The 120072-nt window shown below is 41.1% G+C and overlaps 1 protein-coding gene across 10 annotated transcripts; it reads left to right on the top strand.

Moving 5' to 3' along the window:
• Positions 1 to 11224: 11224 nt before the first annotated feature.
• UVRAG (UV radiation resistance associated) lies at positions 11225 to 109157 on the top strand. 10 transcript variants are annotated; one of them, XM_074816494.1, is made up of 16 exons: positions 11246 to 11448; positions 12912 to 12977; positions 13662 to 13778; positions 28037 to 28154; positions 31914 to 32075; positions 34191 to 34265; positions 40303 to 40388; positions 53824 to 53929; positions 56190 to 56316; positions 57281 to 57365; positions 57844 to 57931; positions 58506 to 58566; positions 60518 to 60683; positions 76379 to 76457; positions 93632 to 93723; positions 105441 to 109157. In XM_074816494.1, the coding sequence occupies exons 1-16, from the start codon at positions 11426 to 11428 to the stop codon at positions 106141 to 106143; spliced, it is 2154 nt and encodes a 717-aa protein (XP_074672595.1). In that variant the 5' UTR covers positions 11246 to 11425; the 3' UTR covers positions 106144 to 109157. The 10 variants fall into 10 exon arrangements, with proteins under 10 accessions (XP_074672597.1, XP_074672601.1, XP_074672595.1 ...); XM_074816496.1 differs by lacking the exons at positions 12912 to 12977; positions 13662 to 13778 and adding an exon at positions 29575 to 29609 and having other exon boundaries at positions 11225 to 11448; XM_074816497.1 differs by lacking the exon at positions 13662 to 13778 and having other exon boundaries at positions 11248 to 11448.
• Positions 109158 to 120072: the final 10915 nt, after the last annotated feature.

Here is a 120072-nt window from a genome sequence, read left to right as displayed (position 1 = left end):
GGAACATCTTCATGAGACCATTACTTTTATAGCACCAGCTGATACCTTAATGGCTCTTCAGCTGATGCTCACAGATTTATATTGCTATTAAGTCAAAACCAAGGGCCTTCATAGAAAAAAAGATCTGACCTTTATTGTGCTTTTCACTGTGAGCCTCTGATATATTGCATAGGGATGACTAGAAAGTCTTAGGCAGCTGCAAGTGTCTTACAGCAGTTTAAAAGAAACTCTGGGGATAGAGCAAACATATTCACCTGCAACTAGAAATACAGACACTCAGAAATACCTTGGACATAAAAGGGTCCAGGGTTTAGCACCCGCAAACCCAGTCTCTTATGTTAAGTCTCTGTTGCTTGATCTTGATCTCTCCAAAGGCAAAGCTAAACAAACTCTTTTAACCCCACATCTCTTACTGTAAATTACATTATTTAATAGGCATTCAGTGGTAAAACTTTTTCCTCTTCTTTAAATAGCTCACAAACTTGAAGTATTTTGCTCTGCGCTTGGAATCCTTCCATCCATCAGTGAAGTATGTTTGCTCATTTGACTGATTTTTCAATGATCTCATACCCCAATAAGGAGCATATTTGACCCAATCTGTGGCAGAAGTAGGAATTACCACTAGCCACAAAATCATTGCTTCCTTTCCCAAAGCTTCTAGCATGCCAGAACTTGCAGTAAAGTCTATTAAATAATCTCCATAATGACCTGCCAGCAGCATCTCTCCACCACATGTCATTTGAAAGGACACTAGCCCATGTGTCTCAAATTCAGTGCCACCAAGCAAAATGAGCACTGATACAGTAGTGCTTCAAGAAATGGCACTTAAATTTTCAAACAGCATTTCTGACAATTCCTGAGTGGTATTTCATTCAGCTTTCTCCAGAGATTTTTCAAAAATATGCTTTATTCTGCAAGACTGTTTAATTTGTTAAAACTGCATTTTGAAATTCTGTTAATAATAATTTTAGTTATTTTCTGGCTTTGCTTTCCACAAAAAGTGCTCAGAAGAAACTACTTCTGGATTTCCATAAGGTCAAAATGAGGAGCTGCTGGTGTGAGTTTAGATCACATGTGAACACAAGACATGCTCAGTAATCAAATGATGTTTTTGAAAACTTTTTTTTCCTGTTTGCCTGTTGGATTCACTTGAAGAAAACTGAAGATCATAGAATCTTAGAATCACAGAATGATTTGGCTTAGAAGGGACCTTAAAGATCATCTAGTTCCAACCCCCCTGCCATGGGCAGGGCCACCTTCCACTAGCCCAGGTTGCCCAAAGCCCCGTCCAACCTGGCCTTGAACCCTTCCAGGGAGGGGGCAGCCACAGCTTCTCTGGGCAACCTGTGCCAGGGCCTCACCACCCTCACAGGGAAGAATTTCTTCCTTAGATCTCATCTAAATCTTCCCTCTTTCAGTTTAAAACCATTACCCCTCATCCTATCCCTAACCCCTGTAATGGACTGTGTCCGCCATTTTGTCTCAGCATTGCTGTTACACCATTACCCCCCCGAGCCATGGGGTGGTGTGAGGGGCTGTGTCAGCCATTTTGTCTCAGCATTGCTGTTACGCCATTACCCACCGCCGAGCCATGAGGTGGTGTGAGGGGCTGTGTCAGCCATTTTGTCTCAGCATTGCTGTTACGCCATTACCCCCCTGAGCCGCAGGGCGGTGTAAGATGGCAGCTGTCTGGTTCAGCACCACATGCCATTTCCTAGGCCGGGCCTTGACATCTCATTGCTGGGAGGACGAAATCAGCCTGGAGCTAGAAAGGCTGCGGGTGCGCGCAGGGCCGGGGGACGAGGGGGACGTGCGGAGGCTGAAGGTGTCCATGGCCGACCCCCCCACTTCAGTACAAGCACTGTGGGCATCTGGGCATGGGCACGTGGGGGAACACGGGGCGGGATATGAAATGAGCTCTGTGGCAACAAGCGAACTGCTGGTGGGGACTGGATAAAGGGGGCTGCATGGTCCTCTCTGGGCAGCTTGGTTTCTCTCCATTGCCTGCTGAGCTTTGTCCCCATCTCCTGCACCGGAACCGGATCAGCCAGACGCCGCTAGACTTGTGGTGGTGGTAACTGCTCTTGCTGCATCTCTTTTGTTTGCTTGCCTAGGTATTCTGACTTTTCCTTTCTTCTTCCTTCTGTCCTGTCGCTCTTATCTGTTATTTCATGAAATAAAGCTTACAAGGTTTGTGCGGCATCTGACCTCATTTGCATCTTCATCTCGCTCTTGGGATCATTTAAGAACCGTCCCCGATGTTAGATCGGGACACCCCCCCTAATCAAGAGTCCCCCCCCCCCTTTCCTGTAGCCCCTTTCAGTCCTGGGAGGCCGCTCTAAGGTCTCCCCAGAGCCTTCTCTTCTCCAGCTGAACACCCCAACTCTCTCAGCCTGTCCTCACAGGGGGGTGCTCCAGCCCCCCGAGCATCTTGGTGGCCTCCTCTGGCCCCGCTCGAGCAGGTCCGTGTCCTTCTGCTGTTGGTGCCCCCAGAGCTGGACCCAGCACTGCAGGGGGGTCTCCCGAGAGCGGAGCAGAGGGGAGAATCCCCCCCTCGCCCTGCTGCCCACACTGCTCTGGGTGCAGCCCAGCACACGGGTGGCTTTCTTGGCTGCGAGCACACGTTGCTGGCTCACAGGCAGTTTTCCACCCCCCAACCCCCCCAAGTCCTTCTCCTTGGGGCTGCTCTCCAGCCACTCCTCGCCCAGCCTAGATTTGTGTGTGGGATTGCCCCGACCCATGGGCAGGACCTTGCCCTCGGCCTTGTTGACCTCCATGAGGTTCAGAGGGTCCCCCCTCTCCAGCCTGCCCAGGTCCCTCGGGATGGATCCCTTCCCACTGGAGTATTAACCACACTAGTCAGTTTGGGTAGAGGGGCAGGGCGTGGAGGTGGGAGAGCTGCATGCATCCATGCACTTGCTGCAGCCCCAGGAATTTTATCTTTTATGATAATCAGCTGCAGGAAAATCCACTGGGATGTAATAAAAGTCATGCTGTGATCTTCAAAACGATGCAGACGATAACACTGGCCTTTTTATGTGGTTAAAAAATTCAAATGACAACTTACTAGGGCATCAGTAAATTACATAGGGTCCTACATAATGCCACATATAGAGCTGAGATAGGCAGTACTGCTCCAGCATTACTGCTCTGACTGACTGTTCATAAACCAGGGATGAAAGAAGCCACAGTTCTCCCTGACTGCAGCTTGCAAATACTCTGGTTAAAATAATCCACCAATCCTTATTAAATTAACTCATTATTTTAAGCCCAAAAGGGATATTTATTTTGCTCGAATTCAGGCACAATCTGGGTTATTAAATGATTCTCATTATGCTGAATGGTCACTGTGGTGAACTATGCAAGGGATGGAATTAACCTCTCAAAGCTGATGAAAATCAAATGTAAAACTGAAACCTTATCCCTAGAAACTCCTCATTTTATAATGCTCCTTGTCACGCTAAGACAGCAAAAAGCAAAGATAAGTCTGAAATTTAGAATATGAGGCTAAAACCTTACCTAGCATGAGCTGGAAATCTGCAGGGACTTCTTTGGAGCTGTATCAGTTCCACTGCTACAAAATCATTAATAAATCAACATAGAATTTGGGGTCGTATTTGAATTTTCCTCTGGGGGAAATTTTGTTTTTTAGGCCCTGAATTCTGGGTTAGAGCTCTCACTGTACATTAAGCAGCAAATTAAACACAATCTCCATATATAGGGCATGCGAGCTGCTATGTTAAGTAATTCATCTGACTTTTCTAAACATCATTATTTTAAGAAAGTTTTGAGATAGTCATCTGCTCCTGGGGAAATGAAGAAAAATAGGAAAACCCTGCTACGGTAGTGTCATATGGACTTTAAATTCAACAAATCAGCATAAATTAGTCACAGAAAAGTCACGTATCATCCAAAGATTGATTTTTTTTAAAAAAAATCTTTTGATGTTTTGGGCAAACAAGCAGTGGCATCTTCACGCTGTTTCCATAAACTGTTTGTAGTGATTCATCTCAGGAATAACTGTTCTTACAACTGTGATCTTCTCTGATTTTATATATAATTCTGAGCTAGAATTAGTTTTGCTCACTGGAGGAAGCATATCTAAAGAGTTTCAAATTCAGAGAGCATTCCCAAATCTCTTGACGTTAAGATAATTTTTGTCATTCCAAATGCATTTTTCACACCTTGGGCACAAAACCTCCAAAATTTCATCTTAAAATGCAAGTTTTGATCCTCCAAGGTGAAGATGGAAAGTTCAAAAGGAAGGAGCACATGCATTGTAATGAACCAGAAACGACGAGGTGAATCAAACTGATATAGCAAGTCCAAAATTACTATATTTGAAACTCTTGATGTCCTGCATGCTTGAAAATAGCACATTTTGCTGTTGAAAACACTGAAATAGCAGAGGTTTTTTTCATGAGAAAAAAAAAAATGAAGATGCACTGGTTTTCAGAAGATCTTCCAAAAAAAGGCCACTGTTTTGGAATAATTTTCCTGATCGGAGACAGTAACATCCAGAACTCAAACACAACTCCAGGCTCACGATGCCCAAAACGTAAGCTTGAGTTATTGAATTTATTGGGCACTCACGTGGAGAATCACACAGCTTGGTAAAAAAAGCCCACATGGACATGTTACCATATGGTAAACCAGGGAATTACCGAGGGGAAAAGTGGCAGCTCCATTTTCAACTCCTAGGAATTACTTTGGAGAAAGGCAGACCATGGTGAATGGCTGCAAAGGAGGGTAAGGATTGAAGAGGATGGAGGAGAATGGAAGAGGATGGCTTCTGTGAGGAGGGCAATCAAACTCCAGAAAACTTGACTTTCCACTCCACCTTTCACTGTTCTTCCTCTTTTGTTTTTTTCAAATTTCTAATGAGTTCACCATTGAATACTCAAGACCAAAATGCATGCTGAAGACAACACCGGTACAATGCATGTCAACATAGCATGAATATTGCAAAACCATGAGTACTTGTTGCATTTAAGGCGATGAATAAATTTGGTAAGAGATAAATCCCCTTGCGTTCTAGCCGGTCCTCAGAGATTAGAGGGGCTAGGGGCTCTTAATAGGTATGCCAATGGGGGCCGTAACCATAGGTCTGACCCAGACACACACACCAGCCCATATGCTGCAAGTCTGGTTGCATTCAAGAGAAGCCGTCAGATTCACGAATAGTACGGTTTATCATTATGCAACACCTACAGATTCTTTAAGATTGCCTACGATAAATGCACAAACTGCAGGTTGGCTCTAGAGCACTACACTAAAGAAAAGGATTGCAATCACCCACACACAGTTCCTGGGTAAACACTCGGTGTAGCCGAGGGAACCTTACCAAAAGGCGTCCCTGGGGCGGGGGGGGGGCGCGAGAGCACAAACCCATCCATCTGCCCCTCCAATTTGGTGTCGGATTATCATCCCTCCAAGTTAGCTACAAACTTGGGGTACTATTTATCTTAGTAGGTATGGGTGAGTGGGTGGGACTGCAGTCAAGTCACCATCTTTTAAGTAACGACACAGTACTTTCCCTGGTGCCAGGGGTGCAGATGGTTTTTTGGGGAAAAAAGGGAGGATGAGGAACAAGGTCAGCTTGATGCGAGGGGTGCAGCTGGGTTTTGTGAGAAAAAGGGAGGATGTGGAACAAGGTCGGCAGGCTACTGCAAAAATCATCCCTTGAGAAAAAGGGTAGAGCAGGAGATAAATCTGTCCTTGAGACGAGTGAAAGAATGGGACCGCGTGGCCTAGACCGCGCTTCGCATCCCTCCTTGGCGCCACGACAAGCACAAATCACGGGGACCTCCATCCCGTCCTGTGTTTGCTCTGGGCACCCTGTGCCAAGGAAATGTGTGTTTTACAGATTTCTCACTGTTTTGCTTTTCTCACGCTTCCAACACCTAACACTTTCACCCCGTGACTACAGTCACACCCACACACTTGAATGTGGTCTCTAATTAAGGTCTTCAGGACCAGGGACCTCGATTGGGTTCTCCCCTTCTAAAGGGATATAGTTAGTTTGCTGAACCATTCTTATGTTAACAGTTTCATTATGGTTGATTAGCAACTTATTGCTATGCCTAAGACAACTATAAGCACAATGAACATTAATATATGGTGTATTAGATTTTGGATCCAACCGGTAATACCAAGTCCAAACAAACTGAACAATTTTGAAAGCCAGCTGTCATTCATGGACTCCTGTAGCTCGCAGGTGTCTGCTGCTGCTTGCCGTATCTTTAGCTGGCGGTTGAGGTCCTGTGTAACATTAGGGATGTAAACACAGCAGTCAGTACTGGAGAGGTTCAAATAGACACAGAGTCCATTTTGATGTATTAGCATTAAGTCTAGTGCCATGCGGTTCTGCAGAGCTAACGTTGAGGTGGCTTGTAATTGATTGTTGAGCAGATGCAGACTAGCATCAGTAGCATTGGCTAATTTCTCTACTTGATAAGCTAATTTGCTTAACCATGTTCGTGTTCGTGTGGTGGCATATCCAAGTGTCCAAAACCCTTCCAGTCCCCAGGCTAGGCGAGTGGCTGCCCCTGGGTCTTGCCATCCCTCCACGTTTCCTGGAGTTCAGGCAATCCAGCCCATAAAGAGGTGTACATATTGCTGTCATTACAGGCCCAGATCAAACCAGCTGGAACATCACCAGAGGCAACGCGGCAATCATTGCGAGGTCCAAAATCTGCACTGACTGCTTTGTCACCACTTGCATACGTTACCATCATCCAGATCTGCAGACACTGGGGAGCCCCAGCTGCAGCGAGGATTTGGAGAGCCTTTCCCGGCAAGTGGGGAGTCCTACGGGGTACGTCCACCCGTAGGTGAGGCTTCCAAAGTCGCTGCAAGTGGGTCCAGCCTCATATACTAAAAATCAGCAAGTCAGAATAACTGACACCTTTGTTTTGAGCGGAAAATACCTGGTTTCATTCTCCTGTTGGTTTCCACCCAAAGCCTGGCCAGGGCCCGGAGGGGCAAACCACGGGAGTTTCTAACAAGGCCAAATACTTGGGTTCTCAGCCTTGAACAAGGCTGAGCAAGGAGAGTTGGACACATTCTCTGAGCATTTCATCCTCACTACTGATTATACTCTGTCTAAGCTGCATCTTTCACTGTGAGCATACATACTTTGTTAATGACTACATGCTAAGTGAGCAGCTTCGGCTCGGGGCATGTTGTTCAGGCTTCAATACTTCAACACTTGAGCACTTTTTTACATCAGCATAGGTGGTTTGTTTACACGAACAGGTACAACTACAAGATGGCTTACATGGACGCTTACAGGACAAACACATACATACCACAATGGACAATATAGCAAGAGCTAACAGAGCAACCGCCACAAAATTAAGTATCAAAAGGGTATACATTCTGGTGGTTGTTGTAGCTGAAGATGGTGGTCTGGCTCGCTGGAATGGGGGGGGGTTGCCTATGCAGCAGCAAAATGAATTTCCACACCCCCAGTCTAGAGCACATGTGTGGTTTAGGCCTTGGTACTTCCATCTCACCTTCATGGGCCCAGTAATGACCTTTTAGAGTCCAGGCCCCATTAGCAAAGGGACCTTCCCCTGATTTGGTGTCTATTGTTTGCTCATAATATTGGCAACAGAATGACAGAATAAATCCACAAATTCGTTTTCCTCCCCTTCTTGGTTAACACTTAGGAAGCCAGAGCTTCCCCCGGAACCAAGGGAGAGGAGAACGGTCACCCAAAGCAATTTTTGCAATGATAGACAATACATCCTAAAAACATTAATAAGACAATGAACATTGACACTATACAAAAATTTAGATTTACATCAGGATCCCCCATTGTGACTCAGGATATCTGTCTCGGGGGGGGGGGTTTACCTGCAAGAAAAAGAAAAGAAGAGCTTCTCGGTTTGTTTTGAGAACTGGAAGTGGGTTATAATTAGAAAGATGGGATAATCCACCTTGTATTAATTTTGTGCTCCTTTCCATGAGCATCTTTGTCTTTCCAGGTGTACTTGTTTATTGGGGTATCCAATACGAATGATACTGCTCCCACTGTGGGGAGTTCAGCTAAGACAAGTTGTCCTGGAAAATAAGATGGATTTCTGGGGTGGTCAGGGCCATGTGGGGCTGGCATGATGGTTGGAGCTTTTGGAGAGAATGCTGTGATCTTTGGGCATCCATTTACTGACACATTTAACTCCCCTTCTGCTTCCTGCAGAGGCCATAAATCTAAAGCCTTTTAAATGGTTTCTTTAGCTAACTCAAAAGCAGCTTGTTGTTCATTTCCCCGTTCAAATTCATTTTTTTTCCGTGTCACCTTATACAAAGGGGTTAAAATTTGTCCCAAATGGGGAATACGTTGCCTCTAGAAACCGAATAGCCCAATAAATCTTTGAGCTTCTTTTTTATTTTGCGGTACAGCAAAATCCAAAATTTTGTTGTCGGGCTTTAGAAGTGTTAGGTGTTGGAAGCGTGAGAAAAGCAAAACAGTGAGAAATCTGTAAAACACACATTTCCTTGGCACAGGGTGCCCAGAGCAAACAGGACGGGATGGAGGTCCCCGTGATTTGTGCTTGTCGTGGCGCCAAGGAGGGATGCGAAGCGCGGTCTAGGCCACGCGGTCCCATTCTTTCACTCGTCTCAAGGACAGATTTATCTCCTGCTCTACCCTTTTCTCTCAAGGGATGATTTTTGCAATAGCCTGCCGGCCTTGTTCCTCATCCTCCCTTTTTCTCACAAAACCCAGCTGCACCCCTCGCATCAAGCTGACCTTGTTCCTCATCCTCCCTTTTTTCCCCAAAAAACCATCTGCACCCCTGGCACCTGGGAAAGTACTGTGTTGTTACTCAAAAGATAATGGCTTCACTGCAGTCCCACCCACTCACCATACCTACTAAGATAAATAGTACCCCAAGTTTGTAGCTAACTTGGAGGGACAATAATTCAACACCAAATTGGAGGGACAGATCGATGGGTTTGTGTTTGCCCGCCCCCCCAGGGACACCTTTTGGTAAGGTTCCCTCGGCTACACCGAGTGTTTACCCAGGAACTGTGTGTGGGTGATTGCAATCCTTTTCTTTAGTGTAGTGCTCTAGAGCCAACCTGCAGTTTGTGCATTTATCGTAGGCAATCTTAAAGAATCTGTAGGTGTTGCATAACAATAAACCGTACTATTCGTGAATCTGACGGCTTCTCTTGAATGCAACCAGACTTGCAGCATATGGGCTGGTGTGTGTGTCTGGGTCAGACCTATGGTTACGGCCCCCATTGGCATACCTATTAAGAGCCCCTAGCCCCTCTAATCTCTGAGGACCGGCTAGAACGCAAGGGGATTTATCTCTTACCAAATTTATTCATCACCTTAAATGCAACAAGTACTGCAGGTGAATGAAGGCTTGGTGGGTTTCCAGCAGGGAAGGTCTCCATGGTGCAGAGCTTCATGGGGCTGAGGACAGGAGGAAAGGAGGAGAGACAGAGAGGAAAAGAGGAGGACAGGACTTTCCAGCACTACACGCCACACTCAACCCTTCCAGAGCCTCCCAACCCGGTGGGAACAGGCATTTCCAGTGTCACAGCATGTGCTGGGGACAGGCGTTCCCAGTGCCGCTGCTGGGGTGGTGGGATGGGCGTTCCTGCCTGTGCAGACGGGTGTTTCAGCACAGCCCGTGCTGGTCCTTGGCAGCGCTATGGGGACGAGCATCTCCAGTGCGGCCGCCTACGCCGGGCAGGTGCTGCAGGGCACCGTGGGGACGGGTGGCCCCAGCAGGGCGCAGGGACAAGACTGGCGCTCCCGGTGCTGTGCGGTACGTGGGGATGGTGTCACCCCGGGTGGGGATGGTCCTCCTGGGTGGGATGAACGTTGACTGGGTGGGGTGGGATGGAGGTGGGTGCTGGGAGGGTGGCTGTGTTGGCATCAGGGTTGGCCTGATGCGGGGTGGACTGGTGTGATGTGGGATGGGTTGGCATGGTGTGGGGTGGGTTGATGTGGTGTGGGATGGGTTGGTGTGATGTTGGGTTGGTTGGCATCATATAGGGCAGGTTGGTCTTTTGTGGGGCAGGCTGATGCGATGTGGGACAGGTTGCCTGCTGTGGGGCAGGTTGGTGCAATGTGGGGCAGGTGGATGTGATGTGGGGCAGGTAGGTGTGATCATGGGGCAGGTGGACATAATGTGGGGCTTGTTGGCATGATGTGGGGCAGGTGGATGTGATGTTGGGCAGGTCGGTGTGATCGTGAGTGAGGTGGACATGATGTGGGGTAGGTTGGCATGACATGGGGCAGGTAGGTGTGATAGTGGGGCAGGTGGACATGATGTGGGACATGTTGGCATCACGTGGGGCACGTTGGTCTGCTGTGGGTCAGGTAGATATAATGTGGGTCAGATGGACACGATGTGGGGCAGGTTGGCATGACATGGGGCAGGTGGACATGATGCGGGGCAGGCTGGTCTGCTGTGGGGCACGGTGGTGTGATGTGGGGCAGGTAAGTGTGATCATGGGTGAGGTGGACATGATCTGGGGTAGGTTGGCATCGCATGGGGCAGGTTGGTTTGCAGTGGGTCAGGTAGACATAATGTGGGTCAGATGGACATGATGTGGGGCAGGTTGGCGTGACATGGGGCAGGTGGACATGATGTGGGGCAGGCTGGTCTATTGTAGGTGTGATGTGGGGCAGGGAGACATGATGTGGGGCAGGTAGGTGTGATGTGGGGCAGGGGGACATGATGTGGGGCCTCTTGGCGTGCCCTGAGGGTCCAGCCGAGGGACCGCAGCCGCTCGGCGACGCCGTGCCCAGCCGCCCCTCAGCAGGCCCCGGGCCTTGGCGGGGCCAGGCCGCTCCCCGTTGCCATGGCGACAGCGCCCCGTCCCTCCCTCCGCGCCCCCCCCCCCCCCGCGCACCCACCCAGCAAAATATTTTCGTCCCACCACGTGATAAAAACAGCTCCCCACACACGTGACGGAGGACGAGCGACGTCAATCAAAACCGCTTTTCTCCAATCATCAGCCGCTTCTTCAGGCGACGTCCCGCCTTCCGGAAGTCGACGCTCCAATCGGCGCCGGCTGCCGTGCCAACGGTTTGACAGAGGCCGCGGCGGGGGGGCGTTGATTGGCGTTCCTTTTAACCAGTAGCGTCTCAGCGACGCACCAACCCTCCCGCCTCGGTGGAGCGCGGACCAATGAGCGAGCGGGACGCGCCTTCCCTCCCGCCCCCCGCCGCCCGCCCCTCAGCACTGCGGTAATATGGCTCCGTAGCGAGCGGCCCGGGCCGGTGCTGCTACCGCCATTAACCCCTGGGTGCCCGGCGGCGGCGGCGGCGGGGGAGCGGCCCGCGGGGCTCATGCGCAGGCGCTGCAGCCGTTGCCCGGCCGTTGCCCTGCCGTGAGGATGAGCTCGGCCGCCGGCCCCGCCGCCTTGCCCCCGGGCTCCGCCACCCGGGCCCTGCATGTGGAGCTGCCATCGCAGCAGGTACGGCGCGTCCTCAGGGGAGGGGCGGCCCGGAGGCGGCCTTCAGCTGGGAGGGAGGGATGTGCGCCCTGGGGTGAAGGGGGGTGCTCCCTGAGGTGTGGGGTGCCCTCAGGTGAAGGAGGGGTGCTGCCTGAGGTGCTGTGGGGTGCCCTCAGGTGTAGGGGGGGATGGTCCCTGAGGTGTGGGGTGGCCTGAAGTGAAGGACGGGTGCTTCCTGAGGTGTGGAGTGCCCTGAGATGAAGAGGGAATGGTCCCTGAGGTGTGGGGTGCCCTGAGGTGAAGAGGGAATGGTCCCTGAGGTGCAGAGGGGGTGGTCCCTGAGGTGTGGGGTGCCGTGAGGTGAAGAGGGGGTGGTCCCTGAGGTGTGGGGTGCCGTGAGGTGCAGAGGGGGTGGTCCCTGAGGTGTGGGGTGCCCTCAGGTGAAGGGGTGGAGAGGTGCTTCCTGAGCTGTAAGGGGGGGTTTCCCCAAGGTGTGAGGATGCCTGAGGCATTGTCCCTGAGCTGATGGAAGGAGGGTCCCTGAGGCAAGGGGTTTTGAGCACCCTTCTCCTGCACTGGTAGGAAGATGAGAGTGTGAGGTCCCCTTTGCCTGTGCCCCTCTCCTGGCAGTACCGGAGGGTCAAGGGGTGGGGGGTCCCTCTCCCCGAGAGGCTGCTGCTGTGCCCACAGAGGTGCTGGGTGCAAACTAAAGCTGGGAGTTGTAGCATAGAAAATGTCAGGATAAATTGGCTTTAAGTTTGGGGAAGTGATGAGGCAGGAGCAGCTGGGGTGCCTTCTCCCCTCCTGCAGTGTCTCTTAACGGGGTGGAGGGTGAGCACAGATAAAACACACACTGTGTTCTGAAAAGTGGTGAAATGTTCCCTTCCCATCACATCCTTCCTTCAGCTAACTCTGTTTTTCCTGTTTGCTGATAGTTGGCTTTTGGTTTACTGGGCAACTGTCCCACATTTTAATTTTGGAGAGCATTAGGAGCAAGGTTAAGTGAGGAAGTCTAGGCTCTGCGTGAGGGTTTAGCAATCCATATCAAACTAAGTCTGTGCCCTTTCCCCTCCTGCATGCAGTGACTTTTATTGTCTGGGAGCTTAAGCAGTAGTGGTGAGAGGGGAATAATTACTTAGCAAAGGCATGTTCTTCTTCAGAAATACTATGAGATATGAGTCTGCACTTGGAAGTTTTGGTTCATTGCCTCGGTGCAGCCGACATTAAGAAGTCGACATACAATCTGAGTTACTTGAGCTATGTGTTACCAGGTGTGAAAATGAAGAGTTACTAGAGAAAAATCAATAGATGTCAACTTGAGATGAAGATATAACTGTGCCTCGGATAAACATGATTTACCAGACATCCACTGAGGGGCAACGGGAGGGAATGGAGATGGCTTTTGGCCACCAGAGCTGTGCAAGTATTGACCCTAATTTGAGAGCAAGTACTTACTCTAAAATGTGGGCCTGTTCTGTGTTAAGGAGCATAAACATGAGCACTGCTTGGGATGAACTTTACAGGGAGCAGTGGATCGTTCAGGAGATCAGGTATGGCCTTCTCCCTACTGAATTTTTGGTTTTACTCTTTCCCAGGTTTGTGCAAGAATCAAGTGAATGCTGCAGGGAGAAGCCTTAGTTATTAGTCATTGGACTTCATTTGTGAAAGTGAGACCAAAACACAGTCTTTTTTTCTGGGAGTAGAAACTTTGTAGGAGTTCGTAGGAGCAGAAACTGAATCATCAATTATAGGATGTTCCAGTCGAGTAAATATTTAGTTTAAACCATGTAGGATGCTTGTATGTGTGCTGAAGAGATGCTAATTGTAGCAAGCGTGAGTCTGTGACAAAGTCTGAGGTATTGTTTTGCTGTGTGCTCTGCAAATATAAAGATGGTGTGCTGAGGTATCTGTGTGCTGTGTCAGTGCTTGCAATCAAATGAAGGATCTCTGAAACTACAGTCGGATACACTGATAACAAATCATCCTCTTTCAGTGTATTATCTGAGCTTAAAAGTCTGTTACTGAATTGCAAGATACCTTACCTTGAAGGGGCTGATCACCCTGGAGATATTTTACTGCAGAATCATGAAAAAGAATGGAGAAGTCATTCCTGGTCTGTTGTACCACTGCCATAATGTAAAAATCTGACTGATCCAAGTGTGGTGCTACATAACACAAGGTAATTGTTTGCTACCTGCCAGGACAAAAATCAACTCGGTGATTTGTTTTAGTAGGCAATTTTCTCTAGAACACCCAGTGCTGCATTTTATGACTATAAGGATGAGAGTAAGATGGTCTGAGTCATGGCTACAAATCTCTCTAAAGACCAGATTCTCAAATGTGCGCTTAAGGTGAGTGCTTTTAATGACTGAAGTGACTTTTTTAAGGACTGAAGAGTTGAGGGTGTAATTTGGGTTTAGTCTAGACTTAATTGTGCCAGTGAAATTCACCTTGATTAGAAAACAAAGCTCCTGCTACTGACGCATTTGCAGGAGTAAAAAGTTGTGTCCAAAACCTTTTGCGAGTGTGACCACACTTGTGCCAGACTGACTAACTTATTCTTTAACTTGTTTGTTGGTGACAGGATGACCTGGCCTAAGAATACCTTTTGCTGTTGTATTCTACATTTTAAGTTGGGGAAATAGAGGATGTGGCTGTAAAGAAATGCATCTGGTTAAGCATAAAATTCCAGTTTATATCCCTAAGTAATTGTGCCGGATGTCACTTTCTTTTGCTGGAAGAGTGAGTCTACTGGAACTGGAAATGGGTTGTGAAATAATAAGAGTTTAAAATCAGAGATTCTCTAGCATTATCTCTTCCTAGTTTCAAGAAAGCCAGGAGTGTCGTGATAGCCTACTGATTTCTAAACGCTCAAACCAAACTTTTCAGTCCTGTCATTATAAGCAGTTCAAAGCAATGGGGGATGGGGGAGCCAAACCTTTCAGGCTCTTATATTCTTGATGGAAGGGTTTGGACAAAAAAAATTCAGTCTTAACTTAGAGAGCCAGTCACGCTGCAGTCAAATGATCTGTTGAATGTCACTGTGCTAATTGCTGACCAAAACAGATGTCGTGTGTGGTTGTCTAGAGATAGGAAAGCACATCTTTGTGGACTCCAGAACCAGTGCCTCCTGCACTTCAAACATCCCTGATGCTGAAATCAATATGCTTTTACTACAATTCCAACATTAGAGAGACTGAAGCTTTTAATGAACTGTGAGATAGTGTTTGAAGACCTGCAAACTTTACCTTGAACTGCAGGTACTGTTGTACAAACAGCTATGCAGATACACAGATTGTAGTGAGTGACTCGGGAGTTGCAAGGAAGTAAAAGAACCTGTACTTTTTTTTAAACAAACGATTTCTATTCAGTCTGTGGTTCAGGCATTCAGTCAGATCCATGTCCACAGACTGAAGCATCTCTCTTGTCTAGATGGCTAACCAAGGCGTGAATAAGCTATAGGTATAATTGGTTTTGGGTGGAGCAGAGGAGGATCCCTGAGAAATAATGGCTAGAACCATTTTAGAAAAATGACAAAAATGTCCCCTACTGCTTCATTGTGATAAAAATAGATGACAGAAGAAAAGCGAACGAAACCCAACATAGATTCCAGCCTAGTAGCAGCTCATTCCGAGGTGATTTGACCGTACACCAACCCCAGGGAAAATGCTCATCAGCGGGTGCATCTCTGCCACCAGTACTTGCCAGTTGTAAGCTAAAAAGTTTGGTCTTCTCACGTTGTTAAGTTCCACTGGCCTGACTGATGATCAGTTGCAAGAAGCTTTCTTCTGAAGATCATCTGTGGCTTACTTCCAAATTATAAGGGGAAGACAAAACGTGATGTTTATACTGTACATAAGGCAGCCCTATAATGGGACCACAGATCACCTCCATCTATATATGCTTTTTTCCTCTGGAAACTGTTCAACTTTTGGACCCATATTATTGATACCTTGATGTAAGCGATCTTCTGGAGATAGCCTGAGTAATGGGGGGGGGAAAAAAAAAAGGTATTATGGATATAGGGGATACACAGAGAGCTGTACACCGAGTGAGGTCTTTTCCATCAGAAGTTTTAGTTCCAGTTCAGTGTCAGTCAATCATGTTTCCATATGCTCCAGTGTAGTCATGTCCAAGGTGGTTTTCCAGGACGAGCTGCTCAAAGACTTGGGATGTATTGCATGGGAAGGTGCATGTGAGGGAGTTAGATATGCTCTGGGGAATGTGGATGTGGTGGTAAGAAGGGAAGTGGTAAATCTGCTGCTGTCACAGCCATGATCAGTATTAGACCAAAGTCCAGGTGACCCCAATATCTTCTGTGTCTTTCAGTTCACAGGCATCTCTTGTCAGATGGTGAAAGTTTCTGTGGAAAGAGACAAGAGGTAATGGCCTCAAGTTGCGCCAAGGAAGGTTTAGACTAGATGTCAGGAAGTATTTCTTTACAGAACGGGTTATTAGGCAGTGGAATGGATTGCCCAGGGAGGTGGTAGAGTCCCCATCCCTGGAGGTGTTTAAGATTAGGGTTGACATAGCGCTGAGAGATATGGTGTAGATGGGAACTGGCAGTGTTAGGTTAATGGTTGGACTAGATGATCTTCAAGGTCCTTTCCAACCTAGTTGATTCTGTGAAAGGAGCAGCAGGGAGTTTTCAGCCACAGACATGAGAGGTGTTTAGGGCAGAGAAGTTAGTGGAACTTCCCAAGGACACTCTGTAGCCTCCATTCACTTTCAGACTGGGATTCATAAAGAACCAGTTGGAGTTTGATGGATTTTTAGGAGCCTGAGAGCAACACTCAGCAAACATGGCTCCTGTGGCTTCCCCAGTAGCTTAACTCTGGGAGCAGTTTAGCTTACATGGTGTGGGACAGAGGTTTGAGATAAGGGCAAGGGACCTGAACTGGTTCTATGAGAAGCCATTTGAGGCTTCCTTGCACTCTGATTTCAGCAAACTGCAGAGCATCCCATGTTTATATTCAGTACAGATACAGACTTGTCTGACTAGATGCATGTTGGCTTCATGAAATGCACGTTGGCATTTCCAGTAGCTGGTTTAAAAGTATCATGTGGCCAAGATATGTTTTCTCCCATCCCACCACTGCTCAAACAATGGATTATCCCTGTCCTAAACCTGTTTGGAAGGGAAGGGTCCTTTGTTTTGAATACTGAAGATGAAAATCTTACTTAGGAATTGAAAAACTTCTTTCAGCCAAACAAAGTTCTGGAGCAGACCCCTAAGTGGTAGGAAGAAAATCCCCCAAAATCTACTTTGAACATGAAACCACGCTGTAATGTTTACCTTCCATGAACTGGTTGACTAATAAAGGGATTGAATTAAAAAACTGTGAATGCCCTTTTCAGGTTTATACTCTTATTGCATGATCCTTCCTATAAAGAAATGTGAAGTTGATGACAAGATCTGAATATCTCACTGATGACCATAAAAGTGAAGATTCTATCCATTCTGGATAGATTTCTTGTACAAGAAAGTTTACACTGAGCTACATTTAAAGAAATGTTATATACTAAACATTCAACTCTCTCTGAGCTTTTGGGATTTTAGTAATTGCACAAGCTTGATGTACGTGCTTCAGAAACTCATATTGCTGCTCTGTTTGAACCCAGGGTACAAAGGAGTGGAAATTATGAGTGAAGTGAACTTTAAAGTGGAAGAAGGTTTTTTTTTTTCTTTTGAAAGTGCTTCTGGAAAGAACTTCCCAGGAAAGAAAGAAAAAATACTTCTGGACTGCAAGTACTTCCGGATTCAAATAATAAATGAAACCATACTTTTAGCAGTTGGAAGTGACAATCTAGTACCTTGGGCATGTGTTTAGATACTTGCGGTGCTCCAAGTGAGGTGAAGCAACATGAGAAGATTATGGGTGGATTAGAACAGGCTAAAATTTCATAGTTACCATATTTAAAGATGCATACCACTCGTACACAACAACTTGAGTAACATGGCAGAAATGGGTGATTCAGAGTGCTCTGGCAAATGAGTTTGAGAGGTCTTGTATGTGGGAGAAGTGAAGAAAGATCTTGTACAGGCTCAGGGCTGCATGGGAGCCAGTTTTTCAGCTAAAACAGTGTGAAAAGCATCTTTTTTTGAAATAGTGTGATATGCCTATTGATATATATTCCACTGAGTAATATGAAAACAAAGACTGACTCTTAAATATTTTACTTCCTCTTTCCTACTAAATATGCTGGGGGAAATCAGAATAGCGGATGGAAAGTGTCGTATTTGAATATTGCTTTCACTTCTCTTTGACGTGCACTGTTGTTAAACGCTGAGTGGGGAGGGAAGTGCTGCTCCAGTAAAACACCATCATGTCTGTGTTGACCTGGTGATCTTACACAGTTGTATCCCTGTCCAGCTGTGTCAATGTCTAGGGTTTGTTGGAGGCAATTAGGAGGAAGTAGTTGTTAAAGTTACTGTAAAATTGCAATTGTAGCCCAAAAGGCCGGCTGTTGATCTGGGGCTAGATTTTTGCTATCTGCAGTATACTTTTTTTTTTTTTCCCTGAAAAGTGCAATGTGTTTTGCAGAGGGAATGATCTATCGATAAGTGAGAGAGAGGCAGCTCTGTCAGAAAGCTGTAGTAAATCAGTTTTGATGCTTTGTTCAGGAGGTTTGTGGGGGGTTAGGGAATATTCTTAATTGAGTGAAGAAAAGGTATTGGTAGCTGGTAACTAGACTCATCCCTTATTTATGGAGAGAGGCTTACTGGTTTGCCCTTGGTTTGTCATCCAGTAACATGATAAACATTAATATGCTTCAGGTTATTAATCAGTGTATGCTGTTTGCTTGTGCAACTTAATGCAGGCTTAAAATCAAGTGGTTGTTTAACGTCAAAAGTGCCTTTCCTTTGATTTTTGTTGATGCTTTATTCTGTAAGGTCCTGTAAACTTTTTGGGTCATTCTGAGCATCATCTTGTTTTCCATTGCTTAATTGTACTCCCAGGTCATTCCCACAGCTAATATGGACTAATGCTCTCTTGCCCAGGGTGGTGGTAAGAGGCTTAAGGGACTTCTCTGAACTGCTACAGCATGTTATTAATGAGGTGGGACTTGCACCCCGAAGTTCCCTTTTCTACCCCATGGCATAGTTCCCATGTTGTGTCAAAGAAGCAGTTGTAGCGTTGGTCTTTTATCTTGCAAGTGAGTAAATATTTATTTAGACAAACTCAGAGGAAAACAGCAGCAAGGAAAGACAGTATTTCTAGCTGCTGCTTCTTAAAGGTCTTGGTTAAAGATGGAAAGACATCTAGTTTATTGTTATTTGTATCTTACGTAAACACCTAGCAGGAGGAGCTTGGTCTGGCCAGTGGTCAGTGCTTGTAAGATTTTTCTTAATCCTGGTTTAGAGCAATTTTTTTAGGGTGTGCTGACAGGTTTTATTCTTCAGAGTTGTGGAGTTTGCCAGCTTGCTTGGTCTGTCGCTCTTGATGTTGTAGTGACCATAACCAAACACAGCTGTTGAAACAATACACAGAAAGAACTTCATTTGCCTAAGTCTCTGCATGGGGTTATGATTTTGCTTTTGAACCCTTCCTGCTAACATTACATTTAAGTCAATTCTATGTTGTGAGTCTTGTTTTGTCACACCTAACCAGCTATCCTGTTTGTATCCTAAGACTGAATACCTGTGTCTTCTGTACCTGTCCCTACCTTATGTTTTAAATAACAGGCTCTTTCCAGCCTTTCTGCAGAGATGAACACAAATTTGGATGTGGAAAGAAGCACGAAGATGCAGAAAATTAGTGAAGAGTGTGAACATTGTGGGCTTGCATTGAATATCAGTTTTGTTCTTGGTTGGCTCATTGGTTCTGAGCTCTAAAAAAGCAGTGTAGATTTTCTACATGTGATTATGGTGTACAAAGAGAAGATTTCTTGTGCCTGCTGAACAGTTACCAGCTGTTTACATCATCCCAGTGTAAATTTAGTTATTTAGTGAGGAAGGAGTGTAGTGGGCTAGCTAGTAAAGAGAGGGAGAGCGCAAGGGAGGACAGACCAAAGGACATAGCTACCTTTTAAGAGTAATATATAGCCGTATTGGGTTTTTTTTCAGTTATTATGTAATTAGATATCTTATTTTCTGATACTACTGTTGCTGTTTTAATTAGTATTAAAGGAGCAGGTTGTGCCATAGACTGACATATTTTGTGAGATACAACATTGACTTCACACGTTGCATTCTTTGACTCTGGGTTGAGCTAATGAAGGGCTCTTGCATTGAGGTATATGGAGAACAATTATACTTCTGCATGGGCCATGTCAAATACAGAGAAGTTCCTTATTCTTCCTCTTTCACTTTCTCCCTGTATGAATTAGGGAAGACTCAATGCCTTTTGGTCAGCATCTTCCATCTGCTGACTGTCCTTGCTGAAACTCATTGCAGTACAGAAACAGGAGCAGTTGTGCTGGAGTATGGGAGATTAGAAACCTGTATTGAGCCTTAATGTGTTCATGTGAAAGCTTCATAGGTGTTTTCTGTCTAAAGTGAACCTTTCAAAAGCCTTTCAGATGCCCAGAAGTGTAAAGGAAAGAAAGGAACTGTAAACTAAAATCCACAGTTGCATGTCTGAAAACTTTGAGCCCATGTTGATGAAAGTAATTTTGACTTTTCTTGTCATTTAGTCTGGGTAAATCACACTGCACAGATTCAGTGTGTCTTGTTCCTTGCATCAAATCTTTAGGAATGTGAGGGAAGAAGGTGTGGATGTATGTATGCTGCATCTTCACAGGAAAAAAAAAGTAGTTACATTCCTACTGTGCATCTTTGAACTGATGTTGGCCTCAGGTATGATTCATACCAGGCATAACTTTTGAAAGAGTGTTCCCAGAAAGTAGCTAAGCCTTAGAAAGGGAAATGAGTTACTGTTGAATCCCATGACTTGGCATGAGGAAATTGAGATATGAAGGGCGTGCAATTATAAGGAGATCCACAAGCCATTCATTGAACTAATGATGGTTGTGTAGCTTTGAAGGCCTTGCTGTCTTCAAGTGTGTGCTGAAAGGACATTAAAATAGAATTCCAAAAATTCCTTATGGTGTGTCCTACAAAATTGCATATCAGATGCTTCTGCTTTGCTTCTGAAATAGATCTGAAATCACGTGTGATTCTCTTGACTCTGAGCTGTCAAAAGCTGAACTGTGGAAAACTGTTCAATTACAAAACTTCTAAATAAATCTTCCTAGCCAGTGTGTAAATTGAAGTACCAGCATTTTCTTGTCCTTCCTCTGGTTTTAAGTAACAACGTATCTGAATAGTATCTGAACTTCCCACTGTACGTTCCTTTGCTGTTAAAGGCTTTACATACTGCACCAGACTTGACCCAAACCTTCTGTGAGGTACCTCTTTTTTTTTTGTAGTGGAGTGTATCAAATTGAGAAACAAGGCAGCTTGAAAACTTATATAAAATTGAATTAAGTATGAAATCTTGTCTACCATTTGACTTCCAGGCACTTGGATCACGTGATTGCTACTTAACGTTCAAACAGGTACAGATAGGTGAAAGCAAGTAGTAAAAATGTGAGGAAGTAGAAAATTGTAGTAACGAGGTGTAGGGCAGTGCTGTGATGATAAATAATGCTCATGTTTGCTAAATACAGTTCATATTTAGATAGATTTTTTTGAGCTAGAAATTTTATGCTTTTTAAGAAAAAAAAATCAACCAAACAAAAACTCAACCTGACTGCAGAGAGCTACAAAGCACACAGAGCCTTGTGTTTTTGTGACTTAATTATGACAAGTATTCAGAGACCCAAATAGCTGCCCTTGCAAGCTCAGTTCTGTTAAGTTCGAAGCAACTAGATTTGCTGTAGTGACGTTTGTGTTGCTAACTAATCTTTGCACCCCGCTTTAATGCTAAAATAGTTGGAAGGATTTTGCTTAAATTGTTCCAGAGCTACTGTGGGTCATAAAGCAGGGAAGCTTGGAAACTCATGTGAAAGCCAGGTAAAGGCAGAATGTGTACCAGCTTGTACAGAGGTCAGAGCTGATCCTGACCTGAAAAGAGTTTATGGAATATTCTCCCTTGAAACAGGAGGAGGGCAGCAGTCTGAAAATCAGAGATGAGGACTATGGCTTGGTGTTTATGTTAGAAACCATCTGAGAGGTAGGATGCTCCAGCTAAGTAAGGAGAAGTGGTGCTGGAATTGTAGCTGGTGTTGAAAGTCCTGTACAGTGTGTCTTCTGGAGAAAAAGTGATTGCTTTCCAGGCCTCTCTGAGAACCCTGAGTGGTGATTTGCTTTTGGCAACTTTAGGCCTTTAAAGGAATTTCTGTAAATTTTGACTTTGTTTGTAGATGATTTCCCAGCCTTCTTACACTGGTTTTACCCTTGTATTTACACTTCAGGCAAAAGTAAGGTTGTCTTTTTAAATTTTAGTTTATACTGCCCCCCCCCCCCCCCCCCCCCCCTTGTTCTTTGTTGAATCAGAAACACTCTCTTGAACCTGTATGATGCTTTGCAGGGGTTATGTGGGATGTCACCAGCAGTGGGAGGGTGCAGGGAAAAAAGCCTCTTTCCAATCCAGCCACCGATTTATAAAAATTTCTTCCCGGCCAATTGAATTTAGACTTTATTCTGGAAAATGTATTCAAATTTATAAGTTCTTTAAAAATTAGACTATTCCAACAGAATTTCTGAAACTTGCTCATGGGCATGGATGCAGTAGGCCCACTGTCACTGCTTTATTAATATCTGAAAGAGTTTTCAGCCTAACCCTCCTTTCGGGGGGGGGGGGGGGGGGGGGGGGGATGCTATTTGACAGTGTCTTGGATGGCTGTTGCTGAAAGAAACTAAACTGCCTGCCTTGTTTAAGTTTAGATGCTCCTTTGACACCTTTGCAAATTGATTTAACGTGTCAAAGAGCCGGTGCTAAAGAGGGCAGACCATGCAACTGGGAGGGAGGATGGGGGTGGCAGATGTGGAATGAAAAGAAGACAGACCTTCCCAGCAGTGAGCCATTAGATCATCTAAGCTGCTAATAAAATGATAGGCTCCATGTGATAAAGAGTAAGCTTAGCTGTTGCCCACATTAATGACTTGAGCTTCACAATTTATATTTGGAGCATGAGCTAGGAAGTGTGGTAGATCAGTCACAAAGATAGAAAAATGGGGTTTGGATGTGTTCTCATCCAGCTTGAATATACTTACATTATTTTTTTTTCCCCAGGATCATCAGATTCTTCTAAGAGAATAATAAAGTGATTAAGATGGAAGAGGAGTCAGAACTCTCTGTGCTTATTTTTGCTACCTATTATGTGACCTTGAACAAATAACTATGAAATTCCACAAATACTTCAGGCTGTTGTAGGTAGTCACTGTTCTTGTGGTTCCACGAACAGTCCAGACCTTACGTTAACAACAGTGCCCTTCTCTCTCTTGTTTTGTCTTACTACCTTCTCTTCCCTTCTTCCCTCCCCCCAATCTCTGAAGTGATTTTTATTAATCGTACCAAATTGCTAGGCAAAAAACCAGTGGATAAAGTGAATAGCTTTGTCACTTCAGTTTCTCAGGCCTGGAGGGAAGCAAAGAATGGTGTCTGGATCAGTTTAAGCCATCAAAAAACTGCAGTGCTTAAAAAAAAAAATCTGTCTGCTCTGTCCTGCTTTTGTGGTGGGCACATCTGTGTAGCTGTAGTGAGCTGGATTGGAGGAACTTACTCAAGTTTCAAGCTAACTTCTTTTTTTGCCAGCTTTACCTTGGTTAAATGTCCTGACCCTCACCATGAGACTGCACAAATGCACGAGAAAACATGGTGTGGGATGGGAATGAGTGTCTAGATGCAAAAGGTGGTATTTTAAGCAGAGGTAGTGGAAGATTGTGGTATCTTAGTGTTGAGAGAACTAAAGCATGAAGGGACCAGGCAGTTTCAGTCCCTTAAACCTCAGAAGACTTGGTAGACTGTAGAGTTCTGGGATCATCTGATGAAAAAGCAAAGTATTAACAAGGTGGTTGATCAAAATACTTTATTCTGTAGCAGTCTGACTTGTCTATAGCCTGTGGTAAATCTGGAGAGGTTCCCAGAAAGTCATTGAATGGGAACACTAGATACATTAAACAACTGATAATGGTTCTTCAGAATGATGAAAACTGAGTGCTTTTCTTAAATGAGAAAAAAGACCCCTGACTTCTGAGAGGAACTGGTCATTGCTGAGTGTGGATGGTCTCGCTGCACTCCAGCTCTGTCAAGATGCTGCTGTTGAATTCTGGGAAGCCAGTTTTGTGGCTCTGCAGGCAGGAGGGATGAAACCTGATGGTAGGCTCTGCTCTTCCAATCTCTTCAAAAGCTTTCCTGATCTGCCTTTCTGTGTATCTTTGGGATAGCTGTATGCTTATAACCTGTGATATTTTTACCTCCAGCAGTGTTTTTAAAATATAAGCTGCTACTCAGGATTTCTTCTAAGGCAAAATTAGTGGCTCTCTTCTGGTTTGTAGTCATCTATCCTCAAGGTAGAGGGAAGCACTGATTTCTTTCAGGTAGGTCAGCATAGAGTTGCTATATAGCAATTGCTTCTACTCAGTTGCAACTTAGACTGGCAATTAAATCGAATGATAACAAGGCCTACAATGTAATTTCACTGCTCCATTGACTTGCTTGGGAATTGCAAAGGACGACGACAATTGTGGTAATCAAAATAGCTTCTGTGTCACAAACCCCCTAGAATGAGCGGTTAAACCTGCTCTACTACTCTGCTAAGCAGTGATCCAGATATGCCATCATTCAGGCTGCCTGCACTAAATTCAGAGCTGTTGGAAAAGTTAAATACCCTTTTTAATGGTATCAGTTCTGCTTGTCAGAGCTTACTGAAATCAGTGCTCCGCTGAAAAATAATGTTTTTTTGCAATAGGATATCTTATTAAGATGCCTGGTGTAGTGTCTGAAATCTTCAGTACTGTGTTACTGATAGACTGTCAACTGTTTGAGGAGATAGTGGTGAAAATTATCTGTACTCGTCTGCATATTTTGCTTATCTTTTTTATGAAAGCAGGTCCTGCATGATCAGCTTGCAAACACAGCTGGCCTTTTTTAAGTTAGGTGACTCATGAGGCTGCCAAAGCACTTGCCACGTTTTTTAGCACTTTGATTTTTAAACTGGGCTTTTTGGAACGGCTCTTCTACTTGCGCAGCATCTCATCTGTGGGGATCCCTCCTTGGGATGAAGATTTCGTGATACTTTTATAGAAAGAGCAAATAGCTAAAACTTATTTCTAATGAGAAGTGATCGCTCTTTCCCACTTCATCTAAAAGAAAAAGGAAATGAAAGAACTCAGGATTATTTGCAGCTACTGTATTCAGTGTAATGGCTTACTTCTCCATGAAGAGTTGCTTTTGCAGTTTGAAATGCACTGATACCTCATTGTGTTGCTTATAGAAGTGCCAGGCTGTACGTAGCTCCACACATACTTTAAGCCGACAGTTTCACTTAAGCGGCCCCGTCTGCCTTTGGCTGCTTGTTGCTGCTCTGTCCCTCTTTCATCCGCACAGCTGCTTGTACAGCCACATTGTGAACCATATTGAGGAACTGATCTGGTGAAACTAACCCAGGGAAAGCGAGAGGTGGTTAGTTTTCATCCAGATCGCTTCCCCCCGTGCGATTCACTGAGCAGCTGCACAAGTGCTTATTTATGGTGGTACAAATGAGGGGGGCGATGCAGCCCTGCGAGTAAGCAGCGGGGCTGGCAGCAGGGCAGTTTGGCTGATGGCACCCATAGCTGAGCTGCAACACAGTGGGGTTTTTGTTTTGTGTATTCTAATCTCTTGAGAAAAAAATGATGTGAAACACATAGGTGGTAACACTTAATAGAGATTTGAAAATTCCCTTGCATTAATACTTATTGTCACAGAACAACTGCAAGCCCTTGATGAAGGATTTTACAGCCTCTCTCAATTGTCTTTAGGATATGTCTTTGTAGCTGATGGTCTCCTGGCTAAAGCTAATTATCTTTGGTCAGGAGAGGTTAATTAACTCTGAGTGCTGCCTCTGTAGAGTTCTGAGGAAATCTGAATAATGCAATATAATATCTGCAACGGTGCAGTGAGCAAACTGGAAGGTTTATTTTCGGGATCCAAGTCCCTCTGTCATCATGACGTCATGCTAAAGAATGTGAACAAGAAAATTGTCCATATAATTGGAAACTTGTTCCCTATCAGCTAGGCTAAATGGACAAATAATGGGACAGAAGGGAGGAGGAGAGTGATGGCTAAGTTGGAGATTTAAATAGGCATTCATTACCTGTTGCATGTTGAGTCCTGAACTGTGTTGTGGTCTCACAGCCCCACATTTAATGTTCCTCTTCCAACTGGTTTGGGAGAAGTGAGACTTTAAACTTCAGGATAAATTCCAGGCTTTGAAGGGTGCAAAGAAGTCACAAACCATGGAGATAAGGACTCCATTCTTGTCCAGAAGGGCAGGTGTAGGTTACGAGACACTACAGCTTTTTCCAGATCTCACTGCATGTACTGAAAGACAAGAAACCTGTTTGGCTTTGCGTGAGGGCTACTTCATTGTAACGTGCTACTTAAACCAGTCACACAATTAGTTTGCAATCCTAAAAGGACCTGGAGAAAGTTTCCTTCTTTGTTAGATGCTATGTGGGCTATTCTTCTTAGGTTGTAAGGGATTTTTTTGTTTTTAAAAAAAAGGGGTAACGAACATGGTAGAGGATTGATTTGTATGCTACTGAAGTTAATTAAAGGAGAGAGATAGCACATAAAATGCTTGAATCATTTTTATAGGGAGTGCAATGTATGGACAAAGCTGTTTCTTAAGGAGTGTTTAAGTTGCTCATAAAAATGGCCAGCAAATCTAAACAACTTTAAGGTTAGATTTGAAATAATGTACAAGGTCCATGTAGTTTTTTAAGTGAGGCTTAATCTTTCTGTTGACATTCTTGATACCAATTTCTAACAAAGTAAGACCATGTAGTTCTGCAATTAGGCAGCTTAGAAAGGGTTTTTTGCGTTGTTTTGTGGTTGGTTTTGGATTTTTTTAATTTTGTATTGCATGTATATACTAGAGGTATCTGCGCATTCTGTCTCAGGCTCTATTTTTAGTCTAACTCAAAAATTTTTAAGTCTATCATGTGAACAGAGATTTATTATTCCTCTTATATATTTCCAGGAAGGAAAACTAATATATCACTTAAGTGATAACAAGTGATGTAAAGTGTCATACTGTGATTCCAAAACAGATGATGGCCTTTCAACTCTTGTTAAAAGCCTTTCAGGACAAGCTGCCAACAGAAAAGTTGTCTTTTGGTTTCAAAAGTATTTTAAATCCACTTTTGGTCAGTGTGAGAGTGTTTCTTTTAAGGTTGATCCAGATTTGCAAGTTAACAAGCTTTTGGGAAAAGGTAGTATTCTGCAGAATTAACTTTGTGGTAAAAGGATGCACTGAACCAGTTGTTAGTGACTTGTAGGTGGTTTGTGGTGATCCAAAAGGGATGAGGAACCGTTTGTCAACACCCCCGTGGTACATGGGTGAAACACACTGGTAGATTGAGAGACTAATCGGGAGAATATGTTACTTGAAGGATTTGGTGAGAACTTTATATGTTTCAAGTGGGAGCTTGAGTGCCAAGTTCATGGTAGCCTGTTTTAAGCACACAGGGGTTTTCAAAGTTAAAATAAGAACCACAGCTAAGTAATGATTTAAGAGTGACTGGTCAGTCCTACAAAACTGCTTTGTTAACTTGTTAAATTTAACAATAAGCTAGTGATGTTAAGTATTTGTCAAAGACGAAGGGTGTAGTATGCTTTGAAGCTGAGGATTTTAGCCACAGCTATTAAAGCTGTTTGGCACTTGGAGAGAAATTGATTCAATCTGATGATTTTCATTCAAGATAAAGTATTGTAGAAAACTAACATAATGTTGGAGTTGGATAAAACCACTTAAACTAAAGATTTTAAGTGACTCATTCTAGTGTATTCAATCCAAGAGAAAAGTACTCAGTTATCCAAACAGAAGGTAGCTGACAGACATCACAAATTTGACCGTGCCCTTAATTTTCCTTGAAAATCTAGATGGGTCTTTCTGATGTATTTTATTTAAGGTTGTTACAGCAGTTTCCAGGATTACTGTGAATTCAGGAAGCTTTGTTCAGCCAGTTATGTATGGCTCTGGATTAGGTGGTGGTTTATTTTGGAGCTCTGGGTCCACTAGTGCTTGTTGAAAATAGCTTTGGCTAGGAAGTGTTTCCAGTGTGATGAAGCAGAACAGCTGGTTGATGGTGCTGCTGTTTGATGCTAATAGTGTCACATATTTGCTTGAAATTGCTCGAGTAGTTGAGGTGATTTAGACATGTGGAATAAAAATTACGTAGAGGACATGAGTAAGAATAGCTTGTCTTGTATATTGGTGTTGCTTAATCCGATCTCGTCGGAGCTAGTTGTTGCTTGTCCAGTCGGTTTCCTATGGCTTTGCTGAATGGGTGGTGTTTACACTAGCTCTTTGCCAAAGAAAATTGAGGGTTTTGGTGGGATTTTTTTGACAATAGTGCTTTGGAAGTCATTAAAATGCTTTAACGCAAAAAAAAAAAGAGTTCCATTTCAATCTAAGAAAGTTCTTTAACTATTTTGTTTGTTTTTCTTATTTTTAGCGCCGGCTTCGTCACCTTCGGAATATCGCTGCACGTAACATTATCAATAAGAATGGTTATCGCCTCTTGGATACGTACTTCACTCTTCACTTGTGTGATAATGCCAAGATATACAAAGGTAAACCAGGCTTGCTACCAACTTTTTTACATTTTGAATTCTTATGATATGAATTCTCTGTCCTTTTTTTGCCTTGACAACCTGTTGCCACTACTTGCGTCACGTATACTAACAGCGGAAAAGAGCTCTTTAGTTTCCTGAACTTCATAAAAGCTTTCAGCAGCCAAGGAAGCAAAAGAGATGACAGATTTGGTAGAGTCTTTTAAATCAGCCTATTTTTGTTGCTTTCCTCTTCCCCCCACCGATAATTTGAGAAATTTGGGAACTTCCAAGAGCACAGAAAAGTTAAAGCTTTTGGAGCCTGAGTTTCTTTGTGTGGGGGAGAGTGTTCCACTCTGTGTGTACCAGTTATTTTACGGAGCATAAACCAGCACTTACTATTATCAAAGTTTTCCAAAAATAGCATTGTCAGCCAATGACACGAAGCATCCAGGCATCTGTTCTGCTTTTGATAACTGTTTTTGAGTGTTAGATCTCATTTCTCTTTAATGCTTTGCTTCCCACTACAATGTATAGTTCTTCACTGTGGAGAGATGCTATTAAAAATGTATTTTTATGCTCCTTTTGATATGATCGACAGTTGGAGCTTTGCAGGCAAATGTTTTTTCTCTGGATTTTTATTTTCAGCTAGTGTAGTTGAACCTTGTTTTTTCCAAGGTTGCTGGTTTAGAAGAATAAGAACATGTAACTTGAGCTTGCTACCTGCACTTTCTTGTGGTGGTTGTTTGAACCTGTAACCGATCACTGTTTCTGCAGTGTTTGGTGTGCAGAACTGTTCTGTGCTCCATCAAAGCTTTATCCTTGGACCCCAATGGACTGAGGGATGTTGTACAAAATCTGTATTCCAGCCTCCAGAGCTGTCTACTTAAAGACTTTAAGCTCTTACTTTGGCTGGGAAAGCCAAGGTCAGTGTGTCAGCAGTTGCCTATTTCCATTTAAATACAGGGTTCTTGGCACCTCTGCAAGGTAATTTGGCTGTTCACTTTCTAAGCATCTGGAACAGGTCACCCTTGCTCTTCAGGAAAGCAGTGCAGTTTATCCCTGCTGCACTGCTCCAGGAAGATGTCATATGACAAACTAGTCACCTTGCAGATGTCATCCAAATACTATAAAGTACCGGGGCGTGTTCTTTCCCCAGAAACCAAAACCTCAGTAAATCTTGAGGATTATCTTGGGTATAAAGATGAAATGCTAAATTTAAATAATGACTTCTAATAATTAAGTGTGAATGAGTACTTTTAGTCAAAAGCATGATGGCATTTTAAAATGTTTCTCCTGAATCTGTTACTGATAAAGTAGACCCACTAGCATTTGTCTTCCATGAGTGTTACTTATTTTAGCTCTTTGTATTTCAAATATGAAGATTTGTATCAGTGTTTAAGCTAATCTAAAGGTGTTTTTTTTACTCATTTTTCTTTAGAATTTTATAAGAGTGAGGTGATCAAGAATTCTCTGGTAAGTTATTTTAATATGGAAAAACTTTCTTTTTAAAAATTGTATTGTTACTGCAGCATGATTTCTCTGCTGAATACCATAACTGTTAAATGTATTTCTACTCTTCAGTTCTGCTAGGAGCATCACGTGCTTCTCCTCCTTTTCAGGTTCTTTTCACAAAGGTTGGAATAGTGAGTTATTGAATAGTAGAAATGCAAGTTCATTTTAACAGCTGTGGAGCTATAATCTGTCGGGCCTTCTGCAGATAAGACCAAATACTCCCAAGGGTAGGGCATCTTCATGTGAAAACTGTGCAGTGCTCAAGTTAAACTTTACAATATATGTACGTTTTAAATATTGAAAACACCAAATAGGCAAAGTCATGTTAGCTGGATTTTTACTGGTTTAACTTCTTTCAGTATCTGAGGATTGTATGTATCATAACTCAGGTTTGTTTACAGTTCATCTTTTTTTTTTTTTCTTGCTGGTGTTAGCAACAGAAATAGCTGCTTTTACTTAAATGTCTGCAAATTGCTTATTCAAGAGCACTTGTATATTACTTTTCTGAGTGTGCAGATGTATTAGAAGCTCAGTTTAGCAACCTTGGTGTAGAAGCAGAGGCCCTGCTTGCAACACCCCAAATAAAGGTAGAGTCAGTGTTGCAGAATATACCATAGTTTCTTTGAACTTCTTTTTGTTGTATAGGTGAACAGTAAGGAGCATGTACCTGCGTATATATAAATGTGTATATTCTTTGAAGATTTAACAGCTTTAAGAAACTGAAGTTTGAAAACATTGTAAAGATTCTAAATTTTCCAATTCAGATCAGTGAAGGGACCAAAACTGAGCAGTTTATTACAACTGAGAAGGGGTAGGTCTCTTTGTGGGTGTAGGGTGTTGCAAATGTTGGGTAAGGAAGTCTGAAAACCTGCTAAACAGACTTTTTAAGGTCTGCATTAACGAGGTAAACGGCACCATTTATAGCACACTGGGCTGTAAATGCTTTGAAAACCTCCTCCATGGAGGGAAAGCTGTCTACATCCTCAAGGCTGTTAACTTGTCCAAGAGACAAGTTCCTTTCGACTTTAGGAATTTGAGTTCTTCCTATTCTAAATCAGGAAAAGGAATAACAAGAAGGGAGTCTAACCAAAGGAAATACCAGATGGAATGACAAAAATCTGAATAAAAGACGTCTTGAGCAAATTCCGTACATCATCTATGGGTATTTTAATGGCCTGGTATTCCTGTGTTTGAATAGCTACCAAATATCCCTTCTCCTTAGGAAAACTTGAATAATGCATTCTTCCTGTAATACTTACTGGGTAACTTTGTCCCTCCCTTCATTTCAGAGTCATCTTATTCTGAATTGCCTAATACCAGTTCAGAGACGCTTGTCCTGTTCCTAGCAGCTTAAGCGATAGGAGGAGAGGCCTGTTCTTTCATGGGGTGGTGGGTTCCTACCTCTTGTTTTGGAGGAGCTACCATTTCTGTGTGCAGCAGAGGAGGGAGGTACATATAAAAATCACTTTCCCATTTCTGCATTTGGACACCCCGTGATTTATGGCCTGTGGAAGTCCTAAAGTTGATATCTGGCTCTTGGATTGACTTGGTTGGGTTGCAGCTTGGACCAATTACAACAGTTTCCATAAATCTTTAAATTAAAAGTTGTCAGAGGTGAGTGCAAGTTCTTGGAATGCCTCATGTTTGCAAATCTGAGTTCTAGTGGAATAGATGTTTGCAGTTTAGCTTAACGTATGCTGCATTTGTAAAGCTTGAGATGCAAGTCTGATCTCTTGGAGTGAGGAGGAGCTCATTGTAACAACATTTGAGGATTGCCATCAGCATCAGTCAAGGAGGAGAAGAATGTGAACAAACCTGTCAATAAATTATGCAAACTTAATTACTGGGGAATAGATTTAACTTTTGCAACGTAAGCTATACCCTAGATTTCAGAAGTTGAATTATAACTTGGAAAGGAATGTTACTTCCACTTTTAAAGTTCCTGATTTGGCTAAACTGAATTAGTAAATTCTAAAGTAAATTCTTCAACATCTTGTAATGGGAGGAAGCAGAGTCCACTCTGAGTTTCTGAAGTACTTTATAGCATGTAGCTTTTAACCCTGGAATTCTGTCTAGAAAACAGAATAAGGAAGCAGCAGAGCCTATTGACTTCAACTCTGTGTAAACCTTGAAATGACGGGCGTTTATTATTCTTAAGGGGTTTTTTTAATCTTTGACGTGGACTTTGGTGCTTTCTGAATTGTCACTTTTAGGACTACTTTCAGCTTGTTTAAGTTGTTTTTATCCCTCTTTGAATACCTACAGAATCCGACATGGAGAAGTCTGGACTTTGGGATAATGCCTGATCGTCTTGATACCTCTGTTTCTTGTTTTGTCGTGAGGATCTGGGGTGGCAAGAAGGAGCACTTTCAGCTTTTGATTGAATGGAAGGTCAATCTAGATGGGTTAAAGTACTTGGGCCAGCAGGTGATGTGAAAACAGTTTTTCCTTGCCTTTTTACTTACGGAAATAGAACATCTGGATGAACAAATATACAGAATGCTAAGAAAGGAAATTAATGCATTTGAAGGGTGTGTTTTAAAGTTTGATTGCAGAGGTTCATGTTAGCTTATTTCAGAGCTTTAAATCTTGACTAGCTGAATATTTTAAGCTACCATTGTTCATTGAGCCTCTTAAATGATACTGCTAGCACTGGGTGCTTTAAATTGCAATGTCTTGATTCAAGGAAATGGCAGTATGATTGTACAGATGGTTAAATGAACATAGAGCATAAAGTCTGTGTGTCTTAGTTTTAATCCATTCTCATGGTAATGACATCCCATCGAAGATGTTCAGTCCAAGGAGCTTACTCTGTAAGATCTGTTTTAGTTCTGGTATTTGTCTCCTACTAGTAGCCTTCAAAGAGGTGAGAAGTGAGGTGTTTTCTGTACTGTAGACTTATAGTACAAGTGGCTCAAAAAGACACCCATATCACATAAATAATAAAAACACCAAGAAATAAAGTGTCTTTTGAATTAAATAGATTCCAATGGGCACTTTTTGACTGAATAATTAATAGGATCTATTTAGACTAGATCACAGTTTATTTCTCACTTTAAAACTAAATATTTAATTTTTAAAAAAAATCGTGATATTTTGAAGCCTGGAAAGGAAGCTTTATAGGGAATGAACGCTCTAGCTTCACATGGTGCATTGATCCTGGCCAGGATCCCCTGCACTGGTGGGCTGGGAGAGAGTCAGAGGAGCAAAAGTGAGGAAAAACTCATGGGTTGAGATAAATACAGTTTAATAACTGAAAGAAAAAAAAAAATTAAAAAAAGGGGAGGGCGGAGGGAGAACAACACACAAGTGGTGCAAAGGTAGTTACTCACCACCTCCCATCAGCAGACTGATGCCAACTAGTCCCTGAGCAACAGTTACCTTGCAAAGACTGACCTGTTTTTTACTGCTAAGCATGATGTTATATGACGTGGAATATCCCTCCTGTCAGTTCAGGTCAGCTATCCCAGCTGTGTCCCCTCCCAAGCTTTTGCACACCCTCAGCCTACTTGGTGCAGAGGCAGAGTGAGAAACAGAGGAGGCTTTGATGCTGTGCAAGCACTGTGCAGCAATAGCTAAAACGCTGCTGTGTTACCAACAGTGTTTTAGTTGCAGATCTTAAACACAGCACCGTATGGGCTGCTATGAAGAAAATTAACTCCATCACAGCCAAACCCAGTACCCTTCATATTATAGCTTTCTTTCCATTTGTTTTTACTGGACAGAAGAAATGGCTCCCTAAATAATATGCTCTGGTGCATGGTTTTAATTGAAATAATGATTAATAGCAGGGTATTAGCTACAGTACTGCACGCTAATTTTAAGTCTACCATGACCACAAAAGCCTAATTTTGAGTATCATTTTAAGTAATACCATGTGAAAGCTAATTACTCTTATCTCTGATTAATTTCGTGGTCTCTTAGTTACTTTTCTCAGCTGTAAATGCAGCAATAGGAAAGATGCTCTGGCCAGCGGTTCTGATTTCAAGGTAGAATGGCTGAACATAGAATCACAGGCTGGTTTGGGTTGGAATGGACCGTAAAGACCGTCCAGTTCCACTGCTCCTTCCATGCGCAGGGCCACCTTCCACTAGCCCAGGTTGCCCAAAGCCCCGTCCAACCTGGCCTTGAACCCTTCCAGGGAGGGGGCAGCCACAGCTTCTCTGGGCAACCCGTGCCAGGGCCTCACCACCCTCACAGGGAAGAATTTCTTCCTCATATCTGACATAAATCTGCCCTCTTTAACTTTAAAGCTGTTACTCCTTGCCCTATCACTACATGCCCATGTAAAAAGTCTCTCCCCAGCTTTCTTGTAGGCCCCTTTAGGTACTGGAAGGCTATACATACTCAGTGACTGTTATTAAAGCTGTGAAGCAAATGCGTTTTCTATGGTTAAATTCATTTTTCTTGGGTTTCATGTGTGTCTAGAATTACAGGTGCTGAAAACCTGCATCTGACTATCAAACAGAGCAATTTATGCCCGTTTGCAGTGTAAAGTCACAGTAAACTGACTGTAAAATAATTTAACTTCTCTTCTTACAGATACATGCAAGAAACCCAAATGAGATTATTTTTGGTCTCAATGATGGTTATTATGGAGCTTCATTTGAACAGAAGGTAAGGGTGTATCGTATTTGTTCTGGCTTGTTAGTACTGGTGACAAGCTGAGATTCAACTCCTAAACTTAAATTCTCACACTTGGATGCTCAGAACGTTAAAATGTTTAGTTTTGAGAAGAAATACTTTTTTGACATGATGGATAAGAACTGTTATCTCACCTCTGTGCTTGGACATCTGAGCTGTTCTGGGAAGACTTAAAGCACAGCATTTTACATCCAGAAAAAGCCTGGTTACTGAAAATAAGCCTTGACTTTATTCTTTGAGGCAGACACTTCATTCAAACGTAGAACATTTTGAAAATGGTGTGGCTGTTAAGACTCACTTTCATGCCAAATACAAAAGCATGTTATGTTTTGGTTCTCAGTCTTAAAGCCAGAGTTTGTAGCTTCTAAATGGGAAGCTATTTATTTGCTCTGTGTTGCAACTGTTTTGCCCCGTAGTTAGGGTTTTTTTTCCCCAAAGTCTCCACTTGTGCTTGTTCAGCCAATATGGAGACTACAGCCAAATTAATTAGATGTCAATGCTGATTACAACATCAATGATGGAAAAGTTTAAACTTACCTATTGTAAATAGCACAGTTGACAGGGTTTGGTTTTGTTTTTTTTTAATCCCAAATTGCTGCTGGCAGTACTGTGGTATAGATAGGTTGTGTAAGGAGTCCTTGGCTGGAGAGAAAATGACTCTTGACACACAACTACAGTTTCTGTATTAGCCACAACCAGCAAGTCCAGTCTTGTGGGGATTTGAATGGAGGCAGTGGCTTTACAGTCAGCAAACACGGGTAACCGTTTGTGGGGAGAGTGGAGCAAGTGACAAGAACTCCGACTGTATGCAAGCCTCCAAACTGTTTGGTATTTTGATGGTTATCCTTCAAATTACAGATGGTTTGATACACAGCTCAGACTCTGCTTCCTGGCGCTGCTAACTCAGTTTTCCTGAAACAGGATGCAATTCTAGTTTTTCATGATTTCAGTATTAATAACCTGGACCTGAATTCAATGATGGTAGCACTATCCATTTTCCTGATTATTTGTTGTCAGGACTTGCTCCCTAGCTCATTAGGTGTAAAAGTACATCTTGGTTTTGGTTCTTGTACGTGCTTTGTAGCGACGTTGCAAATACAGTCGTAGCACAAATAATCTCCTTCTTTGTACTTCCCTAAAATTTATTCAGTTCTTTCTGGCTGCAAGAGCTAGGAATTTATTTTATCACCCTGCTCTGGAGCTTCTGATTGCTTTCTCTCAGTTTCTTGACCTAAATCACTTTGTCTATAGTACATACCTCCTGCTTTTAAGTGACTTGTCTGCTATTCAGACCAAACTAGTTGGCCCAAGCAAACTTCAGAAGCTGTGTGCATTTAAGGGGTATTTCTGCTCTTGGTTGGTCTTGCTTTATAATTTTCATGCCAATGCTGGATATTCTAAATATTATACTGCCCCACTTTGGTGGTTATACTAAATATTATTTATGAAGCACCATCTGAAACCTGTAGGAAGTGACTTTTGTTGTCAGGTTTCTGATCTCCTGTGGTGCTTCTTTCTTTCTGGTGGGTGTGGTGGTCTCTGTAATACTTCAAGACATCTTAGTCATAAGCCTCAATTTTTGAGATAATACATGGATGAAATAGCAGTTTTAGTTTCTTTGTGCTGACATGTATGAAACTTATGAAAATAGATGCTTACAAATATAATTTTGGAAGTCTAATGAAAATCTTGTTCACAAAGACACTTCAGTCAATGTTGGAAGTGTCCTCTATTTTTGCACATCTCAGTATGGACAAAGTTAAGGTATGGTACTTTTTTTTTTTCCCCATTGCTCAAAAAACCTCTTGTTACTTTAATAATTCTCTGGACTGTGAATTAATTGCCAAAGTAGATTTATGGAGTCTTACAATAAAGTGCATATTGTTAGTGTGTTAAATGTATTTGTCATTAATTAAGACCACTTAGGAGCCAAAAGAAGAAAATTGTTGGAAGCTGACTAAGCCATTCTGGAGATAATTCATCAACTTAGAGCTTCAAAACACACTGTAGAAGTATTTCTGAGCATAGCTTGATCCATCTGGAACTAAAAGCAAATTCCTATTTTCTCTCCTGTGAACTTACCTGTGATAAGAGCCTAAAAAGATCTTGCAGCAGAATAAACTGAAGTAGGGCAGGAACATTAGGGACTGCCACAGCTGTTGTTTTTATTGATAAAAATTGTAGATTTATTGATTACACGTGTATCTCCCTGGTAAATAAAACCAGCCAGAGCAACATGCTCAAATAGGAATATTCTAATTGCTAAATTGCTTCATTTAAAATTGAAGCACTGGAAGCTTACAGCTTCACTATGTGATGCACTTTAGCTGCTGTTTTAGAACCTTCAAGCCCACTTGCATATAAGGTAACCTTCAAAATGCAGGCTTGTGCTCAAAATGCTTGCTTTGTAGGAAGTTCCTGTCATATAAAGGAGCAAAGTAGAAAACTCTAGCAACAATACCGGTGGAGAAATTCTAGGTAAACCAGACAATTTAGTATAGCAATTATTGTCTTAATAGAATAAAAGAACCATATCCAGGGCCTCTTTATTGTTGTTAATATCATCACTGACTCTTCACTTTTTTCCCCTACTGATGTCAAAAAGCCTTTAAATTATTTATCCTTGACAATATATAGGTGTTAGGGATTTTTCCTTTCTTCCATCTCTTCTGTCCAGCAGCAACAAAGCTGTTGCTGATATGCAATGAAAAAATGAACATCTTCTTCGGGTAACGTTTTTATTCAAGTTGCAGTTTTCTTGCCACAATGGATACATAGCGCACAGCAAGAAAAAAGTCGGAAAATAAGGTTTCAAAAGCCTTTGTGTGTGCCTTCTGAGCCCTGAAGGGTATTTACTGCTTTGCTGTAGGTGTCTGCCAGTGGTCATGTAACTCCTCTTCCAGCGTTTACAGCTTTTCTTCTCAATGTAGATACAAATGTGTGCTGCCACTGTAGTTAACTTTGGTCATAACCACATTTGACTTTCACATAATTGTACCTCCCACTTCTGTTTTTGTTCAAGCTTTTTTATTATTATTTTGTAGTAAATTGTGCAGCAATCTTGCTAGAAGATTTCAGCAGGATTGTGTTTCTTTCATCGCAACCATGTCCAGTTTATTTTCCTGTTTCCTTTCTGGCATGGGACCACCGAAGCACTTGTTCCTCTCTTAGTTTCATCCTCTCTAGTAACCACACAGTGAATTGACTCTATTTGGATTTGCCTGAACTGGGCCAATGTTTGAGTAAGGTAGATGTGAGCTTCAAAAAAAATTTTTTTTTTAAGCTGTCAACCAGGACTTAAAGTATTCCCCATCCTTTAGCAGTTTTCTGAATCTGCTTGGTTTTGTCTGAGACTGCATGCTTGTGTGTAAAACCACTTTTTACCCAGGTTTAACAAAATCATTACTGGGTGCTATACAGGCTTTTCAAAAACCAGGGTCCTCCTTCTCTGGTTTCCTCGGTGCCCTCCTGGCTTTCAGATTTTCTTTCAACCATTTTATGCTTGCTGCTACTAACTGATAAGACTTGCCCTTGCTCTTGCAGTGATGCCTTTTCAGAAAGTGTGTTTAGGGAAGCAAGTGTAGCTTTTAGGTAATGGCTAGCATTCTGTTGTCTCCTTAAGAAATAAAACCAGTTCTCCACAACCCAGAACATTTGGCTGTGGTCAGGGGTATGGGGGAACAGAAGAATAATTTATATTCTTCAGGGATATTGAATTGTAGCTACTTTTTCATCATCAAGCAGGAAGGACCCTTATCTTTGGAAAGCTGCATCTCTCTCTCCACTGTGTGGTCTCCATCAATGCAGGTAGAATCTTTCCCTGCATATGTTTGGTTTTTTTCTTTAAGCAGCTAGATCCCGGCCACTTTGCACAAGCAAAGCCTTTTTGTGTGTTGACAAATACATGTGTCTACGTAAGAAATGCTGTGGCAAAGAAGTAGACCAACTCCCCTTTCAAAGGGCAAACTTCTTTAATAAGTCTGAAACTCTTCCATTACACAGTCTGCAAATTTCCTCAGAGCGGGACAGTTTGTATAGACCATTTGGTGTCTGACTCTTTGGGAATTTCTATAGTACAGGGAAAAAAGAAAAGGTTAAAATATGTTGCTGTTCCAAATTTTTTTCCCTCCTGAAACTCTTGGCCACTCCACTTGTTCTTTGAAAAATTTTTCACTTTGCTTTCTGAAGACAGTGTTTTTTGAAATGACATCAACTTCATGCTGTAAAATGGTGATGCTGGTAGTTGTGCATTTCCAGTTTTCCACCATCCTAGTCCATTCAGGCATTAAGATGTCGTTATTTTGGTATTTTTTCAGGGGATATATGTGTGGACTTCAGCATGTAGGATCCACATCTTGAGAATGGAAATGAGGAGCCAAGACAGCTGCTGATATGGTGCCTCTATTGCAATATGATGCATAAAGTATAGATATCGCGATTCTTTAGGTGGAACCTTATTTTTGGTGGAAAGGAATGTCTGCTGCGTGGCAGTTGTGTCAGTAGATGTTGACATGTAACTCTGCATTTCAACATCCTCTGTATGGAAACAGCCCATTGAGGCAGGGAACAATATGGCCAAGGTGGCCAAGAAGGCCAACGGTATCCTGGTCTTCATCAGCACTAGTGTGGCCAGCAGGGACAGGGAAGGGATCTTACCCCTGTACTGGGCACTGGTGAGGCCACACCTTGATTCCTGGGTTCAGTTTTGGGCCCCTCACTCCAAAAAGTACATTGAATGACTCGAGTGTGTCCAAAGAAGGGCAATGGAGCTGGTGCAGGGTACGAGGAGCAGCTGAGGGAACTGGGGGGGTTTAGTCTAGAGAAGAGGAGGCTGAGGGGAGACCTCATGGCCCTCTACACTTACCTGAAAGGAGGTTGCAGAGAGGGGGGATGAGTCTCTTTAACCAAGTAACAAGTGATAGGACAAGAGGTAATGGGGTTGCACCAGGGAAGGTTTAGACTGGATATTAGGAAACAGAACGGGTGGTTAGGCATTGGAATGGGCTGCCCAGGGAGGTGGTGGAGTCCCCATCCCTGGAGGTGTTTAAGAGTAAGGTTGACTTAGCGCTGGGAGATATGGTGTAGTTGGGAACTGTCAGTGTTAGGTCAATGGTTGGACTGGATGATCTTCAAGGTCTTTTCCAACCTAGACAATTCTGTGATTCTGTAAACATGTAGGCAGGGACTGTGGTACTTGCTACCTCGGTATCGCTGCTGGAAAATGAGCTGATCACATGTACTAGCTGGGGCTACTTCATACACTAAAATAAATACCTTTTTTCCTACAATCTGTAAACTTTCTAACAATGCTGCCAGGTGATTTGACCTACTTAGAATTTGCTTTACCATCTGAAGAAACAGTTATGAATTTATGGTGTTTATAGGAATTTGTGTGACTGCCTGATATGGAAGAGAGCTCGGTATCAGACCTTTGCAACATGAAGAATTGCTGGTTTTGTTACTGTTTTCATGACTTTTGTGCAGAATGTACACTTTGGTCTCTTCAGAATGATATAAGGGTTTTTTTGTAACTTCCAGAAACTTGTTCACATCATTCAAAACTAAGATTACTTTGATCTTTTAAATGTGTTACAGCACAGATAAAGAATAGAGCTTTATCACGTGGTCTTGTACATCTCTGGCACATTACTAAATAGACTCTCAGATCTGAAGCTGAAGAATGGCAGTACTGTAAATTGTATCGTGCAGTATTTCTGTGCCTAAAATTTTGTGCAGTAATACATTATAAAGTTCAAGAAAACACACTCCATGTCTAGAGCACAGATAAAGTGATAGGTCGTTAACATCTTTATAGGTAAGTGCTGTTGTAGACCAGACTTGAACTTGGTGTTACTGCCACCTCAGATTGTTTCTACCTACCATACATAAAACTCTGAGACAGATTTAAAATACATTAAATGCAAGATCATTTTTTCTATGAAAAATGCATGCTTTTAGTCAAGGTGGAAAATTTTTAATTCTTAAATTAACATTCTTTCTTTGCCTTAAGGATCACTCAGGTACCCTGAAGAATAGTCTTCTCCAGGTGGATCAGAACTGTGTTCGTAACTCTTATGATGTCTTCTCTTTGCTTAGGTAAGGTTTTTGAGAATATTCTGTGTAGCTGTTGTAACTTCTTCAGTGTGTGTGGAAGGAGCCTTTCCAAATATAAAAAAACTTCTGGACTGGAATATGCAAAGGAGATATCTAGGTAGTGCTAATTCACTGATGGTAGCAAGGAGATGGGCCTTGATGTATGTGCGTGCCTTGGTGGTCTCTAGGCCTCTGCATGTGGATGCTTGAGTGCTCTGAACTAGAGCTGGCTGTGTTGGGGAGCTTCTGTGGAAAGCCCCTACTCTGCTCTTCTCAACAAAATTAAAATGTAAATAAATTAGAACAATGGAAAAAAAAAAGCAACTTGCCAAAACTTAACTTGGTAGAATGATGCTGTAGTTGGAACAAACCACCTATACACCTAAATGTGTGGGCTTTTTTTGTGTTTGGTGTTTTTTTTTTTTAAACGTTGAACACTAAATTTCTTTTGCATAATTCTCCTTTGTAATCCAGAGCAGAGGCACTGGGTACTCAGGACCCAGTTACTCCAACACATGTATGGCATAAGAAAGGTATGGTGACTGCACTTTTTGGGTGGTTGCTTAGGTGTCTCTGGTGGTGAAAAACACAAAATGGTAGTACGAAGGTAAACAGGAAGGCCTTTTTGAGATCTGCTTTAATTATAAGAGTTCAAGAATGTTAGTTGTGGGGAAATAGAGGTTTTAAACACTGTCAGTAGGTTGGTTTTGAGGAATTTGTATTTAAAAGGCATTTTACAAGACAGGTTGATAACTTCAGCTCTGCAGTAATAGAAATAGATGTGCTACAAGGGAAAACCTCGAAAAGGAGAAGTTTATTCTTTTAAAAGTCTTTGGAAAAATGCACTTGGTTTTTTTATCAGTTGTAGAAGTTGAATCCATTCGATAGCGTCACCAGTAGGTGTCACTGTTGCCTGCGTGAAGCATTAGTTTAGGTTCTGTGGCGAAGAAGCCGCGGGAAAAGTTAACTCTGGGTTGCTTATTCAGAAGTCTGTATTTTGTAAGCTCTCTTAAAATTTAAACGTGCTGCTTCTTGATTCTGTAAAGCATATTGAAACTAAAGGCTGCTTTCTAAATGTCTGTCTTCTGTACTTTTCATGGAAAACAACCAGGGGGCACGTTATGAAGATCTGGTTATGTTCTGGCACAGTCCATCAGAGGAGAACTCTTACTCTACCTCACATTAAGTCTTTGTTAAATAGAAAGAAGAAAACGTGTGCCGGTCGTCCTCATTGCTTTATTCATGCTTCCCCCCCCCCGCATTTCCTTTGCACTTCTTTGTAGTATGAAGCGCATTTCAGAAAAAAACACTCACTGTTATACCAGCTGGTCATGAACTTGACCAACTAGAGCCCTGTCTAACCCTGTCTATTCTGAGCTGTGGTTCTTCTTCTGAAAGCATCTGACTGTCTATCGTAGAGCTGACAAGACATGAAGATGTTGGCTTTGATAAAGCTCCCCTTGCTGGATGTTCACCAGTGCTGGTTTGAAACCTGATTACTGGAGCCATGTGCTTTGCTCAGTCTTGGGAAGGTGAGAGTCCAGGCACTGTCTCTTACAGTTTCTAGGCATGCTGTTGGGTGTAGCTCCTGTTTACCTCTGCCTCTGAGCTAAGACATCCTCCTTTCTTTTTGCTTTGTCCTAAAAGGAACAGGTTTTTCTCAGGCCTCAGCACCAGGTCCACTGCTGATTATACTTCAGTGGATTCTACATACCTTATCAAGGAATATATATTGCATGGTCTAGTTCCAGCAAAAGTTAGGAGTTATAATTTGTGACCATACCTAGGTGATATTTTTGCCTGTTTCCTTCCTAGCTAGGGAAGTTCTTTGGGAACGGAGACAAAGTCCTCTGTGTAGACCAGAATCCTTTATTCCCTCTCATGTTAACTCTGCTTTCTTACAGGTACACTTTCTCTACAGCTGCTTACCTTTGATATCTAGCTTAAAAGACTCGTAACAGCATTTATTTCTTTCAAAATAATCTCTAGTCTCTTTTTGTCAGGTGTCCTTTTTCTCCTACCAAGCAGTCTGGTTTGCCACCTCCAGGAGTCCAGGCTTGAGTAACTAGCCTGTGAACTCTTTCCAAAGATAGTTTTTGTGAGAGCATGTTCCACTTACAACCAGAAGAGAGAGATGGGCATAATTCGAGTTGTGATTCATTTGACAGGACATGTACTTTGGGAGAAAATGAATTGCTGTCTGCCTGCTTCTGTCCATTGGCTATAAAGAGAATAGGGAGGTGTCTACACCGTAAAGGTTTGCATCTGGTGCATAAATCCTGCATTTTGAGGACTTTCTCATGATGTGATACTTGTCTGTAGTAAAAACTGACAAGCTGCACATGTGGTTTCCTAATGTTTTCATGAGACATGTGAATATGAAGAACAGCTTGTACTGGCTTCGTTTAAACTTCGCAAAAAAGGAATCAAGTGCTGGTGATGGTGGTATCCCCATCCCAGTTATTCTGATGGTGCCGGGCTGCCAGGTGTGCCATAGCCACTGTCATCAGCTCTACAGTGTGAAAATCGATTGAGAAAGCAGGTTCTAGCTCAACCCTTAAGTCTTGGAAAAATTGCAGACTGAGAACCTCTGTGGTTGATCTCCACCTAACTATCAAAGCTGCCTTTTTGGGGAAGAAATATTTTTTTTTTTTTTTTTTACTTCTCAGAAGAAGTGAATAGCTAAAACTTACGAAGCTTGTGAATAGGCCTTAATGAAAAGCACGTTCTTGGCTCAAATTATGTTGATTTAAAAAAATTAATTAGGAATTCCAAAGTGTGTGAACAGTAGAAAACTTTTGGAGTGTTGGATTAAAATAGTGCCTGTGTGCTCAGATGCTTAATTACATGGATTTACAAGTTAATTAAGCAGGAGGAAAAGTTTAAGTACCCAAACAGCTTCGCTTTACACAAGGAAGTTCTCAGCACCTCTGCAGCTCATGAACCTTCTTGTTTTGGGGCAGGGACAAGATCCTCAGGCAAATAGAGTGCTGTTAATAAGTTGTTCATGCCATATGGAAATGACGAACGTTCTTCCAGCCATTTGTTTTAAAAAGGCTAACTAACAAAAATTAACCACCCCAACTGGAAAGCTAAAATTCTGAGTTTTTTGTCCCTTGGCCATATTGTCAGATTTCCTGAAAAGAGGTCACTTAAAGGCCTTCTAAATATTATGTAGCTGGTAGGAATAGGTTGTACAGTAACACGTTTCACCTTTCACATAACACTCAGGATGGGCCAAATTCATCTGAGGTCATGTTCTGGACATGTCTCCATAATCAAGCTCTCAGCACGTTTGCAGCACTAATGGGAATAGGTTTATATTTAGTATTCTTACTTTTCTATCCTTTCTTTCTTTAAACTTTGAACAATAGACCTTTCGGTATTAAGTGGTGTTGGGAAGATGGGATGTGCTGGCAATCACTAAAGAAAAGGCTTAAAATCCTGTATGTTAAAGTTTTACTTCAGTTACTAAATACAGAAAATAATATCTTGTATTCTACAACAGCTTTTCATCGTATTGTGACACTTAGAGCAATTGGCCTGCCAATAGCTTTTGTGCCTCTTCAGTATGTGAGCGCCTGAAATCCTCTCAAATTCTGCCTGGAGATAAAAAGTGCTCTAAGAACTAGTGAAACCTGCCCCTTTGAAGTTTTGCTTCCTACATTTTAATCTCTCCAGTCAAAACTACTTCCTCTATGGTTTAACCATTCCTTCAGCGGATGGGATGGCACATATGTGCTATTTAGCCAACTAGTTAGTGCAAATTGAAAACATTTTTGTTGTATTTTTGTTGAAAAAATACTGTTTTTTAACAACATCATAATCTGATATTGGTACAGTTTGAGTGCTGGAGATGAATAAAAGACCAGCTCCAGGCAACTGCTGTAATATTGCTAATACCTAATCTGTCTGAAGTTGATTTAAATAATACTTCTAGGTGTTAAAGGGCTTCCTCTGCTACTGCCACATGTGCATCTGATCTAGTGGATTAAATCTTGAAAACTAGAGCAACTTCAGAGACCACACAGGCTGTGCTTTCATTAAAAGCAACAAGTTCTCGCAGTTCTGGTGATAAGCAAATAAATCTGGCTGCGGTGCCCTGGACAAGTAAACATGACTTTTTGAACCAAATTCTAACACTGAGCGAACAATTTCCCTGTATTTCACATCCAGCAATGATGGCCCAGGTTCAGGGACTTTAAATGGTCCAAGTTTGCCAGTGGCAGGACACTGCTCAGAGGAGGACCAGAGCGCAGCTTCTGAACTAGTTACTACTAGTTAGCTCAGAGAAACCTGCAGTGCACTGTTGACCATTGGGCATGCTGATACATTACCAGTGAAGATATAAGTTACTAGAAGTTGTCTTAAGTCCCAGTGCCTTACGTATGCCAGTCTTCTTCAGAGTTCATAATCTGTCATAGGCCAGGGGTATGTGTCAAGTGACAGGCTTTGTTTCAGGATCTGCCATTCATAATATAGCTGTACATTTAAAGAAGAGTGCATGTCTTATTGCTGAAGAGATATTATTTAAGAATACAAATGTAGGTAGTGTTTGTCTGCAGTCTGAAACTGAGATGTTGGTAAAATCAACTATTTTAAGTGACCAGAACTAAAACATGGGGACACAATCTAAAATCAGCTTTTGTTTAGCTCTACCTATCTTAGGAAATAAGCTTTTTAATAGATACGTTGCTTCCATCTTTATTAGCAGTTTTATTAGACAAACAGGACTCACACACGTTGATCTCTGAAACTAGAAATAGAGACAAAAGTACGCAGTCAACATAAGCAATTGTAGTGTTGAAAAACTCATTAGTAGCTCAGAGTAATTTCTCTGAGACTACAGAGTCAGTGGAATTGCACGTGCCAGATGTAGTAACTACCTTTGGGCAGCTTTTTTTAACGCATGGAAATTATGCTAAACTTGAAGCTGTTTTTCATAAGCTCACTGAGTGGACAGTGATGGAGCGAGCAAGGTCATCATGGGCTTAAACTGCTTTGTGCTGAGGTGTATCTCAGGAGTATATTGACCTGCTTACAGCTAAGGAGAAGCACAAGACAAGTCAATTTTGAACAATGTCAGTGTCCTGTCTTGACAGCCAGTACCTCAGTCAGACTTTGCTATTGTATAGTTGCTGTAAGCAGCAATTCCAAACTTTAGGCTTCCAAATGTTTGGTGGGGTGGAAAGGAGGGAAAGCAGGCAGAAGACATGCTATCAGCTGCTCTCTGACTTTGGAGGGTTTTACAGCATCTGATAACAAACCCAGAGGTGAGCCACACAAAGCTGTCGTCTGAACTTCCCTGAGGTTCCTCTATTTCCATCCCCACCTCCATGAAAGAAGTGAACCCTGTGGAACTGTGCAGTAGGCAGGAGTCAGCATCTGGCCTCTGCGGTTCTGACTGCATAGGAATAGAGAGTTGCTCCTTGCTACCCTGTTCCTTTTAGCATGCTGGTAGATGCACAGAGATAAGGGGAGGTAGGAAAGATTATGTTTTTTTAAATTAAAATACGCATTGACAGTTAAGTCTTTTGGGTTTGGCTTTTTCCTTTGCTGTTCTTTCCTCAGAGAAGGGTCCCAACTCATAGCTGCAACAAAACCCTTCTAAATGTTTCAGCTATGGATGTTCATGCAGTAGTAGCAGCGCCACATCCTGAGAAGGTGGCGTGTATGTGGCAGTGCCTTGTTCTAGCTTTTCCTGTGAGTATCTTAGCAATCATATTGCTGGCTCATGTTGCAGACTTTCAGACTTTAATGTTGCTACTGCTGCTGCCATCACCCTCTCCCAGCAGATGTGGAAATACACATGAAATGGGTAGTAGGATTCCTCTTAGCCTGACTTGTGCTCTTAAATCAGTAAGTCCCTCCGCTAAAACTTTCCTTTACTAGTGATAAGTGTGATTGTTTTCCTGTGATGGCTAGGCTTGATGTTTCTAACTAGGAAAGATTTCCACCTGGAAGACTTGGCTCTTTGTACTGTATAGGCAGCCAAGACAAGGCAGGCATCCCCTTGGCTTTGGATGTGAAAACCCAGGTGGCCTAAGGCCAGCATAAATAAATATGAACTGTAATTGGACCTCTTGAGTGCCTCTGTATACTCTAATAAACAGTACTGAAATGGATGAATAGTATAACAAGTGTCATCTCTCTTGGCCTAAAAACCATGTGGGTTGGAGTTGTGGGGTGGTGTCTTCCTGGGAAGTAGCGATGGAGATGGAAACTGGGATCTGCCTTTTTTGAGAGAGGTTTCTTAGGGATTTTGATCTGTGGAATCAGACATTCGGACAATCTGTTCCCAGGCATTTTACTTGTGTGGTGCTAAACTATATGGAAATTGAGACTAATCAGTCATCAGAAGAGTCAATTTACAGGCCTGTCTTTTTTGCCAAAATCTGTAGAAGAGAGCGGCATGGGTCATAGCAAGTTGAAACAGTCCATGAAGCATGAGGGAGGGGTGGGGTTTTTTTGTATGTTAACTGCAGGGTTAGTAGTCTTCTGCTGCTGCTGCTCTTATCTTCAGCTTTCCTAATATGCCATATGGAATAAAACGCCCCTACAGTGGCAGATTTTTAGTGAGCATGATAGGCATGTTGCTAGCTCTTGACCAAATTCGGTTTCAGAGCACTGTTTGAGAGATTACACAGAGCTGTGCAGAACTTCAAAAATAGCCTTATTCTGCTTTGTTTGTGACGGCATGTAAAAGACCACATCAATGAAGCAGTGTTCAATTAGATTAGAAGTCATAACCCAGTCCTTCTCCTGTTTCTGGGTTTAATAGAGTTGATGAAAAACAGAGCATGTCACTTAACTAAATAATTTTCTAACAGATACCTGAAAGTGTTTAAGAGGGAGGATTTTCTGAACAGTGGCATCGGGACACCTTATTTTTGGTATGACTTTGTCCTGGATATGGTTGTAAGAATGGTGCTGCTACCTGCTTTATCTTTCAGCCTGGGCAGAGATTTCAGTGAATGCAGTCGTGTCTCCAAAATGCTCAGAAATCCCTAAGCACATCAGGGAAAGTCAGTGCTGCGTTTTGACTGGGAAGAAATAAAATGGATTAAAGGTCTTGGGTTGGGGAAAATGCTCTCATGTCTTTGATTATGAAAAAGAGGTCAGGGTAGGGAATGCACCTGTGACTGAGAAGCTGCAGAAGGTTCCTGTGAGTGTTATGACCATCCTGTTGTCTGGTGGGAGATCTCACTTCTCTACTTCAGCTGCAGTATTCTGCTTCTCTTGGAAGTAAACTTTGATTTGAGTTTGGGGATGGCTTCCAGGAGAGAGTGCAGCAGTATGCAGCTTGAAAAAGTGAGTCACCTGAATATTGATTGGTGTTTCTCCTCCTTCTCCCTCCAGTGGGTAAGGCCTGTGCTCAGTTGTCACAAACACCTTATCAGTTGTGTGGACTACAATTGGAAGAACACAGTCAACTTGAGAGCAGCTGTTTCCCTTTTTGGGTTGAGCCCTTAACCCATTCAACCTGAATTTATGCATCTTCCTTTACAGTTGTGCAGGGAACTCCAGTCTTAGGCTTGCTCAGTGTCTCAGAGTGAGAATTGAAACTTATATTAAGATTTGTTGGCAAGTTACATGTCAGCCAAAGGCTGTTGGATTCTATTAGTGTTGCTGTCCTTCTGGTAGGAGTTGTCTTTACATGTTTGTCCTTTGGAAATTTGATTTGCATGCCATTTACCTTTCTGCTATATACAGTGTCTTGAATGTGATTCTGTCTGTTGCCCTGGCAGCAAGGTTTCTGTAATCACAGACTGATAAGCACCAGTATAAAGAACAAAAAGAAACTTCCTTTGTTATTTGTCATAAATACATTTGTTCTTTGAATAAAACAATTAAGCCATAAATCCATCTCAGCACTGGAGTTAAATCTGTGGATTGAAATAAGAGGACTAGAGACATCTCAGGTTTTGTGACTTCATTTCTGGAAAAAATTGTTTGTGCTTTGTGTTAAGACTCTTCTCTTCTGCTCATGCCCTGTGTGTATTAAAGGTGATCTATATACTAGCTAGCTCCTTTAAATGTTCCTCACACTGGAGGCCAGGACCTCCCCTGCTGCCAGGCTGATAGACATATTTTTTCCTTCTCCATTTGCAAATAGCTCAAAGCATTCACTGTTGCAGTGTCCACATGGACTTGATTATTCCAAAGCTTAATTTGAGTCTTACATGTGTAAGACTCAAATTAAAACTGTTTGAAAGAATGATGGAAAGTATCTGTGCTTCGACAACACTCTTTTGTTGGAGTTTCTTATAGCACTGGCTCTTGTAGAGCTTTAATGCCATAAATGAACAAGTCATACTTGCATTTTATTCTGTTTTTACTCCCTACTGTCTTCTCTCGCCCTACATCTGCTTTTGACAAATTGTAGGTATAGGTTTCTGAGGAAATTGGGAAAGGGAGTATATGATTATAAATTAAAAAAAATTTTCTTGTGGGAAAGCAGATGTAGCAAATGATGGTTTAAGGGGCTGTGTAAAAAATATGTTATAGCTGGCTGGCACTCTCCATAATCTGATTTCTGGACTCATATAAAGTAGTGTGCATTCCATTTTTTGTATTTAATAGGAAAGTCTTGGATTATTTTTTTTTCTTTAATAATGGGTTTGGATATTTTACTTCCAGGATCCTACATCTCACTTATTGCCAGAAGTGTTCTGTTCTATTTGCTAAATCCCTGGTAGTAATTCTCAGTTTAAATTTAGTCTCATTGTAAACGAAGGTTGTTCTGGCAAATAAGACCATAGGCATTTATTTCTCTTGTGAGAAGTAGCTGTAGTATGTGACTGCTGTAATTAATTGATGTATTTATGGCTTAAAGTTCTGTACATGAAAAATCCAGATGTGTCTGATAGAAGCAAATAGATATTTGGAGTGTATGACAGAACTACAAAATCATGTATCAAATGTCTAATAAAGTTGAGAGACTTTCATTAATGTAAATATAAGCATATGTTAGCTTAATAAGCACAACTATCACTACACTCCAGCTTGCATTTTTTTAAAGATTGCAGCCAGGAATGAACTTGCTATATAAACTAGTAAATCACTTGACTAATTCATGACCAAGAGGGATATCTCAGTTGCAGGGTACTGCAGCGTGTCTTAAAGGAAGGTGCTTCAGCTGAACCTTCAAACATGGCCTCAAACTTACTGCAAGCTGAAAGACTGCAAATGTGTTGTTACAGCACATTTCCAGGTTGTAAAGTCAAGTTATATTGGACCGCTGCATTGTGCAGTCTTGGGAAGTCAGAAAAACTGCTGGATCTTGCAAACAAGACAAGGATGTTATTGCAAAGAAATCCTGTAATGGTGAAGAAGTCCAAAACTTGGCAAGTTTTTTTTTCCCCTCCAAGGGGGTACCCAAGCTGAATTGATTGGCAGAACATTGTATGCTAGAATTGTTTCAAATCTTACAGCCAAAGTAGAAAGTAGGGTTGTTTGGTTTTTTTTTTTTGGGGGGGGGGGGGAGGAAATAATTTTGTCAGACTTGAGAAGCCTTGAAGAAACACCCCAAATGGCCTGTATTTCAGCAAATAATTGGGAATAAGCAAGCAAAGAGGAGAGATGTTGAAATTTTGCCTGCTGGTTCTTCCTAGGTCAATTAGAGATGCAGCTTTTGTTGATCTTAGCTACTTTACATGGTTAATGTTTTTGTATCTATCCCACTGTCTTTTCATCTTCCAAAGGAAAGGAGAGTATTTTTTTTTTTCCTCTTAGTCTTATTTATCTCAGAAAGCAGGTGATACAAGAATGGAAGTAGAACAGCAGCTTCATGGGTCTCCATCTCCAAACTACATTAGAGTGGCCTTCCCCTGTAAGGAATTTTAATGTCTGTTTTGCTTTCCAGTTCTTTCCCAGGCAAGAGCGTGCGACTCACCTGATGTTGGACAATTGCACAGCAGCTCTCAGGGCCCCAACCAGCAGCAGTAAATCTGTCACACTTAACATTTGTATTACTCTGCTGCTGGCTGGCAGTGGCTGTGAGCTGCTGCAGGGACACCAGAGCAGCCTGCAGACATGGGATGACGACACTGTTGGCTAAGCTATCTCTTTGAAAAGGCTTGAGTTTCTGCTGTATCTGGCTTGGCTTTCCTGACCGCTGAAGGAAATTTGGTAGCAGGCCAGTGGCCTCTTGAAGCCCTGAATTAGCTCTTAAAGTGCTATGGAAGTGCTAATTTTAATAAAGGATAATAAAAAACCCTCAGACAATCTAGGAAGAATCCTACATTGGCTGATAGCTTGTAGATTATGCCATCAGTTGGCTCATCGTTGTCGATTACTAAACCAAGCCAGATTGTACTCTAAGCACAATTTGTGCTAACTTTAGGCTGTAGCGTTGGACTTGCATTCAGACTAGAAATGGAAACAATATGCAGTCAATTAGCGTTGAAGTTTCTCTCCATTCATTATGTATAAATTTTAATCCAGATTTATGGCCTCCACTTGCTGATCTCCATTCATTGGTGCGGTCATAATTGCCTCCACCGAGTCTTTCTTGTGCGTGCAGAAATGATGGACAGAATTTCCATGCTGATGTTCTTATAGCTTAGTTTGTATTCCCCTTGTTGAATGACCAAAGATTTCCATGTGGGTGCAGTGGGGGCTTTTTTGGCTGGGGAAGGGAGATTTCTGTTGATAGTTGCTGCCTTTGTAACATGAAGTCCCCAAAATTTTAATCTTGGAAGGCTTAACTTCGGATGTGGTCATGATTTTACTGTTACCATTTTAAAGTTCTTGGAACAACAGTGAACATACTGGGATTGAGTCAACTAGTATCAGTTAGTTTTCTGTCTTGCAATGTAAATGGCGCTATTTGACATCAAGGGAGCCAAGTTTAAGTGTAGGGGGTTTTTTTTATATTGCAAGAAATATCTGGATGATGTTTGCCTTAAAAAGATAACCGTTTCTTATTAAAAACAGACTTAATTGCTGAATTATTTTATTTAGCAGTCTTTATAGGTTAGGAATATACCTTTAGATATAGATTAAGCAAGTGGAAGTATTCTAAGGTGCGTACTGTTTTGAGAAGTCAGTCTGAAAGATGTTTGTTCCTTATACTTGGCCACAGGTAGAAGAACTTGAAGCTATTACAAAATGTGTAGGTTGTTAGCTGACTATTGATCAAACCACCATGAGGAACTTGCATGGCAAATGACCCTTCTAACAGTTTATCAGTTCCATAAATACTCTTTCAATGAATAAAACACTTTTCAGCAGTCAGGTTTTGCTACCTAAATGGCGTGATGTGAGAACTTGTAAAACTTTTCTTAATCACCTAACAGACTAAATGAAGAATGTTCTTCCAGTATAAAATTAGATGAAGGGGAGAGAAGGGTAAAGGGAAATGTCACTCAGTTATAACCCAAAGCTAAAACTTACAGGTAAAGAGTAAGGCTTTCTTATGTCTGGAAAGAAAACGTTCCAGACTTTTGGAAAGAGGCGGGCTGGAAACTGTTGAAGTAGGAAACTTAGACCCTGCTGTATGACGTTCAGGATGGTCAGCAAACCTTGGCTTTGACCTGCGTAACCATATGTTACCTAGCTAACAGCCTCGAGATGCATTCAGGAAGGTGGGAGGTATAAAGTAGTAGTTCCCAGTAGGAACTAAGTGTTTCCAGGAGGTTTCTACTCTGTTAGGGATGTGAGACCAAGCCCTTGGGTGACCCAGTGCTGTTGGCTTCAGCAGCCTTACCCCGCCTTCCCACCCCTGGTAGCAGCCAGCAGAGCCATGCTGCTCGATGGTGTAGTTGAGAATGGTCAGTGTGAGGCCAATGGTTGGACTAGGTGATCTTCAAGGTCTTTTCCAACCTAGATGATTCTGTGATATGTGATTTGGATGGGGTACAGCTACCCCTAAAAAGCTCTTGGGCTGTTTGTGCTATGAGAAACCAAGAAACCAAAGAAATGCCTCAGACTTTTGTTTCCAATTATACTATTACAGAGAGTGGTGTTTAGGAGACGCAGTAGTGTGAAGGAACTAAAGGTGTCTGATGGCTTAAATGTATTCACATGTAAAAGTCCTTAATTGCAGTGACCTTGTTTAACCTTATTAGCACTGCTTGTTCCCTGTTGTCCATGTATAATCTCCTCTCTGTGTGTTTGTTTGCTGGGGTAGGTGCTGTAGGCACTCTCCTCACGCTGAATATGTAGTCCATGCTGTTGAGTTGAGATGGGATGCTGAGGGGAGGTGGTGTGAGGAAGAGTAATGTTCTGTGGTCACTCATACGTGAAGCATGTAGCCTGGTTATCTTGGTCTAGCTGCATACAGACGGTTAAAAACCATTAGGCAGAAACTTTAAAAACCAATGCCTCAATTGCTTATAAATCTGAAGAGATTAGAGAATGCAGAAGGAAGGAGCCGAGTAGCCTCTTTGATGTGCTCTAGTGCTTTGGTCCTGGGTGTACAGCAAATTTGTAGCATTGATTTAGTAAAGTGAGGCATTCCTATGAAGAGGCAGAGATTTTTAGTTTTGGCAAAGTGGAGATGATCATTAAAGCGTGCGCTGGAGCAGGCTTGGTCTTTTTGTTATGTTTGCCTGGCAAAGCACGTTATCTGACCATTTTTGCTGTTCTGGCAAGACCTTAGTGGAGCTAAGGGTTCACCCCAGCAGCAAGGCTGTCTGAAGAATATCCTTACAAAAGAAGCAGCCATTAATAGTGAAACTTCAGATGGGTCTATATGCCTTAAAAGACATAGTCCATGTTTGCAGACCAACTCTTAATTTTTTCTAATAAATATGTTCATTTCTACTCCATGTTAATTCTAAGAAAGATATTAATGTCTCTCCTAGACCTGTTTTTGCCATTGCATTCCTCTGCCTGACTTTTTTTTCAATAAATATGGCAAATAATCAGTTTTTCTTCTTCATCCTGAAGCCAGAGCTTCATCTTTTCCATGCTTCAGCTGTGATTCAATTAAGGAACCCATGTTTTTGTTACAGAAGGGCCCACAGCATATTTGGGGATACCGAAGGGTGTTTCATGCCTTTGGCCTGGGTAGCTGTATGTTATCGAAAGGATACTTGTACTTTTTTAAATCTGGCCTGTGTTAACAGTGCTCATGGTAACTGTCATGTGTGGATCTGTCTTGACGTTAAGTGTTATAGCTTAATTGTGACGTGACATCCCTATAACTACCTGCTTTCTCATCTACAGCTTTGTCTTATTGGCATCTATTGAATTTAACAAATGAAAAGGAGATTTGGTACTTCATGGAATTTAGAGACTTGCTGGTTTGCGTTGGATTCTCATTTCTTAAACTGTGCAAGTTATGATTACTCTTTTAATGTTTTATTTCAAAATAGAAGCTGACAATCTGAATTTGTATTACTGCTGCTGGTTGTGAGGCAGCTGGCACGTTCATCATTAGGACACGTGTGGGGAACCTTTCGTACAGCCGTAACTTCTCTTCTCCTTACAGGCTTCACAGAGCCCAGTGTGCAATTAAACAGACTCAGGTAACTGTTCAGAAAATAGGAAGGGAGATTGAAGAAAAGCTGAGATGTACATCTACAAGCAACGAACTGGTAAGTTTGATTATCTTAAAACTTTTTTCTACAGGCTGGCTGAAGCATCTGGCTGATGTCTTGAGTATAAGCTTGTTTTTTTTAACACTTGAACTTGAAATCTTTATTTGAACCTGTCATTTTAAATGGAACTCATCTGAGAAGTGTAATGTCAATGGATTTTAGATTGTGTGTGTTACTCAAATGGATTGATAGATCGCTTACCCTGTTTTTACCTTTATTTTGGATAATTGCTTTTATACTATAAAAGCATAAACATTGCACAGTGCATGAAAGAGGTTTATCAGGAAAACCAAACTTTTAATGATTTAGATAAATCTTGACAGGAACCTGTGGTGGATTTAGAGTGAGGTGAGTCTACTGGCTGTATCTTCTTGCACCCCAACTCCCTTTGGGTGAACAGAATTAATGCAAAAGCTGTCACTCAAGTGGCACGTTCATTTTAAGCAGGAATTATATTAGATCTTGCAATAGCTTTTGACAGTTTGTTTTGCCTGTCCTCTTCCCCTCTCCAAAAAAGTGTACTGGTGCTAGTTTCTATTTTCTGCCCAGAAAGGCTGAGCTCAGTTCAAAGCAGTGAGTTGACAGAGCAAGAGTGGCTCATGGTGATTTCATTATATTGGTACTCACTAGCACATGTCTGGTACCTCCTGTAGGAAGGCACAAACTTGTGATGTGAAGTTCCTTTATTGCTGTAAGGTAGATTCTGGGCTGAGAGTACTCAGCTAATTTCCAGAAGTGTCAAACCGGTTTAAGGGTTTGACAAAATAGAAAAATGGGAGTTTGTTTATCCACTCTAATCACAGGGCTGCATTGTAGTTGAAGCAAAGAAGTCAACTCCCTTAATGGTCAATATAACATCTCCTTCAAGTGACTCCAACCCAGAGCTGCTTTGCCCTCTGCTGGTATCTTGGCCGTGAAAAGGACTTTTACCATCTTTTTTACAGTTATGGATATCCTTGTCCCTCTATGCAAAGGCTTTTCCTTTATAAATATGTGTGAGCAAAGCTATATGAAGAACACATGATGGTACATGTGATGCAGCTTCGTAGAAACCATGGTCTATGGTATAAGGAAAGGATTACCTGATTTTCTTTTCCTTTGTTCGATAGTGGAAACTCTTGTTGGGCTCCCATTCCCCTTAAGTGTGTGAACTATAGTTTCATTCTTTAATATTGAGTCCTGCTTCCTGCTGAAGTCTTGACCCAGAAGGCTGAGCATACATGTGTAACTGAAGGAAATATGAAGTGGAAGGAACTGTTCAGCAAGAGCTGACTTTTGTTTTTTTAGACAGCTAGTGTTGAAGTAACATTATCTTCATTAACTGCTTGAAAAAGTGAAAGCTGACAGAGTTGTGACAGTGTTCGGTAGCACTTACACAAGGCTTGCTCACGAGTATGATTCCTTCAGGCTTTGAACTCTATCAGGGGTATGATTGGACTGAAGACATGTAACTTCACTTTTCCATTTGGAATCTGTCTTCAGGTATTCTCAATAAACATCTATTAAACATGGTAGGTGTTTCTTCCTTAAAACAATACAAAACCCCCCTTACAGTAGAAAATTCTGCTTTACTATGCACATGGCTGCACAATTTCTTAGTGGAGACAGTGCATCAAAAAAACCCCCAAATTCTTTTTAAACACAGGAATAGATTTAGAGGAGGTACAGGACAAATCCTAAAACTTTTAAAGAAGGGATCCTTCAAGTATAATTGTGTGTAATGATGTAATCTGCTCCCCGCTCTGTGTTCTTTCCTTTTGTATCCTTTTTTTCCTCAGCACCCTGAAGCTGGGAATTGCATCTAATAGTGCAGCTCAGACATCTTGAACATTTTTCCAGCTCCCTGCCTCAATTTAGTATAGACTGCTCACTGCTCATCTTCCCTTTTATTGCTGAACCCTTTGCTAGGGAATAGTGAATTCTCACTGTGTTGCTAATGCTATGCTGTTAGTTTCTATGTATTTGTCCTGCAGAAACTTCCTCTCACCTTTCCTTCCTCTCTTAATTTCTGCCCTGGGCCAGGTTGCATTGCTGAGCCACAGGAGAGGAGATGCATCCCACAGGAGGAACAAGCACTGTGGGACACAACTGAGTTTCTCTCCTTCCCAAGCAGCAAAATGATTAGGGTCTTTGGTAATCTATGAACTCAGCCTTTAGTCTGGCAGACACTAGTCTTGTCCTATTTTTCCATTTTATGGAACTGCAGAAAAACTTCTATTTTTTTTTTTTTTTTTTTAAAAATCTATTCTTCCAATAGAAAAAGGAGAGTGAATGTTTACAGTTGAAGATCCTGGTGCTACGTAATGAACTGGAGAGGCAGAAGAAGGCCCTTGGTCAAGAAGTAGCTTTGTTGCATAAGGAAAAAAGTACTTTGCATGACAGAGGTAAGTGTAGAAACATTACTGCTTCTATTACAGATATTTATAATCCTCTGATCAGAAGAATAGTAGCCTAACTTACGGTCATGGTGACCAAAATGAAGGAGTTGGTTTGTTTTTTTCAGTCTGTCTCTAACGTGCTTGTGTTTATCTGAAGTTTGCAGCCAGATATAATCTCTTCACCATCTGTGTCATACTGAATTCTGGACAGCACTTTCTGGTATCCTGTCTCTAAATAAGTTCTTATTATGACATCTCTCTAAAGTAATCTTAAATCTGTGTTTAATTAAACTTTTATGAGAATATCAGAACTGCTGCACTGTAATATAGTAAACAGTGGCTTGATGCAGTCACATTGTAATGTCATGAGAGATGTTATTGTACCTGTGATTAGGATTCCATTTTAAGTGTTAGAAGACAAAAATCCCTCTTAATAGCTTATTCTATAAGTGAAAGATGAAATGCTCAGTCATCTTGGTATTTTCTTTTACTGGGAAAGTGTCCTATAATAAAATGCTGTATCGCTGTCTCTTTGGAGCTCACCAGAGACCAAACTACACGGATGTTTAATATTGTTGCAGGACTTTTTTTTTTTTTAATACTTAGTTGAGTCTAAAATAATTAGTCACTACTAAAAATGACTGTTTTGCCCCCCCTTAATTCTGGCTGTGCAATTACTGAGATGCCTTAACTGAATTACTCCACTACTGTGGACATGAGGGGACTGGGTGTTAACAGAGAACGAGGATTTGTTGGTTGTATTTGGCTGGTGGATGGTGTGTAGTGCATGAAGACTTGTGTTCCTCCTGCACTGTCATTCCCAAGTTTGGCAGCATAAAGTGGAAAATGGGCATCTACGAGTAAGTGGAGGATTACTGCCAACATTTGTGTCAGTATCTACTTTTAAAACTTCATCTAACGAAGAAAACATTTGATACTAATTTTTCTCCTGATGCTACGTGTTGTTTAGGAAATGCATTTGAGACTGAATACCAGAAACTTCAAGAGCATAATGAATCCCTGCATGAATTAAGAAAGGAATGCACTGCTAAGAGGTAAAAGGACCTATGCTTTTTCTGCAATTGGAAAGGAAATACAGGCTTGAGAGTAGGCCACTTGAAGTGGGGATCCTGGCACCAAATTCTTCCTAATATCACCCCAAAACTTCTGTTAAGACATCTCTGCTACTATTTGTAGATATATAAAGTGATAATGAACAGTGGCAAGTCCAGAGAGAGGAAAACAGATGCTTGGTTGCATGTGTAGACTATGATAGCACTTTTATGTCTGTTTTACTGTGACACAACTTTGTAATATTTAATTGTCATAGTCAAAATACGCCTGTTATATGAGGTACAACTGAAAATGAAAAGTTAGCTTTGTCTTCTGTATTTTTTTTTTGTGGTGGAATTGCCTAGCTTTTGGGGGGAGGGGAGGTGATACTTGGGAATATGCAGAAGGGATATGAGGGCTTGATATCTTTACTTAAAGCTTTTGAAGAAACTAATTGTTTTGGGATCTCTTTCCCCAAAGAGAACTGTTTTTGAAGACAAATGCCCAGCAGACTATTCGATGCAAGCAATTGCTGTCGGAGCTATCCTATATCTACCCCATTGATCTGGTATGTTTTTAACATTCTAAAAATCTGCTTGATGTGAAATGAACTTCCTGTTTATTATGCTGTGAGCAAATATCATGTTTTATTTGTGATGAAACTTGCTCTTCACTCATGCTGGTTTTTCCAGCTTTTTTCTGGATTTGGTCCTCAGATTGCAAACCTCATGGGGAGAGGACTTATGCCAGCATCTCTGATAGTCTCCACTATAAAAGTAGAATAGCTGTAGCTGTAATTTAATGGATACTTTCCACTTTGTTTACAATTATATAAAGTAACCCTGACAGTAGGCTAGCTGGACTTTAATGGGGTACATATAAACAGATGTCAAAATACTGAGCTCCAAAATCTTTTATGTAATGAGTTAAGATGAACTCTTCTTTTAAAAAAAAGTTGCATTTATTTCTGAATTATATGAAATGTGGACTAACACACTATGTCAAAGTCACTCTGGGTTTCATTGAATAGTTAGGTTTTTCTTTGCAAAAATGCTTTGTTGTCATCGGATTTTGTGCAGGTTTCTGTTTTCTAGACGTTATTGTTCCATTCTCACTTTCCATTGTTGATTTTAAACTTACAGAATGATCAAAAGGATTACTTTGTTTGTGGAGTCAAGCTTCCTAATTCTGAAGACTTTCAAGGTAGCTGGATATTCTTAATTTAGTTGTTACAGTTGACACTGCTTCTAAACTTCATAAAATTAAGTAAACGGATAGCACTGGCTTAGCATCCAAATTTCTGACTGGAAAGGTCTAGACTAGAAGAAAACTTATGCATTATTTATTCCTACTTCCTAGCTAGTACAAAGGTAGTTACTGTTGGCTCTTAAAAAAGTACCTCTGTATTCTGAGACTCCATGCTGAAACGCTGGAACAGGCTATGGAATCTCCATCCCTGGGGATGCTCAAAACCCAACTGGACACAGTCCTGGGCAACCTATTGTAGCTGACCCTGCTCTGAGCAGGAGGGTTAGCACTACACGGTTTCCAGAGGTGCCTTCCAAACTTAGTGATTCTGGAAAATACTTGTGTCTGACCTAAAAGTCTGTTGTGGCTACTTTCAGTCTGTAAATCTTGATGGGACAACCTGCACGAATCCCCATTCAATCTTCTGTAGTTGCTGGTGAACTTAGCAAATATCTTGCATAAATGACTTTAAAGCTGCCTGACAGTATGGAGTATTTTACAAATCAGCTTCTACTTTAGCTGTCTACAGTCATCTTATTGCAAAAGCAAATATATAATATGCCTGTCTGTATAACAGTTGTACAGGTAACTGCATGCATTTATCTACAAATGTTTGACATGAATTGGAATTTAATTAAAATCCCCTTCAGAATTTCTTGCTCCCAGTACTTGCTTGCTCTGCAAGGCATGTGGTTCTTTGGGCAAAAACCTCAATCAGTTGCCTAACTCTTTAAAGCCATCCCATACAAATTAACTTGTGCTAACAACATGTATATTGGATGCTAGAATAATGGAGGAATAATCTTTGAAACAAATTCATTTGTCAATATGACAAAAATCAGTCTGTTGCTTTGTTTTCCTGATTGCACTAAATGTGGTAATGCACTCAGTTTGGTAAATCTTGAGAAATCAGTGGCGTGCATCTTTTGGCTTGTTTTCAGCTTACTGGTATTAATTCCTTACAAAGGAATTACTTAATTCTTTATGAAAGTCTCTAGAAATATTGTATTACGAGGAAGAAGTACTATGCATTCAACTTAGTGAAATATGCAGTTATATTTGAAAACCAGCTGTCTGACATGTGTATCTTATTTCAGACTCTTAGTAGATAATATTAAAAAAAAAATCAGGCATCTGAAGTATCAAAAAAATTTTATTCCCTAAAAAGTCAGTTTTGTGTTGATTTCACAGGACTCCCTTGTGCATCAGAAGGGATGACTATGTCATGTTGTTTGTATTGGTGTGTTCACTTACAAAGAAGAAAAAATAAGAGAAAACAGAAGGGAAAAGCCCTTACTGGCTAAAGAATATAATTTGAATCACAAGACCTGTGTGTATTCCCAGCAGGTGAAGCTTTAAGGTTGAAACCTGAAGTGTCAAATTGAAAATGATACTTTAAAACAATGGGTTAATGTGAGTTCTTCCAGTTATTGGCAGAGAACAGAGTTCATACCCTGGGGTCGGTGTCTCTCCAACTGATCTCACTAATGCATAAAGTTATGGAGGAATGCAGCTTTTCCCTGACCCCGGTCATACATGTCAGCTACATTTAGAGAAATGCAGAACGTTTAAGACTTGAATTTTGTCTTGGGAATTTTGTTTCACTTTTCCCATCTCTTCTTTACCCTCCCCCACCCAGCCAAATGTTGAGACTTTTAACTTTGAAAGTGTAAAATTGGAAGGAGAAAAAGCCATCACCCATTTACATTGCCCCTTAATGAAAGAGGCAAATATAGTGAACTGCAAACAGTTGGAAAGCAGTCTAAATTTATTTCAGAATTGCACCTATTATAGCTTCTGATAGCTTCATTAATTGTGTCATTCTCTAAGCAATAAGGATGAACTTGTGCTGAGCCTGCAGTGAGATACGATTGATTAAATAACGGAATCTTTTTGTTATTGACAGCAAAAGATGACGGAAGCATTGCTGTTGCCCTGGGCTACACCGCTCACTTGGTATCAATGATATCCTACTTCTTACAAGTGCCACTCAGGTATCCTATAATTCACAAGGGCTCCCGGTCTACAATCAAAGATAATATCAATGACAAACTGACGGAGAAAGAGCGAGAGTAAGTATGTCATAAATATGCTTATGTACTTTCTTCAAAACAACAGATCGGCAACTACAAAAAAAAACCTTGAAGAGTTTTGGGTAGTCTGAAGTGACGTGGAGTTTCAAGTTATTTGTTACTTTTTTCAGTAGTGGTGGGACAGTCATTTGAGTTTCTTATGTTGGAATTTAGTGATCTAATAGCATAGTTCTGTCATTCTAGGTCTGTTGGCACACATTTATTGTTGATTTGTCTTCTAATAATGCTAGAAAAACTTACAAAGTGGGTCTTAGAGGTAAGTTTTGGCTGCTGGTTGGAAAACGTGCCTTTCATGTTTTGCTACTGGCCACGGGAATAAACTGTAGATAGCAAGCGTAGCTTCACTGAGGAGTTACTGCCAGTACTGGAGTAGTGGTTGATAAACATGGGAAAAAAAATAGCTTTCTTTAACACAGAGGATTTAAATCAATTGAAAAAGAACACTGTAAAGTGTTATCTAGTATAAATCAACTTAATATTCAATGAGGAGTTTTTCATTTGTTCTGTAATCATTGTCTTCCAACATGTAGCCACGCTATTGTTATTGTTGTACTACTAGGAAACTGTCTTGCTGTCCTTAAATTCACTGACTGCCTTCTCCTGCGTTTTGGCACTTTGCCTGTTTTCCCGCTGTCTTTGCACCTGTGTGCTCTAATATGAAAATAGTGGCAATTATTGGTTTTATTCATTTTGTAGCCTTCAACCACAGAGCTCAAAGGAATGTAACAGTGACCAGCTGTGGGAGGCCAGCTGCTCTGCTCTGATCCTGTGCACGTATGGGGGGGCTGCAAAGTCAGGCTTGGAGCACCAGTAACTTTGATTTTACATATGCAGGGTTTGAGAAGGGAGCAAAGTAAATGGCTGAGGGGAAATGAATTTGTGGAAAGTAGCTGTCTTTTGACATGAAGCCTGTAAAAAAAAAAAAAAAAAAAACAAAAACAAAAAACCAAAAAAACCCAAACAAACAAAAAAAAAAACCACCCAAAAAAACCAACCAAAAAAACCCCCAAAAAAACCAACCAACCAAAAAAACCCCAACCACAAACAACAAAAAAACCCCACAAAAACCAAACCAACCCAACAACAACAAAAAACCCCCACAAAACCCCAAAAAACCCCACAACAACAAAAAAACCCCAACAAACAAAAAAACCCTAAAACCCCAAAAAATCCCAAACCTCTTCTCTCTGGAAGTATGCAATCAAAGTACTATAAGATTTTAACACTAATTCCTAATAATCCAAATCAAGATGGAAGGGTCTTATTGTATATAGTTGAGAGGATTAGGATGCTTGGAAGTGTCTGATTTCTTTTTGAAGCTCAGTGACTTTTGACAACACAGCAGAGGTACCTTGCCTCAAGAGTTAAACTCAATAAGGTCTTTCTGTTTTGACACAATAAAATATGACTACAGCAATTATGTCTTGCAAGTTAATTTTGATACCATTTTAATAACTTGTCCAAACACTTCCTGGATAACTTAATAGAACATTAATCTGGTTTGCTTCATTTTGGTTCTCTGAGCATATGATCATACTTCTCCCTGTACATCAAACTAGGTAGCAAATTAGAACATTTATGTCTGGAAAACAAATTTCTGAGGAGTAGAGCTGCCTGTGTGTGGGTGTATAAAGATTAAACCAATTTCCTGTTGTCTGAAACAGATTGGAAGGTTTAGTCCTTCAGGCTACAGCCTTCCAAACCCTCATGACTTAATGCTTTATTTCACAATAGATTTTTGAAAAGGAGAAAGTTTAGCTAAGTATATGAATCCCTGTTGGGCCATTTACCTGTGTTCTGCAAGATTTTTTCAGGATTAGCTCCTGCCTGAGATCTTCTCTTCCCAGCTATTGGAGAGTCAATCCTACCAACTCTCAAAGGACTTTGGTTGCTATAGAAAACCTCAAATGTCTTAACTTGAAGTTTTCTTTCGAAGCTAATAGTTCATGTTTCTCACCTGCTCCTAACTTAATTGAACATAGCAATTAACAGGCATTATTAAATTTATTTGTCACCTGTCCTTTAGCAGCTTTTCAAACTCCAACATAAACTGTTGAGTAATTACAGTGAGGTTTTCTCCGTACTGGGTCTTTACTATAACACATAGCATCATGATTATTGACTAGGTTAAACATTTTACTTGGCTTCGTACTTTTCTTCTGGACTGCAGGGTTGCCCAGAGATCTATATTAAGAGCTTCTAGAACTCGTGCATTGGGGGAATAGCTGATGTTTTCACTTGAGAGCAATTTCATAAGTACATGTGTTTGTTTTTAATGTTATACTGTATAAACGTGTTACTTCACTTTCAAGTTTCTTCACCAGCTTTTTAAAGCCCTTAGAATAAGTTGGTTAAATATCTTGAGAGCTTTCAGAATGTAAGTTACGTTTGGGAAATACTTTATCTGCTTCAGATTCGTTTACTTGGATGATCCAGGTCACTTAAATCTCAAGGTTCTTGTAGAAGTATTCATTCTTTTCTGCTGCAATTACTGTTATAGTGGAACTTAAGAGTGTACAAAAGAAGTAGGAGTCTGTGGTGAGAACTTAGCACTTGTTTGGCTGCATTACTGAAGGCAGAATGGGGTATAGAATACGTGCCAGTAGCATACAATATATGGTCAGCTTTGTAATTCTAGAGATGCTAGTGTTTATAATCTATTCAATAACTGTTCCCTTCTTGTATTCCATAAAATAGTTTTGTTACCACTAAAAGGCTGTAAGTTTTCTCCCATAAATCTGCTTTTATGACTTTCTGAACCACCAAGGTAAGGCAAGAATATAGTTTTCACTAAGTATCTCATTAATGCACTTCAGTGGTCTCTTTCAACATCTCCAGAATGCATCAAAGATGTAGGAAGAAAGAGTACTATTCCTCAAACATTCTGGAGTCTGAAAGATTTCAAAGGAAATGATGGATATATAGCTCCCAAATTTAAGCCACTTAGGACAGCAGCATGTTCCTCTCTTCAGTGACAAACAAACACATTTGCTGAATAAACCACCTAAATTCTTTGGCAGTCTTCCTGCAGAATGGAAACCTAGCACTTCATCGCATTCTCATAAACATAGTGAGAATGCTGAAATCAAACTATTTTTGATATGTTCTGACACTGTCTGTCAAGCCCTGAATTTAATGCTTCTGTTAGTCTGCTCCCAGATTTTTAGATAATGAATAGCTTCCAGTTTAGAGCAAAATAAGGATTGTTATGTCTGAAGTGAGACATTGTGGAATTGCCTGTGTTGGTGTTGCTGCTATTGTAGTGGTTTTTTAGATAGTCTTCGGTTCTTTCAGTGCCAATAGAAGCTAAACATCTCACAACGTAAGTGCCTGCATTTTGCTGGCTGGAAGCTACTGAATCTTTTGAAACCATGTCAGTCTCCTTGTTAGTTAAAGTGAGTACAGGAAAGCAGACATGCCATCTGTTTGGGAGTCTTTTGGCATCTCTGTTAACTCAAAGCTCTGCTTGGTTGCTACTTTTTATAATTGGAACTTCACATGACACTTCTACAACCTGCTAGTTGAATATTTAAGAATAGAATACTTGTTTAATCAAATCAAATTAGACAGCTTGGAAATATGTATACTCCCCTAAGGAAAATAAAGTTCTTTGGAGTTTAATTACCTTTCTGGTACCCTGTGTGTGCCTGGACAAATGAAATGCATCTTCTGAGAAATTATTTTTGTTGTATTTTTGCATTCTCATTCATACTGTGTCTTTTAAAAGATTTTCAAGAAATCTTCCCTGCTAGGTAACTTGGAAACAAAAACGGTTTCAAGAAATAGTTTTGCTAACATTGTTTCACTGTAGTAATAGTAAGCAGAAATCAAATAGTACATGCAGTCTGTTCTGGCTCATTCTACATCTTCTTCCCACCAAAATGTGTTAAAGAGGGTTACAAAGCTAGCAGTAGTAAGAAAGTAACCACCTCAAAGTCATATTTCAGGTTAGGGGAAAAAAAATTAAGGGGTAGAATACATAATCTAAAAAAGTTTTGTATTTAAAAGACAAAAAGAACAGTGACGTTTCCAAGGCTAGCTACTGGAGCACATACAGGCATTTCAGAATTGTCTGATCTTGAAGAAGTGATTTTTTTTTTTCCCTGTGTTGTATGTTTTAAATATTGAACTTGTTGCCACTTAATGTTATAAAGATAAAAAATATAGATACATTTAAAAATAAAATAAAAACCAAACAGGTACTAGACAGTCATGGAAGAAGCCTGATGTAGTCTGGTGTGTTTTTTGCAGGAATATTTGGCATTAGCTGATCTGAGATAACAGTAAACTACTGTAAAGTTTTCCTTGGCATTTTATAATTTATAGAAAGATTTAAGGTCTTTTCTTCCACTCTGCTTGACAAATACAGACACCGACAGACTGAAGGATACACAAAGAGCTGTGATGCAGTCTTCGGCATCTGACATCTTTGCAGATGTGACTTTTAGGTACCTCAGGAACCAAATAGTTGTGTGAAATGGCATAAGGAGGAGTGAAATGCTGCCATGGCCTTTTAAATTATGCTGCTACTTGTCCTGTCTGAACACCTTCTATTGTCACTAAACATAGGAAATGTCTGTCTGTTGCATTACTGTGTCCTCATAGAAAACAGGATCAAAATTGTATGCTTTGTTTGCAGCTAAAAGTGATAGGTCTGATCCTGAAGTAATTTCCTGGAAACTATTTCTGTGATGTGGAGTTATACCTTAAAATTATCTTTTTTCTGGAGCTTTGCCTCATCATTATTGAGAACTTCAAGCATGCCAGAAGATTGTAATTATTAGTCAGTTTTTGTCTTGATGCTTAATTTGGGTAGGGGTTCTAGAAGTGGCTGGTTTCAGTCAGGGTTGTGGAGATCTGCTGGCATCAGACTTGGTCTGGGAACAAAGTCTGAGTGCATCTGACCTCTTATATCACAGAGGCACTGCAGCGCTCAGCTGTGATTCTTTGTGTGCTGATACCTTAAAGGCCAGTTTCATTTCATTGCCATAACCCATGTGGGAAGTGCTAAGGTATGAATAATTAAAAATCCAGGTCATTTTTCACTGGGATGAGGCAGTCTTTTAGCAACTGAAGAACATATCAAGCATGAAATGCAGCTGCCCTTGTTGGATCTTCAAGAGTACTTCTGGATTCCTGAAGGATGTAAAGCCATGAGTGAGTTTATCCTCACACAGCTTCTGTACAGCTAAAGCCGACACTCAAGTGCAGGGCCAAAGGGCCGCAGCACTGTGTGTGGTGAATGTTAACATAGCTGCGTGGCTTGTTGATTGAGTCTTGAATTCAAACCAGCAGGCTGGTTTACCCCAGATTGGGATGCTTTTAATTAGGTTAGGGAGCCAAATTTCAGAGAAGTGGAAAAGTTAAGAGTAAGTTGGGCCAGATGCACTTTTAATCTGCACATGTTCAAACAGTTAATTTGATATGTTGGTGCTGTATTTTTAGACGTACTCATTTGCACTGATAAAGAAGACTTCCATTATCTTGTGTGTGGTTCACACAGTATTAAGTCATGCAATATAAATTACGGGCAGCGTAAGTTCTGATGTAAAAAGTTTCACTTCTCAGGCCCGTGAGTAAAGCAAAGTTTATATCAAAACCAGTTCTGCTGCAAGACTGCTTCCAAATTACCTTTCTTGATGAACTGTGGTGTCTTTCAATTCTTTTAAGTGTGACAAGCTGGATTTGCAAGTAAGTGGAGGTAAGTATTGCTGAACAGGCATACGGATAATTTTGGAGCATTTGGAAACCACTTGTTGAATGAATGTAGTCTAAAAGTGGTCCTCACTCCTGTGGCGTTGCTCCTGCTTCGAAGAATGGGAAAAATCAGAGTTTCAGTTCTAGCAGACTTAGTATAACTGAAGGTGGTTATTGCTTTCTGCCTGGTAACAGATAAGCCACCTACGACAAAGCAGTCTGAAAAATCGTGACACAAACAAGTGAAGAATAACTTTTCACTGACATTAACATCTTCCAATTCAATTGGGAAGTCTTTAATCATATTTGGTACTCTGGCTGAGATAATGAAATGGCAGCTTTGGGAAGAAATCTTGGCAAACTTAAATCAGATGGAGGGAGATGGTTTGTTGAGAAATCTAATAGCTGTCAAAGCAAAGTTGATTCTTTGTGGTAGATTGAGTGTGTGTTAAGTGTTCAACTATATTGCTTAAAGAATGTTTTTTGCCATGAACTTATCTTGAACTGTATTTTTACGTTCCACATTCTTGAGAATATTTAGCTAGAATCCTGGCTTATTTTATTCTTGATCACCAAAATAATGCTTTTGCCTTCACTGGGTCAGCAAATATTACTGTGCGTAGATTAAGAATTAGATCAGGTGTTCTTTAATAAATTTAGATACTGTTAACACGATTCCTGGGAACTAGAAGCTTTTACATGCTCCTGGCCAGTCTGAGAAATCAGACTTTGTTTACTGCAGTAGATGAGACCACTGACCCCAGACATCTACAGCTGAGAAGTGTTTCTGTGAAGACATACTAGTCTGAATTTACTCCCATTGGAACACTATTCTCCTGATGAGATTATTTTTCAAAACATTACTTCATTTTTCAATAAGCGGGGACCTGACCTGTATAAAGTGTCCTCTAGTTAAAAATGATCCTTCAGTGGCAGGGAGATTTAAAGTTGTGATAGCGAGGTTGTCGGCTCTGTCCTTACAGATAGTCATTGCGTTGTGATATCCATCGTGGCTTGTATGTAGCAAGCCTTGAATTCACAGAAATGCACAATTTACAAAAGCTGTCCGTGTTGTGTGTTCCGTGGATTGCTAGCTGTGTTTCAGAGGTGTTTTGAAAGCGTTATTTGCTGAAGTAGTAGAATATACATTTATAAATATATAAATGTATAAATCGGTGACTGTTTTATCAAGAACTGCCTGACTTTCATAATATGGGTTTTTTCTCACTTTTCCTGCGTGTAGCCTGTACATATTGAAGCTATTGTACATTCTCCAAGAGCAAGGTCACAGCAGTTACACTTCTTAATAGAAAGATGGCAGTGCTTCTGCTTTCGATTATCATCTTGTTGAGCTATTCAGATAGGCATTTTGAAAATACATTTCATAAAGTTAAACTGCCAATATGTTTTCCTTTCCCAGTAAACTAATTATCTTTGTATTGTGTAAAGCTTGAATGAGGATATGCTTTTTTCCCTTGGCAGTCTGTATTTTTGTCATCAAGTTTGTTTTACAAGTGTAGCTCTTTCTCTCAAGTAGAAACTAAAAACCATATAGTAATCAAATCTGAATTCACTTGTGATTTGTGATTCATATTCATGTCTTAATCTCATCTCTAACAAAGCAAAGTGCACGCTTGTAATCCTTCTTTTCTGTCTTTTCATTTGATTTCGGCATTGCTCACCAGGTGGGGATCTTAACTTTTTCACTTAAAACTTTTCCAGTTATGCTGATTGTTGGCAGACTAGTTAGCTGTTCCCGGTAGGCTAGTAGTCACCCAAAGGTCAGTTTGCGGCCTCCACCATCAGCTGGTAGCTTGATCTAAAAAGGATTCAAAGTGCTGTGTGTTGCTCTCTACTTGAGAAGTTGGGTGGTGACGGCGGTTTCATACTGCTGTGTTTTAGTTGTGTTCCTTCCAACAAGCACTCAGCTGCTTAAGATCTGTGCTGGTCTCTGTTCTGAAGCTGATAGAGCTGTGGTGCAGCTTATCAGAGAAGGAAACAGGTTTTGAAGCTGTGTGGCCAAAGCTTCTTGTGCCTTGGTCTTCTGGTGGAGTGGGAAGAGGTTGGAAGTGCTGCGTATTTTGGTGCCTGTGACTCTTTAGCAGCCTACTTTTCCTAATACTTGATTCAAAGTGTCCTGGGGAACAGTGATTTCAAGTGAGCTGGCTGGACAGTGGTAGGCCTTCTCACTTAAAAGGCTTTCAAGGTTTGCTTTCTTCAGGTTCAGAAAAGTCCCAGCACTTTTAAATAAGGCAAGCTTTCTCCTCTGGATACAACATTCCTTTAGAATGAGCAAAGAGGATGTGGTTAGGTTGGAGGGAAAACACTAGCTCCTTCCTCCCCTGCCTGCCCCCCTCACAGACCCCCAAAAGGGGGGTGAGGTTGAAATAATTCAAACTTCAGTAAATATTTAAACCTTGTTCTTGTATACGCCCCATACTTCAGTCATATCAAGCAAGAACTTGTGACTTTTTCAGGTCATTATCTTATCTGGATTGGGCTGGTTAGTTCTGTCCTTGTATAGGGTGTCCTATCCATGGGCTTAAGCTTGAAATTCATCATTTTGTAAAGCGTCCTATGTTTTGGTAGTGTTGTGTGAGGCACAGTTGTTCCCTGGATCTGATGGATGACCCTGCTATCACACCAGTGACTGTTACAGTCGCAGAAATTACATCAGTTCTTTATCTGTATAATAGTGAATAATTGGGTTGCAGCTGCATTCTGCCAAGTCTGCTCTACAGTCACCTCCCTGCAGCCATTCTGCTTACTGTCCTTGAAAATAAGAAGGGAAGGAAAAGGCTGAGTCAAATTTGTTCTCTGACAAATTCAGGGATGCAGTTGGGCAGGAGCTATCAAAGGTACTTCAGATATGGCGATGTGAAGATACAGCGGTATCGGCTTCATTTAATCAGTGGGCTAAGTCTCTGATCTTCAGTTAACTACTGGATAATTAAGCATTCTTAAAACGTGAACGTCCTTGCTGTTAATTTAGCTTGCAAAGTTACAAATATTAGTGGTCCTTGAACTTCTGCATCACTTTGATAATGAAGGTTATCTAACACAATTTCAAACTCGATTTTAAATTTTACTTACATTTGCCAAATGGGATGTAATAGCCTATTTAAATTAGGCTACACTTCAGCCTGTGGAAAACAGTTAGATGTGATGTGTAAAAATCATTATTTTACTGACTTCTTCCCTAAAGAGCTTTCTGAAGTAGAGACTAAAGTTTGAGACTTTAATACAATTTGGGATATGGCAGAAGTCTGAACAGAAGAGAGAATAAAAGATCTAAAACATATGGTGTAATACCAAAGTAGAAGCAGGTGAAAGCAGTTAAAAATGAAACAATTTCTTAAGCTTTAAAAATAGTTTGTATTAAAGACAGGCGGTTATAGACAATAAAAATTGGCCACCAATATATTGGTACATATGTGATTTTTCTGGGTACAGAGGAGTTCATAAATCAGAACACAAGAGTAAAAGTATTTGGACTTGAATTCATAAGAGATACTTGAGGTCTGAAATAAACGTATGGAATAAGGATTCTTTCAGCTTTTCCTAACAGTTACCATCTGACTGAACCAAGAATCCTGGGGTGATTTACTGCATGTTCATCAGACACTGAAGTTACTATGTAAAACAGCTAAAGATTAGCTGAGGATATAAAATTAAACGAAATCTTGATGGCTGCTAAGTACTTGTCTAAGGTCAGCTAAAAAAGGTGGGACAGTGAAGAGAAGTTCTTAGTGGTTAGAGTAGAATATTTGGCACAATTTATGAGTTGTAAGAAGGATGGTCTAATGCTTCAAACACTGAAATTAGGCTAATCTCGTTTTTAGCTTTGAAACAGACCTTTAGCTTTCCAGAATCAGTATCGGTTGGCAACATAAGCAATCTTTAAAAGACCTTTTTTCTGTAGTCAGTTTTCTGATTTTTAAATACATCAGTATTAGTGAGCAGTTTTGGTTGGAGACACTGTAGTCACAAACTTCCCGCCCGTGCTGTCTTATCAAAGCCAGTGGTTTAGTCCATATATTCAGAAGTCAGTAAGAGATGGGTTAAACCCCTTTTATTAAGAAGTAACTAATACTTTTTATAAGGCAAAACCCCACCAAACCTGACTGATCCAAACTGTAGCCATCTCACCTTAAACTGTAAATATGAAAGGGAAAAATCCTTGCAAGAGGCTTTTCTCCACTGTCTACCCCTGAGATTTCTCAGACTCACTTTCAGCAGCACATAAGCACAGTCTCCTTCATTCTGCCTTGAATCATAGAAAATAAGGCTGAAACCAACACTGTAATTTAGACAATCTTCCTACCCCAAGGAAGGATGAAGTTTATTTAGAAGGAGAATACTGAGTGGTTTGAACTTGCCTTAGAGACGATACATTAGATTTTCTTTGTGCCTGTAGCTTTATGATTATAAGATGATCTGCTTTTATCTGGATTAACAAGTAGTTTCAGCAACATGGAGTGATGGCTGGTGGTCTCGTGGGGCACGCTGCAGCTTTTGGATCGGATTGCTGCAGAGATGTCGGAGAGTCACAGAGTCTACTTCCAGCAGAAGTGTCTTCAGGCCCCTGGACAGGTACAGCTGGCAAAGGTGCTCATTGAAACTCCAGTCTGCTCATCCTGTACGGCCCCCAGACCTCAAATGTGTTTAGCCGTAGTCAAGAATACATCTTGAACTGAAAATTGAAATGGTTTGATTTAACACTGATATTTCTGTTCAGCTGTTTGCATCTTAATGATTTAGCTAGAGTGGAAATAATGGCAGCCAGCCACCGTTAGTTTTCCATATTGACTGGAAATGCATATACTGAGTTTCTTTTTTTAATGAAAAGACATTTAAACCAGAGTTGACAGTTTAGTACTCTGTCTGCAGCCTTTATAACCTTAAAAATGTGATCTACTGTAGTAAGATGATACTTTGCTTTTCAGTTTTAGAGGTATGTGTGTTTGTTATGTCTAAGACGTTTCTACTTGACTAAATACCATGTGAGAAAAAAAATCTCATTAAAGACTAACTCCAAAGTAACAGCTCCCTAAGAGTCCTGTTGATGGTGTAGTTGGGTATCTGTAAGCTTGATACCCATCAGAATGGTATTTCTTATGCAAATGTTCAAACTGACTATTTTAAAACTTAGCGTTTGTGAAGTGCTGTGAGATCCTTGAAGAACTCAAAATCTAATTCCATTGTTGATGGTAGGATGATAGTTTTAATTTGGAGAATAGGTAGACTTTCAGCCTTGTTTTTTATTTAAAAGGCTGACTCGAGGTTACTTTTCCCCATCAGAGTAACTGAACAAAGCATGTAACCTTTGCCTCGCTTTTTCCTTCTCACAGCTCTTGGGAGGGTTTAATGAGGCTTAGTACCCTAGAAACTTTCACATGGAGTCTACAGTGTAAAATAATACCAATGTTGACACTTGACTTAGCCACTCCTTTTAGCTGGGATTTCTTCCTTTTCCACCTCTGTTTGCCTGGGCGGTTTACAAGGAAATTAGAGATTCTTCCTTTCAGGCTTGCACTAGTCTGTATTTGATACTTGAGTGCATGCTTTGATTTGTCGGTCTCATTTGAGTTTCTTACAAGTAGATATATTTGGTTATGTAGATCAGCAGTACTCTAAGCCTTGACCTGCTCATACTTGTTTGCTTACTCATTGCCTATCAGCAAAACCTGCCTATGTATAAACAGACTGAAAGTTGGTTGCCCTGTGTACTTCAAAAACCCCTTCTTTGTTCCTAGAACTGCTCATGGTTAGTGGCATCCAGTTGTGTTAAACACAGGATTTCAGTGCTAAGAATAGTATCCGATTTGAATATTAGGTGCCTTTGATGGAAGAGGAGAGTTTCATGACTAGCTGTTAATAATGTGCTCCCTTCCGACTTCCATGCCAGTTTTTTCTTGGCTGAGGTTTAAGCTGAAGAGTTCTTTATCCAGCAGCTGACGTCTGCTTAGGAAGTGTGGCAGTAATTAATAGGGGATAGGCTGAAATAAAGCAGTTGATGTTGACTTGGAATTAAGATTGCAGGTAGAGAGGAGATGCTTATTCTTGGGAACCCTCCAAGCAGGAGAGATGGGAGAGAGGTATGGTGAGGCAGATGAGTTGCCATCCCTATTCTCTATTCTAAGCTCTGCTAAAATTAAATTATTCAGAGATGATTGGAAGTACCTTGTAACTTCTTCTATGACTTTTTTTTTAACTGAGAAATAGCAGTCAAAAACCTCTTCTTGTGAGACTGGGAAAACTTGGGTCTTGAATGTGTTAGTATAAACCTTGTGTGTGTTTTGAGGATGTAAGCATGATATTGTTCTGGTTCACTATGGAAAAAACTGTTCTGTCATTGTGGTATCACAAGTGGAAGAATACAACTTTTGTCTAAAGTAACATGTGATGAGACGGGCGGTGAGATACGTGTCTAAAAATGTTATGCATGCGTATGTTTTGTGGTTTATTATGGATGTGCCTCTGTTCCTGCAGTGTGGTACAGCTGGGTAATGCTGGTCATCTGACTTGTATCCCAGGGAGTCCTATAAAACAGGGTACATGACTCAAATTAATAAAAACTTCGCATTTGTCACAGTCCTTCAGGATGAAATAAGCAAAACATAGAACTTCCAAAGCAAACGTAAGCTTTTAAGATCGAGAATCCTCTTTGTTATCTTAGATCTTAAAGGCACATATTGACCATCTGGTTAAAATCAGTCTGGTGTGCAGTTTGGATCACTCTTACACAGAGTTCTCCACCTTCTGAACTCAGAGTGGGTCTTGTTTAATTTCAGCATCTTTGGCACAATTGCCATAGATCCTAAAGCCACCTTTCCACTTGCCTGCTGGCTTGTTATTCCATTCCCTTCATCACTACTAGTCCTTGTGCTCTTCCTCAGCACAGGCTCTCGTCATTGCTGACATGTCAGATGTCTCAAGTGAAGCAAGAATAGCCTCGAGTACAGTGGAAACACGAGGTGCAGAAACACCTCCAAATGGAGTTAACATTTAGTAACTTCTAACAGGTTGTGGTTTTTCCTTGCATCAAGTGAATCTTCTCTGACCTAAGATCATCTTTATGAGTCACTGTTAAAATTATTCCTTCTTTATGCCAGCTGAGCCGTGTGCTCTTTTAGACAGAAATAGAATATCTACTGTAAACCCAGGATGTATTAGGGCTGTGTTTTAAGAAGTCTACACACTCTTGAAAAGTAATATTCCATAGTCATAAGATAAATATCAACATATTTTTACAAGGGTACACTTAGAACCTCACTGAGCAGAAGCTGTGTTGTTCATAATTACTGCGTGCTAGGATGGTAGGTGTGTGGCTTTCGTACAGTGTGTAAGTACTGCTCTGAGGAGGACCAGAGCTCAACTTCTGAGTGTACTCAGAACAAGTTTCCTACTACTTGGTAACTTCTCAGATGATGTGTTTTAGTGATTATACAACAGACACCTGTAGCTTGTTCTTTTTCTTCTTTCCACTAAACATATATTACACTTATTCATTTGAATTTGTCATCTTAGAGTTGAGTATCTGTGTTATGTTTTAAAGGAGCTTAATAATTTTTTTCCCCAAAACATATCAGCAAGAATGGAAACAAGGAAGGTACATGTTGGAGTAGGATGGGCAGGCGGATGCTATTTTCATTTTATTGAGTGCTTCATGATTATAAAAATACTAAAATAGTAGTTTTCAAATGCATGTTTTGAGCAAGTATAACTAAAACCTCACACAGCAGACTTAACTTTTTGCAGCATGCCAAAGTGAGAGATTTAGCTTACAGTTGTGCTTTTCTAAGGAGCAGGGAAGAAAAATTTCACGTTGGGAACCAGCAGTTAAAGTTGTGTTCAATTGTATTCAGTGAAGCACTATATAAAATGTCGTGGTTCCTCTCCCTTAAGTTTATTGCTTGTGACCAGGCTTCATGGGCAAGCAAGATAACACACAAAGAAGGAGACATAAAAGTTGGTAATACTTTTCTCTGAGTCATAAATGTGTGTACACAGACATCCACTGACATTTTTCAAGACTTTCATGTAAATGATTATGTTATGAAAGCTGACATGAGGATGTATGTAGTTTACAGTCTTTCAAGACTAATTAGTGGAAGTTACAGGACAGAAATGTGAATATTAGCAAAGCAGCAGGCCCATTGTAATAAACAGAAAAGCTTAATTTTTACCACTTAAACTGTATGTGGGAGATGGTAGTGAGCACTGTAAAACACTTTTTATACTCTTTTCTATACTGCATGTATCGAAGAGCTCTGTGTCTAATAATAGAATACATGGTTCCCATTACTAGTGACTTAATGAAATATTATCTTCTAGTGAAACATGGCGTGTGTTCCTAATGGTGCTTTTATTGTCAAGCTTGAGTTAGTTTTACACTGTTAATTGTAAAGGTATCCTTTAAATCTAAATGCTGCTCTGTTTGTGTAGTGTAATTGTAGATATTGAAATGAATTCTTTTTGATTTGTATTTTACACTTAGGGTAATGCGTCGTGGAATTTTTGTAGCATGTGTTCATTTTGGAAGGTTTTGTTTTCTTGCATGGGGAACTAGTTGGATTTATAGATCTATTAAGCAAGGTGAGCTAGATATATACTACTCACAGTGATTTTTATATTCCTCAACTTGAAGTGACCTAGTGAGTTTGAAAGTAGCATAAAACTTGAAGCTGACGTCTTAATATTTGATCTGCTGTGATCATGACCTGTTAACCTTTAGCTTTAATGGCGCTATATAATTCTCCTTAAAAGTTGCAAATGTACTCTGCTGTGGGGCTGATTGATGATAAAATACACTTTGCGTAATCACCCCTCTAGAATGTGTGTTGTTTCTAGTAGATATTGATCTCCTATATTTGTTATCTTATATTTGAGAGACTTTGGTTTCTGATGTAATGTGGGTTTTCTGCAGATAATACGCTCACCATCTTGATGAGGAGCTACAGAACATACAGTTCCTTGAAAAGGCAAAAACTTGTTTCATGGTGTAGGTCCCATAAACATAAATTTTAGATTGTACTAAGATTACCGATTGACCGTGATGATCTCATAACCTCTGGTGGTAAGGAAGAGTCAAAAGACAATCCTAAGAAATACAGTCTACAAATATTAAAACTGTTTGAGAACTGCTTCGCTTAAGGAAATATTCCTAGATCATATGCATAAAATTATATTCTTTAATGCAGGCTGTCAAACAGTTTCAATACTTTAGGAACTAAAGTTTTGATTCTCTGATCTCGTGTAGCAGTTAAGACAGAAATAAGCTGTGCTACTTTCTTATAAGCTACATCTAGTTATTTAAAATTGTGACAAATGCTTTATTTATTAAACAGGAGATAATCATTAAGAATATATTTGCAAGGGCTGTAGTGACCGATGATGCTGTAACAGACTTGAGCCTTTGGTGTGTGTGAAGCTTGTTGAAAGGAAGGGAATCACTTACACTCTGAGTATTGTTCTGGTGTGGTAGTAAGTGAGCCTACAAGTGTCTTCTGTGTGTGAGAGATTTGTGCTCTTTCAATCACAAAATAACAATCAAAAGAAAGCACCTTTCTTAAAAGGTTATTTCGGTTTGGAAATGAGCTAAACCAATGTGAATGGCTGAATACAAATGGATAACGTGGGATCTGGTATTATGCTGTATGCTGCTTAAAATATGCTTCACTTAGTGAGAGAAATGCTGCAGCACTGGGAGAGTCATAAAGCATCCTTTAAAACCCTAAAATACGTCAGAAAATGTAATTTATTAGCTGAGTTTTGACATCAGTTTTTAAAAGGCTGGTTGACTGGAGTTGCAGAGGGTTCCTAAGTACGTCCTGTGGAGGGGGTTTCTGGGAGAAGTCAGCAAGGGAGGCTTTTTAAACCTTTACCTTCACAGAAAAGGAATCTGGGGCTTTTTAAAGTTAAGCATCTGAATAATTTTACCTTAAATGCTTTTTTCTTTTTTTCTTTCCCATCAGATTTCCTTTATATCCAAAAGGAGGGGAGAAGCTTCAGTTTGAATATGGAGTATATCTTCTCAACAAAAATATAGCACAGGTTGGTATACAGAGGGTTTTTTTAAATTAGTATCTACCATCTGCTTAGTGTCAGTATGACATGAGTGTGCATCTGCTGTCTGGTGTGCATCTCTGTGGCGAACACCTGAACTCATGGAGGCATTCTTCAAATCCTTGTCTTCCCTTTCCTTACTCCTTTGTGCTCAAGACCTTCTCTTGTGGTCCTTGGAAAAGGGTTCGCCAGCTAATAATGAATCTTTTCCTTTTCAAATAAATACTGTGAGTCTCTGCACACTGTTTTGAAAATTGTAAATGTCTTCTGTTGGGTTTTTTATTTATTCTGTCATGCTTAAAGATCTTTTTGTGTCCTTGTCATTCTCATTCCTACTTTAATTTTGCTGTATCATTACTTTAACTAGTATTCTACTCCTATACTTATGATAAGAAAAAGCAACAAGCTGGAAAACCTTAAGTCTTGCCAGTGCATGACTTTAGAGGACTTTTTTTTTTTAAAATATAATCATCCTTACTTCCTTGTTCTTAATGTATTTTAAAAAATCATCCTTTACTTTGGCAAACTCATGAAAGTTTACAAGTTTATGAACTTGTGTTTGAGATGATACTAATACCTGCTGCGAACTCATTTAGTATGGAATTCAGAAAACGTGCAGAAAGCTGGTCTGAAAGGGACCAGAGAAGGACAGATTGGGGAGGAGTGGCTGGAGACCTGCCAGTCAGAGAGGGACCTGGGGGTGTTGATTGACAGCTGGCTGAACAGGAGTCAGCAGTGTGCCCAGGTGGCCAAGAAGGCCAATGGTATCCTGGCTTGTATCAGCACTAGCGTGGCCAGCAGGGACAGGGAAGTGATCTTACCCCTGTGCTCAGCACCGGTGAGGCCGCACCTCGATGACTGTGTTCAGTTTTGGGCCCCTCACTACAAAAAGGCCATTGAATGACTCGAGCGTGTCCAGAGAAGGGCAACGGAGCTGGTGCAGGGTCTGGAGCACAGGTGTGATGGGGAGCGGCTGAGGGAACTGGGGTTGTTTAGTCTGGAGAAGAGGAGGCTGAGGGGAGACCTCATGGCCCTCTCCAACTCCCTGAAAGGAGTTCATCCCCTGCAGAGAGGGAGGGATGAGTCTATTTAATGAAGTAACAAGCGCCAGGACAAGAGGGAATGGCCTCAAGTTGCACCAGGGCAGGGTTAGACTGGCTATTAGGAAGTGTTTCTTTCCAGAAGGGGTTGTTGGGCGTTGGAATGGGCTGCCCAAGGCAGGGAGGGAGGCCCCATCCCTGGAGGGGTTGAAGAATAAGGTTGACTTAGCGCTGGGAGATATGGTGTAGTTGGGAACTGTCAGTGTTAGGTCAATGGTTGGACTAGATGATCTTCAAGGTCCTTTCCAACCTAGATGATTCTGGGATTCTGTGAATGTATCCTTAAAGATGCACCTTTTTCTTCTTCATCGTATTCTGCTTTGATGACGTAACTCTGGAAGATGAGGAAAGGTTAGATTGAGAACTCAGCTTTCTGCTGTCTGCATCAGAGTCTATTCTCTATCCAGGTCACCTAATTAAAATATCGAATAGAACTGGGGTAAAGCCTAGACCCAGGTGGAGCCCCACTTCACCAGCACTTCCATTTACAGCAGTGAACCATTGTTTAACTACACCCAAAGAGTACTTACTTGTTCTTTATTCATTCATACTTCATCAATATCCCATTTCCCCAGAATGCTTGCAAGCATATTACACTGTAAAGTGCCAAGAGATTTATTTGAATTCCAACAGAAATCCGACGTTTCAGTTTCTAACCTGTTTGTAAGGCTTGAAATTAGATTGGTCTGACAGTCTTATTCTTGAAAATTCTGAATTTTTTTTATGCTTAGTTTCTAGTTGTTTGATTTGTTTTTCCAGTTCTCTCTTCCACCACTTTTTCCTCATTCCCTACCCCAAATTGCAGTAAAGCTTCTGGGTCTTTTTATGTTGTTTGTTTTTTAAGCTTGGATTACATTTACCATTTTCCAGACTTCTGGTATCTTGCCCATGCTTAGTGTATTTTGGAAGATAACCTCCAGTGGCTTTGAAATTACTTAAAGGCTAAAATATCTTAAGATGAAGTTAATCAAGTCCTGCTAATCTTGGAAATTCACTTAACCAAGCTGTTAATATAACTTAGACTGTGACTCTTTGTTGCTAGTATTAATAATGGCAGCCAGCTGTTCACACTTGACTTTCATATGGAAGACCAGTGAGAGAAAGGGATTAAATACTCTTTCCTTCAAATGCTTTGATAGCTTTCTCTCTCCATTACTATCAAATCAATGCTTTCCTTAATCTTTTCTTATGTAAATACATTAGTTCATTCTGTAATTTGTGAGTCGTGATGCTGCTTGCTTTGGTTTTCCGCCTTTCGTTTTTTATTCCTATTCTGGCTTTTGCTGTTCAGTTATGTGATGCAGGTAGTCTGTGCTTCTTCCTTGATTGAGATTATGAATTCTTCATTGAGCCCAAGTTTGGTAGTCTTTCCAGTTCTTGTAGTCTGGGTTAGCTGACACTTGTGGCTGTAGAATTTTTCTATAGGAACTGTCACCACTTCACTTGTTTCCCTGTTTTTCTCTTTGACTTGTCATCTCTGAGTTGTTACCACTGTTGGACCTACTGAAATATCTCATTCTGATTTTGTTCTTGTCCTATTTCTGAAGTTGAACACGTGGTCACTCACCCATGTTGCCTTCCAAGTCCTTGCAGTTGGTTTCTGAAATCATTGGCATGTGTTTAAACTCATAAAAGTAAATGAAGACTTTAAGTACATATTTGTATAAAAAAGATTCCAAGTGTACATGGGGTCACTGGTGCTGGTAGAAGCTGGAGTAGTCGGTGGCCACACTTTGAAGTGGTTTGTACAACACCAGTGGTTCACATGTTAATGCTTGAGATTTTATGCTATTGAATAAAAACAAAATAAAAGTAAATTGGAATTTTTGGGGGTGCTTCTAGTTCTTGTTTAATCAGGAAAGTGTTATTGAAGTCCATATAAGTTGTCGTAGTCACCTTTGTTTTGATATCCTTGGTCAAATATTGCAGCTTTTTATAGTTCTGCCAAGGGGAAATTCCATTGTGAAAGCAGAACAGGTAGATAACGTGCAGAAATGTGTCACAAAACCTCTCTACTTGGACTGACTTGATCTTAAAAGCTGAGATTGTTTGAATCCTTTCTGTGTTCCTTTGGAGGCTGGAATTGTTGAATTTAAGCAGCTTTTAGAAGATCTTAAGGCTGCTTCAAGAGAAGTGTCCAGATATGCTTAGTTCAGGTAAATATAATTAGGTTTGGATGGAGGATGAGCAGCTGCCTCTTTCTTATCTCTAGACTGTCACAACCTGTGAGGGAATCCTTTTAAGGCCCAAAGGTGTTGGCCTTAATTCAGAGAACCAGTCCTGCAAATTATTCTCTTGTGAATAAATGCAGATCAGTTGCTTAATTCCCTCGGGGTGCTGTGGGAAGATTGGAGGTGCCTAGGACGGACAGTGCTGACTACTGGGGCGTTAAGAGAAGAGCTTGGGTCTCTGTCACCTTACTCAAATCATTCATGCAAGTGGATCACTGTGGGTGAGAAACAAAGAGCCCAAAAAAACTTCTATCAACTTAAAGAAATACTTGAAAGGATTTGTACAAGCTTCCCTGATTTCACAGATTTTATTTTTTTTTTTCCTTTCACAATTACCTGGAGTTCTGGCGGCAGGGAGAAATGTGAGTGGGGAAGAAGTGAGACTGGATTGATACTAAATAAAATTACTGAAATAAAAACTCTCCTAGAGATAAAGTGGTACTGTTTTGTAAAACAGCAGGATAATAACAATGAAAACCGCATCTTGCACTCGGGAGAATTCAGCTGGAATTAGAAGCAGTTCAGTGCTAGCTTGATAGAGCATTTATTTGGAGAAACTTGCTTTGCTGTTACATTCCAAAGTCAAAACAATGTGTGTTAATTCCGAGAGTTCATAATAACTTCCATCTGTATACGCGCACAAATTGTTTCAATCCCTGTATTTTCTATTTGTAAAATTGAATCCCTTACTAAGTTCACAGAGTAGCTTTTCAAGTTGGATAATATTGGGTAAGACCATAAATTTCCAGTTAAGATTTCAGCTCTTTGACTCTAACAAATACACAAATGTGTGATTTTTTTTTTTTTTTTTTTTTTTTTTTCCCCAAAGGGAAATTAGTGACTTATAATATCAACCAAAAAAATCACTGTCATTCCAGACTGTTGTCAAAGGTGAAGCACAATACAGTTGCTAAAAATGGGAGTGAATTGCTCAGCTCTCGGAAGCTTTAGGCACTGGTAGATCATTTAGTAGGTAGCTGGCCCCACAAACTCTGCAGCTGCTAAGTTATGGATGTGTGTGGAGTATCTGAGGAAGATGAGGCTTTAGTATGAGAATGAAATGATCTCTTGCATAGATTTTTCAGAGTAGAAGAGTTGAGATTACACCGTGAAAACCTCCTGTTGTAGGGAATGAATGTTAGGAACTCACTGAAGCGTTGTGAGGGGGTTTTTTGTGGGTGATAAGCAAACACACAGCATGGGTAAGCTCGCATCTCTCAGCAAGTTCTCATCGCTCTGGGCATAATGCGTGTAGCACACAGCTCAGCTAGGGCATAGACATGGACCTTGCTAGGCTGAGCTCTCACAAGTCCCTGAGCAGTGGTCTTGGCACTCCAGGTTTTTTCCTCTCAGTTCTTGAAAATATTTTTTTAACCTTAGAGCGTGTGGGGGTGAGAGTACAGTGGCTTTGAGTTTCGAATCTATAGAAAGAAAGAAGCTTTATTGCTGCTTTACTGGCTGTTTTGCTGTCTCTTTCCTTCATTCCCAGAGCCTTGATTGCTTGGGCCTGACTTCAGTGTAGGTTCTTCATTACATATGAAGAGATGATCTTATTTTAGTGACCATCCTTCTTGAGGTGAGTCCTTAGTGAGTACGTGCAGTGTCACTACCAGAGAATGTCTGGCCCGAAGTTGTATACAAGGTGATATTCCACGGTTTCTTTCCTGTATCGGACATTATTTCTAACCCATGTATACGTGATGTGTAGCCGTTGAAGAGAGCATGACCGTCTTGTTCATGAAACTCCCAATTCCTTTAGGTGTTCAAGAGGTGGTCTCTTGCACGATACTTGACAGGCACTATTCCTCGTCCAGTTGCAAGATTGCTTGGAGAGGAAATAATTGTGTTGTAGCTGTAGAGCTAGTTTCCTCTGGTCCTGGTCAGAAGGGGATTTACTGCAGCTATTTTCTTGCATGGGACCATCAACTTATTTGCAAATCTGAGTATCAAATGATGATTTTTGTATTTCAGTCAGCCACTGAAGGGGGTAAAAGTTAATTTGTCTCTTGATCTTCTGGATTTCTTATTGTGAGTCTCAGCCCAGCTTTGCTGTAGAACCATAGGCCAGAATTATGATCACCACGAGACCCCTTTTAGTCTTGTTTCTGTGACCTTGCTCACTACTTCCATCTGGCTTTGGTGGACGTGGCGTCAGAAATGGTGGTGTTCTGTGCTTGTCTAAATTACTGGCTCTTGAAAGGAGACTTGCAAAACTGGCTATCAAATAATTTGAACTGTTCTACAACTCTTTGATTTCCTAGAGCCAAGCTAAGCAGTGAATGTGTCTAGTTTTACCCCAGTTCATTGCTGGTGTTTCTCAGGGAGACTCTGCAGTTGGTGGCAGTCAAAGTATCGCTTCCAGATTTTGTGAAATCTTTTTGATTTGTTACACTGCATGAGTTAAGGTGGGGTTTTTTTCTGTTCAGGCTGAATGCGTGCTCAGGATCACCTCACAAGGCAAGGCTTCTCCTCTGATCCAGCCTTGATTTGTTTTGTCAGACAGCTATTGAGTGATGTTAGACTGATATTCCTATTCACGTTGGCATGATTTGCTGAGCCCTGGCCAAAGAATAGTTCTGCTTTCATCTGACAGTCATTAGCTACAGATGAACTTGCTATTTGACATGAAAAAACTCACTCAAACAATCTTTTGTCAGCTCCCCCAAGGATGTTTGTTTTCACATCAATACAATACAGATCTAAGCAAATAACTTGGGTCTAGCCCTCCTTTTGTGTGTCCAGAGTTGCTGTGTCCACGTGGTGGCAGACAACATTTACATGCTTTTATGTAACCTGCTGGAGATGTTGATCAGCTGGTGCTACTCTCGTGGGAATGGTGCTTTTTGGTTCAGTTGCTTGTCTAATGCACGAGGTAAGTAACATTCACAGAAGCATAGAAGGAAAGCAAAATACTTCTTGACGTATTTGAGTTGCAGTCAAACTGATATCTTTCTAATAGCTGCGTGGAATAGAAGTTGAATGCTTATGTACTAATGCCATATGTAAGAAATTGAACTGAAATTCAGCTCTTGAACGTGAAATGAGGCAAGATGTTCAGTTTCTGGCTCTATTAGACTATCAAACATGTGAGAAAATCAACTTTATAATAGAAACTATTAAACTTTTCCATGGGAAGTTGAGCGGCAGAAATGTTAGGAGTAGAAATTTGTTTTGGCAATAAACACTAGCGAGCAGAAGTGTCTTTAAGAGTTCTGTGGGTATCGGTGTAGATGCAGTGGTTATGACCCTTTGAGTGTAGGATACTGTGACTTGCACACTACATCTTTTATGAGGCCCCTAAACTAAGATCATAAAACGTACAGTTCAGAAAGAATGCACTGTCTGAATTTGTGGCCAATTTAACTGCATAGGGAAAAGTGTTCTTGAAAGAGCACAGGTTGAAGCCAGAGTCGAGTCCTCATCTTGTAAAGTGCCAAGCATTCATTTTAATGTTAAGAGGAAGGGACTGCACCTGAAAAACCACAAAGTACCTTCTCCAGCTGCGTAGAGCCAAAAGCTTTTAGGAGAGGTTTCATTCCTGAAAGTCTCCTAGGGTAGCAGTGGGCTGATACCTAGCCAGATCATTTAGAATTGGGGAATTTACATATGTTTTTTGCAAGCTTGTTGGAAGGCGTTCTTTTTTTCCTTTCCTATTGCCCATGCCAAGATAAAATAGGTTGGAATGAGGCTGGATTAGCTGTAACAACAGTCACCCTTTCATTCAGATGAAAGCCTGCCTATCCTCGCCCGTAGGCAATCTGTACTGATCAGCCAATGTTAACTTGCTCTGTGGAGGAGCAGATCTGGTCTCTCCAACCTGTAGCAGTCACGGCACCTGCAGCTGAGCCCAGGCGGTGCTGGAGGCTGTGCTTCTTGCTGCGGAGAGTCCAGAGCAGATGTGGTGGGGTGAGCAACATGGTTGGGTGAAATAGGAGAGGTGGCGTCACCAGATGGGCCTAGAGTCACTTCTCCAAAATAATTTTGGGGACCACCCCCTGCAAGCATGTTCTGTGTGTTAGATCACTTGTGTACTGTGTAGCTGTCATTGTCTCTGTGTGTTAACTCCTCAGCCTGCTAAGTTGTTGGTTTTTTAAATGAGTACGTGTTTAAAATGGAACCAAAATTTACTAATCAAAAGGAAAATGGATTCCTGATATAGTTAAGCTGACATAAACACATGTGATTTGCCAACTTAAACTGCTTTGTAGTATATATAAGCACTATATTTTAAAATTGAAAGAGATAGGAAAGTGGGAAGTCGGTTATCAAGCCATGACACAATGTGTTAGTATAGCAAAAAGACATAGTGTATAATTTTTCCTGATGAGTAGAGTGTGTGCTCTGGACACAAAGCTTGACTTCCATGTATAAAGTGTTAACACCTGTGGAATTCATGGCCCTCATTTGTGAGCCAGTCTCTTCCTTCAGGAGCTTTCTCGCTTTCTGCCATGTTGCCATCTCTTAATGGAAAATAAAAGTATTGCTAAAATGCGTATAGTTTCCTGAAAATTTGCTTGCTATAATGCATAAAAATTACCCTTATCTGTCATTAGCAAGCAAGTGACAAGCTGTGAATTCTCTTATTTTTTGCTGAGCTGCTGTTATTTTCACTTCTCCATCCACCCACATCCTTTGTTCTTCTGTTGTATAGTTTAATATGTATGTTTTATGCTCCATGAGACAGGGTTTGTCTCATACTTCTGTGCATAGGATTTAGCACATCAGGGCACAAATCCTGTTTTGAAAGCTTTGGGTATGACAGCTGCTTAATCATCCATAAATGCCTTTCAGGCTTATTATATACTGTGGTTGAAGTTTAGAGCAAGTTGTTCTCCAATAAAAGGAATAAAAGTGTCTGATATATATTGGCTCATTTACTTTTTTATCAGTCCAGAATGCTTGGAAATCCAGAGCTTTAAAGTATTTTGTTTTTCAAGGGACTGGAAATACTAAAGGGGCTGTTGTATCTTTCTTTGCTGGTCTTGTGCATAATTCATGTGAATGTTTCTCAAGTTAATATTGTATAAATAGTAAAAACAAGCTCTGGTTCAATTTAGCCAGTATAAGTTGCTAGTTGTTTTCAGGAAGGCCATTGCTGAACAGAGCTTGGTTTAATGTTCCTTGACTTCAGCTTTTAACTTTGAAATATCATCCATCATTTGAGAAAAGATGTCCAGTATTGGTGTGTCTTAGTGCTGTTATGTGTTCACTGAATGACGGTGTTACCCTGGTAGGAAGCAAGTCTTACACAGCTTAAGCTATTGATTCTGTACTCCTCGAATGGGAGGTTTTCCCATTTGATTCAAAATCTAATCTTTTTTAGAGGTCAATCTCCTTTGCCCACTAGAAGTATCATAATGGGTACCTGGGAAGCAGTTCAGCTTAAGTGAAATGTGGGGCTGGGAGCTGAAAATCCCCAAATTCTTCCTACATTTAGGCTCTGTGACATGTGCCACCTGAGTAATGCTTTCTTGAAGCAAGAGCCTTTTCGCTTGAAGGAGCAGGTTTCACAGACCTGGATGAATGCTTTAGAAAAACTGCCAAAAGCTCTAATTTTTACCCATTTAAAAACAAGGGCTTTCCCAACATAGCGTGAAAGAACAAATAGCTGAAGACTTTGTGTTTGCAATACCTAATGAAGTGCATTGTTTGTGCATACTGAAATAGTTCTGCAGGTTCCTTTCCTGCAACATCTTAAGGTACAAGGTAAAGCTGGACTGTTGCCACATGAGAGAGTTGCCTGGTTTTGAAGTGCATTTATCAAAATATGAAGGTAATGAGTAAATGTAGGAGGAGTGAGTAGCACCATATACAAATTTCCAAAAACTTACTTGAAAACTTTACTATATTGCTCTGACTTGTCATCAAGTGATGAAACCTCATCACTAGGAGAGAGGATTTTGTTCGCACGCTTGTGCAGATGGGTGTGGGTGCTCGTCCACCCCCCGAACTGATGGACCAGCCGTGGTGTGGCCATGCAGCCTTTCAGTCTGTCTGAGTTTGGACTCTGTGCTATAGTCACTCTGATTTCCAGCCAGGACGAGGTGGGGGAGTTCTCTGTACCTACCTGTGCACTCCTCAGACTACTGCCCTTGGTGTATATAGGTAAAAAGCAAATTTCAGATGTTCTTGTGCAGTGCAAAATTACGCTTGGGGAGCTAAATGTGTAAAGAAAACGTCATGTTCAAAATGGAGGTACAAAATGTTACTTGACTTTCTCCTTCTGGCTTTTGCACATCTGACCTTTTGTTCTCTGCCTGATGTAATGATTTTTAATACAAAAGCTCTGGATGAATGAGGTCATAGGAAGTAAGTGTGCCCGTGCCTTATAATCCAATAAACATCACTTTGTGATACCGAGCCATTTTAAGAAGTTCTGACCTGAACCTGGGAAGGTTATGCTGTATAGTTTCATCTCATCAAGCTATAATGCACCAAGACTACAGCCGAACAGTAAACATGGTTTTAGTTATTTGAGTGCTTCACTGGGGAAGGGGGGAAGCTTTTCTGAGGCCAGTAACTGCTCTATCTTCTAAATTGCTTTTTTTTAATGTTCTTTTTGTGAAATGGTCCTGGTATATGAGAGGCACCTTTATGGGCAAGGGGGCCCATATATGTTATTTTTATAATGAACCCACTAACCACCAAATTTTACAGGAATAGTTTACTTATGTAAGTGGCTGTTTCCCCTAGCCTGCCTTTGACGATGGTTTCCCATATCCTTACTGGGACACCAGACTTGAATCACGAAGGCTAATGTTTGAGACCTCTCTGGAGGGATATTGTGTTTACTCTCAGGAAGGGTTTCACGAATATGAGCGAGAGGAAACGTGGCTTTTGGCTCATCTAAATGTTTAGTTCTACAGTGTGTTCTGCATGTACTCAAACACGTACTCCTATTTCCTTATTTTCTTGTGGTCTATCTCCAATAAACACTATTGCTGTGAAACCAAAAGCCAGTATTAAATATTGCCTATTATCACATTTCAGTTTTAAAAATTAGAAGAAAATTACTTCATAAATGTTTGGCAGAATATTACAAGTTGCCGAGCATTAGTGTCCAGGCTGCTGCTGTGTTTGAGTAATGATCAGACTTTGTATTTTGGTGGATGTGAGGGGAAGAAGCAGCTTAATGTAATTCTAAAGCAAATTAAAGAAGATAGAAGGGAATTAGATCTGTTATCATAGGAGAATATAGTTTCCCTGCTCACTGCTGAATCATTCCTGTACTTCGGTTTCATACATGTATTTCCCCTGCCTTTCAGATAGAAATGAATTAAAAATCTTCAGGCTGAGAAGAGAGGAAAGGAGACAGACTGTTCTTGGGGCAGCAAGAACCAGTGTGTGAGAAAAAGTTACCATATGAATTTGATGCAGTTTGTGAGAACTCAATCAGTTAGAGCTCCATGCTGACCTAATGTGTGCAGACACAGCCATAACTTAGAAATCAACATTTCCTAACTAGCACTGGCTGTCTTGGACCAGTGACTCTGCAGCATCTCGACTGCTAGTTGTCGCTGTTACAGATCAAATTAAAAGAAGAGGAAAGTATGTCATTGATAGCAGCCTCTACCTTGTAAATGGGGGGAAAATCAAGCTAGTTTAGACTATGAATATTTTAAAAATAACAGCGTGATTGTAAGCAGCCTTTGATGGAACAGCATAAAATGGGGGAGTCGTCTCCTGCTACTGCTTTGATTGCTGTTGGTATGCCTTATTTGTTACTGCTAAATCAAAATTGTGATGGGAGTCCTTTAAGATGGTTTTAATGAAGGCTTTTTTAAGCACACTGGGTCAGCTCGAAGAATTTTAAAGCGTGTGCCCAATGGATTAATGAAGGACATGGGTCGTCAAGGCTGTTGATGTAACTTGTTTTTCTTGTTAGTTTAGTACTCTTAGAAGAATTGCAAAGTAATCAGCTGCTTTTCAGGGTGGACCTCTGAACAGCGTTGAAACGCACTTGGGAGAGGGAGGCAGGCGTTGGCATATCAATGTACAAGTCAGCATTTTCATAAAAATAGCTGTGTATTTGAGCACTTCCTCTTGCTTGGATGGGGGCTGTCACTTCTGTGGCAGTCCCCTACATGCTCCTTCTGAAAGCAAGACTGAGGACTTGAAAACTTGTTATAATCACAGTGCTTTCTATGTTGCTTTTTTCTCTGCTATTTCCCCAAGAAGCTTTAAAAAAAAAAAAAAAAAAGTCTTGGTTAGATTTACTTCCAAACTGTGATAGATGTATACTGACAGTATTTTAAATCTGAAAAATAAAAATGAATTTCAAATGTTTAGTTTTGAGATATGCTATCTAAAGAGCTAATTGATACCACAGTGTGCTTCACTTATGTTGCAGCTTAAGGGTTTTTCAGTAAACCCACATAGCTGTTCAGAGCTAGAACAACTAGCTAGATGTAATAAAACAAAGGCAAGCAAGATGTTAAGAGTGCAGATAATCTAAAATTTTATAATTTCCCCCAAAAGGTATAAACACATACAACTGTTTATATAGCAGCAGGCACTATTTCACTGATCCCCCAAGGTTGTTTATATAGCAACAGGCATTATAACAACACTTTCTGTTTTCATTATTGCAGTGCTTAGTCATCTGAATCCCAGCCAGTGCTCCTTCATACTCTGAAAAGTCATCCAGGATCTTGTAAAACAATTAACTATGTCATTTTATTAAAACTTGCATTTTATATTTCTGTCCCAGCATTTGACATTCTCTGAAAACCTTATGTAAATGCTTGGCTTCTAACCAATACTGCAAATTTGATTGAAAGAACACTTTTGCTTCTATTTTTGTTTGTGGGTTTTCACATTTGTGGAGCAGATGTCATTTTAAATGCTTGATGCTATCAAGAAAAACTCCTTATTGAACTGAAAATAATTCAAAATTGCTCTTGACTGCTTAACAGTGCATATTGTAGTAGTGTCCACCTCTTGTATAGATACATCAAAGATCAGTTGCCTGCAGTACAGACAGGAAAGTGCAAAAATACGGAGGTTTTTGTGTAGACTTGAGTATTATGCATAATGTGTACTGAATTGTCTGGTATTTTGAACTTTATTAACGTAGTCTGAGCTGTAAGACTGCTTCCACATGTCTTAGAACAAGATGAATATGGCTGAGGAAACAATATGGTAAATGATGAACAGATGAGTTCAGAATTGGAATCATTCTGCACTCCTAAAAAAGGATATTCCAGTCCAGGTACTCGGTGGTTTCTGGCTGGGAATAGATGTATATGCTTGTATACCATTAGTCATTAAATACTGTTACAGGAATTAGTATGAGAAATGGGCTGCTATTCTTTCAATGTAAATGGAGGATATTGTTATTGTTCTTAAGAGGCAGTCCCTTAGTGGCAAAAGCCCTAATTTTGATCTTGGGTCCAATCTGATGCTACCCAGAAATAGAAAGATAGCTAAATGGTTTCTTTTTAAGGCAAATTGTTTGAAAAACTTTTAACAGTTCTAGTACTTCTTATCTCTAACTTTATAAGAGAGGAACTGAACCTTTGCAGGTTTGTATTTTAATATTAACAAGTGAAATAGCTACACTTGTCATGATTTGGTGAACAAATCTTTTATCATGGAATTGTTACCTTTAGGAAGGTGGTAACCTTTTAGGTTGTCTGACATGATTTTAATTAAGTATACTTGTCTGGTTGACAAACTAAATTACCTGGAAGATGCTTGGATAAGCAGGAGTGGTTTAGAGATGCTCAGGGTGGAGCTGATTCACTGCTGAGAACTGACAACTTCCTTCCAGCAAAAGTTCAAACCCTTGGACAGAAGAAAATGCAGGTAGAAACAAACTGGAGCACCTGAATTAATTTTCTTTTTTTTTTCCTAAAGAGTCTAAACCAATTATGCCCAGCTTGTTATGAATTAACTTTAATTTGTTTGTCATGTCTCACCTACAGCTACTGTGGTTGTGTTGGCTGGAACAGTTTTCTTAGTCTTTGATGGAGATTAAGTGTTTAATTCTTGCTAATACAAGTTTTAAGAATAAATCTACCTTTTGGTCTGAGAACCATTGTTTTAAATGCAGTTTATTTCAATATTTATGGTTTTCTGTAATGTTGGAATAAGTAGCAAGTGTAATATAAAATACCCACTAGTATGATAGGCTGGTCTTCCACAGAGGTGGAGTTGGCCTTAATATAAATTTAATATCCTTGTTCTTCAGATTCTTCTGTACAGGTACTTCCTGAAATTGTCTTAGGATAAACAAAAAAAACCTCAGGTTTTACAAAAGCAGTCCTATCCCCTTTTCAAACTCTCTTCATAATGCTGAGATTCTTAAGTTTATCACACTGGCTTTAGAGTGTCAGAGGTTTGGGGATACAAATTTTCTGAGAAAGTAATCAAATTGGATGAATTTGGAGTTGTTTTCTAAAATCTTGTAGAAACAGAAACATTACTTTTTTTTTAAGTTACATTTGACTAGCTACTTCTTTACATCTCTAAATAACTTGGAATGATGTCAGTTAACGTAAAAGCCAAAGTAACAAAGGACAATAAAATGTTGAAACTTTCTCTCTTTGAGTCTGTAAATGAAATCAATTACAAAGTGAGGGTTTTTTTTTTTCCTTAAATATATCAGTACCCTTAAGTTCTTTGGTCTTGAACTATTCATAAAATATGATGGGTCTCATCTGCTACATCTTGTTTCTGTGGAGCAAGTGTTGCTTATAACTGGTATGAGAGCAGACTCAGACTCCAGTCTGAAGTGTCTGATGTTTTTAGCTTATTTGTTTTCCCCTTCATGTTTACTACGTGTTTTTGTTCAGTCAAGTAACATTTCACGCAGCACTTGGGAAAACAAAGCTGTATATAGGAGCTAAATATTAGTAAGGAAATAGCAATTAATATTTTATTACTTGAACATCATTAATGATTTACTCACAGCCCCATGGAGAATACACGGTCATAAATGTGAACACGAATCTTGGACACTTGTTCACTCAAATTAAAACAGGCACGTTTTCTTTGGATGGCCGGGTCTGTAATATCCTGAAGGAACAATCTAATCTTTAAATAAAATGCTGCTTTTGTAAGTGATACCTGGTTCCTTTGGAAGCTTAGTGTGGGGCAGATGGAGATGGGTGATGTTTAATAGCAACAGTTGAAATGTGAACTCAGTTTCTTAGAGACTCAAGACAGCACATGGTCACCTCTTTCTGCTTTTGTTTTCCTACCCAGATGTCATGTTTCACTGCCCCCTTCTTTGCCTCTTTTCTCTTTAAATCTTCCATAATGCTAAACTCTAAGGTCCTTTTAACTCTCATGAGCAAAGCAGCTGTCTTCTCCCTACATTATTCTCTTTTAAAAACTGATTTTGATGTTAAAAGGTACTTGTATGAATCGTACTGCAGCAGGTCACAGGTGATGGTTTTTATTGTTGCTCAATGTCATACTTTTTATTGGATGAGGTGAGGTAGCTATCCCTGTATGTGTGGTGTTGGCTGTTAAAAAATACTAAATTTAAGGAAAGGTGTATGAGAAATGTTTTACGGTTTGGGGAAAAAACCCCAGTCCTTACTAATGATGCAGCATTGTCAGAGAGCAGGAGTATGAGGAAGAGGAGTTTTGCTCTTTTAAGTAAAAAAGAAATCTCATTTTTTCTCCCTCCATGCTCCCGTTTGCTGTGCACTGTACATGTTGAGTGTTCTGTCACTCAGTAGAGGCAGAGAGATTTCTTTCTTGGGGTATGAGACTTCTGCAGACCACTGCGAAGTAGGAGTTAACCTTGTTGCAGTAATGGGGAGAGAATTTTGGAACCAGACTAAAACCTGGGAAGTAACTCATGGCTCTGATGCTTCAACTGATTTTTTTTTTTTTTTTCCTGTCACTAGGAGGCAGATGATTTTTTCAGCAGCTTGTGGGTTTACATGTAGGTTTGTTTTGTACGTACATCGTCATCAGCTTGTGTTGATAGAGACACATAAGGCAATATTGCTATAGTTTTAAGCTATTACAAAGCCAAAATAGAATGCAGTTTATAAAGTTAAATCATATTTTTTTCCAGAGGCTTCACAAAACTTACATTCTAAGTTTATTTACCATGCATCTCTACTATTTGCAATATGAAAATGTGTTTTAGCAGAAACAGTGTTTTTGCTCGTGTTTTGATACAAGATTCTCACATGCGTTCCTCTGATCTTGGCTGTTGGAAATAGAGAGATCCCTTAATCCAATTCTTTTCATGCTCTGAAACCTTAGAATTTAAGGATGACTATAAAAAGGGGTATTCTATGAACATTTAATTGTAGTAGGAGGAACAAATGTAATGTTTTTGATTTTGTTTTTCTTATTTATTTCTTTTACCCCAGGCTAGTTCTTTGGTTAACGAAATCCACTGTAATCCCATCAGGAGAATGTGGTGATCGTTTAGTAATTTATATTGTATGGTTGTATTAATCCAGGTTCTGTCATTGTAGCAGAAAATATGAATCCAAGCCCACCATATGACTTGGCTGTGTCCATATGGAAATAATAAACTCTGTAATAAATGGCCTCCTGTTGTACAATGCAGTACTGAGGATGATTTTCTTCCAAAGCAATTTTTCTTTCTAAAACTCAACAAGCATAGAAATCATTCCCAATTTCAAGAGTTTTTGCTGTTAAAAACTGATTGGCCCATTGTTTGGGAGAAGTCAGAAATCTTTCTAACTTTGAGGATGCTTGCCTGCACCTTTAATGAATTACAGGAGTGTGTGTAATTCTAAAAAACAAATTTAACTTTGAGTGGGATTGTTCCATGTTTCAGCAAGTAGCTCTATCAGTATCAAATTTGTGCAGTTACTGTATGTGTATATTGGAGGCCAGCTGTGATTTCTAGAAGCTGTTAACATCTGCTGAGAACTGCATATTAAGTTGATACTGCTTCATTCCAATAGTCTTAAAGATATTGGAATTTAGGGATTTTTTTTTAATATATTTTAACCACACGAGGGATAGATTTCCCTGCAAAGTTTCCCTGAAGTTGTGAGATTCAAACTTGAAAGAAAGAAGGACTTTCTCCCTTCCATGTGCCATTTTCTTCAGAGGTATTTTTAGTTTGGGGACTTCTTAAATAAGTAGTTTATAATTACCAGCAGTGACAGTTATGTCATGTGTACTTCATTTGGTAATCTGAGGGTAAAAGCAAGTTGCGGTTCGCATGGAGTCAGTGTCTTGAATCTTTTCATTTATGTTTGCACCCACATAGGTGTTAATACTTGAGTTAAAGTACGTCAATGTTTGAAGCCTTTCTCTTAGCTACATGGCATTTTATTTGAATACTGGGTTTAATTATGAGAATAATAGCAGTTTAAATGTTGATGTAAACGGTATAAGGAACACAGATTTAGATTAGTTGTGTGATAGTATGTATCATTACTGTAATTCCACTAGTGATTCCAGCATACATTGATCCACTCAGAACAATAGATGACACTTGCACACAAATAAATGTTTTGAATCTGTGAATATAGAACATTGTGTTGAAATTTGGTGTTTTCTCTTAATGGCTGTATTTTTATTGAGCTGTGAGTCTGCTCTCCTGTTACAGATAGGAAATGGAAAAAGTGTAATGAGGTTTAACAGTTGGATTGACTGATTATTTTGTCCCTGTTCTTGGGTGGGTTTCACTAAAATGAGGTTATGAGTATTAAATGGAACATTTCCTTAAGGGGAATAGATATCTTGGAACTGCTTGATTATACTACACTTTCTTTGAAAACCTGGTAAATTAACTGGCCATAATGTTATATTCATTGGAATCTGGGATTTGGAAAGCAGTGCTAACTCTTTTTTTTTTTTTTTTTTTTTTCTGGTTTTGTAGCTTAGATACCAACATGGGCTGAGTACTCCAGACCTAAGGCAAACTCTTCCTAACCTGAAAAACTTCATGGAGCTTGGCCTAATGGTTAGATGGTAAGTAATTTTTTGTAATTAAAAAAAAAAAAAGGTGGATGCTACAAAAAAAATTAGATTTAATGATTTTTCACAAACAAGCAGCTCCTCTTCACAAGAGTTAAGCATGCTTGGTTGAAGATTGTGACTTTCCCAAAATACAGACCATGTAAATGTCCACAATATTCTACTATTTTCTTCTGCTCTTCTAATATCTTCCCTATGATGGGCCTGCAAACACTTCTCAGAGGTGTACTGGTTGAAAAACAATGTTACTCACTAGAGGGAGGTGATTTAATCATTCTCTTGAGACTGTATCCAAGAGTTGGTAGCAGATGCACCTTCTGTATTATGATAGTCCAGGAGAGTGGAAAGGTGTAACCACCTTAGAACAGATTTTAGCCTGGTCAGTACCTGCCTTCCCACTGGCTTAAATGTGTAATTCAGGTGAGCTGTGTGGGAATCTTAATTACAATCAACACAGTTTTTTGTTGAGTATAATTGCTGCTAGTGAAAACAGCTGTTGCATGTTGAGTGTTGTTGCTAAATGGGAAGCTACATTAATAAGTAACTGAAGGTTGTAGTAACCTTCCAGAGAAATGTTGAGTGCTTCTGCTCTGATTCACTCTGGAGGATCCAGGCTCACCCTCCACTGTCTGTACAGAAAACAAAAGCAGACTGTTTTCTATGTTCTAAGACTAAAGTTAGTGTAGGCTTACCTTGGAGCAGTTGTTTGAGCATGAGGCTTGACCTGTTCTCCTGAAACCCACTGAGATAAAGTTTAGTAAATGTGGAAGGCACAATTTACTAGCAAGTGTATTTCTGCATGTGTTAGATGCTTTGTATTTGCATTTTTTTTTAAATTTATGGTCTTTAAATCGTAGCCTCTCATTGTAGCCACTCATGCAGCCTCTTACCTTAAGCAATTATTTTGTCCTGCATTCTCATCTTCATTCTTTGGGTGCCAGAATCCCACCCAAACATAGCGTTGTGCCACTTTAGGATCCCTAGGTTAATTATTCACTGCTCCAAAGTTGCAGAGGTCTTGTGTGGTCCCTGTGTCATGCCCAGCCCCATGCAGATGCCCTGGATACTCCAAGGTATTGAAAATATCATCCAGTCTGAGGTAACCCCACCAGGTTTTGCTGCCAGATGCTCTGGTGATGGATGAGGACTCCGTCGCTACTTCAGTTGGTCTAAGAAATAGTTTCTTCTGGCAGATATTATGCTAAACTGAGGTGAAAGAGTGTTTCCAGTCTTCTTAACAGAAACTAGTTATTCCTAATAAGATAACAAACTACAAAGCACTAATAGCCTAATCTTAATATTTTTTTGGGCTAGCATATGGCTTTTAGGGGAGACTCAGACCCAGGCTTGAACTAGTTTTTAAATCTGATGTGAAATGACACTAAACATTGTGACACTGGCCCTTCTTTAACAGTGAAGTTAAAGCTTTCTAGTGCTATTCATATTATCTGAATTCCTTATGTGTTAAACCAGCAGAAATAGCAAAGCCTTTACTAGCATAATGCAGAGTAGTCTTGTGCTCTGCGTGACAATTGTAGAGGCAGCATAGCATAAGGTGTTTTTTTGTAGAGATGGAAATATTTGTCTGAAATTAATGCAGAAAAAGTGTCATGTGATAAACAGTTTTGGGTTGAAAAACAGTGGGCAAAACCCCCTGATATACAGCCTTCTGTTATGTACCCATTTCTGCAACTTTTAAAGGATTTTACTATGCCACCAGCATTCTTACTGCTGTATTTTAGTAGGGTCCTAAAACGTTGCTAAGTTCTAAAAGTTTCTTCTTTCTTTATTTTTTTCCTGTAATATGCAGAACATGGGAAGAACAACACATCAGTTCTAAAGACCATATGTGATCACACATCCTTCTATGCAAAACCAAACCCAAGCTTTTTGTTATTGCTCCATTTGAAAATTATAAGAGCAGGCTCCAGAGTTAGTGCCTCAGAGTAGCACAGCTCCATATATCAGACTTTTGGGACAAAAGTTCTACTTCAGTGGGTAGCAGTGATGAAAATCCTGTGGGACATCATCAAGCTACAGCTCTTACCAGCCCTTATTTCTGTCATTCTTTGCCTTTATCTTTCATTCCTTGCACAGAAATTCTGATCCGTGTGAACTCTAAGCTAGTGTCCAAATCACTTATTCTGGGAGAAGAGTCTTGGCAAAGGAAAACAGATACGGGAGTAGAAAAAGTAACATCTTTCAGCAATACTGTAAAAAGTGTTGCCTGATGGAAGTTCAACTCAGCCAACAAAACAGTGGAAGTAAACAGGCCCTGAGAAAAGGAAGCTCAGTCCCTTGTGCAGTTTTATTCTGTCAATAATTTCAGGCGCAGCTGAAAAGATTCTCCCTGCTTTTCTTATCCCTTAACAAGATGTATCAAGAAAAGCTTTCTTCATCAAGGAAAATATTACTGTGAGTTTTTACAGGTTATCCATCACTGTGGTGTAAAAACCCTAAGATGATGTGTGGTCCCCTAGGCAAATCTGAAAATGAAGGGCCAAAATACCTAAACTGTGACTTCTGTAGCACTCGTGTGTCCCCATCAGCAGAGTGGGAAGGGTACAGGCTGTGGATGTCTCCTTCAGTCTTGAGTAAGCAGAGGTGGGATGACTGTGGGATATGTTAAATGGGAATCATTTTCAAAGCATAGGTATCTGTTCTTCCCTTCTGGTGCGTGCTGGATTTGAAGAACTGATAATAGAAGCTTTAGTTGTGCCTTAGAGGTTTTGCCATCATACAACCAGGGTGTTTTTTTCCCCTATAGGTGATACACAGTCATTAGCAAGACAAAACACATTTTTCTGGCTGGATAATATTTCAAAACATGTAGGAATATTAAATGTAGTTCTCTGGGAGTATCACATTCCCTCCTTCCCCCCCCATGAATGTCTATGCCTCATTTCCTTCTCACCTCCAAAACTTGTATGAATAGTTGTTCATTTTTAACTTTTTTTAAGGCTAATGATGCTAAACAATGCTTCTTAGTACTTCCTAATAATATAACTGGAAATGAGGCTTTACAGGGAGTCTAGCTCAAGGGGAAAACTGGCTAGACTTTCATAATCGGGCATTGCAGTTGAGCGCATACATAGAGTACAGATGCCCACTGTCTTGTGGATAATATCTGGTTACAGATATTTAAACAAGCGTAAAAGCCACCAGCTGTTAAAATGAAGATTTGAAGGATTTTTTTTGTTTGTTTTCTGGATACTGCAGGTGAGTCATCTAATACCCTCTGCCACAAACCATAGTCAGTAAAGCATTTCCAGGTTATCCTTCATTTGCAGAATGAGGGCAGGAACATACGAGGCAGTGATGGGTTTTTCTTATCTACAGATTCACCTGCACTGCCTGGTTTGCTTGATTTTGTTGTTGCTGGTCATCAGTTCCCTTTCTTAGCACTGCAGCTGGGTTTTGCCGAATTAAAGTTCCATCAAATCATAATCACACTGGTAAAAACAATACTCATACTGTACTTCGTTTCTCTTTGAACAGGGCTGGTTTTAACTCCTAGCCCATGCGTTGTCCTCATTTTTGCTTTTGACTCTGTATTTCTCTGCAAGCTGGAATGGAACTGAATCCCCTAGGTATTCAGGGTAACTGAAATATGTACCTATTTCAGGCTTAAGTGCTTTTTTGGATAAGCATCAATTTAGATTTGCATACAAAATTAAATTATTTACCCCTTCAGATTAAAAACAAACAAACAACCCCCAGAGCTTTTGTAGAAGAGCTCACCTATTTTGTACTAATATCAGAGCAAATTCGTCCTTAAAAGTCTCTGCTTCAGGCTTTTGTGAACTCCGTTGTTCTGCCTGGAGCTCTGGGGCAGCCCTTGGCCCTCTTGAAGGTCTGCGGAGTCCAGTGCTTTTGCATCAAGGTTTAATTGCATTGCTGCTGGATCCCTCTGCCTGGTGAGATTTGTGTTGTTTTGGTTTCTCAGGCATGACACTTAAATGATTAATACATGTTTTCACATCCCAACACACGTGATTTATTGCAGCAAGCTTGCAGGTCTACAAGCTCTGCTTCCCTCTTCGTATCTCTCCTGGCACCTATATTCTGCTGTGTTTTCTTTTCTTCCCCTTTACCCCTACTACAAAATATTATTTGTACTGTATGTAGATGAAATCAAGACAGATCTCTTAGTTCCTGCACACTCTGTTACGGAGGCTGCAGAACTGCAAAAACTTACTTTGCTGATACCAAGTCTGGATCTTGACTCTTAAGGTGAAAGATGATGAGCCCAAGTTGTTGTTGATTTAGACTGTCTAGTTGTGATCCCCCAAATCTTTTCTGTTTTCCTTTTGAGAATAATTCTCTCTGTTCCCAGTTTTTCAGTCCTGGAATATCACTGGCTTCCAGAAAAGCAGCTCATTTTTAAGATTAGCTTTTGCTGATGCAAAAGGCCCTGGGCAGTTTTTCTCTTAAATTCTTTTTCTTTTGAGTGTGCAGTTTATTCCAGCATTTGAGACTAAACCTCTATTTACGCCTAGCCTATACATTTTGAACATAGTTTCATTCCTATTTGCATGTTCAGATTTATCTTTCCTAAGGCAGGAAAGATCTAAAGATCATGGTTGCATTAAATCAAAGAGATTCTTTTATTTTCTCTCCTATTCTTCAGCTTAAATTTATTTACTCTGTGTAATTTTTGAGGGATAGCATTTGTGATTATTAATGGCAAGTAAAGAGCACACTGCAAACTTGAGCAGTCCAGCGAGAAGGAGATTTTTTTCTTAGTGAATAGATTAGACAATAGGCTTATCTAATGCTGGCAAATATGAGATACTCCTTTAGAAGGCCTTGTCTGTAGTCAGGGAGATGTCCTTTTGAGCCTGCATTCAAAAGCTTTACTCAAAAATACTTGTGTGCCAAGGCTTAAATTTGTGTTTCAAAGGTATGTCTTGAATCATATACTGCTAGATTCAAGAGGAGCCTAAAACTTAATGTTTGAGTTAAGAAAACTCTGGTAGCTTAATTTATGAAGATTATTTTTTTTGGTTTTAGAAGCGTGGGTCAGAATTTCTTAGCTGCCAAAGGACGCAATTTCACCTTAACTTCATATTGGCAGCCTCCCTTTGCAGCCCTGTCGCTATTGTGCGTTATTTAACCAGTAATCTCTAAGAAGGTGAGAAACTATTATTGCTTTTTAGCACAGTTGACATGATATTGGCTTGGAGCTGTGCTTGGAGCTTCAAACATTTCAAATGGCTATAAACCAACTTAAACACCTTCATTTAGCGTTCTTACTGCCATGAGGTCATAGTTTGCAACAAAAAAGATCAAATGGTGTTTAAGTTTGGGTTTTTTTTTTTTTAAAGTATTCTCATACCAAAGAGCTGTAGCTGTGGATTTTGGCTTTTGGCCAGACAATCAAGATTTAGTGTTTTGACCAGCTGTGATCCAGTAATGTTCCTCAGAGGAAACATTTTGTGGGGAGGAAAAGATACATATTTGAGCCTGTGAATTGTATTCTGTCTCTCATACTGCTTTACAGTTTCTCTGAGCCCCTTGCAGACAGATTAAATAATCACAACTGAATCTGACTGAAGAAACTATTTCTTATTATCAAAACTGCAAACAGATTACAACCAGAATCTGTTCACTAAGAGAATAACTTTAGAAATATTTGTGTCCTACTTCAATCACTTTATCTCGCCTGTTTACAGCATGGACTCTATGTTTTGTGCCTTAGGTCTGTAAGAATACCCAAATGGACTAATTATTAACTAGTCAAAACTAGTATTTTGGGGAGAAAACAGCTACTTTGTAATTCTGCTGCCAGTAAAACTTACAGCTGAAGTTAGACTTATGAATTGGCTTTTGAGATTTGGATGCAATTGAAACATTGAGATTGGTGATGATGTAATTCTCTTATCTATAATGTCCAATAAATCTGAGGTTTCTCTTCTTTCCTTTTTTTTTTAACATAAGAAATCCTGCTTCCTGATAGGAGCTGTATCTACTTCTATATGTAATCAGTTCTAGTGTGATCCAACTTGATGACTTGAGTCATTAAGGCCTGATGACAGTTCATCAAATCAGTTTTTGTACTCCACTAGTCGCAGGCCTTTTTTTGGACAGGTGTCCACATCTGTTTGCTGTCTCAGAAGATGGACCATGGCTGGAAGCTGAGCCAGCTCAACCCTAGTAACACAGGTCAAGGTTGTACCTTGGAGTAAGGGGCTGTGCTCCTGCAAGCCAAACTCTTTTCACTAGCGACAATACTTTACAGTCTCTAAAGTTTCTGGGCAATTGGATGTTAGTTTTCTAACATGACTTGCTTTTTTTTTTTTAATATATTTTATTAATTCCATGGGCTGTGAAGCTGATAAAGCATCTCCTCTGGACTTTGCCTTGATGCAGTGCTGTGAATTCTGGTAACAGTACAGCCTTTTCCTCAAGGAAAATGCAAACAGAATAGAGACCTACTATCAGCTGCTTGTTTTCATGATTAATAGCAACCTAGTATTTCTGAGCTCTGTGCCTTTCTGTAAACATTACTTTTGAACAAAAACCTCAATTTGATTTTTCCTTCTCACCTGGAGGGAGGTGATGGAACAGGAAAAGACTCCTTGACTTAACTGCTTAATCCACTGTGCCTAGAGCTGTTTTTTTGTTTTACTTGCCTGCACGACTGTGACCATTGTTCTACTTAAAAGTATACAGAAAGCTGTTCACCTTCTCGTGTTTGCCTTCTGGACACTCATCACTCAGCCTAAACTAGTTGCCTGGGTTGCCCCTGTGGTCAAGAGGAGGCATCCTGAGAGGGTGATTTTTCCCACTGGTCATAGATGGCTCTCAGTGGGGTATTACCCACCCTTCTCTCCAGTGCTCATTTTCTTTCTCCAGTGACCGTGGAAGGAGCCTAGGCAATGAACTCTTAGATGGCTGGTCTCCAAAGTCCTTCATGCATATTTACTTTTATCCAAGTGCCTTAGATAATATTTGATAAGCAGTTAAACCATTCTATTGACTTCATTCCTGCTTTCTCAGATTTGGGCTGTTATCCCCATATTTATTCCTGACTTGAAGCTAAACCCATCCTATTCATATTTATTGGCAGCAATGGACACATTCAGAAATCTGCCCGCATATGTCTCCAGCAGCTTAAAACCTGCTTTTGCAGTCTTAAGTAAGGTCTGTTTCATTGCAGTTTTAGGGAACCTGGCTGCAAGTGCTTTTTGTTCTAATTCATTAGTTTGAATGCTCGCATGATAAATGAAGATCATTCCTGCTTTACTGCCCTATGGGGCATCCCTTATGTACTCTATTAACCGGGAAGTTATTTTGTAGATGAGGGAGATTAGCTTTGTATTGCTGCTACATTTATCCTGTTAGATCACTTAGTATAGATCATTCTGCCAGTTTAACTTACTAAGGAAGGGAAGATTTTTTTTGGCTGCTGGACTAAAGAGGTATTGTTCAGGCATACATAACATGTTTGCTTGAATAGCCTTGTCATAACAAGCTCTTTAAAAACTCTCCTGGTCCTGCAAACTAATTAATTTCTCAACCATTTGTCTGTAAGGCCTAGATTTAGAAAGGAATTCAGGCATGTTTCTTTTTAGGAGGAACTTAAATTTACATGCCCATCAGAACAGTTTATAAACCTGCTTCTCTTGAGCTAGTAAGGCACCACAGTTTTCACGTTGGTTTACTCAGACACTTAAATTTCTCTGTTCTGCTACATGGAAAAGTTGTTGTTGTGCCTAAATTGGCCTTATTAGCACTTGTTGAAGGTAATTTGGGGTTTGCCAATTATGCCATGCTTAAGTCTTTGCCCTTTAAAGAGTCCGATCTAAGAGAAATGAATTTGAGCAAGTCTGAAGCACAGTCTGGCACAACAAATAAGAGTAGCAGCTGCTACTCGTTCAGATGGTGAAGAGGCTTTGCCTCGAGTTTGATCTCTCCAAGAATTACTTGCGTTTTGCATGATGGTGTGCCTCTGCAACTTCAGGAGCCAGCATTAAACCTAGGGCTGCTTTCGGCTCTTCTTTCCCTACATATCCTCCTCATCCGAGATGGCTCTTACTCTTGTGAGATCTTGCATCTTGTGCTGCAAGGTGGTACCTTCAACAGGAGAGCCCACTCCAAACCTGTCTGTAGGCTGGTGTTCAGACCACTGTGTGTGTAACTTGTCTGGATACTCTTTTGACTGCTTGCATTTTCAGGCAAGAGCTTTTATTACTAAAATATATTGTAAAGAGCAGATAGCCTTGTGACTATTTTGAGAAACATTCATCTGTAGTTAAATCCACATGGTATACCTTGAAATCCTTCCCGGATTAGATTTTAATCTCTTAACTGCCTATTTCAACCTGTGGATGGTTGAATAAAATCCAGAGAAATGGCAGAATTTCCTAGAAACCCTTCTTGTCTCTGTGCCTAGTTGAGGAGATAGGAAGCCCTCACTGCTGTACGGGCATCAAATTCTTCATTTACTTTACAAAGGATACAAGTATCTTGTACCATAACTTCTTCAGGTGGCATATAGACCGTCCCAACTGTCGCTGCTGAAGTTGTGAAGATGTGTCACTAACGTGACACATCTATATATCTGCCATCTGCTGTACACAGGGGGGAAAAAGTTATCCTTTTCTGCCTGTAATTCTTGTGTATTCCTAGTCTTGCTTTTTTTATTTTAAATGTGTCAGGTTGTTTCTCTGGAATCTGCAGCCCCCCTGTGTTCCAGTTCAGCGGAAGTACATTCCCATTTGATTCATCCCTGACTTCTTGAATAGAAACCAAGCAGAATGATTTTTATCGTTACTGTTGAGGGGATGTAATACTGGAATCGGTTCTGGGAGTCAGAATTGAATCAAATTAAATCAAATAATTTATTTTGGGAAGGGATGGCAATAAGTGGTGTTCGTGTTTGAAAAGGAGCTTCTATGGGAGTGGTGTTCTCATACACCCCATCTTCTCTTTGAATTGTGTACACGCCCACTATTTTAAATGGTATTAGGCAACTGATTTGTCAAATAGATACAGACTTAAGAGCACATTTTATACAGCTCATTCTAGAACTGCAAAAAGCAAGTGTGTTGCCCTTTGGGTCTTGAATGGACGATACACTACAAACAAAGCAAACTTCAGCAACAGGGTTTTTTTCCCCAGCCTAAAATACTAGACTGAGTAGAGAACCCATCTCTCCTTTTTGCCTGTCTCTCTTCTGAGCCTCCTGCATTTAGAGCCACAAAGTGATGGATCACCGCAGTGCACATATCCAAACCCTTGTAGCACAAAGCTCATAGCTTTCCTGCCTGGAGGCTCCCCTTTGTACTCCTCAAGACTCATGGCAGGCTTAGGCTCCTCTTAGTGGCAAGACTCATCATAGCCTGTACTTTGGGCTTGGTTTTGTAAGGAAGAGGGATGGAGGGAGGCCTTCCCTGCCCAGTTCCATGGCACACAGCCACTGCTTGTCCTTGTTTCTGTGCCTCAACATGGGACATGCATCTTGCCCCATCTCTTTGGTAAGAGATGCAAATCATCATGTTACTATCTTGTCCAAGTAGGAGAGAGATAATTCAGCTGTGCAACATCTCTATATCTGAAATGGGGAAGGCAGCAAAACCTTAGATACCTTGCATTGAAAAACACCGTCTGCTTAATTTCTAGAGTGTCTTATAATTTGAACAGTGATCTGTATAATCAGTTATCACTTGTCCATGAGGAATTAGTTCACATAAGCATAGGATGATGTGCCCTTGGACCCAGGGAAGTGTCTTGAATAACTTGTGGCTTTGTGAATATCTGCACATCTTGGAATCTGGGTAAATTCCTAAAATTTACCATTTAATTGTAAAGTTTCTAATAACTCAAAATACCTTGTTTTCCTGCATTTTGCTGTTAAAGCTTAAAACAGCTTTTTCTGTGCTTGCTCTTAAGGAGGATTCAGCAAACCTAGTGAAAATGTTTCGTAGCTAAGATTTAAGATAAAAGGAATTTAATCAAATAAGTAATACTGAGTATTTATTTATTGTCTGAATCAAGGCAGAAAGCGCTAAGCAGGGGGAAGGGGGAGGGAAAGCAGACTATCCCAAATATGTTTGCAGTGCACATTGCCTGAGTAAAGTTCACAAGTGTCCTGTGTCACATTCTTGTGTCTGTTGTATTACATCATTTTAAAAATAAATGATTGGTTGTGTAGGGGTCAGTTGAAGTATCTTTAAAGTCTCTGGTCAGTAAGGGACTTGAAGGCTAGTCTCCAAGACCACGTATACAGCACTTATTAGCATCTGTGGCACATACTGCTCTGTTTTGTCGCCTCTGTTAATGCTCCAAACCTTTGCAAACAAAGCTGCAAATGCTACACAAAGTTTGCATTAAAAAGGTCTGAAACAACAGTTGCAATCTAAGAAGAAAGTTGATGTTTTTGCTGCTAGCTGTGTGTGTGGTGCTTATCTCTCTACTTCACTGTCCCCAACTGTAAATTCTCAAAAGCAACTTTTCCTTAAGGTAATTTGAGGTTTTTATGGAAGAGAAGGAAGCCCTACGCATGTATTAAGGGGCAGGCTGAGTGGAGGTAAAATGGGAGAGGAAATTAAAGAGCGGTAGTACTCCACACTGCCCTCCCGTGGGGTTGCTTATTTTTCACAGAGGGACTTCTTGCAATCAAGCTTATCCAATTTACAAAGGGGAGCAAAAAAAGAAAAGTAATGTGGAAAAGGATCCACGCTAGGGACTGCTCATAACTACTATTCCAAGATTTTCCCCTGCAAGACAGATCCCAAAATGTATCAGGCCTTGAGTAGAAGGGAGTTTCTTTTAAATGGAGTTAATGAAAGAGACTCATACTGACAGCAGTTAAATCTTGGAGTTATATATTCAGCAGATTCAGTAATAGCTGTATTTTTAAATTTTTTTTTTTTTTTTTAAATCTGGAAGGAAAATGAAGCGGTTGCTTAAGTTAATGTACAACATACTATTTGCATATAGAATGGTGATTATATTTGGATAAGGATTAAGCCGATGAAGGAAATTTCACATAACACACCCCAGATGATGTAAAGCGGATGTTCCAAATCATAGACCCTGAGACAGTGTAAGTGGTTTGTGGAACTGTATAAAATAGTAAAATCAAACTTGTAAATTAAGCTTGATTAGTTCATGTTCCTCAAGAATCCAAGGCTGACATTTGCCCAAAAAGTTTTGGAATGATTGGCACAGAGAAGCAGAAGATCTGGCAAAAATAATCCTCTGCAAATAGCAAAGTTAGTGCGTTTTTTCTCCTTTGTGCAGCTGTCAGGAAAGTCCACTGTTGGAAGAAGTCGCTCTTAGAGGATTCGGCCATTATTATGCACTTTTGAAGAGTTTATGATGGCCCAGTACAGGCCATAAATACATAAATATATGGTCAACAGTAATAATTTCTAAAGTGCAGCTTGGTCCTATAAAATGGTGTTAACAGTACGAATTAACGTAATGTGGTGGTTTCTTGGGTGATTGACTCTTCAAACCATAGAGCTTTGTAAATGTTCCTACATGATCTTACCGGTTTTCAGTAAAGTTGTCCTCTGGGGTGTCTTCTGTAGTTCATACGGCATTAAACACATTTGGGGTTTTAGCACTTTAGGATACAAGTAGTTGGCCAAACGGAGCCCGGAGTTGTGATAAAATAATTGCTTCAGCCTTTGGTTAAACATCTGTATTGCTCGTGAGCATGCCTGACAGCTGTGATTTATCCTTTCCTTCTTTTATAGTGATCGACACCACACATCCAGTGCAATTCCCGTTCCAAAGAGACAGAGCTCTAGCTTCGGCAGATTGGATATTGGCTTTTCCAGTGGGCTTCCTTCTCCAGATAAAGGACTCCGAAAACGAGCCAGCACGGGAAACGAAAGACTACAGTACAAAACTCCTCCTCCTAGTTACAACTCTGCTTTAACCCAGCCTGTTGCCATCACAGCCCGTGTAGGAGAGTTAGATAAAAAACCTGGATCGATATCTTCTTCCTTGGATACCTCTATGGACTCCTCGAAAGGAAATACCAGGAAAGGCGAGGACTTGTGCAGCAGTTTAAATGGAGAAAACGGGAGCCTAAACAATGCCCAAGAGCAGCAGGAGTCTTTCCTAGGACATAGTAGTGCAATAAACGGGGCGTTTCTGCCTGCTGAGTGCTCTGGCACTGCAAGCAACGAGCAGCCCTGTGAGTTCCGACCCTCGCTGGGCCCTGTCCTTTGCTGCACCGTGGAGCAAGCGGAGGAGATCATGGGGATGGAAGCGACGGGGTTCAGCACGGGAGACCAGCTAGAAGACTTTAACTCCATCCCGGTGGAGCATGCCGTGGCAGTGGAGTGCGATGAACAAGTCCTAGGGGAGTTTGAGGAGTTCTCTCGAAGGATCTATGCACTGAATGAAAACATGTCCAGCTTCCGCAGACCGCGTAAAAGTTCGGACAAGTGAGCTTGGACAGGGATTTGATAGCAGACATTGAGGTGAAATCAGTGATCTGGAGTAGAGATAAAATTGCACTTATTCTTTATATTAATTATAAAAAAAAAAGCTAAAGCTATTCCTATGGTGTTAGACAAATGGACTTGAGCACGATAACACAGGATCATGGTATATTCACAGCCCAGGTAAATTTTGATTCTGCTTCCAGTCCTCTTATGTCTGGTATTTGTAATCTGTTGGAAATTTTTTTTAGGGCTTGGAATCCATTTATAAAAGCTTTCCTGGAAACAACTTCTAGTGCTGATCAGGCCCTTCTATGAATATTTGTTAATTTCTTAATTATTATTTAGAGTTAAATTTATTCTAATCTTTTCAGAAGGAAAAAAACCTTAATTTAAAAATGCCATAAATTACCATTTATGGTAAGACCTCTTTACCTTCTCCCATGTTCTCCTGTGTTTTCTTGAGCAATGTAGCCAGCGTTACAGAAATACCATGAATTTGTTATAATTGGACAGCTTTCTCTTTGGCTGTGCTCTGTAGCCTTTGAAGTTCTAGTTTGCACTGATGGGTCTTCAGTTGGCGGCGTAAACTTGCCAGAGAATGAGCACCTGTGTGATATCTGCAGTTTCCTTGCACCTGATTAGTCAGAAATTACTTTTTTTTTTTCCCCCCCTCCCTGCCCTCCTTTCCTCCATACTCACTGTTCCTACCAGTAGAAGCCTTGAGGACTAAATTGCCTCTATGGTTTCGTATAAAAATCTCAGCCTGACCATTCCCTGCTTCAGTTGGGCACAGACCTCATCAGCAGAGACCTAACGAAGGCACGACCTAAGAGGGGTTCAGCTGCCACCCTCCGCGGTGTCCAACGGGGACAGCGTGCTGTGAGGCACTTCACAGATGTCTTCATAAAAAACCCAGACTGAAAATGCAGTCAGCACTTTGGAATTAGGTGAATTTGTGGAATCACTCCACCCTCTGTAGAAAGGAGGCACTTAACATTATTCATCTAAATTAATATCCTTTTAACCATCTGTACCTTAAAGGAAGAAACTTCCAGCAGTTCGCTGGAGGTGCGGTTTGCTGTTCGGTAGGTTACCACTGGCACATGTGTTCAGCTGCACTAATGGGAAAGCAATTTGCAGCCTGCTTTGTGATTCCTGGTATTTGTTTCAGTTTGGATTTCATTGCTCTTGCTTTCTATATTGTATACCCAAGAATTTGGGCTCAGTTGTGAGCTCTCAAATATAAAAATATATAGCAGAATAAAAAACACTTCATCAAGCCTGGCTTTTTTTTTTTTTCCCCCCCCCCCTGGTCTATGCTTTCTTTTGAACCAATGACCTAGTCTTTTTCCTAACTTCACCGTAAGGCTAGCCTAAATTAACTTTTTAAAATGTGGATATGTGTAATCTCAACTATCTGTTGTCGAAACAAGACGTGTATGTGAGAACCAGTATACATAATAGCACTGTTCTAGAATATGCATTTTTCCAGGTAACACCTTAATGATTGTATTAAAATTATATTCACATTTCTTCTGTTAGCTTTTAACGGTTGTGTCTGCAATTGAGTTGTTGGATCGAGCCTTTCTACAGCCATTTGTTACCTTTGATCTGTCCCAGTACGATGTTCTAGATAGAAGCTCTCAGAAGCAGAGACCATGATTCTGTAAGACATTGAACATGATTCCAGGTGCAAATTTGGGCATGGAATTGGACACATTCACGAGTATCTTCTCCCCCGAATAGGCTCCTCTGTTCCAACCTCATGAAAAGCTTCCCTAAAGGAAAGGCTGCAGCAGCTTAAAGCACTGCCATCATCTTTGAGAAGACATAGGTTGGAAGCTCTTGCTGTGCTTGGGCATCCCAAAAGCCAGAAATAAACACCTGAAAGCATGGCACTTATTGATTTAGTAGGCATAAGATACTCTGTCCTGTGACTTTATCTTACTGTCTTCTGATAGCACTCTAATTTTAGGTGAAATTTGGTAACGTTGAGTCAGTCGTGCACCCTGCGGGATGGGATCTGGCACGCTCGAAGCAGCACAGACCTGTTTGTAGGCACACTCGCTTTCCTTTATAACGGAAAGGCAGTAGCTTGTGTGTGGTGGTGACTTTTCAAAGCAACCCAAAGAGTAGTTGTGCAGTCGCTATGTTTCGTACTCAAACACGGAGCGTCTCAGTGCAATTAAGCGACACGTGAAATTAGGTTCGTAGCACATCAGCGGGACTTTGGATTTTTTGTTTTATTAGTTGCGCATTTTCTCAGGTTGCACCCGACCAAATGAGGCCTAGTTTTCCTCCCGGATGTTGTGTTGCTGTTCCTGTTTGAGCCCTGTAATTGTTAATGTGTCAAACACCATGGTTGATTTCTGCATCTGTCGCACAAAGCTTCTTTGACGGGCTTTCTATGGATGTATCTTTAATAGGCCTTAAATTGTCCCCACATTTCTTTTCCACTTACATCACTGTCCGTATGGAAGGTGGTGTGAAGGGGGGACGGCATTGTAGGGCTAATTAAAGCATTGACAAACTTCTCGTTGCTGTGAGGATGGGGGATTGTACAGACCGCAGCCACCTCATAGCTTTCTTTTTTGAGTTTATTTTTTTCCCCCCTGTAAATTACTTTGAAAATAGCATAGTGGGAGAGAAACAAATAGTAGGTTTGAAGGTGAGATGATATATCACAGTGTGCTTTAAACTATCAAGAGCCTTTCAGTTCCTGCACAGCTGTGACACTGCTAAATGTCTGCAAATGTCTTCAAGTGGAGAAAACATTTCATTGCAATCTTTTCCCCTCACTAGGAATTCCTAAGATTTTTGAGAATATTAGTTTTGGAAGATCATATCCCACTATATTTTTATAGCAAGCACAACAGCATTGGCTTATCCTTGCTTGACCAGGTATTTAAAATAAGCAAAACCAGAATATCCCATAGTAAATGACACATTAAAACTATGTTGGTAATTGCGGGAAAGCTCATCTGTATTTATAAAATAAAACTGATTAGTATCTCTCAACCTGCGTGTGGCTGCTTTGTGTTTGTTTTCTTTACAAGCCTGATTTGAACTACAACATCCTCCCCAGCCCCCCAGACTCTTTGGCTTATTGTTCATCAGGCCCGTATTGATCAAAACATGAATATTTGGGCAAGAGGGTTTGCTAGAAGACCCCACCGCCTTGTTGGCGCCAAATCCTATTTCGCACGAGATGGTGCTGCAGTTGTTTTTCATGCTCCTTCCAAAAAGATGGCACGCAGCTGGAAAAACAGCGTACGGTGGGGCTGGGAGGCAGCTGGGTTTGCAAAACTTTACGGATAGTGGAAATGCCGTCTTCCCTCATCAGGGAGGCATCGCTACTCATCCAGCACCTTCTGTGATCCGAGCTAATAAGCAACATCTGTCTGCCTAAAAAAAAAAAAAACTTATGTTCCCCTTGAACAGGAGTCTACTGCACGAGATCGGGAGGAGACCGGCCACGACACGGACTCACTGGTGCGAAGCGCTGTGATGTGAAGAGCTACGGGGACTCTCCATGCATCATCAGAACAACAGGTTTTGTTGGGTTTGTTTTTTCTTTTCTCCCACCCAATCTGTCTGTCAGCAGAGAGTAACGTGCCAAGACACCAACTGTATAGTCCAGGAGCTCAAGCGGGAAGATACAGGAGAGAAATTTTACTTCAAGCTGTTTTGCAACATTGAACAGCGTTGTTGAAATATCATTGCATTAAAGTGAAGAATAAGCTATGAATGGGAAAGGTTTGTATTGAAATGCAGCTGGAGGTGCTGCTGGAGAGAGTAGACTTGTTCTAGATAAACCTTGCGCTCTTGTATACCTAATTTTGTCACCTTTCAAATGGCCAGAGAGGGTATTTCTCCTTGCTTTATGGATTTTGACCTTTTTCAGGTGGAAGTGTTTGCATATGCTCTATGTCCTCTGAAACAATCCGGTTTAGCTGGTAACTTTGGGCAGCTGTGAGCACCTCCTGTCTGCAGGGAAGGTCTTCTTGACCCCAGGTGAAAAAACATTTTCCAAGAGAAAGAAAAAAAAAAAAGGAAACAACTAAGACTTCTTTTAATTGCTGGTTATTTTGGTATCAGCTTATTTCGTGTATGGCAGAACGCAACACTGGTTTACAACTTTTCATTAAATAGTATGAAAACCTTTTTCCACTAAGTAATTGATTGTCAGACATCAGTCTGCTACTGGTGATATTTGTCCTATATGTATTGCATTGACTAGCTTGACATTTAATCTGGACTCTTCAATCTAGCTGTATTAGGTTACTTTTAATAGGTTGTTTTGATAAAGCCATACTTGAATTCCTGAATTTCTCACTTCTAGAACAGCTGTATCCATTCTGGTCTTGGTTTTAGCAGGGACAGAAAGTCCTTTTCTGTGTTGCACTGACTTGTTAAAAGAAACTAAAGCAGTGGCCATCAAAAACCTGAAAAAATAATTAAAAAAAAAAAAAAAGGAAAAAAATGCTTTCTGGTAGTCAGGTATTACAAAAGTTTCATTGACCTGGGTCTGTTAAGCCTTTAATTGGCTTGAGTAACGCCTGCGAAGTGGCGCTGCTTTCTCCAGCTGCAGCAAGCAGACGCTTTCTGCTCTTGCACAGGGGAAGGTTGTCCCAAGATTGCTCGCGGAGGAGAACATGCCCCGTGTGTTCTGCTGAGCCTCCAAGCCCACGCAGCCCGCCAGCTCTGGCAGGAGAGAGGGGCAGCAGCCCTCAGCCTGATGCCGAGCACCTATATTGATTACCCGTGCTAACTGAAAGTTCAGGCTGTTTATTTAGGCAAAACTAAATGCAGTTTCCTTGGCTGGGCAGAGGTGAGATGAGGAATAAATCTAACACTTGCTCTAATTATTGATTTTTGGCCTTTTAGCAGCAACGCTCTGGCTTTCTGTCACACGTCCACCTGCCAGCAGGGGTTCACAGCCTGTGTGCCAGAGGTATCGTGTCACTGCAGCAACCAGCCCCTGCAAGGGACCTGTCAGAAGGAGTTTGTGCCATTAGCTTGGTTGCAGGCAGTACCAGCAAGACCTTCATCCCACTTCTGTGAGACAGATAATGCTCTTCAGCAAATATCACTGAAAGCAACTAATGCCTTTTGGGGATAGTGCTTGAAATGTGAGCTGTGCCTAAACCTCTGGAGTCAGTCTTGCCAGCTGTCTTGTGTGGTGTGTGTTTCATGTCTCTGTTAAAAAAGTGTTTGCAGATCAGGTTGCATGGTCACGTCTTGAGCGTTAAACTGAAATCATGGACAACTCCTAATGGGCAACTCCTGAAGTGCCGTAGCATATTAATGCTGATATAAACAGATCTACAAACATAGAACGGTCCCAGTTCCCTAAAAATTTCATATGAAACACCTGTATTTTTAAAATAGCATAATAAGGTGGTTCGGTCAGTTAAGCTGCATGTGCATGAAAAGCTGTTAAGCTTGAACATGCAGTTGGTAGCGGTGGAAAACCCGCCAGCCCAGCCGTCCTGCTTCTGCCAAGCACGTTGGCCTGGGTGTGGGGACTGCACCCCATGGACAGTATGGGCAGAAGAAATCCAGCCGTTGATAAGTTTGTCTCTTCATCATCTGTTGAGGAGAAGTTTCTCTTCATCATCCTTCTTACAGACGGTGGAAGATCAGGGCAGCATGGTGTGGTGATTGGATTACCTGTGCCTACCCAAATTTTAATCCCAGCTCTCTCTCTCAGTGACTGTTCTGCTTGTGAGTCTCCTTGGGCTTCTCTGCTCAGGAAGGCGATACCCTCCCGCTGGCTGGTTCACTGCTGCCAATGCTGCTGGTGCTGAGTGCTTCTATTTTCAGCTGAGACTTGAACATGCTACAAGCGAGGCACTTTTTGGGAAAAAAAATCTCCTTTTCCTTGTAGGATACCTCCTGATGGAGGGTGTGCACACCGCCTCTGCCATTCCTCGGTGAAGCTCTGCAGTAGAAATCTGTCCCTTCCTCTCAGCTCTTGCTTCTCTGGTCTTGTTTTCAGGAGACTGATTTCAGCCGTTGGTCTGAAATCAGAAAAAGTCTTGGCGTAGTTTGGGTTTGTCTTCTGCGGTTTCATCTGACCTGGCTAGCGCTGCTCGGAACGTGGCTGCTGGGTTTGGAAATCATTTTCTCATATTAATCTTCTTCTCCCTGTAAATTTGCAGTGATGGTGAAATTTCACTGCAACCTGATATATCCTCGATGGTTTAATTGGAGACATGAGCGCGCTGGCAGAAAGACAGAGGACCCTTATGTGTATCTGTTTTCTATGGCTTTAGTTCTGTGTGCCCTATGCAGGACCGAGAGGGAACGATTCCTCGAGGGGGGATTGGACACCTGACACAGTGCAGATGTTTTGATAACATCTCAGCTTTGTGGTAATCTCACAGAGTTCCTCCTCTCTTTCACAGATGTTTAAGCCAATGCTGGAAGGAGCAGCAGTAAACCAAGTTCACCTCTGTCTAACTTGGACCCTACAAAGTTCTTCAGTGTCTTGATGCCTGGTCTGAAAGACGGGGAGGATCCCCCGTTAAATGGAGCACTGTGCTCCTGGCCACAGCTTAACACCCGTCACTTAGCTGAAATCAAATCTGCCTGGCTTTTCAAGATCTCTGGGCAGCTACAGCTTTGGGTCTGGAGGAGTCTGAGCTTTTTAATGCTTCAATTGCTAATTTTGCTCAGCTCCAGAAGTGTGTTGGGGTTCCTCAGTCCTTTTCAGGAGGCAGAGATGCTCTGTGCTGTATTGCAACAGCAGCAGCGTGCTGTTCCTTAACCTCAAAAACAAAATGCTGGTTACAACGCTGTCTTTTTTCATCTATTCCCTGCAGATAACGCTCCAGTGGTGAATGCAGAGCTGAGCGGCTACGGAGGAGCTACAGGTCCCTCCTTAGGACCTGGCTGTGATTGCCTTGGGGTGGGCGTTGCGTTGGAGGAGCATGTGTGCCGAGATGGATTAAAAAGAGGAATTTCAGCTGCCGTGCTGAAATTAAAAAACACCTTTCTGGAAGAAAATAAAGGTAATGCTGTGCTGGCTGTAAGGGCAATTGGAGCAGCACAAAGCGCAGCACCTCTCCTGGTAAGCGGAAACACAGGACTGTGATTCTGGCTACAAGATATTTGGTTTAAAGAGCAGGAACACAACTCTTCTTGGTGATGGGCTTTTCCTCCTTTCTCACAGGTTGTGTTGTGTGTTCAGGCAGGAAACCTTCACTTCCCGTGCGAGAGAAGGACAAAAGCAACAGGATGGTGGTTTCCTGAAGTCCAGGAACCCCTTTTTAAAATAGTATTAACAAGCTGAAGGGTAGCTGGGGATCTCTAAAAACATTCCCTATTTTCTGTTTCTCAGTAAAATTTGTAAAAATGAATCTGTTTGCTTCCAAAAGAGCTTATTTTATTTCATGTATTGTCAGATGGCTTTCAAAGGAGAGAGTGCCCTATGGATTCTGTAGGGCTTCTCCACCCGTTGATGTCTGTCACACCTCCCTTTTTTCCTGTCATTAGCACTGGTTTAGAATAGGGTGTTTGCAACCCAGTTAATTGCAAGCTCTGCTGATTCTGGACTCTACCAGCAACTATAACAGATCTACCTGGATATGTCTCTTCTCGGGTGTTTGCCAAACCACAAGCCATCAGCAAGGTTTAAGCACGTTCCTGTTAGCTGAAACCCTAGACTTGGTGCCCGAGTGAAAAACGAGGATTGTGGTTGTGAAGAGCTGCTCACGCGCGCGTAGAGCAACCGCTGAACGAGGAGATCCAGCTGCGTGGGGAGAAAGGGCGGGAGGCACTGAGAGGTTCTGCTTCACAGGTCTTCTGTGGAAGGGGTGCTTAATGTCTATATCACATTACGCACGTTTCCACTTCCCCTCTGCGTTTGCTAAGAGAGCGTGTGCCAATGGGCGAGGCTGTTTTAAGGCTGGTCTTGCCTAGCCAGTTAGACTCTACAGGCTACAGACTTTCACTTAGATTTTTCAGTGTATTTTTTGCAATATAAGGTACAGTATTTCAGAAAAGCATTGAAATCCTTCCTAGCATAGCAAGTGGTGAGGAAGAGACAAGGACTGTTCAGAGTATTAACTCTGGCAGCTAAAAACCTCTTGCAACTGCAGCATCTTCTCATTTAATTCCCAGTTGAGCTTAAGCACATTCAACCATGTTCCTGTTGCACCTGTTTAATCATCTACCTAGTCTAGTTTTAACATCTAGCCTTTGGATTTTATACTCCTCGTCTACCAGACAGAGCCCTGCTTTTACACATCACCTTTCTCAGCCCCTGAAACGCTGATACACAGCAAGTGCAGCTCCGCAACTTGCGGCAGCAATCTTTACCTTTGCCTCCGTGTGTATCTTTAATAACCTTTTCCCCTGTGCTAGCAGGAAATGCTCTCATGCTGGAGTAGGTGGAGGGCCCCGGTTGGTTTGGCTCCGGCTTGTTTTTATAGCGATAACTTTGTCAACAGCGCATAGTGTGACAACGCAAAGTGGTTGTTTGGTTACCCCTTCCTCCACGGAGGAGACTTGCTAAATTGGGGTAGGATTTGTCCTGGGTGAGAAGTCCAAGATGCTGTCAGCTTTGCTGGGAACTGCAGACGGTCGAAGGGGGAAGTTTTAATCCTCCCTGCCCTGACGTTAGCCAGATATCAGGCACTGGAGTACGTGGGCTGATTAGCGTGGGCTTGCTCTGTGCAGCAAAGCTTCCAACTAACGAAAAGCATTGCTGCCTTGAGTGAATATTTGTCAAGTTGGGGACCAGCAGAGTTGAGCAGCGTTTTTCATGCTCTTTGGCTGAGCATCTCTGAACCTCTGTGACTTTCAGCGGAAGATGAATTGACCCCTCCCTACCTGCCAAAGCAAAGGAGACCCAAGGGTTTTCATCATTTTCATTAAAGGGTTGTCAAGATTTGGAACAGGCTGCCCAGGGAAGTGGTTGAGTCACCATCCCTGGAGGTATTTAAAAGACTTGTAGATGTGGTGCTGTTAGGAAACATTAGGTAACCGTTATGTTAATGGTTGGACTCGATGATCTTAAGGGTCTTTCCCAACTGAAATGATTCTGTGATTCTACAATCTACCTTCTTCCCTGACAAAACCAGTGTAAAACAGGTGGTGGTTTTATTCTGACCCAATATGCCCAACCATCATTTTGGTGCTGGTGTAGTTTGTGAGAGCAGAGTGAATTAGAGGCTCAGGAATACAAACCATGCAAGTAGTCACCAAAATGGAGGAGGGAAGGGAGATTCTCAATTACTTGGCTGGGGCAAATACTTCTACCCTGAGCTGTTCCCAGTGACTGGAAACCAAAGGGATGGATGGACAAAGGGATGGAGGTGACAAGGTCTTCATGTGGCTGAACATTTGTAGGGAGGAAAAGAGGCTGCAAGTGCCCTGCAAACCCTATCCCTGACCTCAATAACTGCACTGGGGCCCATGGCCGTGGTCTCCCAACTGTGTGTGTGTGCACATGCAAGGGAGGGGAAGCTCAACATTTTCTCAGGGCAAATAAAGGTCTCATCTTATTGCCAGCTTCACAACAAACTGCTTAGAGAATTATGGGGGAGAGAGGGGAGATCTGGGCTTATGAATTAAGATTTTCAAAATTTTATTTATTTATAAGACTCCGGTCCCATGACCTTTGGTTGGAGGAATGAAATTTGACCTTCCTTGTCTCTAAGTATCTTCTCCATCCAGCTAGCCATAAAAGGCTCCATGAGAAGGATTTAGGAGGAAATCTCAGGGAATGTGACATTAATTGGGGAAAGCACCAAGGCTGCAGATAATAACATTAGCACCTAGTTCATAGAAGCTTTAGCAAAACCATTGTTTTAGAGGAAGTGTGTATTTGCATCTGAATTTTGTCTTCTGCTTTGGAATTACTTTAAAATCCAGAACATGGCTTGTATTTGGGATTTAAACTTCCACTTGGCATCCTGTTGGCAGGGTACCTTTTCTCATCCCTCTGTGAGGGGATTACCCCTTCTGCAGAGAGCTGGTGCTGCCTGCTCTGCTTGCCCTGTGGGTGCTGCTCTGTGGTTGCAGTGAGTGATGGGCAGCAGAGGAGGATCAGCTCTCACCCCAGAGTTCTTGGGATGGAGCATGAGAAACGAGTGGAGATCCCCAGCTTTCTGGGCCAACCTCCCTGCTGCTGCCTGCACCCGGGCTGTGGAGAAAAGGGGATGGATGGAAGGAAAGGCACGAGCTGCCTGCAGCCACTGAACAGGGGCAGGGCTGCGGCCGCGTGCCTGGAGAGGAAGGTGTAAATTATCCCTCCTGCCCCTACGCACATCTCCTCTTGCATCCCATGCTCCGGATGAATTCCGGTGTGTCTTTAGCCCAAGGCTGGGGAGCAAGAGCTTGTCTTCACCTGTGCGTACTGAGTATCTGGGAGGATGGGAATCCTGATTGTGCTTTGGGCTCCCAGAATGACAAAAGTGGCAGTGATTTAGACATGCACTAATAGCAGGATTTAGCCTCCCAATGCATCTGACTAGTCCTGAGCTCTTCAGGCAGCCTCTAATGAAGGATCCCCAGCCAAGGAAGCCCTGTACAAAGTGGAAGAAGGCACTGGGGAGAGGAGGAGGGGGCTCATCTCCAAGATGCAGTAGGTTTGTTCAGTCTTAGCTGTTGTATTTGCACAGGGAAAAATATAAATCAAGGCTGTGCTGGTCTCTATCTGGCCAATTTCAGTCTGGAGTTCCTGACAGGTGACCCCAGGGTACGGTTGCATGCTCTCAAGTGCTTATTTTTGACATCGTAATCCAAATTGACGTTCAGTGCTTGAATATACAATAAGTTCATTACAGCTAAACCCACCGGCTCAGGGATTTCCTGTTGGTAAGTCTCGGAAAAATCAGGATTCCCAGTGGTATCGGGCTGAAACTGTTTGCAGATAAAATTCAAGTTACTAAGTTTTGCCAAAATGTTTTTGGAGCTGAAGCAGAGCTTTATTTTTTGTCCAGTGCAGTGATGCCTTATCCTTCCTTGTTGCTTGGGATTGGAGGCAGAGGCCCCTGCCCTGCACAGCTCCCAAACAGGGTTTCGATGCTGCTCTCAAGAGAAGCTCATTAAAAAGCAGTGGATGAATCCACAATCCTATGGCTAAGCACATTTCTGTAGTATTTTTGGAACCTAAACTAAACTGTTGCCTCTCGTCCTACTTCCTAAAGAGTGAAAGCAAAATCTGCACAGCATCTTATCAAAACAGTCTGTGATCAGCCACGATAAACTCCACAAGCAGATAAGGCTTTCGATATCCCCATTTCCTCCAAGAGGGGACGTATCTCCCAATCTTCCCATGTCTACATGAGGGTTGCAACACCATGGGGTTACTACTCAAGCCCTTGACCTGCCAGTTAATAAGCTGTTATGATGAGGTGTGAACTTGGCCTGGGACTTGTCCATGCCCACATAGACAGTATCTCTTCTGCTTTCACCTCCTCCCCTCAATGAAACAGATACCTTATAAAACCAGATACAGCGCTCTCCATCTGATGGGTCTCAGCTGTGATTTTCTATCAGTGGAATTTGAAGGGGAAAATGTTGCTGTGTCTCAAAGGGGAAATGTGAAGTGTCTCCATGTGGGGGTTGAGTGGTGGGACAGGAGCCGAGAGGTTCCCCATCACAGGTGGAGCGAGAGCCCGGAGGTAGTGCTGTTACAAATTAAAAAGATGCATCTCTTTCACAGCATCAACAAGAAGGGATGCAAAGAAGGGGGTAGGAAAGGTCTCATTTCTGCACATCCACTGCCCTATGGTAAGAAATGCATGTGCACACAGCAAATGTGTACTTGATACATTTTAGGAAAAATTTCAGAACTTTAGAAGTAGAAAGTATTAGAGGAGGTGATCCTAGGAAACAGTAATCCCTGCTGCTGGAGGGTGTGAGAACAAAGACATATAGAGTAACCAGGACTGGAAAGGCCGGTTTCAAAGTTTGATCTGAGGTTGTCCAGGGTTTTTTTTTTCAGGAGAGTTTTGAATATCTTCAAAGATGGAGATCCCCTAACCTGGACCCCTGTTCCAGTGTTTGACCACTTCCATGGGGAAAAATATTTCTTAATGGGAATTTCTTATATTTTAACATGGGCTGTTGACATCCTTCCCATCACTGAACATCTCTCAGGAGAGCTTGTCTCTCATCCTACACCATCCCAGCTGAGAGTTGCAGAGAGTGATAAGATCCCCCTTTGTCTTCTACTCTCACTGCACACCCAGCTCTAAGCCTCTCCTTTCACGCCCTGAGCTCCAGCCCAAACCATCTTGGGTGGCCTCACTGGGTTTTCTCGCCATCTGCCTGGTACTGGGAAGTCCAAACTGGTCCCAGTGCCATGTTTGACAAGAGCTAAATGAAGGAGGAGAATCACTTCCCCAGCCCTGCTAGCTCCATTCCTGCCACCACCACCCACACCAGGGTTGGTTTTCATTGTCCCAGGTCCTTTCCCCAGAAGCTGTTCTCCAGCCCATCAGCCCCCATCCTGTGCTACACCACCCCTGAGAGATGTCCCTTATCAACGTGATCCTGTCTCAGCAACCGAGGGTGGTCTACACAGGCTCCTGAACTCCTTTCCAGCTCCGTGGTTTTGTTCATCCAAATCACACATATCCGTAATTCCCTAAGAATTCAATAAAAAGCTCAGGAAAAGGTTGCTATTTTTTCCTCCCCTGGTGGTTTTTAAATTTTACACATCTTAAACCCAATTAATTTGCTAGTCACTGGAAGCGTAGCATCCTATATGGCTCCTGTGAGAAGAACACGTGATAAAAGTAGGATTATCACTTACAAGAACAGTGCAATGGCACAAGAATAAATATGGTAACGTTTCCTTCTGAAGCATGGGACCTTCTGTGGAGGATCAGCCATGAGCTCTGCAAAGAAAGCTATTAACCACTGGATTTGAAAATGATTCTTCGCTGTGGTCTGCTGCCTGCTTCTCTTGATAGCTTTTTGTTATGGCAAATGACACACAATTGATTTTCTTGCAGGCTTGTGTTTGTGTTGCAAGGGTGTCTAGAAGCAGCAGCTGAGGTGGAGAGCCTTGTTCCTCCAGGGGCTGCCTGGGCACTCAGAAGGGGATGAGGCTCTTCCTGGTGGCCACATCTGGCCTTCCCCTAGGATTTGGGGAGCAGAGTTTGCCATGGGGTTTGGCAAGGGATGGATCCATAGGGGAGAGAGTCTTGCAAAGCTTGCTCTTTAGAAATGCCCTAAAGGAAGAAGCAGAAACCTGCTCAACCTAGAGGCATAGATCTTCCCCATCCAGACTATTTCTGATGACTCGGAATAGATCTAGGTCTTAATATTTCACATTTCTAGGACTTGTACATTCCCAAATTGTTCCTTCTCCCTGCTCCTGTGTCCTTCCTCCTCCTCTTCCCCAGCCATGTGAGGGGAAGAGGCTACCACAGCCAGGAAGGGAGCACCAGGTTTCTGATCCCCATAGCTTGGTATGATGACCAGTTGCTGTTGCAGCTATCGCCTTTGCTGGAGCAGGGGCAGAGCAGGACCCTCTGTCCTCATCCAAGGTGGGACTAGAGGTTTCTCCTGGGTGGCACTCACTGCCTAAGGAGCTGCTGCTCATCTCTGCGGAGGGGGTGAGCTGAGGTCTGGTGTGCCAGAGGGTGGAAATGATCTAAGTGCTGGGTCCCTCTCAATCTTGCTCCTCTCTCCATAAGTGGAAAAAAAGCTTTGGAGGCTCACTGCCACCTTGCGGAGTTTTTGGTCCTGGGGAGCTGGAGCATTTCTCCCACTAACCAGAGTATTGGTCTTATTGTCTGCCTTCCCTAGGGCTGCAGGGGTGAAAAAATAAGGGTGAGTGTCTACCCTGTTATGTTCCTCAGCAAAATATGTGAAGCCCTTTGCAGGGCAGAGATTTTTCCAACAGGATCAGCCAGGCTTTCTTCTTGTATGCACCGTACACTAACATCTCCACCTTTCTGGGGGCCAC

The sequence above is a fragment of the Strix aluco genome, chromosome 2 (assembly GCF_031877795.1).
Source record: "Strix aluco isolate bStrAlu1 chromosome 2, bStrAlu1.hap1, whole genome shotgun sequence".
Classification (NCBI taxonomy): domain Eukaryota; kingdom Metazoa; phylum Chordata; class Aves; order Strigiformes; family Strigidae; genus Strix; species Strix aluco.
Note: the sequence above shows the minus strand (reverse complement) of the source record. Positions and strands in the feature narration are given on the sequence as shown.

Coding starts and splice junctions, on each gene's coding strand:
- UVRAG (XM_074816493.1), top strand. CDS start 12,778: ATGATTTACCAGACATCCACTGAGGGGCAACGGGAGGGAATGGAGATG. Junction 28,155..31,913: donor TAATGCCAAGATATACAAAG/GTAAACCAGGCT, acceptor GAATACCTACAG/AATCCGACATGGAGAAGTCT. Junction 56,317..57,280: donor AAGTACTTTGCATGACAGAG/GTAAGTGTAGAA, acceptor CGTGTTGTTTAG/GAAATGCATTTGAGACTGAA.